Source organism: Saccostrea cucullata, unplaced genomic scaffold (assembly GCF_032062105.1).
Source record: "Saccostrea cucullata isolate Sc308-1 unplaced genomic scaffold, CSIRO_AGI_Scuc_v1 ctg494, whole genome shotgun sequence".
NCBI classification, from domain to species: domain Eukaryota; kingdom Metazoa; phylum Mollusca; class Bivalvia; order Ostreida; family Ostreidae; genus Saccostrea; species Saccostrea cuccullata.
Genome location: NW_026936234.1, coordinates 398,954 through 543,132, shown reverse-complemented (window position 1 = coordinate 543,132; position 144,179 = coordinate 398,954). Strand labels below are relative to the sequence as shown.

At 34.5% G+C, this 144,179-nt stretch overlaps 3 protein-coding genes across 4 annotated transcripts; 2 read left to right on the top strand and 1 right to left on the bottom strand.

The window, feature by feature from the left end:
• Positions 1-49,169: 49,169 nt before the first annotated feature.
• On the top strand, positions 49,170-92,467 carry LOC134245057 (long-chain fatty acid transport protein 6-like). Its single transcript, XM_062727314.1, has 11 exons — positions 49,170-49,210; positions 68,509-68,875; positions 68,963-69,073; positions 69,155-69,370; positions 69,716-69,874; positions 79,335-79,459; positions 79,564-79,755; positions 88,331-88,442; positions 88,545-88,743; positions 91,263-91,360; positions 92,046-92,467. The coding sequence occupies exons 2-11, from the start codon at positions 68,509-68,511 to the stop codon at positions 92,357-92,359; spliced, it is 1,893 nt and encodes a 630-aa protein (XP_062583298.1). The 5' UTR covers positions 49,170-49,210; the 3' UTR covers positions 92,360-92,467.
• On the bottom strand, positions 50,445-52,203 carry LOC134245037 (uncharacterized). The gene is made up of 4 exons (XM_062727285.1): positions 51,233-52,203; positions 51,045-51,134; positions 50,819-50,890; positions 50,445-50,690 (listed from the first exon to the last, which is right to left on the bottom strand). The coding sequence occupies exons 1-4, from the start codon at positions 51,576-51,578 to the stop codon at positions 50,545-50,547; spliced, it is 654 nt and encodes a 217-aa protein (XP_062583269.1). The 5' UTR covers positions 51,579-52,203; the 3' UTR covers positions 50,445-50,544.
• An 8,268-nt stretch (positions 92,468-100,735) lies between the features above and the next one.
• Positions 100,736-138,345, top strand: LOC134245056 (hemicentin-2-like). Of its 2 annotated transcripts, none has more exons than XM_062727313.1 (7): positions 100,736-100,864; positions 130,794-130,927; positions 133,043-133,256; positions 134,666-134,707; positions 135,034-135,324; positions 135,938-135,961; positions 137,047-138,345. In XM_062727313.1, exons 1-7 carry the CDS (start codon positions 100,801-100,803, stop codon positions 137,196-137,198), a joined length of 921 nt encoding a protein of 306 aa, XP_062583297.1. In that variant the 5' UTR covers positions 100,736-100,800; the 3' UTR covers positions 137,199-138,345. The 2 variants fall into 2 exon arrangements, with proteins under 2 accessions (XP_062583297.1, XP_062583296.1); XM_062727312.1 differs by lacking the exon at positions 100,736-100,864 and adding an exon at positions 118,418-118,802.
• The last annotated feature ends 5,834 nt before the right edge of the window (positions 138,346-144,179 follow it).

Below are 144,179 nucleotides of genomic sequence, written 5' to 3'. Positions count from 1 at the left end.
TGACCTTTTGACCTTGACCATGGAGTTTGACCCACTTTTACACAAAAATTCCAAACTTTTAACTTTGGCCATAACTTTTGAATGGTAGGTACTAGGACTTTCATATTTCTCATATATATTCTTTGTGGCAAGACCTTTCCTTGGATACCAACAGCCTTGACCTTTTGACCTTGACCATGGAGATTTACGTACTTATGAAAAATGTTTAACCTTGACCATAACTTTTGAACGGTGAGATCTAAGGCTTTTGTACTTCGCAAATGTAATCCTTGTGAGAAGACCTTTCATTGGATACCAAGAACTTTTACCCTTTGACCTTGACCTTGGAGTTTTAACTACTAACTTTAACCATGACCATAACTTTTGAACGATGAGGGCTAGGGCTTTCGTACTTCACATATGTAATCCTTGTGAGAAGACATTTCAGTGGATACCAAGAACTTTTACCCTTTGACCTTGACTTTGGAGTTTTAACTACTTTTAAAAAACTTTAACTTTGGTCACAACATTTGAACGGTAGATACTAGGACTTTCATATTTCACATATATATTCTTTGTGGCAAGACCTTTAATTGGATATCAACAACTTTGAACTTTTGACCTTGACCTTAAATATTTACGTACTTATGAAAAAAGTTTAACCTTGACCATAACTTTTGAACGGTAAGGGCTAGGGATTTCATACTTCACATATGTAATCCTTGTGAGAAGACCTTTCATTGGATATCAACAACTTTGACCCTTTGATCTTGACCTTGGAGTTGACCTACTTTTAAAAAACTTTAACTTTGGCCATAACTTTTTAACGGTCAGGATAAGGATTTTCATCCTTCAAAACAATCAACTTCAATGATAATTTCTAAATAAATGACATATGATAGTGTGTTCATATTAGACACAATATGTCATAAAAAATAGCATCTCACCCACAAAGACACCGAAAGCGGGGGACCACAATTCTTTGAATTTGCTTGTTTCCTGCTTAGTTTCGTTTGGTTAAAAGAAAAGACCGTATCATAACCACTATATGCTCAAATGGCGCACTTATATGGTTGAGTGGTAACAGTCAATATAATCACATGAGATAATTGTACTTTGAATATTTTTAAAAATAAAATACTTAACCCTTTATACAAAGGAAGAAAATTTGCTCCCATGAGTATACATGAAGGTTAAATTTATGATTAAACCCAGTTGGTCTCGGCGATTATTTCACACACCCCCAAGGAATACACTTGAGAAGTATGAAAGTCATAGCTCTAACCAATGAAAAGTTATGAGCAATGATAAAGTTTTTGCAGACAAACAGATATATAGACGGACGAAAGGAATGGGCTAAAATTATATATCCTCGAATCTTCAATTACGGGGGCATAAAACAAACTATTGTTCTAAGTGATGTACCTCTCGTATTTTAGTTTACAGCCTTGCTGAAATTAAACCAGAAATAGAAGAGAAGCATTTTGGAAAACTTGGCAAGATTTTTATATTTAGTAACCATGGCAACATAGTTTGTGGAAATAATAATTTTGAATAGAATTATGTGCATCTAAACACAAATTACATGTAAATTAAGTTTTATTGAAATCGGACTAAAACTGTTGGAGGAGTAGCATTTTTCCTATTTTTAGCGAGCGATTTTTAATCAAAATCCTCATTTTTTGACCTCAAAATTAGGTGGTTGTGCACAGTCTACAGCTTTAAGATTTGAACATCTTAAAAAGTGTGCTATTTGCAAAACATTGCACCCTGAAACGTTTGTGTTGCAATTTCTTTGATGATTGCTCCTATTTTTGGCTATTTTGACTAGACTATACTCAAAATAAACGATTGATTGTATGTTGTTTTACGTCCCATTCCAGAATTTTCCACTCATGTACAGACCATATACCGGTGAAGGGCTTCAAAATTTGACCTTTACACGGCACTCAAGGCCATTGGGCAGTGTGGGTTCTTTATCGTGCCAACGCGGGGCCTCGGACTTTAAGGTCTCATCCGAAGGACCCAAAATAAATGAATGATTGTAAAAGGCAAAGTTACATTTACGATGGTAATTTAAACTGTATGTACATGTAGTCTACGATATATATATATATATATATATATATATATATATATATATATATATATATATATATATATATATATATATATATATATATATGTGTGTGTGTGTGTGTGTGTGTGTGGTGTGAGTGTGTGTGTGTGTGTGTGTGTGTGGGTAAACTCGATCAACTCGTTTGTAGTCAGCAAACAACCCCGACAAAATATTCGATAAGCGGATTCAGATGGACAAAATTACTGAATATCTAGGCTGGAATCGATTAAAATGACAAAAGGCAGGGGAAATACTTTAAATAAACGAAGTCTCAGTGAGGAAATCTTGACGTAAGAACATTAATACTGTTTAACCCAAGTGTCAAAATGTTGAAAATGATAGACTAACGTTACAGATAAGGATTGATTTTACATAAAATGCTGATATTTGATCTCTTGGTAATGATGATTTCTTAAGATATTGACAATAATCCAAAGCTTTTCTTATTCTTACTTCAAAATCTTGTGTTTTCTCATAGAATATGCTTTATCATCAAATTGTTGTAAATCAAAGTTACTACAATTTCTTTAAAATCATGTATATTATAAAAATGAAGGTAATACACTTCATAAATTGTTTCTTCACTTTTTTTTTAATTTCTACACTTTAAAGTGTAAATTTTACACTTTAAAGGAATTTATTTAATCGTGTTTTTACACTTTATCTTTTAAAAGGAGATAAAACGAGAGATGAAGCCCATAGCGCGACAAACATAAAGCCTTTTATTTTTCCTGAATATTTCAAACATTGATTACAAAATCTCGACAACTTGCCTCTCATGAAAATTAAAATTATTTGATCACACACGAAAGTCGCAATAACACTATTTTTCGGATGGACAATTTTTTGAAAGGTAATCCTCAAAGTTTGCATAAAAACATACATATTTTGGTTTCCATTGCAATGCAATATTTAAAAATATAAGTTTATGACGCTTTTCGCATCCCTTATCAATGTAAAATGACACTTCATCAGCTTGTGTATTTACTGTTTTAATGCAATGGCTACCACATTAATTTTTTTTATATAAAAGAATAAATGTTAACGAAAAATTTTCCTCAAAACTTTTTTTGCTTAATTATTAAAATTAAACAAAATTAATATATCTGAAATTATAGGTATAAAAATGTAATTACAATTTGACATAACTGATTTTTTAACCGATTTTGCAATTGATAGGTAGGTTGACGTCGTTTTTACACTTTAATTTTGCAGTGTGTTTTTGACACATTAATCTGTTTTTATGATAATCTGTAGCTCTTAAAGAAAGGGGTAATAAAAATATTATTAAAGAAAAAGTAATAAACATACGCTCTTGAAATTTAAAACATAGAAATTTGAGAATATCTCCAATATTTTTGTTATGTTTTCATGTGAATCCATTCTGTACGTCATACTAAGTATTTAGTAATACTCTATAAAAATAGTAAAATTTGCTAATTTTTTTGCATTTTGAGATGCCCCCTCTGAAAATGTAACAATTATAAGACGGTAGAATTTTGTGTTTCTTACATATATTGTATAATATATTATTACTCATCAAATATTATAGTTTGAACAAAATGTCTATTGTAGTATTTGTATAATTTGCTTTAAAGTGCTAAAAATTGGCATTTTCCTATATAATCCTATAGTAAATGTACCCGTATTTTGAGACAGTCCCTCAGAAATACCTGGACGATGATAATTGCATGTTTTAATGATGGACCTACCAAACTTTGCATGTACACATTTTTGGATTGGAATTTCGTTGTAAAAATTATCTGAAGTTAATGTAAGTTATATATGGTATACACTTGAAGAGTTTCGCTATTGTAGTTTTCACACAATAAAACTATAGTCGGCCCCCTTAAAATAATTACGAGGGGTGTTAGAAAAGTTCGCGGACAAGTTCTATTGTGAGCACGCTATTTCAACGAAATCGGTCAAACTTTCCAGATAAAATCTTTACCTTTTTTCCAATAAATATACAAGAATTTGGTGCTCTCCGGTGATTAATGAAAAATATACAGTTTTTCTATTTTGATAAAACTTGCTTCACGGAGCATGCTACATTTTGGCACGTTTACATCACAAAGACTCCTTATTAAAATTAAAAATTACACAATTGAAGCGCAAAGAGATTCATGATATTTTACTTGTCGCTAAAGTATACAAGAATCATGATTAATGAAAAATATACAACGTTTCTATTTTGATAAAACACTGGGAGAAATTTTCACAAAGACTCCTTATTAAAATTAAAATTAAATTGGAGAGAGATATATGACTGTTTTATAGCCGTTTATAAATTGGATATATGACTGTTTTATAGCCGTTTATAAATGATCAACGCGTAAAAACACAGCCAAAAATCGGAACGTCATTGAGCGTCATGGAGCACTGAACTGCGTAAAAATTGTGTATGCACACTAGAAAATGTATAAAAAGAGAATTAAATGTTCAAGATACTGCCGGGAATTTCCTACACCTATAAAGGACAAGTTTTCAAATGGCTGTAGCTTCAAAAGAATGGAAGGATTAACATTTTGGATGATTAACTCCATCGATACTTCAATACCCCCGTATCGCATAGACGTTCTGTTGCGCCTATATGGTTTTGCATAGCTTCCATACCTGATCGATTAACTGCATAGACTTTTTTTAAAGAATTTTTTCCCAATCAGTACAAAAGACATTATAGAAGAAAAGTAACATGTCTTGATATAGATATTCAATTTTAAAGTAGAAAAAAAGATAAGAAATATCTGAAGAAATGGAATATTTATAGAACTGCGACAAAGCTTAACGGGTTGAAATCTGGTTGTCACGTCGCCTTACGTCAAGTGATTGCTCCGTGAATCCCATGACCTCATAGTAAAAATCGCTGTAAATTTTCAAGATTTTACAATATGGACCTGATTTTTTACATACCAATAAACAGAATGTAGGAATTTCTTCAGACATAGGTCATACTTCACAGTACACAACAGATTTTCCGTAATTCAATGTGTCCGCGAACTTTTCTAACGATTTTGTTTCTGCTCAGGGTGGGTCTGACGGGGCAACAGGGATGTTTATACCTTCTCGGCATCTGATCTCTTCTGTAATGTCTAGGGGTCAGTGTTTTATGTTCTGTTTACAGGTTCGTACAGATTTTAGGATTTGATTGCATCAAATACTGTTCGTCATTTCCTAGTTGACTTTGACCAGTAGATGTATAAATTACAATTAGGATTATTTCCGATGAAAGAAACACTCCGGTTGATACAATAGGTGAGATGGTCGTACGTAAAACTCACCTTTCCTTGACTTCAGCCGCGCCTCTCGCCAAGATTAATATTATTGTTTACAGGATGGACTGTTATTGAAATTAGAGATATGGATTTTGCAATCAACTGTATTTTTGCTGATGAATTGGAAAATCCTGTTGAACATTATTGATAATTACAACTTAATCACAATAAAACACATATATGTAACTTTATTGTAAGCTAAGACCAAATTTAAAAAATCTCTTGTTTGCAGTTGCTGACAGTGACCTATAATTTTAAGAGTTGGTAGGAAAATAGGTATGTTTTTATGCCGTCGTTATCGAAGATTCGGGGCTACATGTATATAGTTTTTTCCCTGTCCGCCCGTCTGTCTGTTAATCTGTTTCACCGCAAAAAAACTTTTACATTGACCATAACTTTTGAGTTGGTGGAGCTATGGCTTGATTTCGTATTTCACAGGTGTATTCCTTGTGTCAATACCTTTCTTTGGGTATCACCAAATTTGACCTCTTGACCTTGACCATGGAGTTTTACCCCCTTTATCAAAAATTTCCGACTTTTATTTTGACCATGACTTTTGAATAGTTGGTGTTGGGGCTTTCATACTTGGCATATGTATTCATTATGACTTAACATTTCGATGGGTGTAAAATTATTTCACCAATTCACCTTGACCTTAGATTTTGATCCACTTTTTAAAAACTTTAACCCTGTTCATAACTTTTGAACTGTTAGTACTAGGGCTTTCATATTTCACAAGAATATTCCTTTTGACCAGACCTTCCTTTGGATACCAAACTGTTTGACGTTGACCTCGGAGTTTGAATTGCATTTTAGAAACGTCATCCCTAGCTAAAAGCTGCCTTACGGGGGCATCAGTTTTTAAAAAACACAACTTGTTTTAAATATGTTTGTCCATAACTTTTTAGTGGGCGAAGTTATGAATTTCACATGTGTATTTTTTGAGACAGAATCTTTCTTTTTGACACCACCAAATTTGACAATCTGACCTTGATCTTAGAGTTCTCCCACTTTCATCTTAAATTTCCGAACTTTACTGTTGCAATTACTTCTGATTAGTTGGTGCTAGGGATTTCATACTTTCCATGTGTATTCACAATGACAAAGAACTTTTATGGGCATAAAATATTAAATAAATAAAAAAATAAATAATAACTCATGATGTAAAAATGATTAATGTGCATAAATTGCTATGGGAGGATGATTCCTTATTTTCGCAGGAAAATGAAAAAAATATTTAGTATTGTTCAAAAATTTATTCAGGAATCAGGTCGTTTTAATAAACACTTAATTGTATTATCACTATTGAAATTATTATATTTTTATAATATCAACACTGTATTTATTATCACCATTATTATTAATTGATATTATTTCCTTATTCATAAAACAATTGTTTTTGTTCTTCTATGTACATGTATATATTATTGTAAAACTTTGTAAATGTTGTATGGCTATCCAGATTTTATATATGGGGGATGACTATCTAAGTTTTTGGAACTTGTGTCCAATCCCTTTGACATATTTTCAATAAAATATGTTCAAAACAAAAATATTGGATCTTTTGGCCTTGACCTTAGAGTTTGGTCAATTTTTAACCTTGATCAAAACTTTAAACCATTAGACTAGGGTTAACATACTTTACAGGTGTATTCTTTGTGACAAGACCTTTCTTTGGATTCCAACAATTTTGACCTTTTCACCTTGACCTTAGAGTTTGGCCACTAAAAACAGTTAAACATTGACCATGACTGTTGAACCGTTAGTACTAGGGCTTTCATATATCACAGGTGTATTCCTTTTGAGATCTTCCATTTGGTACCAACAATTTGGACCATTTGACTAATTCTTGGAGTTTGACATGCATTTGAGAAATTTAAGGTAAATTACAGACAAACAAGTTGGTGAAACAAGAATATCAGCAGTCTCGTTGAAAGTAATCATTTCGTAAGTTCTACGGTCGATAAAATGAACTTGTAGGCAATTACAATTTTTCATCGAGTCAAATGCACACTGACGTTTTTCATACTAATTGTCACAAGCAAGCAATACACCTGTGAAATATGAAAACTATAGTACTAACCATTCAAAAGTTATGCCCAAGGTTTCAGTTTTTTAAAAGTGGGAAATTGCCCAAGGTCAAAAGGTCAAATTTGTTTACACCCAATAGTAGATCTTTTCACAAGGAATACACCTCTGAAATACAAAAGCCCTAGAACTAACCATTCAAAAGCTTTGATCAAGGTTAAAGTTTTTTAAAAGTGAAAAAGTTTAAAGTATTCAAAGGGAGGTCTTCTCAAAAGGAATACACCTGTGATATATGAAAACCCTAGTACTAATGGTTCAAAAGTAATGCCCAAGTTTATTTTTAAAATGAGCCAAACTCTAAGGTCAAGGTAAAATATTCAAATATTTTTACACTCAATGATAGGTCTTGTCACAGTGATTACACATGTGAAGTATAAAAGCCGTGGCACCAACAAGTCTTGGTAAAAGTGGATCAAACTCCAAGGCCAAGGTCACATTTGGTGGTACCAAAAGGAAGTTCTTGTCAAACGGAATATACCTGTGAAATATGAACATTTAATTTAGGCTTTAATCTATGCCAACATTGTATTATTTAAATTTCTTGTTATGCCCCCGTTAACAAAGCTTCTGGGGTATATAGTTTTTGCCCTGTCCGTCCGCCTGTCTGTTTGTCCGCAAAAACATTCACCTTGTTTTTCACTTTTTACAGGGTGGGATTATGGCTTTCATATTTCACAGATGTATTCCTTGTGACCAAACCATTCTTTGGGTAACACCAAAATTGACCCTTGACCTTGGAGTTTGACACATTTTGTAATCGAAATTCCAAAATTTTGCTTTGGCTATAATTTTTGATTGGTTGGTGCTAGGACTTTCCTACTTTACTTATGTATTTTTTTTTTGCAAGAAGACGTTCCATTGGATACCAACAATGTTGACTTTTTCACATTGGAGTTTGACCTACTTTAAAAAAAACTTTAATCTTGGCCATAACTTTTGAACAAGTGGTGCTAGGACTTTCATACTTCACATATGAATTCTTTGTGACAAGACCTACCATTGGATACCAAAAACTTTTGACCCTTTGACCTTGGAAATTTTACTTTGTTTTAAAACTTTAATCTTGGCAATAACTTTTGAAGGTTAGGGCTAGGACTTTAATACTTCCCATATGTAATCTTTGTGACAAGCATTTCTTTAGAAACCAACTACCTTGACCCTTTGACCTTGGAAATTTTACTTTGTTTTAAAACTTTAATCTTGGCAATAACTTTTGAAGGTTAGGGCTAGGACTTTAATACTTCCCATATGTAATCTTTGTGACAAGCATTTCTTTAGAAACCAACTACCTTGACCCTTTGATCTTGACCCCCAGAGTTTAACCTTCCTTTAAAAATGTTAACGTTGACCACCACTTTTGACCAAGCGGTGCTAGGGTTTTATACATCACATTTGTATTTCTTGTTGAAAGGCCTTACTTTGGTTATCAACATGTTTGATTTGCTGTTGAGAAAATTTAACCTTCGCTATGTTGCCATACGGGGGCATCAGTGTTTCACAAACACATCTAGTTTTACATAACGAACTTCAAAAACATTGTGCCAGCCGATAGTGAACTTTTGAATACATAATATACCCCATGCTTGAAAAGTGAGGGGTATATAGTGATCGGGATGTCCGTCCGTCGGTCCGTCTGTTATCTCTCATCCACAACTCCTCACATACTACTGAATGAAATTAAATTATACTTCACTGATTTTTCAGTACATAATGCAGTTAGGCACCTTCTGTTTTACTCTTTGATCTGACATGTATTTTGGGTTTCCTAGAGCAAAATATGGCCTCTGCCACTCTAATCATATGAGAGGTTAGGGTATTATTTAGTGAGCTCAGTGCTCACAGTATCTCGAGTTTATTGTTGTACTCAGTCTTTCTAACATTAATTCTTATACAACCCTGAGCTTAAGGAGGACCCGTTGAGACAGATGAGCAAAAAAGGTTTGTCTTTAGCTTATTCATATTTAATAAACATGTTAATATTAAAGCAGCGTGTGGCCATGTCTATTAATAAGATGATTAACATCCATGCTAGAAATTAGAAATAGCCTTTAGCTCCAATGAGAAGTTTATTTTTGCTCTGAAAGATCAACCAAATGTCAAGGGCTTTAAAAGAAGGCGTCATACCAATTCAGTATAATAATGGCATTATGATTCACTCGATCGCGTATAGATTTTTCTTCAACGTACAGAATTTATGGTGATCCTAGATAGTAGTCAAGATATATGTGTTTTTGTTGTTAAATGTCATATTTAAAGAAATTTATACGAGTGATAAACAAATAAAATGTGTATAAGATCAAGAGGCCCTTCGGCCACACAGCTCATTTAAGAAAATGGGTTCATTGAGCTTTCCCCTTTCAAGATTTCCCTATATATTCCTTAATATTTACATTTTTATTAGCTCACCCGAGCTGAGAGCTCAGTAAGCCTTTCTGATCACATTTTGTCCGGCGTCCGTCTGTCTGTAAATTTTTCACATGTTCGACTTCTCCAAAACCACTGGGCCAATTTCAACCAAGCTTGCAAAAAAGCATCCTTAGGTGAAAGGATTCAAGTTTGCTCAAATGAAAGGCCATTTCCTTATTCAAGGAAATATAAATCAGAAATAGTGGAACTTTGGTGGCATGCTTTTAAAAATTTTCTTCTCAAGAAGTGCTGTGCCAGGAAAGATAAGATATGTGTCCGATCAAAAAGTAAAATAGGAGGAACATTGGCACTATGTAACATAGATTCTGTGAAAGTCTCAATAAATTTCATTCAGTGGTATAAGAGGATATCCCAAAGCAAAACAGACGGAAGGACGTTCAGACACTCGGATGGACGAACATACAGCTAGACGGAAATTCCGATCACTGTATATACCCCACTTTTCAAGCGGGAAGGGGGGGGGGAGAAAATGTATCAGAGCCTATTTTGTCTTACAGCTTTACTGGGACTAAGACATGTTTAAATGTTATCCATTCGGTCCAGTTTTTTTAGTTCACATAAATGTCAATATTAGTGCACTATTATTGTAAAATTATGTCAAGATGAAATAAAAACAATTAATAAAAACACGATGCACATGTTCAGAGTCCAGTTTTATTTACGCCTCAAAGTTCATCATCCTGCTAAACTGAAAAAAACACAATATTCAACAAAAGTTATTTTCTTCTTAAGAAAGAAACATCATCCAGGTGTTTGTTTCCTTTATATTAAAATAAAAAAAAAACAGATTTATTTTTCTTTTCATTGTGTTGATTCAGAAAAAGTGAATTTCTTTGGTATCAGGATGAGTTGCAGATAATAGATGGGTACCCTTCAATATTATAGAAAGAATGGCTGCGTCCATGCATTGCTATGGGAAACCCGAAATATATTTCCAATTAAAAAGTAATATATGAGATGCACAATGGCATTATGTAACTATTAAGATTCTGTGAAAGTCTCATTAAATTTCATTTGACAGTGGTATAAGAGGAGTTACGGATAAGAGATGGGTATCCCAAAACGTAACGGACGGACGAACATCCGGATCGCTTTATACCTTCCCACTTTTCAAGTGGGAGGTATAAATATATTTTTGGATTAATTTCCAATTAGAAAGTGCATATTTCACGCTTCTGTGTACTTTTTTTGCTAAATTTATATTGAAAAACATTTTATATGATTAACTAATAATGATTAACTTTGAAGAAATACTGTGGGTAAAAATACATTTCTTTGTAAATTCAGATATATTTTTGTTAGCATTTTCAATCAGAAACTGCTGATTTAATGTATCTGAGGATCGGACTACTTTTCATCTGAATGTAAATTACGCCAAATGAAAGGTCAAGTGACCATTTTGCATGTTAATCTCGTACAGCTTTCTTTGTGTCTGACGTCAGTGGGCAGAGACTATTGAAATTGATATGGAAGGACTCGTGTTTATATTCCATCTATTAGACGGTGATTTTTAAAATTTATATAACAATTTCATTTCACATATATAAATGTTAATAAAAGGAATCACTTTCTATAGCCTGTTTGGTATTCCAGGGAAATGAACGACAATTGCAAACATGGGATGACTTATGCTTTGGCAAACCCAACAGGTTAGATTGTGATTTCCCCAAAGAGTTATAATTTAAACTAGAGGTACTGTAAGCACTGAGCTCACTACATGATACCCTCGCCTCTCATTGATTATGATAACAAAATCCATGTTTTGCTTCGTGGAGACCCGAAATAAGTAAATGTATCAGGTCAAAAAGTAACATATAATAAAAAATCTTTGAAAGTATTATCAAATTTTATTAAGTGGTGTAGGAGGAGTTGCGGATAAGAAATGGACATCCTTCAATATTAGGGAAAGAATGGCCGTGTCCATGACTTGCCATGGGAAACCCAAAATATGCGTCCGATCAAAAAGTAAAATAGGAAAGCATATGATACGCCAAATTCACAAAAATGACCTAAACATAGTTTCACAGTTGATAAACTAACTTTATCGACTGTAAACTATAGTTTACAAACAGTGAACTATAGCTTACACTTCATTAACTATATATATTTAACGGTTGTTAACTATAGTTTACGAATGCTTATCTAAGTTTATCTGTTGTAATAAAACGCTAACAATAGATTTTATTGATAAACATAAATTCACGTCTGTAAACTATAATTTACAAACGTGAACTAAAGTTAAGAGTTCTTAATCATAGTTTCACAAATCGTGAAACTATATTTAGCAGGATCGTTTAGTATTACGTAGAGAGCGAGACGGGTTCTGTATCGTAGATACAAATTTGGGGGTGGAGACGAGTGCGCAGCACGAGTCTCCACCCCCAAATTTGTATCTATGATAAAGAACCTGTCGAGTTCTCTAAATGATTTTTGACACGACCAGTCAAAAATAGCTCCGCCCGCTTTATAACTTTGCAGCATCCAAACTTCCGCCAAAGTTTTGTAGATGAGGCCCCGACGGGGAGTACGCATCCGCAGTATATATATTTCCAAGAAAAAACGTAAAATGCGGTCAGATTAGTTTTGACAATTTAACGGGGTAGACGTAATCGAGTGATAGTCAGTCTTAATGGATAAACTGGAGGATTTAACGGTCATTATTGTGATCTATTGTAGATGGAGATTTATCATAATTTATTTCAGGGGTCTTAAAATCCCGGTTTAACTAGATTAACAAAAAACAGGATATACAGAAAATTCTTCGATGGACTTTGATGTCACGGATTTTTATTTTCAAATTTAATTGCGACATTGAAAACGAAGTGAAAGAGACGTGTGGCTGTCGTCAGCGAGAAGGATTTTAAAAGATAAAAACGCGGAAAAAATGGACTTGAATGATTTTGCATGAGGAGAGTGGATGTTTTCAGTTATTGCGAATTTTCTATTTCGTTAGGATCGAAATTACGTAACAGGGGATGTTACCGTTATTGCGAGTTCTCCTTTTACTTTGGATCGAAATTACGTGTAGATTCTGTGTGGAAAAAGTTTTTAAAAAGTGACTGAGAAATTTTGTCATTTTACATTCTCAGGAAAATACCGTGTATTTCTCCAAAATTTATAATAGGAAAACATCAGCATTTACTATTTGTACGTGCATTTGCTAAATTGAATCAGATTTATTTTTTAGATCGTGCTGTATTTTAGATACAGAGTAGTTGGCAAATAAAATACTGTTGGCTAATACAGAACGGAAAGTAGTTCCGCCCACCACAGTCCCGTTCTGTATTGCTAATACAGAACAGTAAACTTCAAAGAAAAACAACGCTATCGTGTCACAACTATAATTAAGAGTTGTAAACCATAGTTTACAAATCGTGAAACTGTATTTATCAGATAATCAATGTTTTGCAATCGCAAATGATTGTTTTCAGTGTTCAGTATAGTTTACGGTTCTGAAACATAGATTATCGCGTTAACTATGGTTTACAGGTGTAAAATATATATTAACAGTGTTACCTATAGTTTACAGTCTGTAAACTATAGTTTACAAGCGATTAACCTAGTTCATCGACTGTGAAACTATGTTTAGCTCATTTTTGTGAATTTGGCGTGCCATAAAAGCACAACGGCAATATGTAAATTATATTCTGTGAAAGTTTCATTTAATTTCATTGAGTGGTATAAGAGGAGTTGCTGATAAAAGATTGGTACCCCAAAGCGTAACATAGGGACGTACAGACATCCTGATCACTTTATTCCCTCCCGCTTTTCAAGAGGGGGTATAATAAACTTGCATCTAAACAACCTGATGATGCTCCCATACAACATATGACTTATATCATGACTTGTTCCTGAGAAGAAAACTTTCAAAATTTAGAAAGTATTCCACTGTTAAACTTGGATCACCCATGGTAGCCCTACTCTACCCCCCGTTTATGATAAAAACAACAAAAGAATCTACCCTTTCCTAGAAAGCTCTGATAAAAAAAAATCAGTTTTCCTGGTCAATGTAATTCTTGAAAAGAAGATTTTTCGAATGAGCCCACCTTATTTTTTTAGGAGGCCTTTATTATGTCCCCTCGGAAAAGATGCAGCCTTTTTTGTACAAACCTGTTTCCAATATACCGAAGGAGCTCTATATTAACTTTGGTTGAAATTGCCCAGTGGTTCTACAGAAGATGAAAATTGAAAAGATTACGACATCGACAACAGAATATCAGTAATACTAGTATCTAATTCTGCTAGTGATATTTTATTTATAATTAACAGTTTAAAATACACACGCACCTGAATGTTAGCAGTAAAAAGAAAGTAAGAAAATTATTTTTTTGTCCAAAATCCTCTTTCCAATTCTTTGCAGATTCATTGAGCAAAAACCAATACATGTGTAACTGCTTTGTAAGCTTGGAGCTGATACTAAAGAAACTCACTTTTTTCTGAACTGACTCAATGAGAAGAAAAATAAAGCTGTTTTTAAAATTTTAATTTTAAGGAAACAGACACCTGCATGCTATTTCTTTCTTAAGAAGAAAATAACTAGTTGAATATCATAATTGTTTTTTTTTTCGTTTTAGCAGGATAACGAAATTTAAGGCGTAAATTAGATTAAGACCCTGAACACCTAGCTGCTTCTTAATTGTTTTTATTATTTGATTTCACTATACACCCGCTTGAAAAGCGGGGGGTATAAAGTGATCGGAATGACCGTTCGTCTGTTCCGCTTTGAGGTACCGATCTTATATCCACAACTAAAACATTTTACCACTGTCGAACACTTCCATTGTTAACTTATTGGACAGCCACAGGTAAGGTCTCGTTCTGCTTGGATGACTACCTGACACTGTTCATCAAGTTAGGCCAAAGAAAAACAGTTTTGGTTTTTCTTCTGTCTTTATTAATAGTAGGAATCATCGAGAGGTGTTTTATATCGATAAATATGAACATTAACTTTGTTTAAAACATTTTTGTGACGTCATCTTTTGTTAAACCTAGTTCAATGAATTTATTATTGTCCTGCTCCCCGTCCAATAAGTTACCTATAGGTGTCCAATAAGATTCAACTTATTGGACAGGTACAGGTAACGTGAAAATGAGAACAAAGGGCGAGACAAATAAGTAAACAGCACTTAAAAGGCAATGACAAATCAAACAATTTAATATGAACAATGTAAGAAATTAGTGGCGTTACATGTTAATATTTCACAAATCCTACTGAAAATGGCACAAATAATCAGTGAATTGAATGTCTCAGATTCATTATTGTAGACGCATAACTTACTTTAGTGTTATTTATCCGCATTGCGACATTTTTTATTTATACTACGCATGCGTAAAAGTCAGTTCTACTAAATTCTTTACAAATTATTCATTTTACAACGCAACGACCACGGATGACGACGTACATTTTAATTTCGAAAAAAGACCTTCAGAATCGGATGTTTTGACGATTCCATTTATCGATTACGCCAAGATGCCTCAGTTCAAGTTTTCTACTGCGAAATCCGGATATATATTCTTATGTTTCGGAATTTGCAAGAAACATTTCCCGTTAACAGGTAATTTTTGTAAAGCAATAGGATTTGAAGGATTTTACTCCAATAACTGTTTAAGCATTTTCTATGATATTGGAAGATTATTATACCCCCCGCTTTGAAAAGCGGGAGGGTATATAGTAATCGTTAATTCCGTCCGTCCGTCCGTCTGTCTGTACGTCCGTCCGTCCGTCCGTCTGTTACGCTTTGGGGTACCCATCTCTTATCCGCATCTCCTCTCATACCACTGAATGAAATTTGATGAAACTTTCAGAGAATCTTTATTACATATTGCCATTGTGCACCTTCTCTTTTACTTTTTGATCCGACACACAGTTTGGGTTTTCCGGCCACAGCTAAACATGGACTTTGCCATTATAATTTTATGGAGGGGGGGGGGTATCATTTAGTGAGCTCATCGCTCACAGTTACCTCTAGTTTCAGATGTATTTTTTAAAAATGCAACAGTTTCTCTTTTGTGTGCAGGTTTCGAACTCGGAAGGATTTTACTCCAGCCACTCCTTCAAACAACGACAGACACTCGCTCAAACGACGCCAGACTTTGTGGACAAATGGTCATAAATCACCGAACCAAATTACAGATTCCGTTGATATTACGTGAGCTAAATTTTGTGCTAAATGCGGAAAAATGGATATTTCAAGAAACAAAACGCCCAAGGTTGTGTGTAAGAAAACGCACGCTTCTCATTCATCTTTTGTGTCCATTGGATTCTATATATGTTCTGTGAATCAAACATTGTGAAATGAATCTATTATATAGCAATGAACGGTGAATTTAGGAAATTCATGATCGGAGCCACGGATGCGTCTACAATAATGAATCTGAGACATTCAATTCACTGATTATTTGTGCCATTTTCAGTAAGATTTTTTGTGAAATATTAACATGTAACGCCACTAATTTCTTACATTGTTCATATTAAATTGTTTGATTTGTCATTGCCTTTTAAGTGCTGTTTACTTATTTGTCTCGCCCTTTGTTCTCATTTTAACGTTACCTGTACCTGTCCAATAAGTTGAATCTTATTGGACACCTACAGGTAACTTATTGGACTAATAAATTTATTGAACTAGGTTTAACAAAAGATGACGTCACAAAAATGTTTTAAAGTAAGTTATAAGCCTCAAACTGACCATTATGTCAGATATTAGACTCTCCTCGGCGCTACGGCGCCTCGGGTCGTCTAATATCTGACATAATGGACAGTTTGAGGCTTATAACCATTACTGATACTCCTCTTTTACCACTGAATAAAATTTAATGAGACTTTCACAGAATCTTTGATACATAGAGCCAATGTGCACCTCCTATTTTACTTTTTGATCATGCACATATTACGGGTTTCCCAGATCAAATGATGGTCACGTCCATTCTTCCTATAGAAGGGTATCCATCATTTCATCCGCAACTCCTCCGATACCACTGATTAATATTTCATGATACTTTCAAAAATATTTAATTACATAATGCCATTGTGCACCTCCTATTATACTTTTCGATCTAAAACTTATTTCGGATTTCCCAGAGCAAAACATGGACTTTGCCATTATAACCATATGGGAGGCGGGGGTTATCGTTTTATTATATCTTAATTAGTGAAATGCTGTAATATATTTAACCCCCACCCCTTTTTTTCTTTAAAAAAAATACCTGCCTATTAACGCAAATTTTATTTATAAAACCGATTTTATCTTATGGCCTTTGATTTGGTCAACCAAGACCAACGTATCTTGAATTTACATCACAAAAACACGAGTAGGAGTGACACTGCGGATGTTGACAAGGAATGTTTTCTCCTCCATGGCATCTCTTCCCACCTATTATGTTATAAGGGCCCGCACTTGCTCTGCTTCTAATTTGTGACATTTCACCGCAAGTTGGAGCTTAATTACAGTTCTTTATCTTATTATTCATATTAATTTTGTGTTGTCTGCATCATAGTTAGCTGCAGATCTGTAGCTGTCTGGTTGAAAAAATTCAAATAGACAAACCATAGAGCTGTCTATCCGAATTTTTTTCAACCAGAGAGCTACAGATCTGCAGCTACATCATAGTACGTTTAATTGATTTCGGGTTCCAAAGAAGTGAGAAAACCAATTTTGTTTTAACAAATAAAGGAACGGCATCAAAATACATGTATTCACAACTGAATGCCCTACGTTTAAAGTTGTTTATCGAAACATTTCTTAAAATTATTAATGTTTTCTTTGTTTCCAAAAAAATTCAGAATCAAAGATTGAAGAAGGATTTGCATTAAAAAAATAAAGTTTCAGCTGTTTTGTAGTGTACAGTTGAGATATTTTAATATTATAAGAAACTGATGATGTTTTAAGCAGTAACAAATTTATGTCTTTCATATTTTTTAATTCGATATCATATTTTTACGATTTAACTTGTACTTTTACAACTTCCATTACTTAACTTTATAAGGTCAAGTAAACGATGCATTTTAATTTATTGAACAGAAACGAATTACTTCGACTAATGTAATACATGTATAGGTGATATTTCAACTCGCAATTTAGTGGGGAAATGAATTCAGAAATGCAGTATTTCATTTTAGAGTACATCTACATATATATCAAAGAAAACCAGCAAGCAGATAATTGTTTGCAAAGCCTTTGGAAAATCATAGAGTGTATTTTATTTATTAACAATTTAGATTTCACAAGTCATGTTCGATAACAAAGAAACAAGCACTTAAGAGAGAACACGCATTTAATGCTTGATAAAAAAAAATGATTTGTTTGAGTACTTGACTTTGATGATCTATTCCTTAACAACCTTGGCATTCACTGTCCTTGAGCATTTTACACCCGTCAAGTGTCCTTCTTGAAGTGGATTGACTTATAATTCTCCTGAAATAACCAGGAGTCCATCAGCTTGATTGGGTGACAATCTGTCAAATGTAATTCAGTGCGTAATATTTTAGTCTAGCAGGGCTTGGATACATTTGGTTTATCACAATCATTAGCAGTAGTGAAGTGTCCGTCGACATACGACGTTTTTGCAAACACGGCAATTATCAAGATCATATGATTTGCCAAATGCTGAGTTTTAAACTAGATGCCGTATAAGTGGAAATTTTAACGAGACGCAATTTTAGCGATTTTCCCTTAAAAAATTGGTATTTACTTTTAGCGAGTTTAAAAAGCTCACTTATAAAGCTATTACAAATAAAGCACAATTAATTTTTGGCGATATTTAATTTTAGCGATTTTGGCATCCTCGCTAATAATGCCAAAATTAACAATTCTGCTTCTACGTACGGTATTTCAAAATAAGTTTAATGATGTTGAAATATCACATTAAGCGATTGATTGTATTTTGTTTAACGTCCCTCTCGAGAATTTTTCACTCATATGGAGACGCCACCACTTGCCAGTGGAGAGCTGCAAATTTTGTCCTTTCTCGGCACCCAGGGCCATTGAGCAGGGAGGGATCAGCACCTACTGCGACATTGGACCTCGGTTCATACGGTCTCATCCCAGAGTGGGATGCCAACCCGCGACGGCGACTGTAGAGCAGACGCTCTAGCCACAGCGCCACTCGGACCATTGAGCGATTGAAGGGACAATTTGAAAAATCATCTTTTATGTGAATGATGATTTAATGGCGTAACAATCAGTATGTAAAAAGTCTGTCAGCATTTTACGCAAATACAAGGACATTGTATCGACCATAGAACTTACGAAATGTGACTTTATAGGAGACTGTTGATATTTTTGCTTCATCAAAGTGTTTGTCAATAACTTACCTCGTTTTAAAACTTGTTCATACGTAGAATCAATATACTATTGCGTTTCGAATCATTTGAAAGATATAAACTACGTACTCAAGTGACAAAGGTTTTTTGCTGCATCACTCAGGTGACAAAGGTATAATGGAAATTGAACAGTTAAAGTCATCACGTTTATCATAAAGCTTTGTTTTTAGATAATCATTCACGTCTTCTTCTAGTAAAATATCCAAATATGAAACAGATGTGTCAGACTCTGTGGTATCTTTAATTCCAAGCTCACCGGGATATATGGTGTCGACATAAGAATGGAAATAACCATTGTTAATTGACAATACGTCGTCAATATATCTAAATGTTGAGTTGAAGGCCACAGCGAGTGTTTTCTTCTTTTAACGTACAAGATTTTAGACAAATTCTGTTTCATATGAATACAAAAATAGGTTTGCTTTTAACGGGGTGCATTGGTATCCATCAGAATTCCAATAGATTGTTGGAAGACCTGGTCTCCAAAAACCACAAAGATATTGTCAATCATAAATTCGAGCATCTTTTTAATATCAACTTCAGAGTGCTTATGTGTACAATAAGAATTTTTTTTTATAGTAAGGATATGGAAATAACGAACAGTATTCAATCTCAACGTCCATTAAACAAATATATAAAACAAGAGCAGAGCAAACACGGACCTCCGAAACATCAGAGGTGGGATCAGGTGCCATGGCTACACCCGCCGTGTGCTCATTGTCATAATCAGGAAATAATATATTTCATTTTGCAAATGACAAGGTAACTTATGAGTTCTCTTTTTATTGAAAAAGCAGCTGTCAATGATGTCAGAAAGCTTGCATCCAAAGGGATCTATACAGTATTTATATTTAATAGTCCCCTTGTTTTATTATTAAATAATTTTCAAATTTTTATTTGTATTTGTATATTCTGTAATTTTTAACTTTAGGTGAGGATTGCAGAAATCAGTTAGGAATACTTGTATATTTGAGACCCCACTTACACTTCAAAATGTGCAAGATTAAAAATAAAATTAAGATAGATTTAACAGGGAATATACTTTTTAATTGTATTCTTGTATTTGTCATTAAAATGAATATAGCGAGCTGATAAATTAAGTTACATAGTGAGTTGCTCTCTGTACTTTCCATTGTGGAAAAAAAAATCTCTTGTGTAATCAGCAAACAAGCCCTAGAAATTATCCGATAAACGGATTCAGCGAGACCAAATTACTGTTTATTCCTTAGTTAAATGACAAAAGGGCAGGAAATAGACGTTGAATAAACGAAGTCTACTTGACAAAATCTTCCTCTCTGGCTTGAACTGAGTGTCAAATGCTTTGCTATCTTTACTGAAAAGGATTGATTTTACATAAAATGCTGACATTTGATCCCTTAGTAATGAACAATTCTTGAGATATTGAATATTATCCTAGATGTTTTAATTCTTACTTTTAAATCTTGCAACTGTCATAGATTATAGAACATACAGGATTATTTATGTTTGAAATTTATTTTCATGTGAAACAATATTTTCAAAAATATTTTGAAAGTACAAGACACGGGTGAAAAAATATATACTAGTATATAAAAACCTGTCTCGTGATTCTTAAGAATAATTTGAATCAGCGATTTTGTCTTACTTTTTACCTTAAATATGTTTTTTTTAACTTTTATACTGTTTTGCCCCCCCCCCCCAAAAAAAAAAACCAAAAAACAAAAACAAACCAAAAACAAAGTATGAAAAGACGTCTTTGGTCTTCATTCCACTTTTGAAAATAAAACTTATACTCGCAGCTCACTTTCTAGAGATGAAATTCTTCAAAATCATAGTTGTATTTCAGTATTTAAAATTTTAACATTCTACTCAATCAAAGTGTGTTCGATCAATCCTATATATACTCAACAAAAAAAGAAACGCATATTCAGATTAAACATGATAATCTAAGTTTTCAGTTTAATCCTTATTTTTAAAAAAATAATTTTAGAGGGTTTTGATAAAAATCAAACATGTCCTGTGTTGCGAGTAGAAAAGTGAAGTTTATGTCATTGTCGACGCCTCCAAATTCTAGGGGCATACAGTCTAAAACAGTCCATATGTCCTTTGCGACGTCTAAGCGCTGGTGGATTTCCAATGTACGGATGTCGTGCATAATTATCAGCTCCTTTCAGTCTCTTGCGAACAATTTATGCACTTTTATGCTGATTTTTTCATCCAGCAACTGTAGCAGCAGTTTTTACAGCAGTTCTGAATCGCATGAGGTGCTTAAAAAGGGGGGGGGGGTGGGGTGGGGGGGGTCTGACGGTCCTGCCTGCGTGTGGTTACCTGCGACGGCCAATTCGTGGTCTTCCGACGTTAGTTTAACGGCTGCAAAGCCCATTGATGTGTTCCAAATGCAGTTGCAACTTCCTCTTGCGTAGCTCCGATTAGTATCATCGTTAGCCTGATTGTGTTCATCTTCGTTTCGGCGTGGCATTGCAGCATCAACACCGCAATCAAATCTTAAATATGGGTTTAATAGGAGTGTAAATAGTTTCTCCAAATCATCGCCCGAAACCACTTTTTTATATATCGGGCTAGTAATTTTCTGCATGGAGGTAGCCCGTCGGGCTAGTCAAAATTATAACTACACACGCAATACATGAAAAGCACAACAATATGCTGTATTTTCACTCGTTTTTCCCATCAAATTCCCAACCAGTGAAATTTTTTTCTGACAACATGCTCCTAAAAAATCGATAAATCTCCATAATCTTATCTGTTTTGCAGCACTACCTGACTTAAATATTAAAAAAACGATCGTTTTTTCCCTATGAATTTCCTCCATTCTTTCGTTTATGGTAAATACATGCAGATATCTCATTAAATTATATACGATCAAATCAACTGAAAGATAAGTGTTTTATGACTTACATAAAATATATTTATAGTGTAATTAATGATTTAAGATGAAAACAAAATGAATTAAATTTCATTCTAAATGAGCTTGTGCAATGTTCAGAAAAAGGAAAGATAATTTTTTTAAATTCATTTTAATTTCTTTCATATAATCTACACATGATTTAATTCCATAGTGAGAATTAAATTTTAATTTTAAAAAGAATGACCTCAGTACCCTGACTTTTTCAATAATTAATTTCTTTTCAACAAACAGTTTTTTTATTTTAATTTTTGCACCTATATTTGGGCTAGTAACTTTTCACTTGGGGCTAGTGGCTTTATAGCTGCCACTTGCCCGTGGGCTAGTAATTCATTTTTCTAATTGCACACCCCTGTCCAAATCCAAAATATCAACGAAAATAGACATCCGTTTTAGAAGAAATCATGAAAAACACTACTTTCATTAACATGTTAAATCAAGGGAGATAATTCAACACTTGGGTTTTAAAACCCCATGTTGTCCTTCAAATAGGTCACAGGTATCCAATGATATAAAAAAAGTTGTTCCATGTACATTTTAGAAATTTCTTTGACGAGTAAAACAATATGCGTTTCTTTTTTTTGTTGAGTATATATTGGATTTCTAACTTGCATAAAATCATTACAATAGAGATACCCAGCACGGTTAATTAGCAAATGCTGTACTCCTGCTCCTCACAAAAATATAAATGTTGTAAAGGAAAAACTTGGGACGTACTGCACTACAGCATATTGTGATAGTGGTGTAAATCAGTCGATTCTCAAAAAATTAAAAGAAATTTAGAAAATTTTAACTCGCTAAATTTTTCAAAAGACATTAAAAAAAATCCTCCTCATTTATGGAGTAGAGATTTGTACTGCTGATGTTTATTTGTATAGAAAAAGTTCTTTTTATTTTTGTTGCATTATTAAGCGTTTGTATTATCTCAAAAACGGGACTACATTTTTACACGTTACTTTAAATTGTCAATTATATACAGTTATTTGACCAGTTCCGAATACGAAACGGATTCGGCGGTGCTATAAATATACGAGGCATTATTTCAAAATATAAGGTTTTTGTCAAGATAGTTCAATGACTTGTGGAATTAAATATTGTTTCATAAAAGTTCAACCTTTCCCCCAAAAAAATTATTTCGCAAGTTAATATAGATATCCATCTTACCAGTTACGAATAAGCCGACGAGTTCCGAATACTCTAGCGGTACCCATTCAATTCATCTGTGAGCACTGAGCTCACTTTAATGATACCCCACGCCTACTATATGATTATTACGACAAAGTCCATATTTTGCTCTGGGAGATCCGAAATAATTGTCAGCTTAAAAAGTAAAATAAGAGGTCACATGTACAATGACTCAATGGAATAAATAAGATATGAAAGTATCATGAAATCTTATTCAGTGGAATGGGGGAAATGCGGTTAAGACATGGATATACCTTTCAATATTAGAAAGAATGGCAGTATCCATGTAATACTAAGGGAGCCCAAATTATGTGCCAGATCAAAAAAAATAAAAAAGGTCTACTTTGGCATTATTCAACAAAGATTCTGTGAAAACCTCTTCTGAGAAGCCTAATTAAATTTCATTCAGTGGTAGAAGAGGAGTTGTGGATAAGAAATGGGTACCCCAAAGCGTATCACACGGACATACAGAGGGATATGGATGGACAAATATCCCATATTTAGTTATTTACCCCTTCCCCCTGCTTTTCAAGTGGGTGTATAATAAGTCACGTTTACAATGAAGAAAACAACGAAGAATGAATTTATAATAGTGTTTAAAATGGGTATTCGGAACTAGTAAAATGACAACACGAAAATATTCCGATATCTTCCAGTGTTCTAAATATCTAATTTAGGCAAGTTTTTAGTACTTTTTAGAGTACATATCAAACTTACATGTACTTTTGATACCTGGAATGTTGTTTAATGTGAAAAATTGGTGTCTCTACAGAGGTTTTTCTGCAGACTTACGCGTCGCGGTGATTCAGATTTGTTGCATGGTAAAAGTATGTCGACTCTTTCAAGTACGATAACGAAACCGAACTGACGGCAAAAAAATAACCAGAAGTCTCTGTCGAGACTGAAGCTCTACTGGTTTGTACGTATAGCAAAGGAAGAGAAAAGTACTTAAGCAGTTGGAAATTAAAACTTTTCAACAGCAATAAATACAATAATGATCCTTGATTAAGTCTCTTTATGTTCTTAGTGCAGTCTACTTGCATGCCACATTTATATTATAATTAGACTAAAATTGTATTTGGAGTAGCATTTTGAAAGAATTTCACAGAAATTTCTATTTTAGTAACCACGGCAACACCGTTCATCGAAATCAAAAACTGATACACAAAATTATGTATCTTATTGTAGTCTACTTGTGTGCCAAGTTATATTGAAATCAGACTAAAACTGTAGAAGGAGTAGCATTTTGAAAGAATTTCACAGAAATTTCTATTTTTAGTAACCACGGCAACACCGTTCATCGAAATCAAAAACTGATAGACAGAATTATGTATCTTACTGTAGTCTACTTGTGTGCCAAGTTATATTGAAATCAGACCAAAACTGTAGAAGGGGTTGCATTTTGAAAGAATTTCACAGAAATTTCTATTTTCAGTAACCACGGCAACACCGTTCATCGAAATCAAAAACCGATGCACAGATGTATGTATCTTATTGTAGTCTACTTGTGTGCCAAGTTATACTGACATTAGACTAAAACTGTAGAAGGAGTAGCATTTTGAAAGAATTTCACAGAAATTTCTATTTTAGTAACCACGGCAACACCGTTCATCGAAATCAAAAACCGATGCACAGAATTATGTATCTTATTGTAGTCTACTTGTGTGCCAAGTTATACTGACAGCAGACTAAAACTAGAAGGAGTAGCATCACAGAAATTTCTATTTTTAGTAACCACGGCAACACCGTTCATCGAAATCAAAAACTGATACACAGAATTATGTATCTTATTGTAGTCTACTTGTGTGCCAAGTTATATTGAAATCAGACTAAAACTGTAGAAGGGGTAGCATTTTGAAAGAATTTCACAGAAATTTCTATTTTTAGTAACCACGGCAACACCGTTCATCGAAATCAAAAACCGATGCACAGAATTATGTATCTTATTGTAGTCTACTTGTGTGCCAAGTTATACTGACATCAGACTAAAACTGTAGAAGGAGTAGCATTTTGAAAGAATTTCACAGAAATTTCTGTTTTAGTAACCACGGCAACACCGTTCATCGAAATCAAAAACCGATGCACAGAATTATGTATCTTATTGTAGTCTACTTGTGTGCCAAGTTATATTGAAATCAGACTAAAACTTTAGAAGGAGTTTTAGCATTTTGAAAGAATTTCACAGAAATTTCTATTTTTAGTAACCACGGCAACACCGTTCATCGAAATCAAAAACTGATATACAGAATTGTGTATCTTATTGTAGCCTACTTGTGTGCCAAGTTATATTGAAATCAGACTAAAACTGTAGAAGGAGTAGCATTTTGAAAGAATTTCACAGAAATTTCTATTTTTAGTAACCACAGCAACACCGTTCATCGAAATCAAAAACTGATACACAGAATTATGTATCTTATTGTAGTCTACTTGTGTGCCAAGTTATACTGAAATCAGACTAAAACTGTAGAAGGAGTAGCATTTTGAAAGAATTTCACAGAAATTTCTATTTTTAGTAACCACGGCAACACCGTTCATCGAAATCAAAAACCGATACACAGAATTATGTATCTTAGTGTAGTCTACTTGTGTGCCAAGTTATATTGAAATCAGACTAAAACTGTAGGAGGAGTAGCATTTGGTACTGGATTTATTTCTCCATGTTTTTAAAATTGTCAGCTCAAAATATTACTAACCGTGTGTTCCTAACATATTCTTTCAGTGTTTCCACAACAAAACATTCCTTATAATTGTTTTTAATAGCCCCCCTGGCCCTGAAATTGAGATCATCGGCCTATTTATACTGCCAATTTGGTTTGCAAGATAATTCGGTCCAACGCGCTTCGTACAAATGTAAACTTTGAAAGTAATTGATACAGGAGTAAGGACTTTATTGAAAAATAGCATTTTTGCAATTGAGATAAGAATTTGGAAGATTTAATTCAGAACCGAGCGCACTTTTTTGTGCGCAATAAATATACAGCTTTTTAAATGGGTGGCACTGTAGCTCTCCGGTCTATCAATATATATTTTTCGGAGAGCTATCGTTCTGGAGCTACGATATAACATAACTTGTGGCAGTTGACACTTTTTTTATAAACCGCTTCGCGGTTGAAAGTTGAATGAAGCTTCATTCCTTACATAAATACAGGATGTCCTATCTAAAGATCAAACAGCTTTTCTCAATTTTGTTTAGAATGCCCTGTTTTGATTAAAGCTGCCAGTAAAACAACTGCTGCCTAGCCAAATTGATATCATCCAATGCATTCCATTAGGAATGGTATTAAGGATGTAACCTTACTAATTGGATCAATTCTATCCTATGCAGTGTTAACTGTGTAGTATATCATGTTGTCTAAATTGTACCGAATTCTGTTCAATACAGCGTTAGCTGTATCAGATCGATTACCTGGTGTTAGCCATGGTATTATTTGCAGTGGATAGTATTATCATAATTACTGATAGCTGAGCTATTGGAGACTACACTTGTAGTTCATCAGTGTTAACTGAAAATTCTTATATAAAACTTTGAGCTGCGGTAGCAGTGTTTACAATTTCTAGGGTTAGTTGAGTTAACTCACTTGACTATGAGTTATTGGGGTTTGCAGTAGGGAGTAATATTTATTATGATAAGACATTGCCCATGGGTTTAAGTTCTGCATGTAGTCTTTTTGAAAAATTCTCAACTTCATGCATTGGGTTGTCAATAATAAGCAAAGTATTGAAGGTTGTTAGATGATTTTTTTACTAGTTGCCCCCCCCCCCTGCTTTTCTGTGTACAGGTCAGTTAGAGCTATTTTTGAAGTTCATGAAACAGATAGGGGTGCCCAGAAAGCAAGAAAAGAATGTGCCTCCTACGACTGTTTTAACATTTCTTGGACTGGAATTGGATACCAACATGATGGAGATCCGACTACCCATTGATAAGTTGCAAAAATTGCGGGCACAGATTTCACTATACAAACAAAGAAAAAAGATAACTCTCTATGAGCTTCAATCCTTAGTGGGACTCCTTAATTTTGCTTGTGCGGTAGTACAGCCAAGATGCACTTTTCTTCGCCGATTTATTGACCTAACTAAAGGATTACGTAAAACACGCCAAAGATGTCGACTAAACAAGGAAGCTAAAGCTGATTTAGAGGCGTGGTCACTTTTCCTTCAGAACTTCAATGGAAAATCCTTGTTTTTAGAGGATGCATGGCAAACTTCTGTTACGTTACAACTGTACACAGATGCCAGTGGCTTAGGGTTCAGTGGTGTATTTGGAAACAGATGGTTTTAAGGGGAATGGACTTCAGAGTGGCATAACTATCACAGAACTATTAAAGAACTCTTCCGCACTGTGGTAGCGGTTCAGTTGTGGGGACGAGATATGTCAAATCAAAGTACTGAAAGTACTGTTAGACGGAGGCTTCATGTATGAGAGAACACAAAAGAAATATATATATATCATACATAGCTGTAAAGAATATTTTGAGAAATAATGTGTAGTTTTTTTTCAATTCAACATTTTTTTCAAAGGATACTCCAATATTCATGAGGTTTTTGGGATATTATAATTTCATCTTTGTAATGTAAACTTCGCCATGATTAAAGTTCACTGTTATTTAGATGAGATACTTTCAATATTAAACCTTTCAACGTAAGAAACAGTAATTGACTAGGCCTGGTTGACATAAAACTAAGACGAGCTAACTTTTTATCCCAGTCTCACTTAAGGAATATATAGTGGAAAAGTGAGACTGAGATCAAAAGTGAGCTTGTCTAATATAAGTTGTATGCCCCCAGGCCCGGTTTGATGAATGTTGGTCTAGTATGTTCTAGTCATGAGCCCACTGGCTGAGTATAAAAAATTTCATTTGAGTCCAAAAAATACGCAATATTTGATAAAAGTGTTTTAATTGTGGCTGTGGGCCCCTTCCCTGACCTCAAACTGGTCCCCCTTTTAGAATTTCTGGATTCATCACTAGGCCTCAGCCAGTCAGGAGTTTCATATTTCAAGATATCTTATTTATAGGTCACATAGACCTAACTGTTAACATAATTATGACATGTAACAGCTACCAAAATCAAAATTTCTCGGACTTATTGTAATAATGTTATTCTATGAGCTAACATGGAAAAAGAAGCAGCCAGGTAATTGGACATGAACAACATAATATAGTACAGTTTGTCTTCAACCTTTGTGATACAAAATGGAGTGACCTAACTTGATGCAACACAGAATTTTCTTTAAGTAATATAACGTCATTAACATGCAATAAATGTTCGTGCCAGAACACAATTTTTTGAGTGGAATAAAATATACTTTCTTACTTAAAGTAAACAGAACAATAAAGTTATATACTTGCTATTTCACAAGTTTAAATTGTATTTGGATAACTGGATTATTGATTACAATAAAAAAGATATATCTTGACAAATTTGACAAACAATATTTCTGGAATTATTAAATGTAGTATTTTATCATATGACAGATTTATTTTCCAAAAAATGTCTTTCTTTACTCGTATATTTAAAATGGTTGTCCTTTTCAGTTTATCTGTTTAAAACAATCATTAACAATGAGACATGATTACAAATTACGTAGAGAAAAGTAATAAATATATAACTATGATTTCTGCTTTTCATTAACTCTGTTAAAACAATCACTTTACCAATGATGTAGGTTAAAAAAAGTTGACATGAATACCAATGATCAGAAATACATGTAATCTTGTATATAAAAAATAATTAAAGTTTGAGATGTGAAAGAGGTAAAACACAAGTACCAAATGCAAATAAGGATCAAGGATATGACAACTTATTTCAGAAGATATAATTTTTAATTATTAATTAGGATATAATGTGATAAATCATGTAAATCCTATGAACCAAGATTTGGGTTGTACCCAAGGGTCAAAAGTTACAAATGCATTTTGATCTCAATATCAGAGTCTCTTATATATTGTGAGGTAAAACTTTTATCAGCCAAACACTCAAACCGCTTGTAGAAAGTGTAATTCTATTTTCATGTGTTTCCTGAAATTATACATAATTACCAATAAAGAATTCAAAACTAGACTTTTGATATTCCTACAGAAAAAAATACTATGCATTTGTTTATTTATTCCTTGTCAGATTAAAAAACTCCATGAAACCTATTGATGCAAGCGTCAAAAATCGGCCGCAAACCAATCGGCCCTTTCAAGAAGAAATTAGAAAAGGAGTGAAAATGAGATTACAAACAGCAATCAAGCACAAAAAATTCCATTAAAACTGAAATGCTTGATCTATTATTAAAATATCTTATATTTATACCTGCAACATAAAACATTTGCATGCGGCCATTGCAGGATTTTCTTCAATACATAATACAGGTACATCTGCGTCTCCACACTTAGTTTGATACAGGCGAATTCTGGTGGAAGTTTTTACAATTAAATATAAAACTAAAGTTTAAACTTATCTGTAACTAGAGATAGTTTTTACTTTAATAAAAGAAGCAATTGATAAGTGGGGTTCCTGACGATCACTCTCCGCTATGTTACCCCCCCCCCCCAAACTCCCTCTAGATCCGCCACTTCATTTCTTCTCGTTCTTGTTTTGGTGTGAGAACCGGAGGGAGAAGGAAATATTGTAAAACATGCTTTATCATCGTCTGTTGGAACAAAATCTCCTAATATTCTGTCTGATAAAAAATTAATAGTAAATCACATTTTTTTTTACATATTCCGTAGGAAATGTATTTATATACACGTCATTTTAAAAATATTAGACAAATATTATCCTGTTTATTTAGAAAAAGTAGAACTGTTTGTTTATACTTGTATGTGACGCGATCTTTGTTTTATGACTAAATGCCTATCCTTGCGGTCAGTGTTACTCAGAGTCGCTCTAAAAATAGAATTCTCAAGGTAATGAAAACAATTCCATATATGGTGCTTGTAAATCTTGCATGTTTACATTCCATGGGCAAGACAATCCCTATACCCGGAGGCTGTCATACAGCCTCCGTCTAATAAAAAAGTGTGCTTTTTCTCAGATAACATGGCAGTCGTACACATGATTAATAAACAAACAGCTAAAGAAACAACCATTATGAAACTTCTGCGAAAACTCATTGTCTAATGTTTAATGTTTAATATATTATTTGTTGGTAAACATGTTCCAGGAGTAAGTAATGTGCTCAGTGACAAATTATCTCGTTTACAGATATCAGAGTTCCACAGACTAGCACCATACACCTTTCCAGAGGAGATGTTCAAGCTCTGCAAGTCCCTCTCAGTGTACCTGGCAGAAAATGCTTTGACAGTTTCAACGCGGAATTCTTATAACAGAGCCAAGCTTACTTGCAACGAATTCTGATTCAAGTACTTTCCAGGAAATCCAACGTTTCCAATGACGAGTGAACAGTTGGTTTTATTTATTTCTTATTGCTATCAGAAAGAACTTTCACCTCAAACAGTTATCACATACATGTCAGCTTTGGCACATTTCCACAAAATGGAGGGATTTCCTGATCCAACTCAAAATTTCATTGTGAAACGAACAATCCAAGGATTTTCAATACTAAAAGCGAAGCCGGATACTCGCCTTCCCATTACACCTGTCATACTGTAGAAACTAATAAATTCATTGCCTCAGTGTACCCAGTCATTTTATCAGAGAACTCATTTTTAAGGCAATGTTTTTATTAGCATTCCATGCTCCCCTTCGCACCACCTACTAATGTTATTGTGATTTAAATTCAAGACACACCGTGAAAATCCCAACATGCGGGGTGTATGCCATGTTGTGCGCGGGGTGTATGCTTCCGAAGCGAGAGAAAGGGGGTCAATGTACGTTCTTTGTCCATTTTCTCAATTTACGGATATTTTTCACCAGAAAGCATATGCCTACGGAAGAAAGCATTATCTAAGGAGTACATGGATACCTATGAATCCACTGGACACCTTCTAGTTTTATCAAACACCTCAACACATTTCCGAGGATCGGAGCAAGATTATATAAATGGGTGGCTAAGGGGGGATAACAATTAATACATCTTATCATAGTTTACTGTAAAAAATTACAGCTCATACGCTGGTAAAAAAAATATGTACAATGTAATATCACCTACACTAACAAACCTTTGCCTTATATGGCTATTGCTATTAATGCGCACAGAGGATCTTACCAAGAGCAACTGACCAGTTGTTGATTGAATACGTTTACGCCAAGTACATGTTTACATTTCACTTCGAACACGTGGTTCAGGTCGGGTACAAGTAAATTCGGCACCTGGTGAATTCGGCACTCAAAGAAAAAGTGAATTCGGCATCTAGTGAACTCGGCACCTAGTGAACTCGGCACCAGAATCTGGTTAATTCGGCATTAGATTCTGGTAAATTCGGCACCTTTAATTAATAAATTGAGATATGTATTATTACTTGAGATTTTTCCTTAATATTTTCCTGACGATACATTAATTGCATACATGTGTGTTCCTCTATATTTGTATATAATTTGTCAAGATTTTGATATTAGAAAATTGCTATTTTATCATTCACTATCAATTTAATAGAGAATAGTTATGAAGATCGATGATATTAAAAATATTTCCCTACTATTACATTTTTTCTAGATTCGTGCCGTGTATTCTTTTCCTTGCTTTTTTTTGGTGAATGTTTCGCTAATGTATTAGTTTTTGAAACTTTATATTTAGAGAAAGATTTTTAAAAAAAAAACTATAGTGTATATAAATTGAAAAACGTCAATTAATTCATTGGCAATGGAAAGAAAAAAAATAGGTGAGAAGTAAGTCGTATAATATAGGTGCCGAATTCACTAGATGCCGAATTTACCAGGTGCCGAGTTTACTAGGTGCCGAATATACCTGGTGCCGAATTCACTTTGCTTGGTGCCGAGTTCACCAGATGCCGAGTATACCAGGTGCCGAGTTGACTAGAATTCGTTCAGGTCAATCTATGAGCATGTCAGTGGAATGCAAAATAAAAATGTTCTTATGAACAAAATGCAAACGTTAGAAACTATGAAAGATATCACGAGGCTTACGGGCGTTTTTAATTTGTTGTTAACAAGAGAAAAGTATGTTTTATAAAATGTATACGTAGTTAGTGTCAAGTTCAGAACACCAGCACTTCCAGGGTAAGGAAAACAAGCAGCTTTTCGTATGCATTTAAATGGACAAAACATTTTTTACATAACTATACTCGTGATCTCGTGTGTTGGCCAGGGAATCTACCTGACAAATGTATTCACCGATAGTACAATACAGGAATTTATCAAGCGTAAAGAACTATATGCGGTATATTGCATATATTTGCCCTCACAAAAGTCAAATTTTGAAAACTTCTTGAAATGTGCTGAATTCAATAAATTGTATGAGAAATATAAATTAACAGAAAATATTATAGTGCCAAAGCATTGTATTCACAATTTTTGTTTTTATGACGTCACAAACTAGTCCGATTTTATATCCTTTTTCAGAAAGAGGACAAAATGGACAAAATTTCAACAATTGTAGCTTTGAAATTTATAGAGCGCAAGTTTGTTCAGGAACAATATTGACATATTTCATTGATATTATCATTCTACACATTATATCAAAATATTGATCCTGAACACACATGCGCCCGGTGACTTTTACTTAAAATATCGACGAAATATGTACATTTTTCTGTAAAATTCATAAAAAACTGAAATTTACGTCATGTTTGTGACGTCATTACGTACATATGGCGTCATTACTTATGAAAATGTTCAGTGCTTTGAAGTCAGCATATACTCCCCTGTTTAAGAACTTAATTAAATATATCTCCATCAAAGTTTGATTTGGGGGGCAAATATTGGATATTACTGAATAAAGTTCTTTCCTGAAGTATTCGTAGTAACCCATAATGCAATTCTCATTCAGATAATTTGTCAGTTGAAGTCACATTGGTGCCTCATTTGCTAATCTGACGCCAAAAAATATAGTCCCGGTTTCCATGCAAAATATTTGTCCAAAAAGAAATTTTAATTCATGACAGCAGAAAATTGTATCATAGAGAATACTTATAATTTAAATTTGAATGAATTCAAGAGAGATCTATTGAAGTACATTTCTACAGAATGATATTATAGGGTGGTGAAAACTAAAACGCAACATAACTTTTCTGTTTACCATGTCTCCACGTGCTAGTCACTTCCTAGCCACATTTCCGTGCATAATTTACCCTATCTCCTGAAGTCTCGCTAACTCTCGCCTGAGCCACTGTCAGAGCTACTCTGAACTCATCGGGTTTTATAATTTGCAGAACACCGAAAAAGAAAAGGTTCCAAACACATTAGTAGGGGTGTTCCGAGTGGGAGAAATTACTTCGACGACAAATGACACTTTAAATTTATCAGCAGTGCCATTTGAGAAACAACAGAATGGTGTACCACAATGCATGACTTTGACTATGGTTGATTTTAAACATCATAGAGGAAAACCACCTGTGATATTTCATTTAAATGCTAACAAAGACAATCCTCAATTATGCGCAGTTTTGGCAATGTGCGAATACATAGAATTACGAGGAGGTAGTGATGGACCACTTTTCATGTTTCAGGACAAATCACGAGTTTCAAGACATTACTTTAATCAGCAATTAAAGATTTCACTTAATTTTTAGCTCTACTGGTCAGAGACCAGAAGAGCTTATGCGATAGTAATGCGTCCGGCGTCCGTCCGTCTGTCTGTCTGTAAACAATTTTTCAAAATGCTACTCCTCCTTCAGTTTTGGTCTGATTTCAATATAACTTGGCACACAAGTAGACTACACTTAGATACATAATTGTGTGTATCGATTTTTGATTTTGATGAACGGTGTTGCCGTGGTTACTAAAAATAGAAATTTCTGTGAAATACTTTCAAAATGCTACTCCTCCTACAGTTTTGGTCTGATTTCAATATAACTTGGCACATAAGTAGACTACACTAAGATACATAATTCTATGTATCGATTTTAGGTTTCGATGAACGGTGTTGCCTTTCTTTCTAAAAATAGAAATTTCTGTGAAATACTTTCAAAATGCTACTCCTCCTAGTTTTGGTCTGATTTCAATATAACTTGGCACACAAGTAGACTACACTAAGATTCATAATTCTATATATCAATTTATTTTCTTTCAATGAACAGTGTTGCCTTTGTTTCTTGAAATAGAAATTTCTCTGAATTACTTTCAAAATGCTACACCTCCTGCAGTTTTGGTCTGATTTCAATATAACTTGGCACACGAGTAGACTACACCAAGGTACACAATTCTATTTATCGATATTTGATTTCGAGGAATGATGTTGCCATGGTTACTAAAATTGAAAATACTCTAAAAGTTTATTAATAGCTACTCTTACAGCTGTAGTCTTATTGCAGTATCTTGCCACAAAAAGAGCTCAATCAAGCATCATTATTCTATTTATTGCTGTTGTAAAGTTTCAAGTCCCAACTGCTACTTTTGTCTTCATTTGTTATCAGTACAAACCAGTAGAGCTTCGGTCTCGACAGAGACTTCTGGTTTAGATTATGACACAAAACTTTACAAAGGACATTCATTTCGAATTGGTGCAGCTACATTAGCCAAAGCAAAGGGAATCTCAGATGAACAGATCCAGTTGCTAGGACGATGGAAATCCAATGCGTACAAGAAATATATTCGCATTCCACTGTTGAATATCTAATTTGAATTTGGAATGAAACAAGGAACAGTTATGTGTTTAAAATTATACAGTCCTCAACAACATTTGATGCCATACCTTAGAAACATGGGGACAGGGGCCTCTGTTTCAACCGAATGAAGTTAAATTGTAGCAGTTTTTAGGCACATTATGAATGTCTATTTTCTTGTCTTGTTTGTAATTCAACATACTTTTGTTTCCTTAGTGATTACATTGGAACAGGGGATAGGGGGCTCAGTTTCAATTGAATGAAAAAATTACAGCAGTTTTAAGTAGCTTAATAACCCTATTCTTAGTAAACAATGTCTTTTTCAGTAAGCATCTATAAGAAACATGGGGACACGGGCCTCTGTTTCTACAATTTTATCACTTTGTTCAAATATGCAAGATAAAGTTCTGCATGTATGCTGATGTCATGACTTCCTCACAGTGATTCTGGGTGGGGGTATTACTTGTTAAGTAATACTTTGGCAGAAGTTGATCCCTCACCTTTGATTTTCAGGGACACAATTTTAACTATAAGTAATTAGCATATGTTTTGTATTAATTTTTCATATTGTACATAGGTTGTGTATATGAAAAAGTTGATCGTCATTTTGCTAATAAATGACCAATTTCGATTCAAATATGTGTTCGAGTTTGATTGATTGAAAATCAAGCGGAGCAGAATCATTCTGAGGAAAAGAGTTGACAAAAATATACATTTATAGAAATAAATGCATTTTTGGCAATCTTCAATTGTTATTGCCCTTGGAACACCACTAGGTGGCAGCAGTTGTTTTACTGGACACTTCATCGCTAGGTGGCAGCTTTAATCAAAACCGTGCATCCTAAACAAAGTTGAGAAAAGATGTTTGATCATTAAATCCCACCTCCCTCCCTAATCAACAATGGTTAGTTGGAGTATCATGTTCATGTATATGTTTTATTTTGTACTTTGAGTAGTCTAGTCATTTTTTTGTGTGTTGTTTTTATTACTTTTACTGTAGTATGTGTTGATAAGTTCAGCATGTTTATATTTTATTTTATACTTTGAGTAGTCTAGTCATTTTTTTATATCAATTTTCACTAGTGTGATTTTATTATTGTTATTGTAGTATGTTTGATAAGTTGAGCATGTTCATGTTTTATTTTATACTTTGAGTAGTCTAGTCAATTTTATTATTTTTTTTTTTTGAAATTGTAGCGGACAGTATATAGGGAACTTATACTTCCTCGCCAGTGAGCTAGCTTTTCTGGTGATGCGGTAGAGTCTCCCTCTATTTCAGGCAAGTTAAGCAACGGCGAGCCTGTTTAACCCTTGAATGGGTGACCGCTTCACGTTACAAAATTGGTGGCAGCGTAGTGACTCTGGGTGTCTGGTGTCCTGCTTCAGGAAGTCTTAGAGCTAGGACTTAGTGTCCATATACAGACTTCGTGTCTGTGGACGGCAGTGGTTGCCGTATCTGAAGTCAGGTTCCGACCTACTTCAGGAAGCTCTAAGACTAGGACTTTGTGTCCAAGTACGGACTTCGTGTCCGGGAACGGCATTGGTTGCCGTAGCTGAAGAGGCCCAGATACTCAGAGAGAACTCATGCTAAGCTTCGGGTCGAAGCTTACCTGAGCGGGGGGAAGTGTAGCGGACAGTATATAGGGAACTTATACTGCCTCGCCAGTGAGCTAGCTTTTCTGGTGATACGGTAGAGTCTCCCTCTATTTCAGGCAAGTTAAGCAACGGCGAGCCTGTTTAACCCTTGAATGGGTGACCGCTTCACGTTACAAAATCAGTCTTAACTAATGTGATTTTATTATTCATAGTGTAGTATTTTTTGATAGATTGAGCATTTCTTCTCTTCATAACATTTTCGTAAGTGTAGTGTTTGATGTTATGATGCTTTTGAAGTTGATCCCTCACCTTTGATTTTCAGGGACACGATTTTAACTATAAGTAATTAGCATAAGTTTTGTATTAATTTTTCATATTGTACATATGTTGTTTATATGAAAAAGTTGATCGTCATTTTGCTAATAAATGACCAATTTCGATTCAAATATGTGTTCGAGTTTAATCAAACGGAGCAGAATCATTCTGAGGAAAACGGTTGACAAAAATACAGGATTTTTGCAAATGCGATATGCCTGACGTCACAATAGCCGTCTCATCCCTGCAGAGCTGAATCAGATATGGTTTTGCGGGGCTGATACGGATCAATATGGTCTGTCCCCATCTCGCCTTAACTGTAAAATTTAGCATTCCCATTTCACCTTAGTAAGCTCTGAGGTGAATTAAGATGATGAAGATTTAATATATTTAGCATAAAGTATTTTTTTTTAAATACTTGGTATTACATGTATTTTTTTATTCACAGTATGCGTTAACTGGTAAATTCAATCTAAATTTTTTATCAATCCAATTTATATATCAAACGAGTGATAATATTTACAAATACTAAAATTCCCATCTTGCCTTAATACTTTTTAACTTTTTCTTACCTGAATTTCACAGTTAAGGCGAAATGGGAACACACCATCAATATCACACCACGATAAAATTAAACCTCAAAAATAGTACTTGATCATACACATATTTTGGGGGTTACAAATTCTCTTAATTTTAACTTTTTGAATGCAAGGATAATCTAACTGACATATAATAGATTATGTTACGGATCGGGCACAACTGAAATAGTACATGTAGAAAACAAACAACTGTATGAGACAATAGACCATGTACATTGTACATGTAAGAAGTCCGTGCATGATTATTTACTTATTTTCTTCTCAACTTATTTTCTACTGTATTTTATTACTAAGTATGTAATAAACATAATAAAACATACCCTTTTCCACATCACATCCTGTATCAGCCCTTGACCAATATCAGCCCTCGGGCCTTCGGCTCTCTGGCTGATATTGGTGTCTGATATGGAAAAGGGTATGTATTATTCTCTAAGTATCTACTTACATGTACTTTATTTGAAGCTACCGCACGGCAGTATTCTGTTTAGCCGAAAAATGCAATATTCCGATAATGGGAGTTTCTGTAAATATTTTTAACAAGTAACACTTCATTATGCAACTATAAAATGAATGTAAATAAATTATGCCAAATTTTATACAAATGGATCTGTTCAATTACTCTGAAATGAAGCAGACAGACAGCATGTGCATGTTCATGAAATAGACTCCAGGATCGAGTTGCTCAGAACACTGGTTAAGGTTAACCACTGGTTAAATCTCTTATCCAATGGTTAACTTTTAACCATTGGTTAAAATCTGTTGCTCAAAATTTATCCACCGGTTAACTTTGCTATCCAGTGGTTAAATATTGGCTAAAGTTAGCCATTCCACAGAGGTGGGTTAAGTCTCTTAACCAGTGGATAAATATGACTAAAAATTATGATTTGTTGTAAATTTTGGGAGATAACATAGGAAACAAAGGCTTATAGATATTGTAACCAAGAATTTAATGTTGATGAATATTTAAAAAGACATATGCAGTAATATAAAGTCAAGTTGACATGGTTTTGTAGCAATATTACGCAGGAATAACATCACAGTCAGGAATATGATCATCGTCAGGAGGAATGTTTTAAATGGGTTTTTTCAAGGATTAATCTGTTGGCATTACAAAGGATCTTATCAAGCGGCCTTCCCTTGCTGAAAAATAAATGATTATTATAGGTATATTTTAATAACAATTATAAATGAATAAATTTGTTGGTCATTTGCATGATATAGGTCTATTAATGGATATAAATAAATTGTTACTTTAGTTAACATACATCAATATTTAAAATCACATTGAGAATTGACATCCCCCTCCCTCCCCCCTCAACCAACACACATACATACACACACACACACCCTCCTCTAGTTCCTCTACCCCCAACCCTTTTTTTTTAAAATATCTTGTATTACTTATTTGTTTTTGTATTTCAAAATAATATTAGTTATCATTTCCTTGACGATATTTTTTATCTGCCTATTTTATTAAACTACTTTTCTTGTTGACTGCTGCATTAAACAAAATGCCTACCATTTCCTTTGATTTTATTATCATTTTGGCATGGTCTCGTGAAATACAGTGAATTAAAATATTTATTCAAAATAAATCTAGCATTAAATATTTAATATCTATCCATAGGCATCGGGATTTCCTTTTTTTTTTTTTTTTTTTTTTGCAAAGATAGACTTTATAAAGGCATTGAACAAATTGGGGTTACCTTTTTTGGTTAGTTTAGCCCCCCCCCCCCCTCCACCCCAACCCACATTCAATTAGCCACTCCACTTTCAAAATGCTTCCGATGCAAATGCTATTGATATCCACATAGAGTTTTTTTGGGTCTAATTTCTACATATATTGATGCTAATATTAAAAGGTTATGTATTTATAGAATACACTTGGGATAGTGCATTTTTAGTTACACCGCAAAATTTAATTGTACGGAGCGAAATGCATTAGTGACGAACTCGCTATATCTACTTGTATATTCGACCATGACCTTTCGGTAATAAAAAAAAATGCTACCCACTTTCAGACAGTGTTAGTACATTGTAATGCAGGATTGCATAAATGTGCTGAAAGTGATTTCTTGTTTGGAAATATTTGACAAACCACTGAACTAAGATCTTTCTGTCAATGTATGTATAAAAGCAATAATTCAACAAGTGCGAATTTCCTCGAATAATAGCAGAGACGTTTACATCGTGTAAACAGTAAAGGTGTCCTGACTTCAATAAGTTTTTATTTAAGTATGAAACAATACAAATTGATGTATTTGCCTCGTAAGTATAGCCAAGTCTTTAGTAGCTGGTTTTGTCTTTAAAATATTTTCTGTATCTAATGTTTAACAGTTTAACGAGCATCTAGGTTTCTGCAATCATTCTAAACACACTTCCAATCCATCTTACCTGTGGTGCTAATCCTATGGCAATTCCAGTCTATGTGTTTACATTATTACTGCATCCTCCACTTGAATTTTAAGCAAAGCATAATCCCAGCTGACTTGTGCATTCCTCACTTTTTGTGACTAAAATGTTTGTTTAGTTTTGATAACTGTTACATCTCGACATTTTCCACTTCTCCACATACGGTTGTAACGTTAAAACGTCTCACTATTTACTTATTTGATATTTACCATGGTAGCCATTTTTTTTTGGGTTGACAACTGGACAAGTGTAATGCAGGGGTGTGCAATTAGCATCGCCCGACGCCAGGGGCTACCACTTTTTTGGGTCGGGCTAGTGATTTTCTGCATGGAGGTAGCCCGTCGGGCTAGTCAAAATTATAACTACACACGCAATACATGAAAAGCACAACCTGTATTTTCACTCGTTTTTCCCATCAAATTCCCAACCAGTGAAATTTTTTTCTGACAACATGCTCCTACGCTCGATAAATCTCCATAATCTTATCTGTTTTGCAGCACTACCTGACTTATTTACTTCCAAAAACGATCGTTTTTTCCCAGTCCGAATTTCCTCCATTCTTTCGTTTATGGTAAATACATGCAGATATCTCATTAAATTATATACGATCACTCAATCAACTGAAAGATAAGTGTTTTATGACTTACATAAAATATATTTATAGTGTATTTAATGATTTAAGATGAAAACAAAATGAATTAAATTTCATTCTAAATGAGCTTGTGCAATGTTCAGAAAAAGGAAAGATAATTTTTTTAAATTCATTTTAATCTTCTTTCATTATAATCTATACATGATTTAATTCCATAGTGAGAATTAAATTTTAATTTTAAAAAGAATGACCTCAGTACCCTGACTTTTTCAATAATTAATTTCTTTTCAACAAACAGTTTTTTTATTTTAATTTTTGCACCTATATTTGGGCTAGTAACTTTTCACTTGGGGCTAGTAACTTTATAGCTGCCACTTGCCCGTGGGCTAGTAATTCATTTTTCTAATTGCACACCCCTGTAATGCATTGTGGGATACTAACCAGTGGTTAAATCACTTAACCTGTGGTTAGTTAACCAGAGGCTAATTTTATTTTGAGCAACAAATATTTGACCAGTGGTTAGTTACCCATTGGATATAGAATTTAACCAACGGCTAACTTATCCAGTGGTCAAATTTAACCAGTGTTTTGAGCAACTCAGTCCTGGAATAAAACAGATTCTACGGAGGTGACGCAGATGTTTTCATTCTCTACACCAAAATAACAGCCGACCTTGGTCTTAACATTGTCTACATGTCTAGTATTTACGGTATTTCAAAAATAAATTCGGTGAATGACACATGAACACGATGCAGCTGGTTTGTGAGATGTTTGATATATTATTGGCGACTAAGATATATGTTTCTTCCATAGTACTTTTTTTGCTTCTTCTGTCCATCATTAACTTTTAGCAACTTTAAGAAACATATTGAATGAAATATATGTAGAGAAATTGTATCATTGATCAGTGTTGTAAACACCAGCATTTTAGCAGTTTTGTTTTCAGTGTCTTCAAAGAGAATACTCAAATAATGGTTGTTGAATTTAATTAGGTCACCTGAGTCGCTTCGATAAAATCGGTGAACCAATTTCAACCCTTTTCTTCACATAGCATATATCGGGATCGGGATACAAGGTTATGGCGGAAAATTTTTCGCGCTGAGGAAAGCTTAAACAAATTCCACAATATTAACAAACCCTGGGCAGTAAGCATTGGTAAGATGACATTACAATGAATTAAAAACATCAGGCTCAGTGACCTGACAGTTGATTTGGACATGGGGGCCATAATGAAGGAATATCCTGCTACCTGTTTACCAACTAAATTGCAACCAAGAACAGGCAAAGCCAAAAATTCTTTATTTGAAGAAATTGACAACAGTCTTTACGACAAAGGTGCGAAAATTATTACGTATCACACAACTGCAGACAGAATCCTGCCATGGATTAAGACCTTGGCAATCTTTTATTTTGACAACATAAGTCACATTAGTGGAGCGCGCGTGGAGTGGAAGGATGCGCCCACTAGTGCGTGGGATAGCAGCACGCAAAACCCTACAATAACTATTGAATTGCATGACCAGGCTGAATCAGACTCATTGATATACAACCTTACGCTGTTTATTTCAACAGGAACTATTAGGGTGCAAGGTCATAATTACAGCATCTTTGTAGAAAAGCACTTTTCTTTATTGTTACAAATATTAGATATGATCATAGCAGAGGATCAAGATGAAAGTTCGCAAACATCTGTCAAAACATCTGTTAAAACCACAATGCCACCAATGCCTGACACAAGTGACTTAACAAGACTAGAAACCAGTCTAGTAAGTGTCATTGAAAAACTTTCCACTGCGCAGACAAACATTCTATCCAATCAAAAAAGCTTACATGAAAAACTTTCCACTGCGCAGACAAACATTCTATCCAATCAAAAAAGCTTACATGAAGCGATTCTAAGGATGGACGAAGTCCTCAATAAAATGGTCATCACCCAAGACAGAATATCTGCAAATATACAAGAAACACAAAACAAGGTAGAATTACTCATTGGGAGAATTCAAGAATCCACTACAGTTACACATGTTACAGCACCCAAAAGTACTTTGGATGTTGGTTCGGCTGGTGCTGTTGACCTTCCAACAGTCTTGCTCATCGGAACGTCTAACATAAAAAACATTAAAGAAGACAAACTCACTGCTTTCGCGAAAATAATGAAAAAAATAGAATACACACTGGATGAAACATACCAATACATTGTATCAAACTCTGAGGTGACGGCACCTGATTTAGTTCTTCTACATTCGTTTACAAACGACATAAAAAAATATGAGCCTAATCAATGCGTGGACAAAATGGATCGAATTATTGGTCTCATGCATCAGGAATGGCCATCCAGTAAAATAATTATATCCCTTGCGACACCCAGGGCAGATGAATTTCGTTACCATACAAATGGACAGATTCTGAATGCACTTCTTAAACAACACTTGCATGAAAACCCTTCTGTGTCAACATTAGATCATTCGTACATGCTACACGAGGGTGATCCACCACTGAACTTGCTGTGTGACGATGGTGTTCACTTAAACGAAAAAGGAGTCTCTCTATTAGCTTCTAATATGAAGAGAGTGATTCACAGCTCCTTAGGAATCGAAACTGTTAACAGCCGCAGACCAAGGTCCAAGTCCAGAGGAAAGTTTGGGTTTGGTAAGAACAGAGGGTCCAGCCGTAAATACTAATGTATAGTACTCAGATCATAAGTACCATAACTTTTATTGATCTCTTATTACAATGTCTTGCAATTGCAAACAAGTAGTTCTCATCATGATTTTATTAGCAATTATTTTTTGCACTATATCCCAGTTCTTTTGTTAAAATTTTTTGTTGTGGAATTTTTTATGATGCTGATCCTGAATCTTCATTTTGTCTCGTTAATCACATACATAAAACAAGAGTGATTCTTGAGATACGACACTTTATTATTAGATTTTTTGTTCATGTATTACTTAAAAATACTACATAACAAATATGGAGTGTACAAGCAAACAAAATTCTTTGAAGTTTGCATTTCTGAATGTTGGTGGCTTAGTAAGTCAGGATTTTAACAAAACCTGTGATCCTAGATTTATGAATACCCTGAAAAAATATCACATTGTTTTTCTTGTTGAAACCCATACTGGGTCTGGTCAACTACCACATAACACTGGTGATTTTTACTTGCATACTGTATGTAGACCAGTGAGTAAACATAACAATAGACATTTTGGTGGATTAGGTATTTTATGTAAAAATCATATTAAACCACACATAAAAATCCTCAATAACACATCTAATGACTTTCAGTGGCTTCAACTAGACAAAAATTATTTTGGTCTCCAAGAAAATTTATTCATATGTGTTGTATATGATCCACCTAGTACGTCATCTTATACTCTTGGACTGAATTACAATATAATTGAATGTTTAGAAAAAGAATTGATACAATATAGTAAACTAGGTAAGATATTAATCTGTGGCGACTTCAATGCTAGAACATCAAATAACCTTGATTTTATTTCTTATGATGATAGTGCATATGCCCCTATATGACCAATATAATATTGATAAAGAAATCAGACGTAGAAAAAGTCAAGATGACAAAGTAGATAATCGTGGCAAAGAACTTATTGAACTTTGTATCAGTCAAAATATGAGAATAGTGAATGGTAGAACATTTGGAGATATTTTTGGAAAACCTACTTGTTATACCCCTAATGGTTCTAGTGTGGTTGACTATGTTATCATCTCTGAAAGCATTTTGGATCAGATTTTGTACTTCAGAGTAAATGATTTTGATCCTACACTATCTGACTGTCACTGCTTATTACATTGGGAAATGTCTGCCAATTTTACAAATCTAGTAGATAATAATCAAGATATGTGTAAGATGCAATTTATAAATCCACGTTTTATATGGTCAGAAGACTCAGCATTTAAATTTCAAGAAGCGTTAACCTCTGTAGACATACAGAAAGAACTGTCTGATTTGGCAAATTTGGAGGTTCAGTACTCATTATCCTCTGTAAATACTGCTGTAGACAAACTCCAGACTATTATTATTAATGCTGCCACTAGATCCTTAAAAAGAAATAAAACTAAAGCAGAAAAAAATAAAACTAAAGCAGCACAAAGAAATAAAAATAAGAAGTGGTTTGATGGAGATCTAAAACACACAAAAAATAGATTAATTAATATCGCTAGAGTTATGTCTCAATTCCCAAAAGATCCAATTATTAGAGGCAGATTTTTTAAACTGAGAAAACAGTTTGGTAAATTATGTAAACACAAACGAATACAATATCAGCAGTCCTTCATTGCAAGGCTTGATGCTTTAAATGAGGATAACCCCGAACTTTACTGGAATCCTGTGAACCATCTTCTTGACAAAAATAATGCAGTAGATACAACTATTCATCCTGAGAGATGGCTGGATCATTTTACAAAATTAAATGAAGTGAAAGAGTCATGTTTTGACAGGCTCAATGAATTGAAAACGAAAATTTCTCAAATGGAAAATAAACAATGTTTTAATGAATTGGACTATACAATAAGTTCTTCGGAAATATCAGAGGCAATTTCTTGCATTAAATATGATAAATCTCCTGGACTAGACAACATTTCCAATCATATGATTAAATACTGTCACAATGCTCTACTACCATCTTTAAGAAATATTTTCAATGCTTGCTTATCACATGGACTTTATCCCAAATCATGGGCCGAGGGATACATTACTGTTCTGCATAAGTCAGGGGATATCAATAATCCAAACAATTATCGTGGCATTACCATCACTAGTGCAATTGGTAAATTATTTAACAGTATTTTGAATAAAAGACTTGATAAATATCTAGACAAAAAAAAAAATTATTAATGATTTTCAAATTGGTTTCTGTAAAAAGGCAAGAACATCTGATCACATGTTTATTTTAAGAACTTTATTTGAAACATATTGCTCTCAGAAAGAAGGACGACTCTATGCATGTTTCATTGACTTTAGAAAAGCATTTGACACAGTAATACATGAAGGCATCAAAATTAAACTGCTAGAAATTGGTGTTGGATCTAAATTTTACAATGTAATTAAGAGTATGTACAATTGTAGTAGATCATGCATTAAGTTAAACAATCAAGTCACTGAGACTTTCCCTATTAAGTTAGGAGTTAAACAGGGAGACAATTTAAGTCCAAATTTATTCAAAATTTTTATCAATAATCTTCCAGAATACTTCAATAATATAACTGATGATAATATTCAGTTACACGATAAATTACTTCATTGTCTAATGTATGCAGATGATATAGTTTTATTGTCCAAGTCATCAAAAGGACTTCAACAAAAACTTAATTGTCTTGATAAGTTCTGTACTGACTGGTGCCTTGATGTAAATGTTTCAAAAACCAAAGTATTAATCTTTAATAAAGCAGGTAGACACTTGAAAGAAAACTTCACACTAAACAAAGAACCTCTTGAATGTGTTACTTCTTATAAATACTTGGGCATACATTTCACTGCATCTGGAAGTTTTACACTTGCTCAGGATGAACTTTACAAAAAAGCTTCAAAAGCATTTTTTAAATTACAAAAAAATTTCCTATCATTGAACCCTAAAATAAACACAGCTTTACATGTATATGATCATACAATAAAACCCATATTACTTTACGGTAGTGAAATTTGGGGGGCCTTTAACACTACTTCACGATTTAGAAATGGACCCATTGCACTGGATGAATTATTTTCTAAGTCACTTTGTGAGAAATTACATTACAAGTTTTGTAGATTTTTATTAGGTGTAAAGAACAAAAGTACAAAATTTGCAGTCCTTTCAGAACTAGGTAGACACCCTATGAGTTTCAGTATTGTTCAGAATATATTGAATTTCTGGCATAGGTTAGAGAATTTGGATGACACATATCCTCTATTAAAAGCTGCGTACATACTACCTCGGTATCCAATTTCAATAAAAACAATTTATCATGGTTTGGTTCTATTGATATGTTTAAACAACTTCTTCCTCAGTTAACACCTCATCTGAAATCATCTACATCAACATTTAAATATCATTGTAAATGCATTCTAAATTCATATTTTCTTGAAAAATGGTATCAAAAGAAGGAAGAATTAAGTAATTGTGGGAAATAGGACACCTATTGCACAATTAAACAGAACTTTGGGCTAGAACCTTATTTATTAATTTTAAGAAAGTTTGAAAAAAGAAAGATTCTAACAAAATTTAGAATATCTTCTCACAATCTGATGATTGAAAAAGGTAGACATTACGGTATTCCAAGAGAAGAGAGAATATGCCCCAATTGTAAAATAGAAGAGATAGAAGATGAAGTACATTTTCTTTTAAGTTGTCCATGCCATAGTCAATCAAGAATAAATTTACTATCCATGATATCTATGAGGTGTCATCTTTTTAATAGCTTGTCAAAAAATAACCCAATTTTTATGGTTAATGAACTGTGAAGATGTTGATGTGCTGTTCAAATTGTGTGAATTCATAAGTCATGTATAGTTCGACAAATTCAAAATCATTTGAAGTACCTTGGTTGGATAATTATGCTACACTATGTAAAGGTGTTGTTGATATTTGTGTTGTATTATATACTCTACATTGGACAGAAGTGGATAACTTTAATACATGTATAATAACAATATACTATCCTTCAGCACTGACTCTTGCTGTCCATTGTAGTTTAGTTTAATTAACACATGTGTCAATGTATAATTTATTTATATAATATATGTTTATCTCCATAAATTTTATGTCTGTTTATTCTACATGAGTGGAATTCTGTATATCCTTTAGCACCGACTCTTGCTGCCTCCTGTTGATGTTTCAAACATAGTTTTATGCATTTTGATATGCATATTTACATATATATGTATATCATGAATAATACTTATGCACACTTTTTTTTGTACAACAAACCATCATGTATGTCTGTATATGAAACTTAAATTGCCACCAACATATATATCAGTATATATATATACTTAATAGAAGAATTGCTCTTCACCACATGTTGTATTCTGTCTATTACTTTAATATTATGTTTATATGTAATTATATATGTTATATGTTTATGCCTAATGGGCGCTGATTGGTAATAAATTCTATTCTAAATTCTATAGTGAATAATATGCATTCGCGTTTTGAAAATGTTCTCCTCTGCTCCTGGGTATTTTAAACAAACTAACTACATAGGAATGATGATTAAGGGTGTCTCTTGAAAGATTGTGAATTACATGGCCCTAGGGTCAGGGGTTCTGGTGTCAGGGCGGGACTCTATTAATTATAATTATGGTGAAAATGTCTAATTTTTTGGAAAATCTTCTCTGCGTCTTATCATTCTGGTGTATTAAACAGGCTCGCTACATTTAGTTATAATTAACAAGGGTTCTTCTTTCAGAAATGTAAATTTAAATGCCCCTGGATCAGGCGTACCGTAGAGGGCCTGAGGGGGGGGGGGGCTCTAATGATTATAGATTAATAAAATGAATTTACGCTTTGAAATCTGCTCATTGTTTTTGTTTGTATTTTGCTTATCGTCCCTCTTGAGAATTTTCACTCATATGGAGACGTCATCACTTACCGGTAGAGAGCTACAAATTTTGTCCTATACTCGGCACTCGTGGTCATTGAGCAGTGAGGGATCCTTTTCGTGTCAGCACCTATTGCAACCCGCGACGTATGGATCGACTCCTTAGTTAGTGTTAAGAGCTTCCTTAACAAGCTTTAACAAAAAGAATGTACAATGTGTCATTTGAATATTAGGATATTTTTTTTATCATTAGAAATCGTAAGCATACTAGGATGCTACACCTTTTATGCCTAGGTCACATTTAAGCCGATGGTCGGGCGACAATTTTTTTCTGGTCTTGTCGGCTAAAAACATCGGTCGACATGAGCATCGGACGACACGGAGCAGTCACATTAATTCCTAGGAACACCAATGACTTGGATAAATTACACAACAAATCTTTTTTTCTTTAGAAATCAGCAATATTTTTCATAGATCTATATTCAGATAGGTGATGTGAGTAATGTTTGCAAGGCGAGGTGGAAGAATTTTGTAAGATTGTAGCTTAATGTTGAAAATGTGTGCAAAATTTTGTTAAGAATTACATAAATAACGAGAAATGATGCATGTTAGCAGCAAAGAATAATTAGGATTTCTAAATATCATTCCATTCAAAAAAATATGTATCAATTCATGCATCAACATCCGTTTTGTGTTGTGAATCCTTTATAGATTAAATATTCACAAGTCGGCCAATAGTCGCCCGATCATCGATTTCTGAGCTACAGTTTGATTTTAACCGTCGGCCGAAATTTTTGACACCTTTATTGTCAAACGACGGACGACCGACTTAATAAACTGAGCGCCGAGGGTCGGACGATGATCGAATGTGGTCGACAGATAAATTTAATAGAAGAAATCGGCCACCGACGCAGAAAAATTATTACTTGGACGGATGGACACAAACTTGGTCGGCCGACAAAAAAGAGGTCAAAATCGGGCAAGACAACGGCCTATGAATCGCCGACTGTCACCCGAAGAATCCCATTTTTGCTTCAAAAACCGTCGGCCGTTGGTCGTTTTTGGAAATGTGACTGGGGTTTTAAAGTACATTCCGATTTCTTTTTGTGCCAGCACCTACGCAAGCTACTTAACACCGTGCCTCGGTTTATATATACAGTCTCATTCGAAGGACCGTCTCCACGCTGAGCTCGCGACGTAGTGATCAATTCCTTTTGCCGCGACTCTATTGTAGCATCAATAACTGCGCTAGGGGGCGATAAGTGTATACGTTTATTATTTAAAGACACTGTCTGAAATAAAGGTGAAATTCTTGGAAATCCCCGCAAGCCAACGAGGTCTTTCTATATTATCCTAGGTACACAATAGGTCAATATCGCAATGTACGAGTATACACGGTAGGCTTTACTTGGGTTATAATGAAGCTACAGGGTGTTTCACAATATATGTCACATATCTAAAGACAGATAGATAAATGACAACAAAAGCAACATATACAATTTATATATCATTTTAATCAGCATCTATTCAAAATTATTTTTTGGAGTCAGAAGTATCCAACATTCTCCACTTCAGTTACTATGGCAACAAATCCTAAAATGTCATTCTACAAATGTTTTCCCAACATTGTCCTAAATAAGAGACAAATGCTAAGAAATTTCTGACCACTGCTTTGAAAGTTTCATGGGATACTTGAAGCTTTTCTTGGCTTTTTAGAACCCCCAAAGTGCATATCTATTGTTATTTAAAGTTGTATTTTAAATGTGTCGTTTCGGAACTAACACTACCTGTTAGATGGTGTCCACTTCTTTCGCTCTTCCTTTCAGTCAATCTTGCAAAATTTAATCGGCTCTGAACGTCAATCGACTTAAAATGCTGAAATCTTGCATGCAGACAAACTTAACTCAAATTTAAGACTTCTAAATACACTTGATACACTTACCGGCATTGTTTCAATCTTTTTCCCTAGATTAGATCTAACTTTCATGAGTTTTTTCAATGATTAACTTCATTTTGATATTGTTCTCATTTCTTGATTTCTTTTCTTCGGGGGGGGGGGGGGGGGGGGGGGGGGGGGGGGGGGCTGGGGTAGAGGAGGCAGGGTTTAACTGTCTTTCATCCTTATATTATACTTTAGTTCAAAATCTCCAATTATTCTTAATATACGAAAACTAAACAGCAATTTCTGGTCTGGATATTTTTCATCATCAATCCTGTACAATATTTAGGATATCGTTCTTATAATTATATAATAGTGTCATTATTTGGATGTACTATGCCGAAATAGTATTCCGGGTTTGACACATTGTGCCCCAGCCGGAGGCGAGTCCACTATGTGTCAAACCCTGAATACTATTTCGGCATAGTACATCCAAATAATGACACTATTATTATTATTATGCTGACTGTTTTTGTATAATATGATATGAAATGCAAATTCAAGATTTTATTTTCATGAATTTAACTTCACACAGTGACTAAGTAATGTAGTTTACACAGGGCCTTATGTAACAGAATTAATTGTTTAAGTGTTAATGATAGTGGTTCTGAATTGTGACATTGCATCCGGAAAACTGGAAAATAGGTTTGACAGCCTGCTGATTAGAATTATTTTCCATATCCATGGCACACTTCAGGAGTGCTGCATCATCATTATCACTCATCTCAGTACATGTATCTGGTTAAACAGAAAATATGCAGTACATGTAAATTAATCATCACTTTTAATCACTGCTTACATAGATATTTACAAGTATCTTTAAATTAGAGCTAAACAAAAGATCTTGTGAAATAAGATTTACAAACCTGTCAATGTATATGTGTTTTGGATTGCAACTGAAGTGCCTCTTTTACCATCACCTGACTTAATAGCTTTCCCTAAAAGAAAAGAAACAACACTTGATTATTAAGTCCATGTAGTATACTGCACTATATTACTTCTACAAAAAGATATCAGTGTTTACATGCAAAATGTAACTTGGTTGCAATAATCATTACTATACCGCTCTCTCTAAATAAAAATTTAACAAACCTGCATCTTTGGGTGTACTTTTTTCACTAGGTTCTATTTTATGTCCAACACAAACACTGATAGCATCTGACATAGCCTTTTTCTGCTGATCTGAAAGATAAATATGTACATGGTTGTAAAAACTATACATAATATTGTTTGTTAAACTTATATATAGAGTAGATCACTGCGATAATAAAAGTGGTTACCTGAAGTATCATAGCAATAGCTAGCAAGTGATGCTTCATTTCTGTGACCGCTTATTGTTGCAATATGCCTGGATTCAAATCCACAATTGTTCAAAAGTGTAATTGTCGTTGATCGAATGCAATGATTTGTGTATTCCTTTGTTAAACCCGCACTCTTAGACAAATTTTTCATGAATATTTTCAACTTGTTCAAACCTACTGGTTCATTTCTGTACCATACTATGTCCTCATCACTGAAGCTGTTTTTTGGATGAAGAAAGAGTCGATCACTTCCCAAGTGTCTTTTTGACAAGTATTTTTCAAAAGATTTGACTGGACAGAGAGGAGAGTTTTTTATTTCGTACATACGTGCCCCTGAACTCTCTGTCTCGCTTGTTGTTCCCTGATGATTCTTCGAAATTTCAGAATTAAGTTTTTTTTACAAAACGTTCTCCATTTTCTGACATGATTTCGAAATCATGTACCTTCAAATTTTGAAGGTTTTCTTGTCCTCTTCTGCAGAAATATAACACAATTTCAAAAATTACTTTATTTAAAAGTCCTTGCGGTGTAGCAGTATTAAAAGCTAGCTTATGCTCATAAAGTTTTCTTATATCTTCTGCCAAAATAGCAGGGTGGTGGTCGACTCCCCCCTTGCCCTCTGCCCTAGTTTTTCTTAAAAGGGACGAAAAACAGCTGTTTGCAGGGCCAAAACCCGGGTCACTGATAATATCAATTGTTGATCCGTTTTCTTTCAGGTACCTGCAAATCCCCTGACGTATATTTAACAAAGAGTTCTTTTTGTAAAGTTCCCACGTTTTTGTTCTTACATTGCTGTAGAAATCCTGTAAGCATTCACAAAGATCAGTTTTGTTGTATTTCATTACATCGGTTTCTCTCCCCCTTTCATGCAAAAAGTCTGTAAATATTCTGATGGAAAAATTTGTAGCATGTTTCGTTTTTGCCGACACTAAATAACTTTCTTTAAAGTCGCTTGGCTTTATCTTTCCAAATCTAGACATTCCGCACCTTTACTTGAGCTTGCACTTTCCAAAGCAGACGAGAAATCATGTGAAGTGCGCTTTGCACTTTCACCCACATTTCCTATCATTACCGGCCGCCAGGAGGCGGTCGGTTATATGATATGAAAGTTTTAAGTCGCTGTGCGTTTCTGCGGAGTTAACAATTTAAATAAAAATATTCAACATTCATATCGCCGGCGAATCAGTTTTAAACAAAGATTGTCTAAATGTTTAGGAAAAAGCAGAATAATCGTAAAATTAAATTTTATAAATAATGGGGTAAATATTTCATCCAATCCTGATTGACAAACTCTGATATAACTGAAGTGCGGAGAAAATTAGTACGAGTGTTAGACATAGTCTAAAACAAAGACCGCGTTGTAAATCAACAATTTTACTTTCTCTTTTTTAAACAGGATCTGCTGTATTTATTTGAAATTAAGTCTTAATTTAAACATTTCCTATGGATGTTTTTCAAAAATATGATGAAATATTGATTTCTTAAAAGCAAAGAATATTACGACATGTTAGTCCAGGAGACTAGGATAGAGCGCGTTTTACAATGTGCCAAACATTTTCCCGCCACATCTCAACACCAAAACAAAGAGATTGAAAGAGAAGAAATGTAGTGGTGGATCTAGAAGGAGTTGGGGGGGGGGGGTTAACATCTTCTAAGAGAGAGCGAGGAGCCCCACATATTATATATTTGTTGCGTTTTTATTAAGGTAAAACTATAGCTAAGTTTAAACTTTAGTTTTGTACTTTTTATGTAAAAACTACTTAAACAGCAAACTTACCAGACTTCGTAAAGTTGTACCAAACTGAGTGCAGAAACGCAGAGGTCTATGCACAGTTTATATTGCCTACATGTAATATTGTACATGCATTATGCATGAAGAAAATCGGCATTGCCGCATGCATTTGTTTTCGTGTCACGAGGATATTTTAACAGATAAATATAAGAAATTTAAAAAAAAAAAAACCCAGCAAATTTCAGTTTCTGAAATAATTTCAACAGTTATATAAATTGGTTTGCGGCCGATTTTTGACGCTTGCGTCAATATGTTTCTTGTTTTAAGCGTTTTATAGACCTCGCTTTCGTGACTTGACATTGTAGTGTAAAATAAAGAATTTGAGCATATGTACGGGAATGTCCGGATTGCTCTTAAAATTCCTTACGAATTTTAAATGTTTTGGAATTGAAGAAATTTATTTTATTTGTGTGTGTGGCTACGGTACAAATACTATGTTTTATATACGTAAAATATCTTCTTAAATAACAACGGATGATGTAGCGTAATCGGTAGCGCGTCGGATTCCTGATCCTACATACTGTCGGGTTGAGAGTTCGAGCCCGATCGTGGATACAATCAAATTTTCTAAAAAAAAAGTCAAAGGTGTGCTCTATTTCGGCATAGTATGCTTACGCTATATAAATCCTTAGAACACTATGCGAGAATAGCAGGGTATGGGTTATATAGAGACAAACTGACAGGAAGCATAATAATAAAAGTTTAGAACAAATCTTTGCTGCAAGTTGTTCTCCATTTTGAGAACAGCTGAAATTACGCCATCACTGATTATATCATCAGTTACTTCATGGTATATTATAATTTCTCCAATACTTTGCAATATCATAATTTTAGATCAATATGCTTACTTATAGTGTTTTGGTATTTTCGGTATCATGCACGTATTCAGATTATGCCCATTTAGATGTGTGACATATATTGTGAAACACCCTGTACTTCCTTCTGTATCTACGAGTCTCCTACGAATCTACCTAAACATTTTTTTTTCATTCCTCGTGCGACACGACTATCTTTGTCTTTTAAATATTTCCTACGCAAAATGAGAAACAATAGCATGCTATGTGTGGATTTTGTGGTAAAATGAAACCACTGAGAAGAAAACATAAGGATTGGAATGGGAGAATATCAATATTGAAACGTTGCGTAAGATACTATTTCTTGTATAGGTAAGTGCATTCCTGTCGGATTTCAAAAACAATTTATCAACCTGAGTATGGTCGCCCTCGCAATTATTAAAGCGTCTGCTCTAGAGTCGCAAAGTAAGGAGTTTATTCTTACGTCGAGTGTTCGAATCCCACTGTTGGACGTGGATTCCGGTCCTTCGGATGAGACCGTGAAAATTGATGTCCTGTGTCGCGGTAGGTGCTGGCACGACTAAGATCACTCACTTTTCAGTGGCGCCAAGTATAGGATAAAATTTGCAGCTCTCTCTGCCCGCAAATGGTGGCGTCTCCATATGAGTGAAAAGTTCTCGAAAGGGAGTTTAACAATATGCAAACGTATATACATAGATTATAGTGTGTAAAACTTTGTCCATGTATATATACTATATATATTTTGTTGTTATTTCACTTTTAAAAATTGTTATTGATATTCTAAAGCATTTCCTATTTGACAAAATATGAACCAGATTCCTATTCGATACCGGTTTGTTATTAATAGTCGAAAACTCGTGATTCCTCTTTTATAATTTTGTCTTTCATATTCGATAAAACAATGATATATATGCAATATGTTCATTTCTACTGACAAACTTACAGCATACAATTTTATTTTGTCATTTTCATTCTATAACTCAATCAGTTCTCCCCCCCCCCCCGCCCCATATTATAACCAGAATGCAAGTATTGAATGAGTATAAGAAAACATAACAAGATAATCGAATGGGTATCGTATATTTTCGTTTATTTTTTTTAAGTTGATTATTGCATAAAAATTATATAATTATATGTAATATAATTATATGTATAATTAAAAATATGAATATCAAACTAATCAAATATGAATGACACAATTCCATGTTTTCGAATATAAATGATATATCTTAGAAGATGAGTGATATTTTTTTTGAATAATATCCATGTAGCTTCCAAAAGTATAGAATAGAAAAGACATATTGAATAGGAGTCTGTTATCACATTTTCTCGATTAGGAATTACCATCGAGTAGTTATTCCATTTTCTCGAATAAAAAAGGCACCGCGTGGCGCAGTGATTAGAGCGTCTGCTCCAGAGTCGCGAAGATAGGAGTTCTCGAGAGGGACGTTAAACAATATTATATACAATTAATCAACATGTTTTAAACATGTAGGAAACAATAGTAAAGAGGAATACTGTGAAATCGCTATTTTTATACCCCATGCAACTAGTTGCGGGAGGTATAATGTTTTTGACCCGTCCGTCAGTCAGTCCTCTTTTTTTGTCAGCGCAACTCCTCATAAACCGCTGGACAGAATTTCGTCAAACTTTGCAGGTATTTAGGACACAATGTGAAGATGTGCATATTACCAGGAAATTCCGATTCCATTATTTTTCCCGGGAATTTCCGCACTTTTTAACTTAGGCATTTGGCCATACCTTGAATATAGAGATGAACAGTTTGTCAGCGCAACTCCTCATAAACCGCTGCACAGAATTTTGTCAAACTTTGCAGGTATTTAGGACACAATGTGTAGATGTGCATATTACCAGGAAATTCCGATTCCTTTATTTTTCCCGGATTTTCCTCACTTTTTAACTTACGCATTTGACCATGCCTTGAATATAGAGATGAACAGTTTGTCAGCGCAACTCCTCATAAACCGCTGCACAGAATTTCGTCAAACTTTGCAGGTATTTAGGACACAATGTGTAGATGTGCGTATTACCAGGAAATTCCGATTCCATTATTTTTTCCGGGAATTTCCGCACTTTTTAACTTAGGCATTTGGCCATACCTTGAATATAGAGATGAACAGTTTGTCAGCGCAACTCCTCATAAACCGCTGCACAGAATTTCGTCAAACTTTGCAGGTATTTAGGACACAATATGTAGATGTGCATATTACCAGGAAATTCCGATTCCTTTATTTTTCCGGGAATTTCCACACTTTCCAACTTAGACTTTTTGGCCATATTTAGAATATAGAGATGAACAGTTTGTTAGCACAACTCCTCTTAATCTGTTGTACATAGTTTCTTTTATCCCAAAGAGTTTTGCCTATTATTCAAGAAAATTTCTCCCCCCCCCCCCCCCCCCCCCCCCCCCCCCCCCCCACCACTTCAAATTAATGTTTGGATTTGTATAATGCCAAGAAATTTTGATTCCATTATTTATCTAGAAACTTCATTCCACATTTAAATGTCCTCATATGTAAGACATTTTGATGTGAAGATTTTTTTGCAATTATTGCCCTTTTTGATCTATACTATGTATTTAAAGTGCACTGTGCCTTTCATTATGTGTTTCACCGTCAAGTTTTGGGGGAGCGTGGGGTATGTGAGCTAGCTCACTTTTTCTTTCATTCTTGAGGGGTTTATTTTCATTGCCTTCTATGTATGGAAAGACCCTCGAATTTATGACCACCATCGGAAATGTTTTTACAACTGAGATGGATGCCAATTAATGATTATTTTATGTATAGAACTGTCATCCTTGTTTTTAAAGTTCTTCACGGATTAACTCCAGATTATTTAGATGTTTTTAAGTTTGTACATGAAATAAACAACAGAGCTACAAGATTGAGTCAAAGTAATTCATTGTACATTCCGAGGGCTAAAACAGAATATTATAGAAGATCTTTCACAATTTATGGTTCCCAGCTATGGAATAATTTGCCAGAATTTTTAAAGAATTGTCCATCTTTGCAAAGTTTTAAAACATCATACATAAGAAATTATTACCAGTCGTCAAACTAAAATATAATTACTTAGATGGTAAATATGAATGTTTTTAGTGGTAACGTAACACTAACCATGTGTATATATTGATTTTAGTAGCTACTTGCTTTATATTTACTGAGTATTATGTTTCTGTACATAATCATCGGTCTGTATATATGTTTTCAGGACCACAATGTAAACTAGTTGTAAACTAATTGTGCAATCCTGTATAAATAAAGGATATTATTATTAAGGTCTTCCGTTTCAGACGGAAGACCTTATAGTGATTCTACTGTTTCTTCTTTTTTAAGGTCTTCCGTTTCAGACGGAAGACCTTATAGTGATTCTACTGTTTCTTCTTTTTCTTTTTCTTATTATTTTTTTTTTCCCTTTTTCTTTTTTCGACGATTTCTCAGAGATGGCTGGACGGATTCTCATGAAATTTTCAGAGATAATAGACAGTGAAAATATCTTACAACTGACGTTTTCAGGCTTTCAAAATTCACTTCCGGTCGTCAGATATGTCCGATTTCCGCTTTTTTCAAAAATATTTTGTCCGAGTCATATCTCAGAAACTGTAAGAGATTAAGATACCAAACTTATATGAGTAATAGATCTTGATAAGTAGGCAAGCCCAATCGGGTTAAGATTGTCCGCCGTCACTTCCGGTCGTCACAGGAAGTGATCAAAGAAATCGAAAATTTGAACTTTTTCTTTTTTGAAACTTTTTTGCATCACATTATAGCACCTTATCTGTAGTTTCGAAATATGTCAGTCCCACCGGAAACAAAAAACGACAACTTCCGGTTATAAGAGAAAAACTGCATATTTTCAGTATTTTTCTTTCCCATAAATATTTTTTATAGTTAAAGTATTTGTAATGATTTTCGGATATGTTATTCAGACTGCAAATGACTACAGTAACTTGAAATATCTTTGTAAAATTCACTTCCGGCCGCTTGATTTCCTGTCCTAAAAATGAGATGTTATCGTAGCTAGATATCGTAAATGGTAAGAGATTAAGACACCAAACTTAATCAAGTGATATATCGTGATGAGTAGGCAAAACCCGTTGGAATAAGATTGTCCGCCGTCACTTCCGGTCGTCACAGGAAGTGATCAAAGAAATCGAAAATTTCAAATTTTCTTTTTTGAAACTTTTTTTGCATCACATTATAACATCTTATTTGTAGTTTCAAAATGTATCAGTCCCAACGGAAACAAAAATGTCAACTTCCGGTTTAAAGAGAAAAAACTACATAATTTGAGTATTTTTCTTTCCCATAAATATTTTTTATAATTAAAGTATTTGTAATGATTTTTGGATATGTTATTCAGATTGCAAATGTCAACATTGGTCTCTAATATCTCAGTAAAATTCGCTTTCGGTCGCGTGACTTCCTGTCCTCAAAATCAGAAGTTATCATTGCTAGATCTCGTTAACGATAAGAGATTAAGACACCAAACTAATAGGGATGGAAGACCTTGTTGAGTAGACAAATCTTTTGAGTTTAAGATCGTCCGTCGTCACTTCCGTTTGTCACAGGAAGTGATCAAATAAATCAAAATTTTAAACTTTTCTCTATGGAATCTTTCTTAGTATTACTTTATAGCATCTTACTACTAGTAGTAGTTTCGAAATATGTCAGTCCCATTGGAAACAAAAACGACGACTTCCGGTTATGAGAGAAAAACCGCATAAATTGAGTTTCTTACTATCCCATAAATGGCTTTTATAAAAAGAGTATTTGAAATGATTTTGGGACATGTTATTCAGACTGCAAATGTCTAGAGAAACTTCAAAATGAGACCTTTGACCCTTACTCAAAAAGTAATAAAGAAATATTCATTACCTTTATCTAGATTCAGCTTCAGCTTTAAGTGTTTATCTCAAGTTTACCTTCTCTTTCTCTCTCTCTCTCTCTCTCTCTCTCTCTCTGATGACCTTGACCTTTGACCTTGATAAATGACCTTGTTCTTTGGCCCCATTGACCCAAAGGTCACAATCAAGCTTAAGGTCGTGGAGGTATTTGCAACTCTTACTCTAACAAATACTTATAAAATATCCCCACCCTTCTCTAAAAAAAACAAAACAATCAAAGGCAACGTAGAGAAAATGTCTTCAAGCCAAATGGCACGCAATAATGACATAAGATTTGGAATAAAAGCAAGAAGAGACCTGAAAGAAAATGTCCTGAGAGTTTTAAGGTGAGTCTCTAAACTATACTGAAATTGTAGTTAATATCGGCAAAATCTGCATATCTGTCTGAAATTTAGTTATTGCTGAGCATAAACATTAATTAAAGCTCGCATCGGCTATTTCTACAATTGTTGTAAATATCATTCGATTCTTCTGCTCTATTACGACATTTTAATATCAAGTATTCTTGCTTTCTTGGGTGTATGGAATTTATTTCAATTTTATTTAGATTAAAATATGAATCCACCGAATCTTGGAAATGGCGATTTTTCCTATCAATTAAATTTCCACGCAATTTAGATAGGTTAAATCAATTGCAGTTACCCCGCTTGATACGATATGGTGTTGAAAAAATGCCCATGACTCACTCACTGTTTTACCGGGATTTTGAATTTCCTCTGCAACTGACCACGTGTAATTACTTTCGCTTTTACAACTCTATATATGCTAAGTGTCATTGCTTCACTGCAAATGTGTCCCATAATTATTCTAATCATTTTCCTACACACAATATCACATCAAACAGGGAATATCTCAGTTTTTTAAAAAATTTGACCGGGACTTTACTACGAAACTATTTCTTTCATTTCGAAACTATTTCCTTCAACCTTAAAATAATAAGCTTACAAAATACCTTAAATGTTGTGGAATATGGTGGCTCAGTGGTTAGCGTGTCCGACTTTCATAATAATGGTTATGGGATCGAGCCCAGATGGAGGAACTATTTTTTTTTTTTTTGGCATTTTGGTTTTTTTTTTTTTTAATAGAAAAATATCCTTCTTATAGAAAAATAGAGAAGAACGGAAGACCTTATTTGTTGCTGTAGCAACAAGAGTTTCTAGTCTTTTTTTTATTATTATTATTTTTTTCCCTTTTTGTTTCGACGATTTCTCAGAGATGGCTGGACGGATTCTCATGAAATTTTCAGAGATGATAGAGAGTGGAAATATCTTGCAATTGCAGTTTTCAGTTTTTCATACTCACTTCCGGTCGTCAGATATGATCGATTTCCGTCTTTTTCAAAAAAGTTTTGTCCGAATCATATCTGAGAAACGGTAAGAGATTAAGACACCAAACTTATACGAGTAATAGATCTTGATAAGTAGGCAAAACCAATTGGGTTAACATTGTCCGCCGTCACTTCCGGTCGTCACAGGAAGTGATCAAAGAAATCGAAAATTTCAACTTTTTCTTTTTTGAAACTTTTTTGCATCACATTATAGCATCTTATTCGTAGTTTCGAAATATATCAGTCCCACCGGAAATAAAAACGACAACTTCCGGTTATAAGAGAAAAACTGCATATTTTCAGTATTTTTCTTTCCCATAAATATTTTTTATAGATAAAGTATTTGTAATGATTTTTGGATATGTTATTAAGACTGCAAATGACTACAGTAACTTCAAATATCTTTGTAAAACTCACTTCCGGTCGCGTGATTTCCTGTCCTCAAAATGAGAAGTTATTATAGCTATATCTCGTAAATGGTTAGAGATGAAGACACCAAACTTATAGGAGTGGTAGATCTTGATGAGAAAGCAAAATCATGTGGGTTAACATTGTCCGTCGTCACTTCCGGTCCTCACAGGAAGTGGTCAAAAAAATCAAAAATTTCAACTTTTCTTTTATGAAAAGTTTATTGCATCACATTAAAGCATCTTATTTGTTGTTTCAATATATAGCAGTCCCACCGGAAACAAAAACGACAACTTCCGGTTATAAGAGAAAAACTACATAATTTGAGTATTTTTCTTTCCAATATATATTTGTTACAGATAAAGTGTTTGTAACGGTTTTTGGATATGTTATTCAGACTGGAAATGTCTACAGTATTTTCAAACATCTTTGAAAAATTCACTTCCGGTTGCGTGTGATTTCCTGTCCTCAAAATGAGAAGTTATCATAGCTAGATCTCGTCAACGGTAAAAGATTAAGACAGCAAACTTTTAGAAGTGGTATATCTTGATGAGTAGGCAAATCTATGGTGGATAAGATCGTCTGCCGTCACTTCCGGTCGTCACAGGAAGTGATCAAAGAAATCCAAAAATTCAACTTTTCTTTATGGAAACTTTTTTGCATCACATAGCATCTTATTTGAAGTTTTGAAATATGTCAGTAATGCCGGAAACAAAAAACGACAACTTCCGGTTATAAGAGAAAAACTACTTAATTTGAGTATTTTTCTTTCCTTTAAATATTTTTTATAGATGAAGTATTTGTAATGATTTTTGGAAATGTTATTCAGACTGCAACTGTGTATAGTAACGTCAAATATCTTTGTAAAATTCACTTCCGGTTGCGTGATTTCCTGTCCTGAAAATGAGAAGTTATCAAAACTAGATCTCGTAAACGGTAAGAGAACAAAACATCAAACTTACAGAAGTGATATATTGTGATGAGTAGGCAAAACCATTTGGGTTAACATTGTCTGCCGTCACTTCCAGTTGTCACAGGAAGTGAACAAATAAATCAAAAATTTCAACTTTTCTTATGGAATCTTTCTTAGTAATACATTATAGCATCTTATTTGTAGTTTCGTCAGTCCCACTGGAAACAAAAACGACAACTTCCGGCTATGAAAAAAAACTGCATAAGTTTAGTATCATACTATCCAATAAACATTTTATTTTACATGATTTTAGGACATGTTATTCAGACTGAAATGTCTAGAGTAATCTCAAATATTTTTCCAAAAATTTACTTCCGGTCACAAGATTTCTTGTCCTCAAAATGAGAAGAAATATTACGAGATCTCTTAAACTGTAACAGATCAAGACACTTAACTTATATGAATAATAATCGATGAAGATTGGGCAATTAATATAGGATTAAATGTGTCCGCCATCACTTCCGGTCGTCACAGAAAGTGATGAAATAATTGAAAATGATTTTTGTACATGTAATTAAGACTATAATTGTCTTAAGTAAAGTAAAGAATCTTGGTAAGGTATACCTACGGCCGTTCGTTATCCTGAAATCATTTAAAATATTATATGCCTATTCTAACATAGAGATAAAAGCTCATTCATGCAGATAAATAGAGGAAAACGGAAGACCTTCTTTGTTGCTGTAGCAACAAGAGTTTCTAGTTATTATTATTATTATGAAATGTAGAATTTCATAAGCATTACTACTTGCTAAACAACGAATTCAAATCCCCACAAATCAATATTTTTTCCTTAAACCTGGAAAGTACGACCCCACAAAAATATGTAAATCGCGGGCGATACAATTGGTGAGAGCGAATGCTTCACGAGTCGCAAAGTAAGGAGTTGACAGCCAGCCAGACGCCGGGTATTGTCGCTCTGCAGGCATGCTTATGAAGCTATCTTAGGACTAAGACATATCTACGGACGAACTTATATATCTTAATCCTAAGTGGGGCCAACGAAGCTGTCCTATCTTAGGAGAGTTCTTAATGATAGTCCTAACTTTAGGACTACTACGAGCTTGTCCTAAGACATGTCTTAAGAGAGTAAGATGTCCTAAGTTGTAAACAAGTATGGCGTATGTTCTGTGGGTGGACAGACAGAGACGGCTTCGAAGACGGGATAGGATATTTAGGGACAGGGACAACCCTTTTGACTAAGAGTCAGATGAACGTATAGTCCTTAAAGGTACTTGGACACAGATTTGAAGTTTATTTTTTCTCTATAATATTACGACTTATATATTTTAGTGGCATTTCACACAAAAATTAATTAAAAATCTTATTTCATTTATAAGTTATTAAAATTTTTATTTTTTTGGCGGGTTTGATTGACACGTCCTTGCACTTTCACAAATTTCAACTTTATTCTTAATCCTTAGGAAAAATGGCAATCTTGTTGTGTATTAATGAAAAATATTAATACTATAATCCAGAAAATTCAGAGTAGACATGTTCGAAAGCAAAACAAGCACACAATATATTGTCAGTCCGTGCAGTTGTGGTGAGCAGACTGTGGCGATTAAACGCACAAACACCAAACAATAACAGGCTCTTGCTTTGTTTACAAAAACTGTGTACATAACACGATCGAGTGTGCTCGATTTGCTAAACTCTGTATACAACGGAATGACGATACTTGTGAAGGAGTTTTGCTTTCTAACATTTCTACTCTGAATAAAATTATATTTCTGGATTTAAGTTTTAATATTTCTCAATAATACACAACAAGATTGCCACTTTTCCTAAGGATTAAGAATAAAGTTAAAATTTGTGATAGCGCAAGGATGTGTCAATCAAACCCGCCAAAAAATATAAAGTTTTACTATCTTTTTAATGAAGTAATATTTTTAATTAATTTTTATGTGAAATGCTATTAAAATATATAATTCGTGATATTATGCAGAAAAAATTAACTTCAAATCTGTGTCCAAGTACCTTTAAGTACAGACTTTCAAGGCCTTTGATGGTCAGTCTTTGTCAAATGTTCCAACACAATATTGAACGACCCACAATGAGGTCATTCGCATTCCCTGTACTCGTACATAATATACCTCAGTGCTACCATGATCTGAAGTGATACAGGGATTTTTTTTTCATATGATACACTTACATAAAGGATGTTTACATTCAGTTTCACTCCCTTTAGAGGTGCTGCATTCTGCTGTATCAATACCACCATCAACGCCCTCCAAATCCCTGATACTTTCTCTTGAAGTGGTGTAAGGTCCGTACAGGTAGAAGGTGCTTTCACTCCTCCTGTCCCAGTAGACTCTCTGCGGTTTTGTGTGATTTTCTTTTCCGTGTCACTTGTATAGACGAGAATTTTTTCCTTACTTCTTCTACTGTTCTGACGTGATCGCTTGAGTTTCAAGCATTCACTTTTTCACATACAAGCTCCTACACGCGTTTTTTGTTATTATTCAAAACCAACTTAGAGAGTTTTGAAAAAAATCACTGTTTTATTCTTTTCCACCTCATCAAGAAGAACTTGCAGTTCATTTTCCGAAAAGTTTGGGTTTCTTTTACGGCTCATGTCTGACACGTGCAAATTATTTCCGAATGCTGTTCTTCTCATGTAGTGGAATACATTGTATCCACAGGGGCCGGTAACATACTGTTTTTGATTTTACATAATCACTTTATATATACAAAAAAGGAAAGGGAAACAACGTCAGCCCGAATTTACACAGGGTCGATCTCGGAAATATTTCGTATTTCATAGAAAAAAGAATGTAGCCAATTAAATTATAACTAGAAATCATACTACAATAAATATTCTTTAATAAAACAGAAACCTCGTTACTTTTTATAGCGTTTAAGTTGGGTAATACTAACTCGATATCCCGTTGTGCGAGTCGATGTACTTTAAGTCGTCCACTAAAACGAGGCAAAATTCGCACATTTTCTCCAGTTTTGAAGTCTTTCCGGAGATGGAAAACACAAAGTAAAGATCCAGCGTTCACGAAAATCATCTTTTTCTTTTGTTAATTGCAATTTAAAGGTACAACATCTCCGATTTGAATAAATACGGTAGCTTTTTTCGTTCACAGAGAGGCTCGAGCCCAGAACAGACGACATTTTGGAAAAACCCATGATTGGTAAAAGGCGGAGCGTGATTGGTCAGATCTGTTCTAGAAAAGCACCATTGACCAATCACATCTCGCGTTAAATATTGGATGCAATGTTTAGCGAATTTAGTGGACGACTTAAACTACATCACTTGCATGACAGGATATCGGATCTGCAAAACACGACTTTACACGATTCTTAAATGACCACGATGGTATTTTTATTAAAGAGTGATTATTACTGAATGATCCCAGACGTTATTTCACTAACTGCAAGGTATTTTATTGAAAACACGAGTCATTTCCGAGATCGACCCTGTGTAAATTCGAGCTGACGTTGTTTCCCTTTCTCTTTTTGTATACATATAGTGATTACGTAAAATCAAATACAGTATGTTACAGGCCCCTGTGATTGTATCTAAGAACAATAGGGACCCCCAAAAGATCTATCAAAACGGACCGGTTCCAACATAGCTCGGACATGAGTGAATAAGCAGTGGCTTCTCTTGTATAATCCCATGTTAAATTTCAAAATGAAGCTGTTTCTTTCTCTCACCCCCCCCCTTTCCTTTCAAAAGTTTAATTTTTGTACAGTGGTGAGAATATGTATGAACATATGACATAATAAATTAACACAAACATTGTACCCTGTGAATGTATGTATATGCCTGTACAAATCTAAATTCTTTTAAGAACTAAGGAGGAACTTCCTCTACGACCCCCCCCCTTCCATTACGTACATATGTATATTATTATGGAAACTAAATAAAAACTTCCTGTACATATTGTTTTACAACAAAAGAAAATGGCTAAGATGGAATTTACGACATCTTAACCTAGTATATTCCAAAGATGCTTTCGTTTTACACCCTAAGACGCATCTTAAGATATTCCTAAGATATGTCCTAGTAAGAAATATCGTAAGAAACGTCTTAAGACACATCTTAGGAAATTTTCATAAGCATGCCTGCTGCTCTGTAGGCAATACAAAGAAATAATAATGTGATCAGCGAGTCGTCAACAAAATTACTTAAACTTAAATATCACTCTTATCCTTCACACAAGTATATCCTAAAGTTAATTCCGGTAGTAAAAGGATGTCGGGGTTCCTCATTGACATCAATTCCATTTTCATGTTTCTAAGTAAAAAAAAAAAACAACTTTTTAGTGTGAAAAGTGAAGGTAACAAAAAATTGAAAGCGTTTTGAAATTATTTTACTTCTGCTACAGTTGATAAGAAGACTGTACTAAGAGAGATAAATCCAATACACTTTAGCAGTTTCTGATTGCTACGAAACGAAGTTCTTTGACTTTAAAAAGGATACAAAATTTTTTGTATCGGGTTTTGGTTTTAAGAAATGTTGCCATGGTAACAAAGAGATTTCGAAAATATATCTTTACTACTGTACAAACAGTGAAGTATTTTTTCATGGCAGCATCCTCTGTGAAACGGGACCTCAGTTTATATGGTCTCTTCCGAAGGACTTTTTCCATGTCGAGCCAGCGACGTAAGGATCATATACCTACTATGCCTTTCTCTAGCAACAGATCTAATTACTGCGCCAAGCAGGCGACTTAAAGAAAGAAGTAGTAAAGAAACATTTTTTTGTCCCCTCCCTTTTTTTAAAAAAATTTTTCGAATACCGTCTATATTCTAATGAAAACTTGTTTGAACAACTTATTTCTTGTGATGGTGCTTATTATATATTAGCTAAAAATTCGATATAGTATTTTGAGTATTTGATTAACAACATGTTAAAAATAAAAAAAAAAAGTAAAGTGAACGAACAGTGATCGATCTCATTAAAACTTCCGACAAAACGAGACAGTGACCAGGGGATAACCACGGGTATTCTAAAGGTAGGATCAGTTGCCAAAGAGGACTAAGCATCCCCTGTTGTCACCCGTCGTGAGCCCTATTTTCTTATTAGGTAATTGTTAGAATAATTATCATGTGTTCATGTACAGTATGGGTAAATGAAGCGTGTTTTGGGACATCTGAGCCATTTTTTTTTAATTCTGAGAAATATCACAAACTTACCAAGTCTGTCTCCTGGACTAGCATAAACAATTTAAACATTTGACTATATCTGAAGACTAAACTGATATGCAGACGTTATGTTTGCCCTGTATGCCGTTCGTTTTGTTTACTGGATTTATTTTATCAGATTGATCATTAAATTGAAAACCTTTTTCAATTAAATTGATATTTCCATCATAGTGTTATATTTTCTATTCTCGTTTGACATAGATCTACGGTATCCGTTTGCGCGAGATCAGGTTAAATTTCATGTTCACACTTATAAACAATTATACTGCTTATAAGCTCACGTTGTCGCATTAGTGAATATAAATTTCACTTGGATTGTGTGGTCCTAGAAAAAAGACACTTGGATGTCCTCATACGTACATCTACTTTCATGTCGTGGCCAATAGTTGAAATGTAGAAGCTCTAATGCCGGAAAATAAGGTTCAACTTACACTTTTGGGAAGGCCAGTATGTGATAGGTATTTCAACCTCGCTATAACTGACAAACAAAAACAACTTTGTTTCCAAAAATCAACATATATCTTTATATTGAGTAAATAATATTTTAAACATGTGGTAATAATGCATTTTAAGTTACTAATGTTATATGTGTTAATAAATTTATAAATGCAATGTCACTGTCAATTTGGTATTTACATGGAAAGATAACAGGTGAATATTCACGACCTAAATTTTGACAGGCACCCGCTATCGGTTCGTATTCTGACCAGCTAGCCTTTTTATTTAATTTTTTTTTAAAAAGGTCATCAAGGTAAGTTGTGCATTGCATAAAATGTGCAAAATTTCACTAACAATTAATTAATGCGTTTGGAATATTTTGATGTCCCTTGTTAAGCCTCTTTGGCGTTCTTTGAATGTCAACTTCCGGGTGAACGTGTAACGAAATCGTATTTCTAATTTTGATCAACATGAAAGCGTGTCAGTCCGTTTAGTCTGAATTGTATATAGAGCTTGTCCACCAGCAACAAGTTTTTAACTTTTTATGTCCCCAGATCGAAAGAAATCAACACGTTTATCACACAGCCAGTTTGCCACCATTGTCTTTTTTTTAAACTCATTACATACATAGTAAAAGTATTGTATTGATTCCTATTCAACTCAGACTTAGCTTTCTTGATTTGGTCGTTTAAGGTTTTTTTTTCATAAATTGCTACGGTTCTTCCTGATCTCGCGCAAATGGATACCGTAGATCCAAATCAAACGAGAATAGAAAATATAACACTATGATGGAAATATGCAATTTCAAAATTTCATGCAAATTCTTTTTTAAATTTTGAGAATTGAAATGGCTATGATGACAAAAACGATTTAATTGCTCCCCGCGACAACAGCCGCTTCCCGAGAAACTAAATCTGAAAGCCAGAAGAGTTCCGAAATGGGACATGATGGAAAAAAGAAAATTGCTGGGGAAGAATTACCACGACTTACTATTTCACTAGGGACAATTAGCACAGAATTATTTACCTGTGAAAAACAGCTGTGTAGAACAAATATAGCAGATTTAATCGCCATATTTGTACGCATGTATAGAAAAAAAATATACAGACATATTTAAATAATACACATATTTCTCAATAGTACTGATTTACGAAACCTTTTTCAGTTTCTGATGATTAAGAACCGTACACAATTTGCAAGACACTTTAGGACATATATGGACAATTCTTTTTAATTTTGTAACAAAAAAAGCTTACAATTTCAGATCGTTCTAAACAGAACAAAATGTGCAGCAAATATCAGAGAGTTTAAATTGAATAGAATTTAGTAATTTATAATTCAAGCTAAAAAAAAAAATGTTGAAATATTTCATTTTGAGTATTTTATATTTCAAATTTCATTTTACTTGCATATAGATGTCCGGACGACAAAAAGCCCTCCTGCTGGTCTCTGGGATGGGTGGCGCAGGCTATGCAGCCTGGAAGACATTATTTCCGTGGATTGGTGACGATATCAAGACAATTAGAGTATTTTTGGAAGTTCTGAAAAGGATTGGCGAAAACTTTAGCAAAGGAAGGACAGTTCTGGATATGTTTGAAGAGAATGTGGTCAAACTACCGAAAAAGACATTCATCATTTTTGAGGATAGACAATATTCGTACGAATTTGTCGACACCATGGCCAATAAAGTGGCAAATCTTGCTGCATCATGGAACCTTCCCCGGGATTCTTCAGTCGCCATGATGATAGAAAATGAACCTGCATTTGTATGGACATTTCTAGGTGACACATAATTTTTCCTGAGCAAACGACTTTCCATAAAAAAAACTAACACTTTTATAATGACATAAACCATGTAATCTACTGTAGGTCTACAGAAGGCAGGACTTGTAGGAGCTTTTATTAATTACCACTTAAAGGCTCATCCACTCATACATTCCATCAAGGTCAGCGACGCACCCGTGCTCATCATTGGCTCAGGTATTATATCAATAAAAATGGTCATTTTGATGTTAATTCAATAAGTACATGCAATCTAATTTAACTTTCATTCTATGACAGGAGATGGCCATCTAGAGTCGATTCAAGAGATACTGAACGATTTACCCGACATTAAAATATATGTTCAGGGAAAGCGACAAACTGACCTCCCGTCAAAGTTCGTTGCCATGGACGACGTACTTCTTCGTACCCTTCCTGTGGCTCTTTCTAAGGTACACCGAGAGGGGACCACCTTACGCAGTCCCGTCTGCTACATTTATACCTCTGGTACAACAGGTGTGTACGAGTGTTATTTTGAATATTCTCTATACAGTAAACATGTTCATAACGAAGTGCCGGCGATGGACGATTTTGTTTCTTAAACCTAATTCCTTATATCCTTGAAATCACTTTAAACGTCAATTCATTTAATGCATGTTCGTTATAAACGTATTTTTACTATACCTAACTGGCCCTCGGGTGACAACCCTACTCAGACCTGATAATTGGTGATAATTGGTGATGTCTCCCATCTAAACAGTCCAAAATTGTATATGTTCAAATTCAGGTAATAATTTTATTGATCATTATAACTGCAGAACACTTGCAAACTGACATATTTAAAATTGTGTGAATTTGCAGGACTACCTAAGCCAGCAATAATCAACAATTCGAAAGCCATGTCTTCCTCGGTGTATTGGCAAGCGTTCGGTTACAATGAAAACGATATAGGTTATGCTGTTACACCTCTATACCACAGTGCTAGCACCACGTTGTGCCTATTTAATACAATTGAAAGAGGTATATATGACTGTATCTTTACGTATAGAGTTTTATAGCATCAGTTCGTTTTCTTACTTTCAAGAGTATCTGGGTCTGTTTTACAAAAGAAACTAACGAATTAAACCAAAAAAATTAATTCTGCTAGAACTTTCTAATTTGCATTAAATTGAAAATGGTTTTAATCTTTTTAAAAGGAATGTAGAAAAATATTTTCATCATAGCAACTTTTCATACAATTATTAATTTTGCGAAATTTTACAAACAATGTTAATCACCGTGCATAACCCCACATATGGGGGCGCGGAATGGTGCCACCCGGGGGTGAGGAATTCGAAGCGGAATTTGCAATGTTCGTTGACCTGTTTAGCTTTCCTACAGTGATTGAGATGAAAATAATCCTAAATTCACTTACGACGGAACACAGTGATATCCCAGCTTACTGTTACTCGTTTCCAAGCTCGGGACTTGTCCTAGAAATACATGAACACTTCTGCAATATCTGGTAAGAGCATGCGGCAACGCAAATTTGACTGTTTCTTTGTAAAAATTGTTCCCTTTTATATCACTCAGCTTCATTTGACTTATGTGAGGGACTTCTAGATATGATTTTGCCCCAGACACTCTAATGTTTCGGAAAATTCCACCTCAAATAAAGGACACAGACTTCAATTTAAGTGTGTGGCACTCGGGGGTAAAGAATTTAGTGGAGGCTGGGGGAAGGAATAATTTTTAGTCATTGTATATCAATCGTAATTCTTAAAATCTGCTCTGTTTTAATTGTTTAGATCCTGGTATATAAATTTAAATTGGAACTGTCTTTTTTAAATGATTCGACAAATAGTGCTTTTTACAGGCACGTAGCATCGTTTTTGAAAGTGGAATGGGGGACCAAAGAAAAAAAATTTTACTTACCTGTAAAAGTTGACAAGTAAAAAAAAAAAGGGGGGGGGATTTTGAACAAACTCGAAAATCCTATCTCGGGGGGGGGGGGGGGGGTGGCCAATTTTTTTTTTTGGCATACAATAAAGGTTTAATTTCAAAAATGAAAAATTTACTCTAGATTCTATTTTTACAAATTGAATATGATTTTTATATATCTGAAGCTATGGGTATTCTGTACGCCTTGTTAGCTCATCTCCTTTCAATAGTCAGTATATATAATTAACTTCACTGCATGAAGACTTCCGGTGTGGCTGCGCAAATGGCGTGAAGTGAGAAGGAGCAGAGGGTCGTTTTTTCTGTTTTCCTAAGTGAACATTAATATTTGATACGAGGCATTGCAGATAGTTTTCTTAATTACGTGAAGACATTCGTTTTAGGTGAATTTCAGGTATTTTCCTCTTTGTTAAATGCAACAGACTGTAAGTCACTACTTTGCACAAGGAAATTCGGGAAGCTCGTGCAAGATGCCGAAGAGAAAAGATACAGAGAAGGAGAGTGCGCAAAATGATGAGGTGTCAAATAAAGAGTTAAAGGAACTTTTCTCTAATCTAATACAGAAGTTGGAGAGTTCAATGAACGAGAGGCTTACTGCGCTTGACAAAAAAGTTGAGGAAACGCTGATCGTTATTAAGGATCGTTATTAAGGAGGAGATAACTGATATGAAAACAGCGCTTCAAAACCAAGATGACCGATTAACTGATTTAGAAAAGCTAAACACAGAGGTTATACAACCCCAAAGTAAAAAGGTAAGCCTTCTTGAGGCTTCTTTAAAAGAACTGCAAGATCATATTACATACCAAGAGTTAAGATCTCGGAAATACAACCTCTCATTCCTAAAGCAGAGAATGAAGTTTCAAACGAGGTTATTGTGAAATTTTTGAGTGAAAAATTGGGCATGTCAACAGCAGAGTCTATAATGATTAAAAACTCTCATAGGGTTCCAAAAAACCCCAACAGCAGTTACAAACCTGGGGCACCAGAAGCAGTCATTGTTAAATTCGTTCTTATGGAGGACCGTAATATGATACTAAATCATGCCAGAAACACTACCCTACCGAAAGGATATGCAATACGAACAGATCTACCCGTGCATTTGAAGAGAAAGAGGGCAGAACTGGCTCAAAAGGCATATGAACTCAGGAAATCAGGAATGAAGACGAGAATCCGTGAAACGAAAGACGATGTGATTCTGGAGTATCGACAAAAAGGAGAAAAAGAATGGCTCGCTTTTAGTGATTCCTTCTAATTGATCTAGATAAGAACAAGATTATTTGCAGGAGATGACAGGTTGTAGGAGTATGATATGGTGAAGGTTTTGTATATCTGTAAAGTGCTGAGTTATGCTACAGTTGGTATCGTGTTGTTTACTTGTCAAATAATGAGTATGTTTTAGATGCTATTAGAAAGATATATTAAGGTATGCTGCAGTTGTTTAAAAGTAAAATACCAGTGTTTTGAGCTTTGGATGATATCTGTAAAATTCAGAGTTATGCCTTAGTTGTTAATAACTTGTAAAATATTGAGAATTTTTGGTATCGTTATCTGGAACTACTGTGTTATGTCATAGTTGATAACTTGTAACATATCTACATGTAGTATGTCTCAGGATATATATTTGTTTGGCAGCTTATGGTTTGCTGTATAAATTACATGGGGACATATTGGTTTTTTCTTTTTAATGTAATAAATACCTAAATTTCAACAAAGATTACAAAGATTACTGGTAGAAGTTCATAGAGGAGCTTGTATTTATTATTATTTTTTCTATGAGAGAACTACGGTTCACTATCTTATTTAGGTGGCTAAGTTAAATTAAAAAGACCCAATGCGATGTAATACATGAATTTTCTTGATTTGTTTTGTTACCATACAGGAAGTATTTTTCATTTTTGATATATGTGTGAAAGAATGGAGAGTATGCAACATGCATATTTTTTTGCCTTTATTCAACTGTGTAGTGTAATCTATGACTAAGTTAAAAATTACTTCTGTAAACTGCAGAGGTTTACATGATTCTATGAAAAGAAAGGATGTCCTAAACTATTTAAGAAATTTTAAATCATCTATTTATTGTTTACAAGACACCCACTGTACAGAATTAGAGAAAAAATCAGTTTATGCCCAATGGGGTAATGACATACTCATCAGCTCAGGAAAATCAGATGCAAGAGGGACTTTAACCCTTTTTAATAACACAAATGAAATAAAAATTTCTAAAGTTTATAGTGATAATGAGGGGAATTTCATTATATCAAATATAATGGTGGATAACAAGTACTCAATCACTTTGGTTAATTTATATGGTCACAATGGAAGGATATGGAAATAACGAACAGTATTCAATCTCAACGTCCATTAAACAAATATACAAAATAAGTGCAGAGCAAACACGGACCTCCGAAACATCAGAGGTGGGATCAGGTGCCATGGAGGAGTGAGCATCCCCTGCCGACCGGTCACACCCGCCGTGTGCTCGTTGTCATAATCAGGATATAACGGAAAAAATCCGTGGTGAATTCAGTGTATAAATAATGGACTAACAATTGGTATGAAAAACGTCATTCAGCATTTCATTCAATGATAAATTGTATTTGCTGACAAGGTCATTGTATCGACCATAGAATTTACGAAATGATGACTTTAAACGAGACTGTTGATATTCTTGTTTCATCAACTTGCTTGTCAATAATTTACCTCGTTTAAGAAACTGTTCATACGCAGAGCATGCTCTTGCATATCGAATCAACTGAGATATAAATACTCCGTATGCAGGTGATGAAGGTATATTGCTGCATAAGTAAGGGAAGTTGATAATCCTAAATTTTAAGCAGAAATAAGTGATAAAATGGATGATTTTTTTGATACTGACTTTATAATTATGTGTGGAGACTGGAATGTAGTACAAGATTACCAGTTAGACTGTTACAATTATGTTAGAGAAAACAATCCCAAAAATAAACTTGAAATTGAAAAATTAAAATCAAAATTCAATTTAGTAGATCCTTGGAGAATCAAAAACCCAGATGCTAAAAAATATACATGGAGTAGGAAGAACCCAGTAAAACAGGCTAGACTTGACTTTTTTTAGTATCAGAGGAACTCTTATCAATTATAAATGATGTTCACATGATGCCAGGCTATAGGACTGATCACTCTATCATAGAATTAGATATTACTGTTAATGAATTTAAACGTGGAAAGGGATTCTGGCGTTTTAACAATTCCTTATTGAGAAACAAAGAATTTGTGACAAATGTTAAAAAAATTATAAGGGAAACGGATAATGAATATCGTATTGATGAATCAATGTTAGGAATACCAGATAATCTTTTTCTTGATGTTCTATTAATGAAAATAAGGGATATGGCAATACAATTATCTGCAAATTTGACCCGAGAAAGGAGGGATCACAAAGCAAAGATTGGAAATCAACTTAGAATTTTACATGATATGTATAATAATTACCCTTTGTCAATTTATCTAGATATGATAAGTGACCTTGAGACAGAATTAGAGGAAATTAGAAAATATGAATTGAAGGGGCTATTGTTAAGAAGTCATTGTAAATGGATAGAAGATGGGGAGAAACCTACAAAATATTTTTGTGCCTTAGAAAAAAGAAATTATGTCAATAAAAATATTAGCAATTTAATCAATAATGATGGTAAATATGTAAATAAGCAAGCAGATATCTTAGAAGAAGTAAAGAACTTTTACAAAAAATTATATGAAAACAAAGATCAGGAGCTTGATGATGTAAATCTTGAAGACTTATTCCAAAACTTTGAGGTTCCTAAAATAAATAATGATATGAAAAACATTTTAAATGCTGAAATTACAAAACAAGAAATACTTCAAGCTCTTAAAAATTTTAAGAACGACAAAACACCCGGAACTGACGGTTTTACAGCAGAATTTTTCAAGTTTTTTTGGACAGATATTAATTCATATATTCTCAAATCCTTTAATTACAGCTATGAAGTAGGTCAATTATCTTATACTCAGATGCTTGGAATTATTTCTATTCTACCAAAAGGCAATAAGCCAAGGGAACAATTAAAAAATTGGCGACCAATTACATTATTGAACATTACATATAAACTCTTATCTAGTGTCTTAGCAAATCGAATGAAACCAATTCTGTCAAAAGTAATACATGAAAATCAAAAAGGGTTTCTTGCTGGTAGATATATTGGTGAAAACTCAAGGTTATTATATGACATCATACATTATTGTAAAGAGAATGATCATTCAGGTCTTGTTTTATTGATTGACTTTGAGAAAGCATTTGACTCTATTTCTTGGAGATTTATTTATAAAGTACTCAGATTTTTTAATTTTGGTGAGAATTTTTTAAAATGGATAAAGATTTTGTTTAGAGAACTTAAGTTATGTGTTATTCAAAATGGTATTTTTTCTGAATTTTTCCAAATGGGACGAGGTTGTAGGCAAGGTGACCCAATTTCACCTTACTTGTTCCTACTATGTGCAGAAATAATGGGAATTATGATTAGAAATAATAAATTAATAAAGGGCATTGTTATTGAAGATAAAGAATATAAACTACTACAATATGCTGATGATACAGTTTTATTAATGGATGGTTCAGAAGACTCAATTAGATCAGCTTTGTCTTTAGTCAATCAGTATTCCAAATTCTCTGGACTGAAGCCAAATTATGATAAAACTCAATGTTTTAGGATTGGATCTACTGTTCATACTGATGATAACTTGTGTGATAAATATCAAAACTTGATGTGGTCACAGGAACCATTTACAGTGTTAGGTATAGCATACTGTGTAGATCTAGACACAAACACTATGTTTGATTTGAATTTTTTGCCAAAGATTGACTCTGTCAAAAAGCTTATATCATCATGGTCTAGAAGACATTTATCAACGGCAGGTCGTATAACAGAAGTAAAAACCTTGCTTTTACCTAAATTTAGTCACTTATTAATTAGTTTACCGAGCCCTTCTAAAGAAAAACTCAAAGAAATTGAAGCTATATTTTTTCATTATATCTGGAATACCAAAACGGCTAGGGTGGCTAAAAATATTATATGCCAAAGTTATGAAAACGGTGGTATGAGAATGACATGTCTTGATTCATTTTGTAAAAGTTTAAAAATTACATGGATTCGCAGATTGTTTGATAGTTCATGTAAATCAGCCTGGAAAGAATTGCTAAAAGATTTAATTCCTGACATTAAATATTTAGTTATCTATGGTAGGGATTTTTCAAAAAAACTTGAGAAAGATACGGAAAATGTTTTCTGGAATGATGTTTTTTCAGCATTGTTGGATTTGAGATTATGTATTGATGATCAAACATCTATTTTAAGTCCCATATGGTATAATCCATCAATATGTATAAACAACAGAAGTGTTTGTTAAAAGTCATGGCTGAGACAAGGTATACAATTTGTTTTTGATTTTTATGATACAAATGGGACTTTGTTAGGATACCAAGACTTTTGTAAACAATATGATTTAAAAACACCTTTTACAAAGTTTTTAGGCATAACAAATTGTATTAGAAAATTACAGTTGAATTATGATCATAATATAATTCAAAGAAATCAACCTTCCTTCCCAAAATTCTTACAAACAATAACAAAAAGCAAACAAGGTGCAAGAGATTTCTATGATGTTTTTATTAGTCAGAAATACAAAAAACCAAGAAGTGAAATGAAATGGGAAAACATTTTAGAACTTAATGTTGATGAATTTTGGTGGAAAAAACAAAACATTCTGTTTTTTAACATAACAAATGATATACAGTTAAGATGGTTCCACTATAGAATTGTACATAGAATTTTAGCTACAAATACATATTTACACAAAATTGGTGTTACTGACTCAGATTTATGTAGTTTTTGTAAGAAACATCCAGAGACACTTTGTCATCTTTTTTGGGAGTGCGAGTGTGTTGCAGAAATTTGGGAAAATGTACTAGATTGGATGAAAGAACAGTTTGGAGTTGATATATCTCTAAACAAAGTTGATGTTTTGTTGGGAAAACATTATAAATATAACAATATATTCAATTTAGTAGTATGTATAATAAAAAAGCATATTTATAGAAATAGATGCAAAAAATGTGTACCATCTTTTGAGAGGGTCAAACAAGAGGTTATGTATTATTTTAATTGTGAAAAATATATCTATAAGAAAAATGGGGAAATGGACAGTTTTAAAAAACGATGGAATTTGATAATGTTTTAATATGAGTAAAATATTTGAAAAAACAATGCAGTTACAGATGTACATCAACTTTTCACTGATTATATTAAGATTTCAGTTGATAAATATTATTATAAATATAATCATATGCATGTTATGTAGCGAAAGGTGTGTGAATGATATGTGAAAAAAATGTCCTGTCACATTATGATTGTGTAATATATATGTGTATTATGTTATTTAGTGAACCCAGGGCCCCAACCCTGGCACTATTATATACTTGGACATGTGATGGGGCAATAAAAAAAAAAAAAAAAAAAAAAAAAAAAAAAACTTCACTGCATGAAACAAGGGTATATATAATTCTAAATCAATTCTGTATACTCAGTACATGGAACATATGGAGATAATGAACAGTATTCAAGATCAAAAGTTCATAAAACAATACAAAACAGGAGCAGAGCAAACACGGACCTGCTAAACATCAGAGATGGGATGAGGTACCATGGAGGAGTAGGCATCCCCTGCCGACCGGTCACACCCGCCGTATGCCCCTTGTCATGATCTGGATAATCCCTCGTCAATTCAGTGTATAAATAATGGACTAGCAAGTAGTATATATGTAATATGTACTCTAAACTATTGCTCAAATGTCTATTTACTGTAAAAGAAATATTTTATACCTTAAACATATTTAAGGAATGAATCTTATCTTAACCTATAATATACGATAAAACATAACTTGGACCAACTTATGTATATACATGTATCGTATAACATGGGTTACAATAAGCTTCATTCCTTATAATTCCAGTGTAAACAAAGAGACATTTTTTCCCTCCAAAAATGTCTTCAAACTAAGCAAATTTTAAATTCTAATGCAATTGTTTTGTAAAACACGTTTTGATTGGCTAATGCACTGGTGTTTGAAGCAGTAAAACGAGCATTAACGAGCGTGAAAGCTTTTTCATTGTGGCGTCATAATAGAGCGACGCAAAAACACAATACTCCATGACGTATTTTATGTAACAAAATTCAACAAAATAAGACGTAAGCAACAAACAAAATGCATGGATTGCATTAGAATGGGAATAGCTAATCTTCTAATTTGGTATTTGCGACCGTTAATGCTGATTTAACGGTCGCAAACATCCGTTTTACCGGCTCCGCTTACGCGTCACCGGTAAAACTCAGTTTGCGACCGTTAAATCAGCATTAACGGTCGCAAATACCAAATTAGAAGATAGTTATTCCCTAAATTAACGTCAAGCGGAGTAAACGTTTTTGTCTTAGCTCATTGTGACGTAGCCAATTTATGTCATTGGCGTCGGAAGCAAATTGAAAGTGGGGGAGGGGGGGTCTAGTGTAAAAAAAATTATACCTTGAAAAGAACCTGACAAGCAAAAAAAAGGGGGGATGTCCATTTCCCAAACGCGAAGATCCTATTTCGTGGGGGGGGGGGGGGGGGGGGGGGGGGGGGGGGGGGGGGGGGGGGGGGGGGGGTCGAACTTCAGTACCAAATTTTCTTTCCAAACATCACTAATTTCCCCATTTTAACCTATACTGCGACGTGTCTGTTGAAAATGGGGGGAGGGCTAAACCTCCGAAGCAATGTTAAATGTCTGTACTTAGTATATATTTGGAAAGAAAGCCCCCCCCCCCAGCTCCCCGGTTCCGACGCCTATGTATGTGATACAATATAAATTAAATCTTTTATCCAATCAAATGACGTATTACAACTAAAATTATGAGAGTTAATAAATTTATTGTAGCAATTCAATGCTTGTATAATCAATATTATAATAATTTTTATAGAAACGATTCATTTCCATTAGTTAGAGATTTATTCCTTCCCCCAGCCTCCACTAAATTCTTTACCCCCGAGTGCCACACACTTAAATTGAAGTCTGTCTCCTTTATTTGAGATGGAATTCTCCGAAACATTAGAGTGTCTGGAGCAAAATCATATCTAGAAGTCCCTCACATAAGTCAAATGAAGCTGAGTGATATATAAAGCACTAATTTTCACAAAGAAACGGTCAAATTTGCGTTGCTGCATGCTCTTGCCAGATATTGCAGAAGTGTTCATGTATTTCTAGGACGAGTCCCGAGCTGGGAAACCAGTAACAGTAAGCTGGGATATCACTGTGTTCCGTCGTAAGTGAATTTAGGATTATTTTCATCTAAATCACTGTAGGAAAGCTAATCAGGTCAACGAACATTGCAAATTCCGCTTCGAATTCCTCACCCCCGGGTGGCACCATTCCGCGCCCCCATATGTGGGGTTATGCACGGTGGTTAATCGTACGTTCTTTTGTGAATCGGGCCCCTAATTCTTGCTTTCAATAGGAGCAACTATAGTCCTTCGCCGAAAGTTCTCTGCCCGTCATTACTGGGAAGATGTACGCAAATATAAAGTTACAGTCATACAATATATAGGAGAATTATGCCGATATTTACTACGTGTACCAAAGGTAAAGTATAAAGTTATTGAGAAAACAAGCAACTTATATACTGTATTGCCTGTTCAAAATGAAACATCAAGTGGAAATTTCAGGGTTAAATGTATTTGACACAGAACGATCTTGATGGTGTACACAATGTACGTGTGGCGTTCGGAAATGGACTTCGGATAGACATTTGGGAAGAATTTAAAACCAGGTTCAAGATTCCGCGGATAGTAGAATTTTTCGGGGCAACTGAAGGAACCGGGAGCTTTTTGAATGCTACTGGTAAAGTCGGTGCCATCGGCAGGATGTCTCCTTTTATGGTATTGTTATTTTTTAATTTTATGTGAAATTACAGGCCAAAAGAATAATGTTTATCAATAACTTTCCATACGCTGTAACACATGGGCATTTCCGTCTTATTAGTTGCAGATGTTTTCTTTTTAATCGAATATATGGTTTTTTGCTTAAATGTAAATGATTTTTCAGAAGAAATCTTATTTAAATGCATATACAAATTTATACGGAAGCCCATTCAAAACCTATCAAAAATATTTTTCATTTTGATATAACGAATTGTCAAATTTGGTAAAACGAATTTAATTCGCTGTAGCATTTTTGGAACTCGTTATAACGAATTAAATGTTAAGACTCACTCACTCAATCTTCTCTGCGCCATCAGGTGCTTGAGGCGACTACAAGGATATTTCCACCTGGCTCGATCTGCAGCTGCTCGTGGTGCTGTCTCCATGGATAGACTTCTGGTCTTCAGGTCTTTCAGGACAGTTCTTCTCCATGTCTCCTTTGACCGGCCCCTGTTTCTTCTTCCCTGGGGTGTCCATATAAGGGCAACCCTCGGCACTGAGTTGGGAGGCATGCACAGGACATGACCAAGTCATCGCCGGCGTCTTACTTGGATGGTCTGTGATATTGTAGGCATCCCAGAACTTTTCATTAGATCTTCATTTGTGATGGCATTAGGCCAGAAGATCTTGAGGATGCGTCTGAGGGACTTGGTTTGGAAGACTTCTAGTTTTCTTTCAATCGCCAAGGATGTTTTCCAGCACTCTGATCCATACAAGAGGACACTGAGGACATTGCTGTTGAAGATCATGATCTTAGTGTTGATGTTGAGTGATGAGGATCTCCATATGGGTTTCAACATTGCAAAAGCCTGATTTGCTTTGCTAATTCTGGTGTCGACTTCCTTGTTGCAGTCGCCCGTTGTGGTGACCCTGCTACCCCTGTATGTGAACTCCTCAATATCCTCTAGTGGCTTGCCGTTGATCAGTGCTGGATTACTGTTAGTGGCATTTACTCGTAAAACCTGTGTCTTTTTGGTATTCACCTTCAATCCTATTTTGTTAGATGTTTCACTGAGGAGCTCTGTCTTCTGCTGAATATCTTGATGTCTGTTTGAAAGGAGGCCGAGGTCATCAGCTTAATCAAGGTCCTCTAGGATTGAGGTCAGTGTCCATTGCAATTCCTGTCTTTTGCCTTGTGTGGTGTTCTTCATAACCCAGTCAATTGCAAGTGAGAATAGCACAGGTGACGGAATTACTTCACTCCGATGTTCACTGCGAAGGACTTCGTGAGTTGGCTGTTCTGTATCACTCGGTACTCAAAGTTGTTATAGAGGGACTGGATGATGTGAACCAGTTTCTGTGGGATGCCGTAGTGGCGCAGGATCTCCAGAGAGATTCACGGTGTAGACTGTCAAAGGCCTTCTCAAAATCAACAAATACAGCATTGGTTGTACTGTTCCAATATCTGCCGTAGGACAAAAATGTGGTCAATACAAGATTTCCCTTTTCTGAAACCGGCCTGCTCCTGTCGAAGTATGTCATCTACAGCAGCTGTGATGCGTTGTAGTATAATTTGGCTAAAGACCTTGCTGGTCAGATAGAGAAGTGTACTCCCACGCCAGTTAATGCAGTCTCTAAGGTCACCTTTCTTGGGCACCTTGATTATCACTCCTTTCTTCCAGTCATCTGGGATATCTTCTTTGTCCCATATATCTTGGATGATACTCTGCAGTATGTAAGGTGTTTCTCTTTCTTCTGATTTCAACATTTCCGAGCATACCCCATCTTCTCCAGGGACTTTTTTAGTTTATGGATTGCTTGTTTTACCTCATTCCGTGCAAGTTTCTATCTCAAGGTCTGTCTTTGCCTCATCTATGACAGGGAGTATCGGTGGATCTGGTCGGTTCAGAATCTTCTCAAAATGTTCTCTCCAGCTCTCTAGTTTTGTCAATTCCTCTGTTATTGCTGAACCATCCTCTGCTTTTACAGGAAGGTCTTGGTTGGGGCCGTGATCACCTCTTAGTTTCTTTCTGATTTGGCAGACGGTTTCCATGTCTTTTTTCTCAGCGGCTTTCTGTGCTTCCTTAGCGAGTTGTTCTGTATAGTGGCGCCTATCTCTCCTTGCTGACATATTCACTTCCTTATCTTTCTTTCTATACAAGACAGCTGCCCTTTCTTTCAATATGAGTGAGTTTGCATCTAAGAGGTTCTTTAGTTGTTTTCTCTCTTCAATGGTAGTCCATGTGTCTATGGATAACCATTCCGATTTGGCACATCTCTTGTAGCCTATGACTTCTGCAGCGGCATCCTTTATGACTTGGTGGAATTGATCGATAGTGATAGCTGTCTCGTCCTGCAGTTTGCTGTAATGATTCCTGTGAGTAATGTTAAACTCTTCTCTAATGCCTGAGTCCTTGAGCTTGCTGACATCAAATCGCTCGTTTTTTCTGGAACCGATTTTGGCCTTTCTCAGTTTAAGCAGATCTTGGCTATAACAAGATTATGTTCACTATCGATGTCGGCATGGCGCACAGCTCGCACGTCCTGCAGAGAGTGCCTCCATTATACTGTTGATCATAATGTGATCAATCTGACTTTTGGTGCCTCCATCTAGTGATGTCCAGATCAGCTTGTGGATGGTTTTGTGGGCGAAGAGACTACCACCTATGACAAAGTCATTTTGGTGCATAAGCACTCGCTATGGGGACCTTCGTGTATCGGGAGTTACATGTAATTCTGACATATAGTAGACGTTCATTGATAGGCTTCCATTGAAGGGCCGTACTGGCAACCTTGTGGCTGATTAAAAGAGAGCTACTCCTTCGTGATGGTTATTATCGCTTCGTCCAGACCATATAATGACTTCCTCTGAGGTCAGTCTGTTTCCCTGTTCCTGTCCATCTGACTTCACTCATGGCCATCAGAGATAGGTTGTACTATTTCATCTGATTTACTGCTTGGGCAAGTCTTCCGGTTTAGTATGATATCCGAACATTCCAACATCCAACTCGGATATGTGTTGTTTCGGTGTCAGGAGATCTGCTATCGGGTCTTGAACCGTCATAATTCCAGCTGTATGGCCTGCTTCACTCCGTTCACCAGTTGAAATATGGTTCCTTGTAGTCGTTTCTGTAGCATATGTGGTTTTTATGAGGTGGGGTTTCTGGCCTACGCTCAACCCTCCTCCTATCTCATCCGGGCAATGGCGGAGTTATCTGTTAAAACTGATGACTTTTATTCGTTATAACAAATTCCAAAAATTGTAATAACGAATTAAATTCGTTCAAACGGATTCTAAAAATTGTTAATATAACAAATTCGTTTTAACAATTTTTGAATTCGTTATAACAAATTAAATTTGTAATAACAAATTTGTTGAATTCCTTATAACAAATTCACAAATACTTTTCTAAAGGCCCCAATTGTCGAATTTGATTGAACGACTTTAATTTCACAATTTGTTTAAATGAATTTAATTCTAATTAAAAATTTTAGAATTCGTTTAAACGAATTTAATCTGTTATAACAAAATTTTGACTTTGATAAAACTTATTCAACAGATTTGTTAAAACAAATTAAAGTATCTATAATGAATTCAAAAAATTGTTATAACGAATTAAATTCGTTCTAACAAATTCGACAATTCGTGATATCGAATTCAAAAATATTTTTATTGGTCCTAAATACGCTTCCGTAAATTTAGCATACCATGTGGTTTTAAAGTGATACCTTAGAGAAGAGAAAATTCGAATTTTGCACATTGATCCAAATGAATACCTGTGGATCTACAGTCCTTTGAGAGTAGCATTTTGCCGCGAACAACGTTCTCGTGATGACATGGGCTTGTCACGAAATATTTATCTTCTTTTAATATAGTTACCCCTACTATAAAAATACACAAGGGAGGAATATAAAAATAGGAGATTCGCTACCACATATTTTGACCGCACTTTCTGTCTAGTTTCTGGGCGACTTGCGTTGGAAACCAAATAGGAGTGAGTGGGGTATAGATTCGATTTTTATATTCTTCAGTCAAATTCTCATCAACGCGTATCGTTGGTCATATAACTAATCTTTTTTTTTTCGACATTTGGATCTGACGACAGTTCTTTCCATATAAATTTCCGGTGTAAATGGAATACAGCATTCTGATTGGACGCTTTCTGTAGATAACTCGCACACAAAGTAGCTCTCGAATTAAAAAGTAAGGGAAAATGGAGATCGAGAAAGAGAGTCACAATGTCCTTATTGGACCAGCAGCCACAGGAAAAAGTCATATTCGAACCATTCCCAGCTTAGTTTGGACTTTCAGTAAGGCGTGGCATTCTCGACGTTACATTTGTGTATTGAATAACCAGTTACATTGTCTCGTCCTCCAAAGAGGTGAAGCTTAACTCGTCTCATCGTTTTGAACATCAATTTAAAGTTCCTGATGTTGTTAATTTCTTAACCAATGAGAATCTATTCACCATTTGACAGGCGGTAAACATATAGCGCCGAGAAAGCCACGCCTTACTGAAAGTCCAAACTAAGCTGGAAATGGTTCTATGAAAAAAAAGCCATGGAAATGAAAAACGATGGGAAAATGTAGGGCATGACAGTTCACATTTTTTGGGGGACTAAGGGATGGTCGGTACTCCAATGAGGAATTTGAGTAAACGAATAATGACAGATGTAAATTATCATGTCAAAACTCATATACAGCCTACAGATTGTGTAATGATTGATGAACTATCCATGTTTCATGAAAGATGTTAATTTGAACAAGTAGAATATGTCTGCAGACATGTAAGAAGGGAGAGCAAGCCTTTAGGAGGCATACAGATGGTACACTGTATTTTCTGAAGAAACCAGTTGAACCTTAGATTTGGAGATACAAGAGATTTGATTATATCAAATACAACATTCATTTAAAACGATTTATTTCACCCGGCACTATGGATCCGCGCCCAAATTTTCATATATGGATTTTATTAGGTCACCTGAGTAAACTCAGGTGACCTATTGCTATCCGTTTTCGTCCGTCGTCGTGCGTTGTGCGTTAACATTTGAACATTTTCAGCTTTTTCTCTGCAACCACTGAACCAGTTTCAACCAAATTTGGCCTAAAGCATCTATGGCTGAAGGGGAACAAAAATTCTGAATTTCATGATCCCTGCCCCCCTGGGGCCTGAGGGGTAGGGCCAAAACCACTAAAATTAATGCAATCTTAAAAAATCTTCTTCTTAACTCCTGGACATCAAGCAGTCAAACTGTTTGCATGATTGTAATCAACAATGAGTCCTCTACCAAAATTGTGAAATTCATGGCCCTGGGGTTAGGGGTTCTAGTGCTAGGGCGCGGCTAAATAAATAGGTAGTGAAAATGCATTATTTCTTTGAAAATCTTCTTCTCTGCTCCTGGGTATTAAATAAACCAACTAAGCACATAGTTATGATGAGCAAGAGTGCCACTACCAAAATTGTGAATTTTATGGCCCCAGGGTCAGGGGTTCTAGTGTTAGGGCGGGGCTCTATTGATTATATAGTGAAAATACATGAATTCTTTGAAAATCTTCTTCTCTGCTCCTGGGTATTAAATAAACTAAGTACATAGTTATGACGAGCAAGAGTGCCTCTACCAAAATTGTGAATTTTATGGCCCCAGGGTCAGGGGTTCTGGTGTTAGGGTGGGGCTCTATTGATTATATAGTGAAAATACATCAATTCTTTGAAAATCTTCTTTTCTGCTCCTGGGTATTAAATAAACCAACTAAGTACATAGTTATGATGAGCAAGAGTGCCTCTACCAAAATTGTGAATTTTATGGCCCCAGGGTCAGGGGTTCTGGTGTTAGGGTGGGGCTCTATTGATTATATAGTGAAAATACATGAATTCTTTGAAAATCTTCTTCTCTGCTCCTGGGTATTAAATAAACCAACTAAGTACATAGTTATGATGAGCAAGAGTGCCTCTACCAAAATTGTGAATTTTATGGCCCCAGGGTCAGGGTTTCTAGTGTTAGGGCGGGGCTCTATAGATTATATAGTGAAAATACATGAATTCTCTGAAAATCTTCTTCTCTGCTCCTGGGTATTAAATAAACCAACTAAGTACATAGTTATGATGAACAAGAGTGCCTCTATCAAAATTGTGAATTTGTTTGGCCCCTGGGTCAGGGGTTCTGGTGTTAGGGCGGGGCTCTATTGATTATATAGTGAAAATACATGAATTCTTTGAAAATCTTTTCTGCTTCTGGGTATTAAATAAACTAAGTGCATAGTTATGATGAGCAAGAGTGCCTCTACCAAAATTGTGGATTTTATGGCCCCAGGGTCGGGGTTCTGGTGTTAGGGCGGGGCTCTATTGATTATATAGTGAAAATACATTAAATCTTTGAAAATTTTCTTCTCTGCTTCAGGGTATTAAGCAGATGAACTACCTATATAGTTAGGTCAAGGGACAAGGGCCCATATCTTCCAGAATTGTGAATTTCAAGGCCCCAGGGTCAGGGTACCATAGAAGGGGGGGCTGTACTTATATACTGAAAATGAATGAATGGTTTGAAATCTGCTCCTTGGTATTAATCAAATATCAAGGCCAAAGGGTCAGGGGTTCATGTGTGGTAGGGGCACTATTGATTATTGCTGAATATTACTGATTAGTTGAAATGCATTTTTTGTTCCCTTACCCTGCATATGGGTATTAAGTAAACAAACTAAGCAACTGCTATGTGTATTGATATGATGATCAATGGTGCCTCTTTCAAAATTGTGAATGCCATAGCATCTGGCTTAAAACATGAATCAAATTCAATCACTGGAAAGTTGTTGCATAATACTCAGGTGACCTATAAGGCCCATGGGCCTCTTGTTCACTGTAAGGATTGACATGCTTAGTGAATGATATGTAACATGTCTATATAAATATTACCAAATATTAGAAAAATACGTACCATGAAACCACAGCTGTATTGTTTAATGTCATCACGACAGTTTAATTTTCCCTCCGTTTTGGTGCACTAAATTCGAGAGCAACTTTGTCTACGAGTTATCTACAGAAAGCCACCAATCAGCATTCAATTTACGCCGGAGAACTGTCGCCAGATCCAAATGTCGAAGAACGAGGTTAGTTATATGACTAACGGTAAGCGTTGATGAGAATTTGACTGAAGAATATAAAAATCGAATCTATACCCCCACTCACTCCTACTTGGTTGGCAACGCAAGCCGCCCAGAAACTAGACAAAGTGCGGTCAGAATTTGTGGTAGCGAATTTCCTACTTTTAGATTCCTCCCTTGTGTATTTTAAGGTGGCTCATTACATCCATAGTTTATTTTAGATTTCATTACAGCATCACTTATAATGTAGATGTCAAATATCCAAATGGAGGTATTGTTATCATAAATATTTTTTAGAGAATTTTTTAACTTTTTTCTAATTTTAGTGAAATGTTTTATTTCAAGTTTATAATTACAAGAATTTCAGAACTTTCGGTGTCAAATGATGGACATCTCCTTTAGACAAGTAGACGCAATAAAAATACCTCATAATACCTAATATTAATTTTATTAGAAAAAATAGTTTTCTCCCAAAAACCAATTAATGTCATTATCTTTTTAATCTGTGCATAATATATTAGGAAAATGAGCTCAAAAGAGACAAGGAATGTACTTCAATGAATTGCATGAGACAAATTGAATGAAGAATGTTTTAACGAAATAAAAATTCCAATTTAAAAAATATTTGGTTTAAAAGGTCCACTTTCAAGAGTTATCTTTCCTAATTACCCAAGACTCAAAACCCTAAGGAACGTTTGAACATTACATCTAAAATTCGGAACAAAGCTCTAAATTTCCAGTGTATATATTCAAATCAATAAAGCAAGTATATAAAACAACACCAGCAGAGTGAATAGTGCAAGTAAATCACTTTTTTTTTATTTCAACAAGTTTGTAGATTTTAACTGGAATTTCCTCCATACAAACATGTCATTGATTGAAAAAATTCACTGCTTCGCTATGACATTTCACATTACTTGTTTGGCGAAGATATGGCTGCTGTTTTCTTTTGTTTCTGCTTAAAAGCAATCCTTCTTAGTTTATGCATAATGAATCCGTTACTTTGTGAGTTTGTCCTTTGTCCACTCACTGTTTACAACAACTATTTTTAAAGCATTTTAAAGGTCAGGGTCATATTGTAAAGGTACCTGGACAAATCGCCCCCAGAGGAAAACGAACGAAACAATGGATGCTTATTTTTTTGTGTAGTACGTCATCAAAAAGTGGTGTAATGAGCCTCCTTAATAGTAGGGGTAACCATATTAAAAGAAGATTAAGTTTTCGTGACAAGCCCCTGTGTTCGTGAAAGCAAAATATAAAATCACTTTGATTTAATGCATATTGCAGAAAAAAGATTTTTAATTCAACTTACATACGTCATGTCAGTCAGCGTTTGTCACGTGCGTTTTGGAGAGACAGATGTAATTCAAAAATGAATAGGTATAGATCTGCGCTCACCCTAACGGCTGAGGGTCGCACCGTGAACACGTAGATTGGACACATGTAACTTGAAATTATATATTTTAAAGATTTATATTTAAAGTTTTATTGCAGAAAGCAACTGTATTTCGGGATAAAAGCTTTCAAATAAATTTCATTCAATTCGACACCAGATCAGAAAAACCGATAAGAGACAAGAATGGGAGATGTATCCATATAAAACCAGGTCTGTTTCCTCAAGAATACATTTATTGTCAAATTAATGAAATTTGGTAACATACAGACCAAACAAGTACAAGTTATGCCTTGATTTTTACACATATTTCAGGTGAGGTGGGTCTCGTCATTTGTGGGGTAAACGAAGAATTCTACTCTGGATTTTACAAAGGTTCTAAGGAAATGAACGAGAAAAAATTCATCCGAGACGTATTTGAGGAGGGGGATCGCTGGTTTTCATTTGGTGACCTGATCTACCTGGATGAAAACTACAATGTGTATTTCAGAGATAGAACTGGGGACACATTTAGGTAAGTATAAGAAGAAAAAAAGAGTTAAATAGATAGTTTTCAGTATACCCATATTAACAAGAGTTATTTCCCGTTGGCCGCCATCTTGTGGGTCAACCAGGTAATTTTCCCTCTTTGTCCTTCCAAATATAAGAGGGTGTAGCAGAAATATTTGGGGGGAAATCGTTCTGGAATAAACATTATGAAATAAAGGAGGCTCTAACAAATGTATAATTGTCAGAAAAACAATGCTTCCCAACCCACAATAGCCAGTATAAAAAGTTAAAGTTGGTTGAATTATGAAGGAATATGAGCATGTTGACCCATAATATGGCGGCCGAAGGGAAATGACTCTTGTTAATTTGGGTCTACTGAAAACTGTCTATACTGCACGGATTGAGGGTGTCTTGTAATCGATAACTGACTCAATCTTTCTGATTCTCTGTATTATACTTTCAGAGAATCAGAAAGATTGAGTCAGTTGTCGATTACGACACACCCCGGAAGATCCCCCATGGCACCTGATCTCATGTCCGATCTTTTAAAGGGTCAGTGTTTGCTCTGCTCTTCTTCTGTATAAAAGGGAAAAATATGATTTCATTCGTTTGAGGAGCGAATTAGACAGAAATCAATTTCTACTTGGTGTGATAATGAATGACTTTTTTGGGTAATTACAAGGTTTTCATTCGAATACCTGGTGAATATCACGTGGTTCTTTAGTCTCGTTAGCAAGGCTATATAAAAGGTGAATAGTGGTTTAAATGCCAGTCTAGGACGATATATAGTTTTATCATGATTTATTCAATCCAACATAAATATGTTTATTATCCTTCAGAATTAGACAGTCAATCTGATTGGTTCAGAGCAGGTCACGTGCAGGGAGACAACTCGTGATGTCTCCCTCACGCGCAGGGTGACAACTGTTATCTCCCTTCAGATGACAATGAAATAGCGTAAGCAAGCATGCAGGGATACAACTGTGTTGTCGCCCTTTGAATGAAACTACAGTGATTTAAGAGAGATAACTCTTATTTATAAGTACAATTAATAAATATGCGGGATCGGTAAACAATAAATTCTAACGATGACGTCAAAGTTGTCTGTTGACATATTTTGAAAGTATGGTATCAGAGCAGAGTAGAAGAAAACAAGAGGTTTGATTACAATTTTCTACTCTACGTAATTGATAATTGTATATTCTTCAGAATAATAAAACGATTATGGACATTTTAGAAGGGAGACATCTTCAATTATCAGGTCTGAGTAGGGCAAGCGCCCTCGGGTGACAACCTTACTCAGACCTGATAATTGGTGATGTCTCCCTTCTAAACAGTCCATAATTGTATAATATACAAATTGATTTTCATATTTTGCATATGTTATTTACACTGACAGGTACACATAAAGCTGCTGCGTGTCGTTGCTATGTCCAAATGATAACTGTACTTTCATTTGAAAGTAATGAATGGATTTAGAGTAGAATGGATTTTAATTAGCTTGATTATTGTTCGTAATCTGCAAATTGATGGACAAAGTGATATCTTTATATCATGAAGTTTCGTCTTGGAGGGAAAAATGATTGGAATGTTCTGTCATTCGGAGATCAGGCAATCAGCTTAGTGAACTTAAAATAAACAATCATAATTATGTTCTTATATCTAAAAGCTTGATATGCCAGTTTCTAATTATCTGTGTTAAGATGGAGACTTTTAAATTTATAAGTGGTTATAACAATTCTTAAATTTGATTTGAAAAAAAATTGAATTTCTATTCTTATGTCGATACCATATATCCTGGTGAAGTTGAGGTAAAAGATACCACAGAGTCTGACACATCTGTTACAGATGTGGATATTTTACTTGAAAAAGACGTTAATGGTAATCTAACAACCAGGCTCTATGATAAACGTGATGACTTTGACTATTCTATCGTCAACTTCCCTTACTGATGCAGCAATATACCTTCATCACCTGCATACGGAGTTTATATATATCTCAGTTTATTCGATACGAAAGGGCATGCTCTACGTATGAACAATTTCTAAAACGAGGTAAATTATTGACAAACAAGTTGATGAAACAAGAATTTCAGCAGGCTTGTTTAAATTCATCATTTCGTAAGTTTTTTGGTCGATACAATGATCTTGTCATCAAATACGATTTATCATTGAGTAAAATGCTGACTGACGTTTTTCATACTAATTGTTAGTCCATTATTTATACACAATTGACGACGGGTTCTTCCGTTATTTCCCGATCATATCATGACAGGGAGCACACGGCGGGTGTGACTGGTCGGCAGGGGATGCTTACTCCTTCATGGCACCTGATCCCACCTCTGATGGTTTGGAGGTCCGTGTTTGTTCTGCTCCTATTTTGTATTGTTCCTTATATCCATATGTCTCATGCTAAAGAAAGTTCCCTTGTTGTCATCCAAAATTTCAAGAAGGATTGTTCGAAGTAAATTATGAACATCTTTTATCGATTCAATGGTGAGTTTGGTGACAGGTTTGTCTTGACTACCCTGAAATCTTGTTTCAGGTGGAAGAGTGAGAATGTCTCCACTGCTGAAGTAGCTGACGTCATGAGTCGTATTCCGTTCATCCGTGACGTCAATGTTTACGGTGTAACAATTCCAGGTTGGTTTTTCACATTCTATGATCCTTGATCCACTTTTGCAATATTTTATCAAACTTGAACCTTGGAAATAATTTTTGAACAGTTTATGCTAGGGTTGGAAATTCTTCACTTTCACGTGTGTATTTCTTGTTAAAAAAATCCTTAGATACAATTGTTTTTTTTTTTTTTTTTTTTTTTTTTACTTTTGACCGTGGACTTTGCCTCACTTTAAAAACCTTTAACCTTGGCCATAATCAAGGGTTTTCATATTATTATTCATATATATTCCTCTTTACAAGGCATTACATTGGGTACTATTATACATATATATTCCTCTTTACAAGGCATTGCATTGGGTACCAACAATTTTACCCTTTGCTCATGAAGTTTGAGTTTGACCCAATTTTGAAACTTTAATGCGCCTTAACACAAATTCTTTTGGATTGTGAAAACAATCGTGATATCGGTCTATTATGTGTGATTTTGAACTGCATTACATTTGTATATGGTATGTGTGGTTTGTCTTCAGGTATGTTGATTTAAAAAAAATATCCAGTGTTTAGTTCATTCTTTAATTTTCAAAAAAAAAAATCTTTTTTTGGCAAATCGCATTTAAAAAATTGATTTGAAATTAGTTTCGTTCTTTTCTTTGCAAATGTTTTATACAATATACATAACAAATGCTTTTGCTTTTCTGATGTCCAGGTGAAGATGGGCGAGCAGGAATGGCGGCCATTCTTCTGAAAAATAAAACCGATAAAATCACAGACGACAAATTGCGAACGATTTACTCAGTCTGTGAGAAGGAACTTCCGAATTACGCTCGCCCTGTATTCCTTCGCTTCATGTCGAATTTTATCGTCACACAAACAATGAAGAACCGGAAGGTGGAGCTGGTGGAGGAAGGTTATGACCTTGGAAAGGTCAAGGACCCACTGTACTTCATTGACTCAAAAAACAAGACCTACTCTCCTTTGTCTCTGGAAAATTTCCAAATTGTAATGTCTTCAAAATTATGAAAAAAGGGGTAAAAGTGTCTTGCTGATAAAGGTGTTTTATTCAAAATGTGATTTGTTTACCAAAAAAATGTTAGTGTCATTGGTCGAACTTGCATTTTATTATTTTAGATCAGACCATGTTTAATGTGAACTGCTTTGAGTAAACTTAGAGTGCATTTCTTTTTTTCTTTCTTTCTTCCTTCCTGTATACCGTAAGAAAACTCCAAACACCAATAATTTTTGGTTTTTGAGAAAATTGTGATATGAAGGTGTAGATATTGAGTCTATTGACCACTTTCAGCATAGGAAACCTGTCGTATATCTCCACCAAAAATGTTAACAGAGAACATTTACTAATAACACCGTGTATATCCCATCATGCGGGATGTATACTACGTTGTGAACGGGGTGTAGGCTTCTGAAGCGGTGAAAGGGGGTTTGAGATATTTATCTTCCTTATCTTTTTTATCCAGTTTCACAATCTATTAACATATTTCAGTGGAAAGCATATGTTTATTACGGAAGAAGGCATTGATTTAGGTATGTATGTTGTACGACGACGTACAGTCAATTAACAATGGTAATTTCCATTCTTATGTCGATATGATATGTCCTGGTGAGCTTGAGATAAAGGATACCACAGAGTCTGACACATCTGTTTCATATATAGATATTTTACTTGAAACAGACGTTAATGGTAATCTAATAACCAAGATCTATGATAAACGTGATGACTTTAACTTTTCGATCGTCAACTTCCCTTACTTATGCAGCAATATACCTCCATCACCTGCATACGGAGTTTACATATCTCAGTTCAGTCGATACGCAAGAGCATGCTCTACGTATGGACAATTTCTAAAAAGAAGTAAATTATTAACAAACAAGTTAAAAAAAGAATTTCAGCAGGCTCGTTTAAAGTAATCATTTCGTCAGTTCTTTGTGACCTTGTCAGCAAATACAATTTATCATTGAGTTAAATGCTGACTGACGTTTTTCATACTTATTGTTAGTCCATTATTCATACACTGAATTGACGACGGATTTTCCCATTATTTCCCGATCATGACAATGTACACACGGCGGGTGTGACCGGTTGGCAGGGTATGCTCACTCCTCCACGGTGCCTGATCCCACCTCTGATGTTTTCGAGGTCTGTGTTTGCTCTACTCCTGTTTTGAATTGTTTTATGGACTTCTGATCTTGAATACTGTTCGTTATCTCCATGTGTTTAATTAATGGATGTTTATGAATCCACTCTACCCTTCATAGTTTCTTCTAACACAATTCCGACGATCGAACCGAAATTCACACAACTTTGTGTTTATGGTCAAATATCAGAAGAAATCTTCGGTTTATCTTCGTTTTTAGCTCTACTGGTCAGAGACCAGAAGAGCTTATGCGATAGTAATGCGTCCGGCGTCCGTCCGTCTGTCTGTAAACAATTTTTCAAAACGCTACTCCTCCTGCAATTTTAGTCTGATTTCAATATAACTTGGCACACAAGTAGACTACACTAAGATACATAAAATAGCGCATCAGTTTTTGAGTTCGATGAACGGTGTTGCCATGGTTACTAAAAATAGAATTTTCTGAGAAATTCCTTTAAAACGCTACTCCTTCTACAGTTTTGGTCTGATTTCAATATAACTTGGCACACAAGTAGACTACACTAAGATACATAAAATAGTGCATCGGTTTTTGATTTTGATGAACGGTGATGCCATGGTTACTAAAAATAGAATTTTCTGAGAAATTCCTTTAAAACGCTACTCCTTCTACAGTTTTGGTCTGATTTCAATATTACTTGGCACACAAGTAGACTACATAAGATTCATAAAATAATGCATCGGTTTTTGATTTCGATGAACGATGTTGCCATGGTTACTAAAATTAGAATTTTCTGAGAAATTCCTTTAAAACGCTACTCCTTCTACAGTTTTAGTCTCATTTCTATATCACATGGCACACAAGTAGACTACACTAAGATTCATAAAATAGTGCGTTGGTTTTTGATTTTGATGAACAATGTTGCCATGGTTACTAAAAATAGAATTCTCTGTGAAATTTCTTTAAAACGCTACTTCTTCTACAGTTTTAGTCTCATTTCAATATCACTTGGCACACAAGTAGACTACACTAAGATGCATAAAATAGTGCATCGGTTTTTGATTTCAATGAGCGGTGTTGCAATGGTTACTAAAAATAGAATTTTCTGAGAAATTCCTTTAAAACGCTACTCCTTCTACAGTTCTGGTCTGATTTCAATATTACTTGGCACACAAGTAGACTACACTAAGATACATAAAATAATGCATCGGTTTTTGATTTCGATAAACGATGTTGCCATGGTTACTAAAAATGGAATTTTCTGAGAAATTCCTTTAAAACGCTACTCCTTCTACAGTTTTAGTCTCATTTCAATATCACTTGGCACACACAAGTAGACTACACTAAGATACATAAAATAGTGCATCGGTTTTTGATTTCGATGAACGATGTTGCCGTGGTTACTAAAAATAGAATTTTCTGTGAAATTCCTATAAAACGCTACTCCTTCTACAGTTTTAGTCTCATTTCAATATCACTTGGCACACAAGTAGACTACACTAAGATACATATATAAAAATAGTGCATCGTTTTTTGATTTCGATGAGCGGTGTTGCAATGGTTACTAAAAATAGAATTTTCTGAGAAATTCCTTTAAAACGCTACTCCTTCTACAGTTTTGGTCTGATTTCATTATCACTTGGCACACAAGTAAACTACACTAATTTACATATAATAGTGATCGGTTTTTGATTTCAATGAACGGTGTTGCCATGGTTACTAAAAGTAGAATTTTCTGTGGAATTCCTTTAAAATGCTACTCCTTCTACAGTTTTGGTCTGATTTCAGTATAACTTGGCACACAAGTAGACTACACTAAGACACATAATTCTGTGCATCGGTTTTTGATCAGTACAAACTAGTAGAGCTACAGTCTCGACAGAGACTTCTGGTTATATTCGTGTTAATGACATTTTATACGTAAACATGTATAGATGTACGTGTGCATACATTGTCTAGAAATAAAATCAATTGGATTTTAAAGATGTCGACGAGAAACTAATGTTGTGCACGGGGTGTATGGATTCTGTTGTACGTTTTTACATATCAACAAGGTACATACATATTTATAAACCAAGACCCAAGTACCTGTGTACGCGGGTTGTATACCCCATCTATTTACAGATAATATTCACTCATCTGTCTTCTACCCTGAAAGGGGGGTTTGATACTCCCAACTAGATAAAGTGGGATATAAATTCCATCATAACTTCGGAAAAAGTATTTTAAAGTTATTTATGAATACAAGTACATGGGTGTTTAAAAGACACTGTTCATTGTTCGATATGTGTTATGCATTTTGTTTCCATACTTTGTGTATTTCTCAATTTAATTTCACTTTCACTATTGCAGAAACCTAAAAAGGTCAAGGAAAAATAGTGAAACTTTGTGTATTTCTCAGTTTAATTTCACTTTCACTATTGCAGAAACCTAAAAAAGTCAAGGAAAAGAGAAAACTATGGCTAGATAAACCAAACACAAGAAAATAAGCATTTTTTGCTGATGAACAGTAAGACACCCGCTTCAAATAAAAAGCATCAGCGCAATCCTTCAAACATTCAAACCCCAAAAAGTAGAAGGCTAAAAACAAGAACTCCCAATAGGAATCCTTTTAAAAAAGTCATCAGAAGTTTCTAAGTTTGACTTCGAATTATATAAATGTGGGAAAATGGACATTTTGACGATTTTTCAAAGTTTATGAAATATGTTATCGATGGGATATTTCTTTCAATTTATATTTCGTGCTCTTTACTGTAAGGTTCATTTCTACAACAAACTCTTCAGAGATGAGATATTCTGACTTATCAAAACTATTTAGGAAAACAGGTTACCGATTATTCCATGCAAAATTTCTGTGCCTTGTGTGAGGACCAAATAATATAGGTCAGAATTTGGATGGTGTAGAGAGGAATGCTAAAGCCAGAAAATGCACAGATAAACTTTGCTGTTCCAAGCATGCAAGGATTGACCAAATTAAATACAAGCAATGCTTTTTTGAAGATCCCCCCCCTAAAGATGCTCTATCCTGTTGTTGAGGCTCTTAAGATTTCAGATGATTTCAAAAACAAGAGGCCCATGGGCCTTATAGGTCACCTGAGTATTGTGTAACAACTTTCAAACAATTAAGTTTGGTTCGTGTTTTAAACCAGAGGCCATGAAATTCACAATTTTGAAAGAGGCACCATTGCTTATCATAATTATAAACTTAGCATGGTTACTCTATTTACTTAATACCCAGACGTAGATCAGAGTAACAAGAGAAAATGCACTTCCACTTTATACCCAGTTGTGCACCTCACCCCAAAGGAACCACTGACGCAGGGGCTACATATTTCAAATTTTTGAAAATTTCATCATAAAATGGTTGATTAATACCAAAGAGCTGATTTCAAAGCACTAATTTATTTTCAGACTATATACCCCCCACCACTTTGCTAGATGCACCTTTCCTCATCATAAATATATATACTTGGATCATTGGTATAGAACCCAGAAGCAATGGTAAATATTTTCAAAGAATTAATGTATTTTTACTATATAATCAATATAGCCCCGCCCTAACACCAGAACCCCTGACCCTGGAGCCATAAAATTCACAATTTTAGAAGAAGCACTCTTGCTCATCATAACTATATACTTAGTTAGTTTATTTAATACCCAGGAGCAGAGAAGAAGATTTTCAAAGAAATTAATGCATTTTCACTATATAATCAATAAAGCCCCGCCCTAACACCAGAACCCCTGACCCTGGGGCCATAAAATTCACACTTTTGGAAGAGGCACTCTTGCTCATCATAACTATGTGCTTAGTTAGTTTATTTAATACCCAAAAGCAGAGAAGAAGATTTTCAAAGAATTCATGTATTTTCACTATATAATCAATAGAGCCCCGCCCTAACACCAGAACCCCTGACCCTGGGGCCATAAAATTCACAATTTTGGAAGAAGCACTCGTGCTCATCATAACTATCTGCTTTGTTAGTTTGTTTGATACCCAGAAGCAGAGGAGAATTTCAAAGAATCAATGCATTTTCTCTATATAAGCAATAGAGCCCCGCACTAACACCAGAACCCCTGACCCTGGGGCCATAAAATTCACAAATCTGGAAGAGACACTCTTGCTCATCATAACTATGTACTTCGTTAGTTTATATAATACCCAGGAGCAGAGAAGAAGATTTTTAAAGAATAAATGCATTTTCACTATATAATCAATAGAGCCCCGCCCTAACACCAGAACCCCTGACCCTGGGGCCATAAAATTCACAATTTTAGAAGAAGCACTCTTGCTCATCATAACTATGTACTTAGTTAGTTTATTTAATACCCAGGAGCAGAGAAGAAGATTTTCAAAGAAATCATGCATTTTCACTATATAATCTATATAGCCCCGCCCTAGCACTAGAACCCCTAATCCTGGGGCCATGAATTTCACAATTTTGTAGAGGACTCAATGCTCATTACATTCATGGCAACAGTTTGCCTGCTTGATGTCCAGGGGTAAAGAAGATTTTTAAAGATTGCAATAATTTTAGTGGTTTTGGCCCCACCCCTCAGGCCCCAGGGGGGCGGGAACCATGAAATTCATAATTTTTGTTCCCCTTCAGTTCAGTGGTTCAGTGGTTCCAGAGAAGAAGCTGAAAATGTTCAAATGTTAACACACGACGCACGACGACGGACGAAAACGGATAGCAATAGGTCACCTGAGTTACTCAGGTGACCTAATAACGAATATATGCTTTTCGCAAATGCAAAAAATCACTGAGTCGACACGAAAAGGGTAGATGTTGACATGTTCGGTCATGAGAGAGCTGTAAAACTGTCCGAACGAAAAGAGAGTCTATATTCCTATTGATTGATCGTGTATTGTTTAACGTCCCTCTCGAGAATTTTTCACTCATATGGAGACGCCACCACTTGCCGGTTGAGAGCTGCAAATTTTGTCCTGTACTCGGCACTAAGGGCCATTGAGCAGGGAGGGATCTTTTTCGTGCCAGCACCTACTGCGACGCTGGACCTCGGTTTACACGGTTTCATCCGAAGGACAGATCTGTAATCCTAAATCAATGCTTTCCCCCGTAAATATTAAATTCATGTACTTTTCAACGAAATAGATTGAGATATTGGACAAAAACGTACCTCAAACCCCTTCTCGCCGCTTCATAAGCCTGCACTATCCATCCCGTTCACAACATAGTATACACCCCGCATGCTGGGATATACACAGTGAAGAAGAAATTACGTACAATGGGAAAATACATTGTTACTGTTGAACGACTTTATCATTAATTAGTATAAGATCAAAATTATTAAAATGAAAATAAAAATTACATTACAACCAATAATTTTTTAGGGTTCTGTTTGAAACAAACGCCAATTGAAAATTTTTAAGGAAAGCAACTTGTTTCAGTTAATCATTGCCATTAATGTAATTAAAAGTTTTTGACGTCTTTTCGTCGCCCGCGTGGCGCAGAGGTTAGAGCGTCTGCTCTAGAGTCGCGAAGTAAGGAGTCAATCTTTACGTCGCGGGTTCGAATCCCACTGTAGGACGTGGAGACCGGTCCTTCGAATGAGACCGTATAAACCGAGTTCCCGTATCGCAGTAGGTGCTGCACGAAAAAGATCCCTCCCTGCACAGTGACCCTGAGTGCCGAGTATAGGACAAAATTTGCAGCTCTCAACCGGCAAGTGGTGGCGTCTCCATATGAGGGAAAAACGAGAGAGAGGGACGTAATCAATTCAAAATTGAACTTATCTTTTGAACAGTAGGTACCAGGACATTTATACTTCACATATGTATTTTTGTGGAAGGACCTTTCATTGGATACCAACAGCCTTGACCTTGGAGATTTCCATACTTGTGAAACTTTTGAACGGTATGGGATACGGCTTTTATACTTCACCTATGTAATTCTTGTGAGAAGACCCTTCATTGGATACCAAGAACTTTGACCTTGGAGTTTGACTTACTTTTAAAAAGCAAAACATCGACCATAATTTTTAAAGCTAGAGCTATTGCTTTCAAACTTAACATATTTAATCCTTTTGACAAGGCCTTTCATTTGATAGCAAGACCTTTGACCCTTTCACCTTGGCCTTTGAGTTTGACCTACGTTTTAAAATTTAACCTTGACCATAACTTCTGAAAGGTTAAAGCAGGGTTTCCATACTTCACATTATTCTTTGTGGCAAGACCTTTCATTAGATACCAATTACCTTGACCTTTACCTTGGATATTTCCGTACTTGTGAAAAAAAAACTTTAGCGTTGGCCATAACTTTTGAACGGTAAGGGATAGGGCTTTCATTTTTCACATATGTAATCCCTGTGAAAAGACCCTCCATTGGATATCAAGAACTTTGACCCTTTGACCTTGGGGTTTGACTTACTCTTTAAAATCTTTAATCTTGACAGTAACTTTTGAACTGTTGGTGCTAGGACTTTCATACTTACCATATTTCATATACATGTATCATCTTTTTGACAAAGCCTTTCTTTAGAAACAAATAACCTTGACCCCGGAGTTTGACCTTTAAAAACCGTTAACCTGGGCCATAAATTTTGATCAGGTGGTGCTAAGGTTTTATATTTCACATGCACTTGTGTTTGTTGTGAGAAAGGCCTTACTTTGGGTACCATCATGTTTTATTTTTATAAATTTTAGAAAATCTAACCTTCCAGTATGTTGCCATACAGGGGAATCAGTGTTTCACAAACACATCTTGTTTTCAAATAAAATAATTTATGTCACTGAAGCTTTTCTTTTCTAAATATCATTTTTATGTTTTTAATTGTTTGTGTAACATTCTTCCAGTGTCTGAAATTCTTGTTTATCTGTTGATACAATATGAGTGTATGATTCATGAACAAAATTCTACTCTGTAAATGAGCCCGGCTCTCTGTACTCCTGAGTACTTTGATTTTTAACTCAAACAGAACGCAGAAAGCATTGTGTTAGAGTGTTATGTAATGCACTTCCCAATGGAATACAGTGCATGCATGTCCCTCTTCTCTTCAAACATAATGGAAAAAAAAATATTGAAACTTTTTGCATTTCCTGAAACTGATTACCAAGTCGTATAAAAGACCAGGGAAAATTGTCATGATTTTCATACATTTTCGTCTTCAACAGTAACGACAACTCCTTTCCCGCTCTTTGATTTTGATTACAGTTCTTTATATTTAATATTCTATATGACAGTCTCTGCGTGTGAATACTGAGATAAAGCCCTAATGAATGATTTCCATGGACCTGTTCTGGAAAAGATATTCACAAGAAATATTTCGGTTGTATTGAAAATTTTGAGAATTAGCTCCTGAATATAATGTGAAAAGAATTTCGGAAGTGGAAAATGATTCTTTTACATTCACTATGGATTATAAAGACGCTCATTTTGCTTCTCCTCTTTAAAGCGGGTAAGTTTTATTTAGAGATACATTGTGCACTGTCCTGAATGCTCGCTCTGTATATTTAAATATTTACTATCTGTCTATGACATAAAATGATTTATAGCATTTCAAGATGGTTCCATCCTGCTTGAAAAGGGTGTCAGAGGTGTGTGTTTTCCTTGTCATGATTAATACTATTAGAGTATTAGTAATATTCTTGACAATAATTTTGGAGTATTTCTGAAACACAAAGGTTGTGTATAATTTGGTTTTCCTATCTGAAAACAAGAAAAAATAAGAGAAAAAAGTTTTTGCAATGTATAATCACTAAGTCGAGTACATTCCCAACATTGATATTTTTATAAGCGGCTAATCCGTGTGTACTTTTCAGTGTTGATATACGATACATCTTACATAGATGGATTACGCCGTATAAATTCGTGGAGATTTAATTAAAGTACTTAACTGTTCAATGTAATTTTAGTGTTAATCTGACGTTTTTTTGTGCTGATTTGCAAAAGAATGGGTTAATACGATTTCGTAAGATATTTCTTAATCTCAATTACAACACCTATTATGATCAAGAGGTCGAATATCGACACTAGTGGTTGTTACAATTTTCAGACATGTTCATTATCTTTGCATAATATAAAGAATTAACGATCAAATTTATTACACAACAAATATAAATTTGAAAAATAACAAACTTTAACAAGCTATGTTTTCCATAGCTTTAATTAATATTTGAATATTGAATAGAATTCTTTAAACCAAAGTAACTATATGTATGTTCGACATCGAACTTAACAGCATCAACAGAAGGTTTTCTATGGCAACCTTACAGAGTATATTTAATCAAGATTTTAACCATAAAAGATAATTTTGGAACCAAACAAAACAAAATTAACTTTATATGATACCCGTCCAGCTTTTAAAGGTGCATGGGCACAGATTTGTTAATATTTTCTTTATAATATTTCGACTTATATATTTTAATACCATTTCACACAAAAACATATTTAAAAATCTTATTTCATGTAAAAGTTATTAAAACTTCAAATTTTTAGACGGGTTTGATTGAAACATCCTTGCTCATTCACAGATTTTAATTTTATTCTTAATACTGAGGAAAAGTGGCAATCTTGTTGTGCATAATTGAAAAATGTTTAAAACTATAATCCAGAAAATTCAGAGTAGAAATGTTCGAAAGCAAAACATGCACACAGTATATTGTCAGTCCGTGCAGACTTTAACAACTGAACGCTCCCTGGTGAATCGTTAACATCAACAATAACAGAGCTCGTGCCCTGTTTACGAAAACTATACGTTTCACGGGTGTGATCAGTTCGTTAAACTCTGTACACAACACTTAGCGCGGAATGACGAAACTTGTGAAGGGGTTTTGCTTTCTAACATTTCTACTCTGAATATAATTATTTTCCTGAATTAAAGTTTTAATATTTTTCATAAATACACGACAAGATTGCCTCTTTCCCTAAGTATTAAGAATATAAGTAAAATTTGTGAGAGTGCAAGGATGTGTCAATCAAACCCATCCAAAAATTTGAAGTTTCAATAATCTAAAGATGATATAAAATTTTTAATATATTTTTGTGTGAAATGCTGTTAAAATATGTAAGTCCTGATATTATACAGAAAATATTAATTTCAATCTGTGTCCATGCACCTTTAAAACTTGACTTTTGCTGTGACACTCCTTTAGTAATCGGCCACAAACTGATAAACAGCTTTCGATGACAAAGCTTTTGTCCTGAATTAGTCATTCTGCATTTGTACGATTCCTTTATTAATAAAAGTTCATTAATGGAGCTGACAAGTGTTACTCATTTTATTGGCCGGAAAATCAATTCTTTTCGTTGTAGATGTCGGGGACCCGGGTGGTTGAAATCACGCTGAGTACACTCGATTTGAATATACTACCTCTATCTTGAAACAGAACACTCACCATTTAACCAGAGAGCAATTCAGATTTATGGCTTATATTACAGTCTTGCTATTGAGGAATCCCGGGACTTATTTGTCCTTACCTAATTAATGTTGAACGTGATGACTTTGACCAAAACTTCCCTTATTTAGGTATATATGCGCACTTTATCACCTGCATATGGAGTTCACGATTCGTATGTTAGAGCGTATTCTACCAATGAATGAGGCAGACTACTGAAAAATATGTTGAGGACACAATGATATCAACAGTCTTATATATTTAAAGTCAACATCTTGCATATTTTATGGTCGATACAGCTACCCTGTTTGCAAATAAAATCTATCGATAGATCAAATAATCCATTCAAATTATTAGTCCATTACTATCACCCTGAAATGCTTTCTGCGCGCTTGCTCTTCCAAGAAACCCGATCCTACGTCTGTTGGTCTGCTCAGTACTTGTACATGCATTGTCTGATGAGAATGATTTCTGATTATTTTCCTATATTTCATCACAAATATTATAATTGTTCTCATGTAAGGACAATACATAAACAGGTGCATATTTTGGCATTGATAACTGTAAAATGGTACCTGCTTTCAGTTTAGTCCCCCTCGTAATCGGACATTGACGAATTGACTGAGTAGGACAACCTCTGTATCATGTACCTCCTGATACTCAGGTGGGCTTTAGAAACATCTTTTATTAAGGACGTTCGATCCTGAGATTTTGAGCGTATTTTGGTCAGGTCCTTTATATATAAAATTCTGCATCATTTTTAAGTTCTAACATTAAATTTGAATTCTACAGTGCAAATTTAACTATATTCAATGAAAAAACCGCGATTACATTCCATTCAAGTAGAATTAAGCTACGGACTATATTTTGTGGCGGAAGGTTTTTTAGACGAAATCGATCAGTTTTTCCATTTTGAACTATAACAGTACTGTTAATTTTGGATTCCTATTTTTCCATCCTGGTTGCACACAAAACTGTTTTTTGCAGTGAAATGTGTTATGCTGGTTCTGAAATATCTATTTAATTATTTCTTATGAATTCTATCTACAAAATGTGACAAATATAGTAAATATATTCTGAAAATCCGGGAAAAAATTGAGCCAATTTTAACGTAATATTGACACTTTTTTAGTAATATCTAAAAATTTACACCATATACCCCCACTTTTGATGTTCTTTTCTAAATATTTAAGATAAATTTGACCTATTTGCTTAAAATCAGAAAAAGTTTAAGACTTTAAAATAAATTTCTTGCTTATTAAATTTTCAATGCCAGAAAAATCACTTTTTATCAGTGCAGAAAGGGCAAATAATTGATTATGCGAAGCAATTTGAAACTTTTAATTAGTCACAATTTTTAAGTGTCTTTTTATAAACAAACTTAGAGTTCATTTTGTTTCATGCTTTAATTGGATAAAAAAAAATTGGAAGGAAAACGTCAAAAATTTAATTTTTAATTAAGACACAAATTTTAGTGCAAAAAGGTCATATTAAATGTATTGTAGCGCCAAAAGAAGCGTATTGACCCCCATTTTTTGATTTGAATTCTAATTAAGCTATGTATGTAAAAACTAAAAATACACTTGGCAAAAAATGTTTAAGACTTTAAATATCAGGATCGAACGTCGTTAAGGTATTTACGAATCTGATAGCTTAAATGAAGTAAACTACTTAAAGAGATACTCTTAATTTTGTTGACGACAATGGATAAGTTACGGTATGCAAAACACAGCATAGTCTTTATAATAACTCGTACTGGTGAGAATAATGTTCAAATTTGTGCAACTTTTTACTCATAATCTTGCGTCTTATAAAATTAGTTGTGAAAAAATGAATTTTTTTAAAAAGTATCAAATTTCACGAATTCGACAGAAACTGATATAGGATAACAAGGAAAATATCCTAATACAGTCCTTGCGGCTCTTATCATATCTGTATTTAACTGACCTATATTAGAGCATACTAGTATATATTAATTTTTTAAGTGAGTTGTTGGTGTTAAGTCATTTTATCTTGCTGAATTTGTTTTATTTGATCTGCTTACCAGGTCTAATCTTAACCTATACATGTATAGGACAGAAATGTTAAGGAGATGAATGATAAATTAGTGAAAGCTGGACTGCTCCTATGTCTTGATCCACCAGGCGACATATGCTTGTTTTAGACGTCCTGATTAAGAAAACGTTAAAACACTCAGAATATAGTCAGGTCATCTTAAACTTACTCAATTTGGTTAGGATCCAATAAGATCAGTTGTGAAATATCAGAAATACATCTGCACATGTAGACAATAATAATTTTCTTCATTAATTATACATCTGGTGGTATATTTTTGTTCTGAATATCGTCTATTATATAATCGGAGGAAAACCTTACTAATTTTATTCTGTCTTTTGAATGTATTTGTGTCTGTATCCTATTAATATTGAAGTAAAAGTATGTTAAGTCTGGCGTAATATCTTCAATAGTATTATTTATTCACAATTTTTAATTTACTGGGTGAAGATGAAAGCTAAATTCACAACGTGACACCAATATCCTGTCATAAATTTTGCATTTATCCCCTTCCAATCATTCAAATTTTACCAAAAAAAAAAAAAAACAGATTTAGCATGTTTATTAATGATTTACTTATTCAATAAAACGCTTTCTTTGTTTGTTATTACTGGAATTAATGGAAGCAGCTGTTGCAGGAAAAATACATAACCCGCGTAATTTAAGCGGGTTATGTAAATTTTTTCTGCAATAGCTGCGACCGTTAAAAAAGAAAGACATTTTATTGTTTATATTTATATCTGTTTAAATAATCATTTAAAGTAGGATTAAAAAGATTAATCATTGTATTATTAATGATGTGAACGTCTTTATACATTTCATTGATGGAACAGCCACTGATCAAGAAATCTGAACAGACGACATGCCTAGTGTAGTTCATGCACTGATTAACGCAGTGGGTTTTCTTAAGAAATAAAGGAGAAAATATTCAGTGGATGTAAATATTTAACAGAAATCTGCTCCATACCAGTAACCTTTACATGTATGTATGAAGTCCTCGAGAGAGATTGTAGTTTAAAAAATTCAGGTGACCAATTTACTCAATTTCTAAGTTGTTTTCTGGTGTTTTGTGTTACTGAAAATTTGTTGAAAGAATTAGGGGAAAATTATTTTAACTAACTAAAAACACGCTGAGTTTCTATTAACCAATAAACAAAAATATCATTAATTGCCATGACGTTTTGCGCAGGAACCCCATGAAGTAAAGAAATAATTATCGATTGAATATTTTCCCGGTAACTGTCAACAATTTCAGTGGGTAACGTGGTGGGAGCGAGATATAATTTAAGGGACATAAAAATCCACTTCTTGTCTTATCAGTGCTTTTATACGAATTATTTCATTGTTAGGACTCCATCAGGCAATACATGTATATTGCTAGTACGTTTGACTAGCTTTTACAGCCCTCTTTAAGACGCGTTATAATTGCATTATATTTGATCATTACATGTACCTACTTTTTTTTTATTTCATGTATACGATCATTATTTGATTTTTTTATTATACCCCACGCAACAAGTTGGTGCGGTATAATGTTTTTAACCCGTCCGTCAGTCAGTCAGTCTTGTTTTTTTGTCAGCGCAATTCCTCATAAACCGCTGCACAGAATTTCGTCAAACTTTGCAGATATTTAGGACACAATCTGTAGATGTGCATATTACCAGGAAATTCCAATTCCTTTATTTTTCCGGGAATTTCCGCACTTTTTAACTTAGATTTTTGGCCATACCTTGAATATAGAGATGAAAAGTTTGTCAGCGCAACTCCTCTTAAACAGCTGCACAGAATTTGTTCATACTTTGCGGATATTTAGGACACAGTGTGTAGATGTGCATAATACGAGAAAATTCCGATTCCTTTATTTTTTCCGGGAATTTCCGCACTTAAAACTTAGATTTTTGGTCATACCTTGAATATAGAGATGAACAGTTTGTCAGCTCAACTCCTCTTAAACTGCTGTACAGAATTTCGTCTAACTTTGCAGATATTTAGGACACAATATGTAGATGTGCATATTACCAGGAAATTCCGTTTCCTTAATTTTTTCCGGGAATTTCCACACTTTTCAACTTAGATTTTTAGCTATACCTTGAATAAAGAGATGAACAGTTTGTCAGCGGAACTCCTTTTAAATCAAATTTTGCAGATATTTAGGAATATGTAGATGTGAGTATTACCAGGAAATTCCGAATCCTTTTTCTGGGAATTTCGGCACTGTTCCACTTAGGTTATTGGGGATATCTTGAATATATCGATGAACAGTTTGTCAGCGCAATATCTCATAAACCGCTGCACAGAATTTCATCAAACTTTGCAGATATTTAGGACACAATGTGTAGATGTGCATATTACTGGGAAATTCCTACTCTTTTCTTTTTCTGGGATTTTCAGCACTTTTAGTTTTGGGGGAGCATGGGGTATATGAGCCTGCTCACTTTTTCTTTCATTTTTAAAGATTCCAAGATTTTAATATACTGTAAATGTATTTCATTTAGTGCGTACGATATTTAACGGAAATTGGATTTTGAACAAGTTAGCGTGGATTTGATTTAGCGCATATCTTAATGATCTTTCTCATAGGTATATGTGCGAGGCGTTTAGCGTTGTACTTGAATTAGCGGAGATTGCTTTCCGCCAAAAGCGCTAAAAAGAATACACAGCCAAATGTAATACGGTACGTTTACAGTATTACAAAGCATGGATAATAACTCACGATTTATAAGGGGTGGGGACAGAGGTGGTTAAATTGCAGTTATTAATTATACATGTACATGCACTAATAACAAACTTGATTTACATAAAAACAATTTTGATAATGCTTGATTGTGCATTCTTCTACAAAATTATTCATGGCAGAAATTCGTATTTGGTCGCACTTCTGATTCCAATGATCTTCTCGGATTTCCTTTTAAGACTACTGAAGAACTACTTATTAAAATGGTTCTGAACAAGAGTCTGAGATAAGTGTGGGTGCCTTGAAATATGCTGTTTATTCTTTTTTTAATGGGTGTGTTTCAGTACAATCTTTAATTTCTGACCATTACTGAAATTCTTTTTGGAAATACATGATGGGGTTTAACATAAGAAGTTCGTGTCCCGATGCTCACCTGAGTATGTTATACTCAGGTTGATCATGATATATGTATATATTGTGTATGTTATAGAATTATATTTTGGCTTCTTCACTGCCCAGGTACAAGGTATCTGGAATAAATAAGAGGCAAACACATATATGCAGGTATTATTGTCTTATGACAGAATCTATTAGATTTTTTTAATCTGTAATGTCAAATTGAAATTCCTCGGTAAAAAGACGCTAAAAGTCATCTTAATTTAAACACCATGCCAGATTTTGCAGTATTATATCTGATCTTCCTTGGAGAAAGCAATCTAGTCATTAATGCCATAACTTCCTAAAAAGTGAATGTTTTTTCTCGGAACTAAATTACACAGGAAATCAAATTATCAATGAGTTTTTATACGTCTGTTCCGATGTGGGTTTTCTATTGTTTTATGGTTCCTTCAGGGATTTTCACTCCTAAACAAGGCTGAACTTGCTTTGACCTATGATTACATCCCTAAATTATAGTGAATGGTGTAGGGTTCTATACAGATTCTTATGATTAGTTAATAAATTTTACAAAGCTTGTGGTTTGGAGCAAATGATGACTTACTTTCCGTCAATATCGTCTTCTAGAAAACAGACTTACGTGTTAGTCTAGCTTTCTCTGTACATGCTTTGATAGGGAATGTGTTTTGCTTATCAGCCGATGAAATTAGTTTTTGTTTATTTATTTTTTTTTGCAGTCATCAATTTGTTTTGTTTATTTCTCGATGAACAAAATAATATTTTGATTAACTTCACTTAACATTTAACTTTTTATGTCATCGTTAGAAATTTAACACACCCACACAAAACACATCAAAAGCTTTTAAGATGGTAAAATTTGCAGTTGTTGATAAAATTATTTCTTGTGAAGGGATCTAGAGGCTATAGTTTAATTTTAAAATCTTGATATAACTTTTCATCAATTAGTTCAATAATCTAAATTACTTTCACAAATACTTGTACTAGTACATGCATACACAACAAACGACAGCATACAAGAAGAAATTCTCAATCACCTTTTTTGGCTGCAAAACATTTTGTCAGTGGTTGATATATGCAAGTTTATGGTTAAGGGATTAACGGATCGACAGCTCTTGATCATGGCAAAAGCAACTGCATGAAGGATGCACATTGAAAGCAGAAACTAGAAATTTGATCCAACGACCTACGAAAAAAATATTAAATTCTAACAATGAAAAATTACGGCGCAGGTGATGATCGAATTAGGGGAAGATGAATTTAAGCTATTTAAGAACTTCAGAATAGTTCATTTCACTGTCGTAATATCTCTACCCACAAGATTATTAAGCTGCAGCTGTATAAAATTTTAAAGACTTTTCAAAAGACGCACACAATTGATAGTTTATCATTCATAATAATTTCTGGCATTTAATCATTTAGGGGAATTATTTTTGTGTATGAACTGTCCTGATAACTGTTTACATCTTTATAGAAGATAACCGAAGAATACAAACATTGTAACGGTTGTCAAGTTGTAAATTTTGAATTTACCGTGTGGCAGAAAATACAAAATTTGCAACATGACAAGTAAATATAAAATTTACAACATGTCACGGTTCTCAACAGGGTCAAGGTCAAACTCCCTCCCTCTCTCTCTCTCTCTCTCTCTCTCTCTCTCTGAAGTTTAGCTTTTAACATGGATAAGTACTAGTGTACAAAAAAATTCGACTCAGTAGCATACTTAGATAACTGCTAACAGAAACTTAACCTATTTTACTGATTACCTTACACGCCTTCATTTGATAATCATCCTCAATGATTATAGCTTGCTTTGTTCGAGAAGAAAGTCCGTCAGACCCATTTGACATAATGATATTGATCTGGAGGAAGAAGTTCATCGGAGGGGGCATAGAAGTATCTTCTTTTCGTACACAGAAACGGAAAAAAGACAAAACACTTGCCTGCCTGAAAGTCAATATATCGGTGAGACTTGTGTTTTTCAAGACAAAAAGCCGTTTACCTGACACCAATAGTTTCACCCACTTTAGTTAAGAGATACTAAGCTCATTGGAGAAACAGATATAGAGGGGCTCGGAGAAAGAAGCAATTTTACTCTTTTTCTTCTTATAGTGTACATTGATTCTTTCAGTTGAAAAAAAATCATTTAAACTTGGCATCATGGTTTTTATTACAATAAGACGAACTGGAATCTATTGTCCCCTGCTTTTATCTCTTCTTTTAGGCTGCTTTTGTTGGGGCTACTGCCTAGGCTTGGCATCAGATTCACGTATGAGGTCTCCTATCCATAAATTTAAAAGAGTTAGGAACCATGGTACTGCTAGTATATCGCACGCAACTATTAGGTCTTCTGAAAAAAAGAAAAATATGTGAGCCTTCTAACGCAAGACAGGCGATTCATCGACATTAATAAGGAAATGGGTGATACTTGTTCTGTAGGACAGTGTAATTGAATTACTTGGAAACTAGCTGATACTGGCGGTCTCAGAGGGTTTTTCTAAATCGCCATTTTCCCATGCTTGGTGTTTGTTTTACTATAGTTTTCTTTGGTTATGTAAAAGACCATCAAATTGGGGGAAAAAGTATAATTTAAATGTATGTACTTATTACTAGAAACAAACAGATAAAGAAAAGCCTTAGCGCTTGCTCTTTAACGCATTTCTCTGGGGTCGGTGGTCCTCCTCTCTTCTCTCGTTTCTTTCTCCCATTTTTTCCTTATTGTTTAATGTCCAATCAAAGTCCGTGTAGCTTTCTATTAAGCTCAATACTCTGATATTATTGCTTGATATGAAAAAAAAAAACCAAACCAATTCCTTTAATGCTCCCTGATGTTTATTTTTAATGTCCGTATATGAACTGGATTGTCGGAAGGATCTGCTTCATTAGGAACGGTGGTTATGGAAACATATCTGAGAGGCATGATAGAGACAAATCCTGCCGTAAAACCAGACAGAACTCGGAGAAAAGTGCCTTATTAAGCTTTCATAATGAAACTTTTATGTCATCTTTTAATGACTTCTTTAGTCTGTATCGCTAATCGAAGTAATTAAAAAAACCCTGAATTTTATACAAATAAGGAACAAGGTGTGTGCTGTTTTCTTCAGATTAAAAGACACAGTGCTGGTTCTCAAATTCCGCGAAAACAGTATATCATTGATATAGCTAACATTCACATCTCATCTGTACGCACAGCCACACATACGTTTTATCCCTTGCTCTTTTACAATGTCATGATTTAACACAAGTTTACGAAACTTCTAGTATAAAATGGCAACTACAGTGTTTTTCAAATGTACCAATCAATTTCGCAATACACGGTATTATATGCATTTTTTAATATGTGGTATATACTAGGGTAGTAGCATCAGAGTGAAGAATTTTGCCTGTTATGTGATAGTTGATGAATCTTAGAGTCGGACCTTTGCGTCACAAACAAGACAACAAGCTTGTTACGGGTGAATACATGTACTTGCTCAGTACACTAAGGATGGGAAGAAATTGGTGAATAAAAATGGAAAGTTTAATTTAATTATAATACTCAAGTTCTGTGTCAATTATTTTTATGAGTTGGACATGTCAACGAAAACTCTCAAATAAAAATGACACAATTAGCAAGAAGCTAAAACAAAAGCAGACGAAACAATTAAAGCCTACTATCTGATAGAAAAGTCATAAAAACACAATAAAAAACGAATCTACCGTTTTATTGAGTATCGGAACTCATCCCCTACAAAGAATTTAATGATTTCTTATTTGTGATAAGGTGTCTTGTTCAGTTGGAATCAGCCATCAATGAACAAGGAACGCGCCCTTGTTGTTATGTAACGTTTACTGTCCAAATACTTTCAATTTCACTAGATATAAAGGCCTATTTTATATCAAGGAGGCTGAATATTAAATTAGTTTAAGATAGCATGCCATACATACCACTGTTTTTTCTTTTTAAAACGGTGAAAGGAAAATTAATTACACATCTAACAATAATTAAAGCATTGTTATTCGATAAAGATTGTCACGTAAGACGATAATTTGCGTGAATAGCATGAGATTTCAGGATCTAAATAATCCAGTGAATAAAACATGTTAATAACTCAATGGCTTTTGAGGGGATGTTCAAAGTACTCATTTATATACAAACGAATAAGGAATGTACAGTGACAGACTTGCATGTTTCTAAACATTCAAGTTCTCATAAGGTCTTAGTCGCACTTCCGCCCGGTAATGCAGTTGAACAAACAAAATGGTTGCCTATAATCTGTTTCTATTTCATCTCTGTGATCTTCCAAAGAAATAGGACTTGTTATCTCTTGAGTACAATATGGTTCATTTTATAAAACCGGTATACGTCAATGTATATTACTCAAAAAGCATGTTGTATATTTTACATTCGGAATCTATTTACGCATCCTTCGTCTCTATTTGCATTTGTTAATATAACATTCGTCTAAATGTATCAAAATCTTTGAAGCAAAGGGTGACATTAAAAATTTTCGCCCCTCGAAAACTATTAACTTCGGCTGCACCTCGGTTGACAATCATGAAAGTTTTTGAAGAGCTAAAAATTTTCCAATGCTTCCCTCAACCCTCAACTACGATACATTCTCAGTATATTAAGTGCATCTGTACTAAATTATATCATCATTTTGTAGAGAGTCATGTCAGTTATCTGTGAATTTCAAACGATCTGTTCATGTTTCAAGCATGCTATGTTCTTAATCATTTTTATGGTAGGACCTGTGGCCTCGTTGAGTATATTGAACTAGAATAGCCACGAGAACGGCTCTTTGAATCTTTGCCACAAATGCTTTTATTGCATAATGCTGTCCCAAGTGCCGTATGTTCACCTTGCATGACCTCAGTAGGATAAAGATTGATACAATAGGATTCCAACATCATCAGTTGAATCTATTGGAACTGTAAATCTATTCCTATAGATAGACAGAGAATACCCCAAGAGCTCTGGGAAACGCTAGGTTGACTTTAATGGTCATGTCATTTGAACGAAACACATAGCTCTGTCGGCTTGGATATTTCTCTATCAGCTCAATGGAAATGTCTTTTTTAATCAAAGATTAGCTATAATTCTGTAGACAAAATCATCCATCTGTGTTTACTGTATAAACATCTCTACCTCTTCAACGCCAGAATTCTGTTTAGATTGTCCGAGCTTGCAACAACAGATAAGGAGCAAGCAATCGATGTGATGACCAATAAAGCACGAGTCCACGTCGGTCTCTGTCGGCCTCCGACTCCTCTATAAACCTGCCAAAATTCAAATTCTATTTGTTCTTTATATTTTGTTCTTATTCTCTTGAGTATTAATTTCACTCTGGCCCCAATTTTTTCTGTTGGTTTATTATGTACTTGAAGGGTTAAACTCTTCATTTTACATCATACTGAGTCAGGATTTGCTATGTGTTTAAAGAAGAATAAACACCAAAGAAACTTTCTGTAAGCATATAAAATATGATACTAAATTCAAAAGACCTCACACGTTACAGCTAGCTAAAGGTGCCAAGTCACTAAGACCCGTCAAAGAGATCTCTAGTCAGAACATGTCTGACTGAAATTCATATCATCTTCACCCATGGCCATGTCACCAGTAGATGCAGGTCTCGTCTGCTGAATCTGCAAGATGCTCTTCATGGACCAACTCTGCGCGGTTTGCTGTCATATTGTTACACAACCCAGTAAATATACATTTTACAATTGATACTTGTGTCATTTTTACTTTTAGATGAATCAATGACAATACGTTAAGTTTGTTGGATGGACCAATCCAGATGCATGCCCTGTATTCATTATTATTGTAATGAGGGTCTCTTTTTCGTTTGTGATTAGATTTAACCAAACACTGCGAGTCATTTACATTACAATATTCAGGCTTATAAAAATCCCAATAATACTATTTACATTGATTCTCCAATAAACAGGTTACACATCATTAACTCTCGCTTTAGTTTGCTTCATTCAAAGGAAATCAATTAGCAACAGAAAAGAATTCGAAAACTTTCGTTTCCAGGAAAGGTTTATTGTCGGAAGACACACTTAATTCCCCATGCAGTAATATTTCTAAGGTGTTTTCAAAGATCTACATTCATGTATATGGATATTAAAAAAACAAAGTTAAGGACAGATTATACTAACAAAAAAGTAATATCTAGATTGGTATATATTTATGGGCATATTTTGGTTGTAAATGATGCGGATAATAAATTTTTAAAATATTAAGAAATTGTAAACTTTCTATGATGTTCAAATTTTTATCTTTCTTCAACCATCCTTATTAATCTATACAACTTTACGCCATTGAATCTAAATCCCATCATTATAAAAAAAATTTGAAAGAAAAATGAAAATCTATTCGATTAAAGTTGTTCATGTTACTCCTTAACCCTTAAAAGTAAACTTTCTGATTGTTTCGACAAGTAAGGAATGCTTAGAGCTCAAGTATCTGTTGACAAATTAAGTGTCCCTCAATCTGAAAGCTACAATTTGAAAAAAAGAATAGTACATTTACCGGTAGATAGATATCTGAAGTTGATAAAAAAAATATCCTGTCAGAGGGGAAAAAACTTTGAAATAAATCTTTGTATAAAAGTTTTGTAAAATCTAAGTTTTGAAGCATTTTAACACTGATGTATGAAGAACTTTGTTTTCATAAAATCCATTTTGAGAAATATTATACACTCTCTCATCATCTACAGTGCTTGTTTTTCCTAATTCAAAATTGAGTATTAATTGATTGATTGATTTGAATTTAATGTCTCAGCGAGTATTTTCTATATTCATTATGACAAATAAGGGAAAACAAGAAATAACCCCAGACTGAAGCCACCGAGCTGACACTAACTCGCCGACAATATTGCATAACTGCACGCTTCCTTTCATTGTAAAATATTTGCTAATTGTCATATTGATGAATGAGATGGCTTGGAAGACGATTATTGGGTTTATTAAAGAGATCATCGAAGTACACACAATCAGCATGGAGCAGAGCGGCTTTTGCCGTGGAAATGCAATTTGATTTGGGTCATCAGCAGAACGCGAGCTCATCTACCGGCTATCAGGCTCGCCATTTCTGTCTTATCATAACCAATATGTGTTTTATTACTCAAAATTCTGATACGGGCGTATGGGAGCCTCTTACCTGTTCAGCGTCAGTATTTCGAGGCTTTACGATGCCGTGACCATTAATGACTGCTTACTATAGTTACTTCGTTACTTCAGTTAATTATGTAAATTTATCAGAGTTAGACAGTCGATCTGAACGAATGATGTTATGGAGGTTTCATTTCAGATATGCATTATAAAAAACAAAACAAAATCGTGCTCAAAATTTTGCATTTTTACTGTAATAATCAATGTTTTCTCATCATGACAGCATAAAGTGACTCAGAATTGGTCAAATTTCATTATTTGAAATCAATTAGAGCTGAATTAATCATCGTCATTGACAATGGGATAGTTTAAGTACTAAGGAAATATGGATGACCCTTGTAATTGACAGTATTCAAATGGCATAGGGGAATGTATTAGGTTTATCTACTGTGCTCCTAATGATTTTTCTGAAGAACAAGAATCTGATATTCCAAACTTAAGCGGATCATTAACCGAGCAGTTTAATGAAGGTATATACTTTCCTTCTCGTCTTCTAAGTAAGTCTTGTAAGTCTGAGACAGAACGGAAAGGATACCACTATTGTCTGTAGATCTCATGTTATTAAGGAATGCTAGTCAGAGGAGAAGGGGTCAATGTACCATGGACACAAACAAACCAATGCTGAGATAAATAGTTTATAATCTATGAGAATGGAATCGACCTCTAAGTTCTACTATATTGTACAAATAAAACATGTCTGAATCAAAATAGATATTCCTTTCAAATAAAATATATTTACACTGAATCACAAGCTTGAATTCTATATATTTACACTGAATCAGACTCAAAGGACAATAAACTGAAAACATTTAAGCCAAAATCTAGATTCTGAATATCTTTTGAATATCTTGAATTTTGCTTTAAAGGTTGCAAGTTTGCATAAGATTGATATAGAAACACATGATGAACACTTTGTTTTACATTCAATATTACGTTTTTCAAAAGTTAGGTTAATTTGAAATTCTTCTACTCAATTTATGGTCTTGAGAATATAGATAAACATTTTTAATTATACAAACAAGAAAAACAGATATATCAAATAAAAAAATATTTGTCATAACAGAGACTGAGATCTATTTGGTGTGTTAATCAAGACCGACGGGTGTTTCTTCAAATATTTAAATATTAAGAAATATTAAGTGTAAATATTATGTTTCGCCAAACTAACAGAGTGGTTGTAGATCTTTGTTGTTGATACTCGTCGCTTACAGCTCTAAGAAAAGTCTCATTATTCGCATTGTAAGATATATCACACAGTTTATATGAACATTACCATCAAACGCTAGCGTCTCAAGTCCTGAAAACCTTCTTCTTGTGATAGTTTCCCTAACTATTTTCGCCTCGCCGATCAGGCTGTGTCGTAGCAGAGTATTACTTATGTATCACTTATGTCAGATCTGTCCAGACACATTTCTCTCATTCAGGTGCAGCTTCTTATGATTGCGGATGTGTGGCTCATTTATTGAGTTATAAACGGTCAGTTAGAGAACCTTATGTATAATTAATGCTATTATTACTCTCCCTGTCCTAAATGATTAAAGAGTATTCTTTCAGGCTGGTAAAAACTTCCGGATATTTTGAGTATATAATTTGTTCGATGTTGTCATTTGTCTCAAACGCGAAAACACCACATGCAAATTAGTTTCATGTTTTTTTCCTTATTTTTCTCTTTTGAATTCGTTTTTGTTTAATGTGTATTATGAAGATCGCCTGTGTCTTATCTGTGCCACCCCGTGTGAGAGGCGTCAGTTATGTTATATTCAAAATCAAAGTATCTTTATTAGATTATAATTTACTGTGTTTTCGTGTGAAGAATTCGGAATAATTTGTGAATGCCCCGTCATTCTCTCATCACCTCGTGTTTTATGATACAACTTGGCATGGTTTCATTCAATTTCATGTCTGTACGTCCTTATTTCTAAGATTTCATTTCCAGGAACTTATTTATAAATGTTTATGTAATTGTAACAAGCTTTAAATTCATCTTGTATGCCGCGTTGAAAAAAGCGCCTTGGAGTGGGTCTAAATCTTTGCTAATACGTTCCTCTAAATCGAGTGTTGGCAGTGTCTGGAGATGATACTATCACTTATTGCGGGGATAATAATTCTTGATTTAAACCCATCACCGTGTTTGATCATGTTTTTATTTTATTGCTATATCTTGATTGTGATAAAGCTTTCCTAACAGGTCGGTAACATTACAGGTACCCTCCACTGAATGATTATGGTTCAGTTCATAACGAAAGACGCACCAAGTAAAAGATCAACTGTTGGCATTTCTGACTGTTATAATGATCCGAATCCACTGTTTCAGAAATAATTTTAGCTATTTTTCAAACTATATCTATTTCTAACATGTCAATTTTCATTTCTCTTTAACGGCATTTTGCAGCAGTTCAACAATTGTGAAATAAGTGCTCTTTATTGCATACGCAGTAAAACTGTGTTACAGAGTGCTATGCACATTTTTCATTTGTGAAAAATGTCGTTACCAATTCAAACACTGGCCATAAAAGATTCGTCCATGGGGACAGGGACTATTTAAGAAATGTAAGAGAATGAATGGACGTTGTTATGTTCTTAAAGTGGAGTACGATGCTGAGGCTGGCAAAGGTGAAAGGTTGACTTTTGGTCCATAATTAATAAATGATCCCATTTCTTGTGTGACAACGCTCTAAATCTTGGATAATCTCCGTTTACAAGTCGATCGTCCTTGAGTGGGTTAAGAAAAATGGATTTACAGTAATTAGTTGACATATGTCAGTCCGGCTCTGTAGTTAACTTCTTAAAAAGGTCCGACTCTGACTCTTTTGTAGTTATACTGTCCCTCTGGTGAAGTTAATAACTCTACAATTAACCATTCAGACTAATAAATAATTAAATTCCGAACCCGATTAGAGAGTTGTATACGAAAATCGATCACATCTTTTCTGATTTCTTTAAACCAAAAAAATCTATACAGAAAGGACGTGTTTTTGCAGATATGAGCGAAGGATAGGTTGACAAAACTTAAAGAGAAATAAAAATATTATTTTAATGGAAAAAATAGTTTAATCTGCTGACATTTGTTGAAACTGGACCCATGTCAATATTTAATTCGGTTGTATTGCGATCACCAAAGAGGAATCTCCTTTTTCTTGTTCTTTATTTCTTGTTTTCCCTGTTTAATTTCTATTTTTGCGACCAAAGTCTACAAAATAGAACACGCAAGAAAGAAAATCACCGGTACCGTTTAAATTATATATAGAAACAGTTGCACATTTATTGTCCCAGGTTTACGTTTGATCACCGGGCCGGGCCTGTCGCAGACTCGTGCAGTCTCAGTAGACGAGAGGCGGGAGGTGGTCGTCTGCGAGTTAACAGCCGAGTAACCACCAATCGGATGGCGCGCGCAGTCTGAGTTGCGTGTGTTGTGACAGGAGAATTCCTGGAGCAGTAATCAGAGCACGTGGCTTTGATGAAGAGGGTTAAACTGCATCTTAAGGTGCATGGGAAACTTATTCAAATATTGTCATTTATCTGGTGGAAAATATATATTAACAGCTACAGTTTGTAGTACATGGAGTTATATTATTATGAACTGACGGATTAATTCATTTTGGATTAATTTCACATGTACTAAGAAATGAAGATTTTGAACTGGGACACTTGTTTCAGTGTTGTGATTTTTATACTGTGGACAATTTTCACTAGAGGTACGTATGTAATACAGTACATGTATAGACTTAAGTATCATATGTATTGTAAAAATTTATTTTGGAAAAATGCGATAAAAATCAAGGATTGAATTTAATCTATTCTTCTTTGGAATAAATGTCAAAAGATACGAAATTCTTTAATTGCCTGAGTTTCTGTCTTCAAACATTTATGGTGAAATACGAGTGAAAACATTTACCATCAATGACAGTGGACTTAAGTTGCATCGTGTTTTAATTGTTTAACTTGAGACTGACGGAAATACGGGTGTAGAAGTCGGTACACTAAGAGTCATGTTACTTTAGATTCTCGCCGAAAATTCTCACCCTAGACTTTAATTGAATTAACAGTAAATGTTAAGATATCTCAAAACTTTTCATCTATTCAAAGTTCTGAAAATTAAATATATTTAGTTCTTTGTGTATTGTTGTTTGAAAAATCCTTTATTTTGTGTTTGCGGTTGTAATCGGCTTAGCAGGGGTTGAGAATAGCGCCGTAGATTTACGTGTCATCTAAACGAATTCCAAGTTCATATCACTAAGTATGCAACAGCGTGTACGATTTCTTTGGAGCACGTTATACAAGCCATCCTACACTTTTGATTCAGAATTTTCAAGTACCCCATATAAACCTACAGGTTGAATCAACAAGAGCCTAACCATTCATTTTTTCACACTTAACTATTTGAAGAACTTTGGTCTGGTCGACTCATGGGATAAACACGCCCCTATTTTTGATAGTTTTATTGTGTATTACTCACTTTAATCCCACCACATCAAAATCAATGTCATTTTCTTCGGATGAATCGTACGACCATAATTGTTTTAGAGGTGGATAAACTAAAATCATCGGTCTTTTCTGATATTAAAATTACCTGGAATGCATGAGTCTGTATAAAAAAGAAGTTATGGAGGTGGAGATAAAACGTCTTTTTCTTTTTATTTAAAGATTGGAAAAATATACAAAGCTTTAGAGAGTTCGTAACGTTTTTAATGACTTTATGAATTTTATATGTTTATTTTTGTCGAAAAAATTTAAAGTACACCAGCAGTGCACTGGCCCACTGCATGAAACTCATCTATAAGTTTCTGTGGGGAAGATTTTTTTTTATTATATAGCATTTTAATTTAATATTACGCCAAAAATATCTACAATATATGTACATGTAAAATAATATTACGGCTTGCCCTCACACCTGATATATCTATCATCCAACTGTCTATAATACATGCCTTTATCATTTCCTGGTTTATATAAATGTATTTACTCATTTATAAAAGTTTTTACCAGAAATATGTTAAATGATGAATTGACTTACATTTGAAGAAATATTTTTCGGGTTTGTGCCTTTCATTGATAATAGGATCTTATGAGATTGTATATTCATATGCTTAATTTAGACGAATTATTCAAGGTAAGCTTTGAAATTCTTGGGAGGACTTTACTTCAATTTTACAATTCTGTTAACTCAAGTTTAAGTGAACATGTACACATTGCTTTTAAATTCTGTTTTTTTTTTTTATTTTTTTAAATTTAACTTAAAAAATTATTTAAGACATTATACTATATATTTTTGATAGCCTCCCACGATACCCCTACATCATGACATTTTGCATTTCAATTTAATTTTTAAATACTTTTGCTTTTAAATTGAATTCAATCAATAGATCATTTTATTCTTAAACTTCCTGTTATGAAATGAATCCTTCATTTGAACCAGTATTTTGACATGGCTGCAAATTCTAAGTCTACGGGGATTTAACTTGACGAAAATGACTTCCTCTTCGGAAGGAGACCCGTCATCATTCACATTTTCCCGCTGCTTGTCTTTAATAAAGTTACAATTGTAGTATACTTTCGGAATCTAGTCATACTCGAATAATTTTTGGAATAATGGTCACAGTGACTAAGTAGTAGAAGGCGGTTGCTTCATGATCAGGGCCACGTTAAACACAAGACATAAAGTATAAAGTGTCCGTTACTTCGCCAAGCTTGGTGAACGTCAAAACTGTAGGTCCTTTAGATGAAACCTTTAAAAAACCGAGGTCTTTGACGTTGCACGACAAAGAACCCTGACTGCTCAGTAGCCCTTAGCCCCTTTATATGGTGGCGCCTCTTTACGAGAAATTACTTTGGAAGGAGACGTAAAACAACATATACATCTTTCAATCAATCAGAAATAATGACAACTCCCTTTCAAGGTAAAATGTATATAATCTGAATAAAACATAGAAGTTTGTAAATACAATTTCTATAGACAATTCAAAATTTATTCGCTATCGTCAAAGTCCAGCCCATTTAGGGCACGCATAAAAAATAATTCAGAAAGATGTTTTTTTTACTTACATACTAATACCATATACATGTACCCAGGGGTATATACTCACTTATAATGAATGATATTAAAGGAATCATCTTTGTAAGATTAAAAATAATATATTTTTTTATATATCGTATATGTATCAAAAAACGCAATAGACACATAAATAAGCAGGTAATTACTTCATGATTGAGTTTGCTGTAAAATTGAGACGAGTTGGGGTATTTTTCCCTGATTAGTGAGGTCCGTTTTGTCAGGAGATCGATACACTAAATGACACCGGGAGCCACCGCTCGGCGGCGTCACAGATAACCAGCTGCCGAGGTAAAAAGACCGTCCTATTTCATCTGATTCATCTAATTACCCAATTGCTTTTTTCTCCATTTTTCTGAACCCTTATCGATATTGCTGTCTAATTTGACTTGATTTGTAATATCAGATCATAAATTCACTCCATTGATGTGTGTATATTTAGAGAGGTTTTGGCGGCAGAGAAACTTTTGCCTCGTTTTCGCCCGCGGAAGACACCGATTTATTAGGCAGTCGTCCCGCAGGATTGGACAAAAAATATAACAATATTATGCCATGACTTTCAAATATGAATACGGACTTGTATTTCTGAACGTTAAGTGTAATTATTAGTAAATGACTGACTGATAAAATATTGACTCCCTCACACCCATCTTTCTTTAGAAAAGCGATGCTGGTAACGGACCAGGTACTTTGGCATCAGTAGGTTTAATTTGTTAGCAATAATATTTTGCTCTTTCTGGGCAACTCTTTCAGCTCTGCATAATGGAAATCCATAATCTACATTTTCCGTCCGCCTTTTTCATTATTTTCATAACGCATGAGAGATTTGAATTTTATGGAATTGTTTTTTTTTATTACTTTTTATGTTATTGGAATATATGTAGATAATTAGATTATCGGAGATAAAAGATCAATACCATCAAAAGACTAAATTATATATAAGAACCATATTAGACTGCGGAGTGTTGGTTAGAATTAGATGCCTTGATGTCTCCGATAGCAAACGGGCAAACGGCAACGATGTGGAAAAGTTTAAATTACATAACTACAGGAACAAAGCACAAAAATGTCAAAAGTCTCAGAAAGTCAAATCAAAAATGATTTTAATTTGAGCGGCTCCATGAAAATCTAAACAATAATGTAGATTTATAGCAACGTTTTGGTGATGGGAAGCAATCGGCGTATTATGTTCGGTTTTACGTTTTCACAGGGCAACCAGGCTTCCTTTTTGTATCATAGCGTAAGAGTTTGTAATGTAAACAAACAGGACGGTTCTAACAGCTTCCTATAATATTTTATTCCGGTGGTCTTCCAGTGTATATCAAATTTGATACTTTTCTTGGGCGTAATATTCTCTGTGAAATACAAATAATTACATAAGATTTTAGAGAGGATAAAGGTCAGATTCTGGATATGTTTGACGATTCCTGACTTTTAAGTACTAGCACAAATTCACGTTCCTCTTAGGTCAGTAAAATACGGGGTCAGTCACGTAACATCGCATGTCACAAGCAACGTGAGCATTTTAGAGAACATAAACCCTGTTCCTTATAAAAAATGCTTAGCGAGCAACATCACCGACCTCAACATCAAGGCCATCGCAAAGCGGAGCATTCCCTTGCAAATATTTCTATATCAAGACGGCATTCGGCATCGATCCCGAGGCAAATTACGCCACTTCCGTTTCTCACGGAATTAACTCGTTCACCCACAAAAACGATTAATTAAATATATCGGGGTATATCCCCGCCAACTCCGTTGGGAGGGGATAAAATGAAATATTAGATATTGCTAGTACATTTTTATATGCAGAAAATGGAGACTTACCTATCTATCATATACATGTACACGTAGGGATTGTCTGACTCGTTGACAAGTAAGATCTTTAATGAGTCCCGTTTGGGTGGCCGAGTGAACCGCGACTGGTACTTTGTCTGTTTGTCCTACATTAAATCTGCCATGTTTTTACTTGTTAATAACGATATGTGCCAACTTTTTGAACGTTAAATATTAGATACACGTACTTTCGGAGAGCCGCGAATTTGTATTTTATAGTATTGCTTAAAACATTCCTTAAGTGATCGAAATCACATTTTGAAGGCAAACATAAGTTAAATTTTTATTTATCTCGATAATTAAACAATGATTAATACTTATATTTAAGAGCATTTTTTTTTACGAGAAATAGTTCTTTAATTGAGCTTTCGAAGAAAAATTACAATATTCATTAGAATATATAAAATCTCTTTAATTGAGCCGAATTTGTCATTCTCTTGAGAAATAATTATTGATAAAGTTAGTAATTAAACCAATAATTAACGAATGGTGAGTGCCTGAAATTGTCATTTTATGACAGTTCTGTCATAATCGAAGTATCACCGATGTCCCTCTAAAATGCTGTGACGCAATCCTCCAACCTCAATCAGTGCTGATAGCTATTGCAACAGGAAACAGTTGCTCGCTGAATGTAAGAAATATATGGAAGGTTAATTTTTTTTCTTTTGAGAAATAAGCTGGCCTAATCAAAATAAAATTTGTTACTGCAATAAAGTTTGATAAGTTCTTTACGATGTTTTGTAATATTAATAATTCTCATGAAAAACATTATCTATAATAAAATGCTTGAAAATCAAATGCACAAGTAAAGTGTGTAGCGTATGTGTTGGTGGGAACTCCACATATTAACTAGAAAAGTTTATAGAATATTTATAAATATGTGTTCAAAATTGAATCAAATTGAAGGTAGTTTTTCTGTGAAATATCTCTGTAATCTCGCTACCGGTTCTCGTTATTTCTCGGCTGCTTTTTAAGCAATTTGTACCCAGAACGTGAATATCGGCTCGGCTTCCCAGACAGCGCTGAAAAATATCAGAGAAAATCAAAGCTCATGAAAAATCATTTCCTGGATATTGTATTGTAACAAAGCCAGGTATGATAAGAAAATCATTTTCCAAACATATTACAGACAATTCATTAATGTCTAATGAGGTTTCCAAGAATATATATAGTTTTGCATCTAAAAATATTTTTGAAGAATGTCATTATAAAATGTAAGAAATGATTTAAGAGTCGTTTATTTAATGAAATTAGTATATACTTAGGAAAAGAATATCATTGAGATAGTAAGAATTAAGCTTTACGGGTTATTTTTCATATGACCAATAATGTTGTTTTATAAGACTGATACAAAAGTAACTACTTGGAGAACCCTCATTGTTATCGTTAGTGCCGTTTGGTAATCTCTGCCCTCACCGTATAAGTTAAGTTTCTGGATCCTCTTCAATTCATTTCAAACTTTGCATACATTAAGAAGCTGCAATACTTGGTGCAAAATCGAATTAACTGTAGAAAACAAGGATGGATTCACAGGCAAACTTCTTAAAGAATACATGTATGTGTTTTTACAAGAGCACTTTTAAATTTTCAAATCGAAATTTTGTAAGTATCCAAAGTTCTTAAAACTAGAGGTACTGTGAGCAATGAGCTCACTAAATGATACCCCCCGCCTCCCATATGGTTATAATTGATGACAAAGTCCATGGTTTGCCATGGCCGGGAAACCCAAAATATGTGTCAGATCAAAAAGTAAAATAGGAGGTGCACAATGGCAATATGTAATAAAGATTCTGTGAAAGTTTCATTAAATTTCACTCAGTGGTATAAGAGGAGTTGCGGATAAGAGATGGGTACCCCAAAGCGTAACAGACGGACGGAATTAACGATTACTATATACCCTCCCGCTTTTCAAGCGGGGGGTATAATAACTAGAGGTACTGTTAGCAATGAGCTCACTAATTGATACCCCCCGCCTCCCATATGAATATAATGACAGTGTCCATGGTTTGCTCTGGAAAATCCAAAATATATGTCAGATCAAGAAGTAAAATAGGAGGTGCACAATGGCAATATGTAATAAAGATTCTGTGAAAGTTTCATTGAATTTCCTTCAGCGGTATGAGAGGAGTTGCGGATAAGAGATGGGTACTCCAAAGCGTAACAGACGGACGGACGGACGTACAGGCGGACGGACATACCGATTACTATATACCCTCCCGCTTTTCAAGCGGGGGTATAATGAACTAGGTTATATCTCACGTAAATTTGCATGTTGTGCTAAAGAATTATATTTTTTGTCGATAATAGCTTTTACAAACATTAATAATTAACTTAAATTTGATTTATACTGGTAAGCAGACAGGTAGCTTAAGCAACAAACGTAGATGTTAATAAAATTGTCACAACAGATGGTTGTTTATGTTTAAGTCTTTGGGCACACAGGAACTACATAATAATAGAAAAAGGGGGGAAAAGTCAACTTGATATTTACTAGTGCTTTTATTATAAAGACCTTTGATCTAATCATTAACATGTTCCACTCCTCAAGTTAACAGAGAATAATTTTGGCTTTTCATTATTTTTTTTTTACTTTATCTTGTCATTGGTCATTTGCAAAATTATTTTTGTTAAAAAACATTCTGATTGTACACACAAGTACTCTGAAATTGACATCAAAAAGATGCATGAGTTTCTGATTGACAGTATCTATGCTTTTTTGGAGACCAGGTCTTTCAATAATTTATTAGAATTCCCATGGGTACCAATTGCGCCCCGTTATTAGTATTCATATGAAGCAGAATTTGTGCAAAATCTTAAGTATGAAAAGAAGAAAACACTTGTGGCCTTCAACTCGACATTTAGATATATCGACGACATATTTTCGATTAACAATGGTAATTTCCATTTTTATGTCGATACGATATATATCTCAGTTGATTCGAAACGCAATAGCATGCTCTACGAGTGAACAATTTCTAAAACGAGGTAAAGTATTGACAAACAAGTTGATTCGAAACAAGAATATCAATAGTCTCGTTTAAAATCATCGTTTCATAAGTTCTATGGTCGATACAATGACCATGTCAGCAATACAATTTATCATTGAGTCTAATGCTGACTGACGTTTTTCATACTAATTGTCCATTATTTATTCACTGAATTGACGACGGATTTTTCCGTTATTTTCTCGGACATGACGAGGAGCACACGGTGAGTGTGACTGGTCGGCAGGGGATGCCCACTCCTCCATGACACCTAATCCCACGTCTGATGTTTTGGAAGTCCGTGTTTGCTCTGATCCTATTTTGTATTGTTTTATGGACTTTTGACCTTGAATACTGTTCGTTATCTCCATATATTTCACTCTTAATTATGATTAAAAATATAGTTTCACACTCGGAACATCAAGTTCCAATATAGCTGCAAATCGGTAGTTTGCTGGTCCTTAGCTGTAGTATCTATATATTTTTTGTCAGACACCTACAGTTTTGCAGCTGTATTTCCGGTTGGAAGGACCAGTGTATGGTTATAAGCACTCTCACCAACATTTTCGTTGATTTTGTATCCAATGCAGATTTTAAAAAATGAGGAAGTGGTCACCGTATGAAACAAACACTTCTAAAGAAATCACTACTTTTCACTTGACAAATAGGGAAAATATTACTTATACTGTTACAAATTATTAAAGTTGCTTTATTAGAATCTTTAGCAGTGTAATGGCATATAAGAATCATATTATCTATCCAATGTACATATGCCAATATTAACAAATGCATATTTATTTGAATTACATTAGCCACAGGTGGTGAAGCCGCCTCTATTATTTTAACGAGGCTTTATGTGTTTTGGCTAAACAACTGTTCGAGAGAACTTAAATTGACCGATGTGGAAACACCTTGCACTGGTCTGCAAAACAAACGGGAAATCATTTTTTCCAGGAAATTTTGCACATCACTTATTTATGCTAGATTGTGCTCTTTTCTAGTCCCCCGGTTAATGACATGTCAGTAAAGGGTACCAGTATTTTGGCTGGCAAGAACTTCTAAAGATATAGATACTCTTAGATAGGAGAAAAAAGTAACAGAGCTTGTTAAAATTAATAATGCGTAATGCTTGTTACGGGCTAGATTCTTCCTGATGGTTCCGATGTATGCCACACACAATCACGTGCACTATCTCACTATACCGGAAACTGAGGCGGTGTCAAGGCTCAACTCGACCAGATCGAAGATCAAGTGTGCTTTTTATATGAAATCCACTATGGATTGTCTAGATTTTGAAGTATATATGTTTTTATTACCCATTGCAGCAAAATTCTTAAATATTTCATTACAAGGTGTTTGTTTTGTATTAAAAGGTCGATATTTTATATACCTGTATATCTGACCACAAATAAGAAAAACACAATTTTGGTGTCGTTTACTGATTTTTATTTGAAAATTAGAATAAGTACACCTATTTTCATTTTTTCCCCTTCAAATAAATAACATCAAAGATACTAGTATAAATTTTTAAACATTCATTTTATTAATTCTGATTGTTGACCCCTTTTTAAATGACCTGCTGACCAAGATATGTTAAACTGTGCCAAATTGTTTCTTATTATATGCCTTCATGAAGTCAAACATCTAAGTATGCCGTCTTATCATGGAAATCAATCGTTGCCTGACTAGTCCCAAAATCGGTTGCAATTCCGTAGAGAAAAATGCGTTTCCCCCATTTAGCATTGGAAAGCACGGGTTATGTGCCTTTTGAGTGTTTCTAGTGACATCTCGTCTAGTAAGTGGCAACATGTTTTCACATTGGTTGTAAAATATTTGTTACTTGACTTTTTAGGCGATTTAATATACTGCATTTATCATTTGCAAATGAAACATTCCATATACACTTTTTAAGGACGCGGAGAGACATTGATGTTTTATTAAACCGACCTACAAAGGTTAAACAGTTTATCACTAAACTCGTTATGATACATTTATCTAAATTAATTTGCTGTTTTACAGATATCTATTTTCGTCAGTGTCTAACAATGCGCTTGGCGTCGTTTAGGAGGAGTAATTGTTACATGCACGTTGTGACGTTCAGCCCCGTTTCATTTGTTGTCTGATACTATGCCTTATTGGTATTGTCATTAATCACAGTAAAAATGAACACGAGTTTTCGGGAAAAATATAATGACCTTAGACAAAGTAATGCCAAAGAAGTTGCCAGTTGCACCAGAGATCATAAAGACAATTTGTTTAAAATGTTGTTCTTTATTGATTTACACACACGAAAACAATCGAAAAGCCTTAACTTGCTAGTTCTTGACAATCGGTTAAACAGTAAATGTTTTCTTTTGAAATTGTTATGTGTATATATATTTAAGTATAGAAACCATCTGTGAAGCATTTTTTGCAGAACTCATTCATCTAAAACTAACGGGAACTATTGATGCTATCACCACAAAGAAACAAAAGCCAAATATATCCCCCCGGTATTACATGGCACAACTTTCAAACACTGCAGCCCTCGCCTTCAATCTGCGAGGATCATTAATTACATAATCATCCTTTATAAAATGTCTTCTTTTTCATAGTGTTTTCAAAAAAGGAGTATCATTAAATTTTCTGTTTGAAATAACACAGTTTTATAATTGGATAAATACTTCCAGAATGCAAAACAGATGATTGATTACATAAATAATTTGCAATGATTCCCCACTTATCGAAGACTAAATGTTTTTCGATCGTTTTCACCTTATTGTAAGGAACATTAAAGACGGTTTTCCGAGGAAATGGGGAAAATGATATTGAATCGCCTGTGTAGCCGATAGACGCCGACTTCAGACTCGAAGCAGCGTGAGGGAAATATTTGATTTATGTTTGCATTTTGTTTTTCACCTGAGGCCTTTATTATTTATTTAAAATCAAATTGCTTCGATACATCTCAATCCAATATATAATCTTAAAATACTTCTGTTGAGAGAGAGAGCAGCAGCAGCAGTACCATCATACACCTATGGAAACATTGAATACAACGAATTGCAATATGTTTTATAAAATCTCGTCGGAGACTTTTTACAAAAACTGCGGTCCTACCACGTTTTAAATCACTTGAGTTGAAAGCCCAAGTGAGTTTTCCTGTCTATAATCCGTTTGTTCACATTTTCGACTTCTCCCTAACCATTTAGCCAATTTCTACTAAACTCGCCTTGGTTGAATGGAATTCAAGTTTGTTCAAATGAAGGGACACCCCTCTTTCAATTAAGGGGAGACTAGAATTGCTGAAAATTCTGTGGAATCTTTTAAAAATCTTTTTTTAAAATCTTCTCAAGAACCACTGCACCAAAAAATTGAAACTTATCTTAAACCTTCTTTAACGAGTGTAGATTTAGTTTGTTCAAATCATGACCCCCCAGGGGTAGGGTGGGGGCACAATGGGGTCTAACTAGAATATAGAAATATAAAGGCAAAACTCTTTCCAAATAATCCGGGGTTAGGTTAGGGCAACAATGGGGAATTCAATTTTTACATACAGACGTATAGGAACATTTTCTTAAGAACGACAAAGCCATAAGTCACATTCATATGGAAGTGTTTTGAGGTAATGTATTGTAGATTCAATTTTGTCCAAATTCTGACCCCGAGGTGTAAGACTGGGCTATATTTATTAAAATTATGACACTTGTGAAGGATTTGATAACAATCAGTATAAAAGTTTCACATAAACTTAAAAATAATTATCAAGAAGACCAGTAAATTTACTTTCCATAAAATATTAGTTTTTACTACTTTGAGCACATTTACTAAATAACATTATAATAAATCAAGAATTTACACTTTCACTAGGTTGGTAGGTATCTATACGACCCCCGCTCCACGTGACACCTACATGTACTTCTCACTACCTTAGCCTGTAAACAGAATGATGACTAATCATGATGAATGCTTTACTAGGGTTTACTAGTTACTAGTTAAAATAACTAGGTATTTCTTTCAGTGTAGAAAAATATGATAGAAAAAAATCTACCGATGAAGAAAAGCGGGGCCATATTGACTCAAGTGAGGTTATGGTCCATGGACCTATTATATTTATTTTGTCTGAACACCAATTAACTACTGGATTGAATATTCAATGTTCTGACCCTGGACACCAATAGGAAACATTAATATTTTAAAAAAGACTTTTAGTGCCCTGGTCAAACTACATTTAATTGTCAGATTTTTATCAATAAATGATTTAATCTATAGCCAATCAACGGTGGTCATGTAATGGACATGGTGAATATTCATGGCTTTATCACTTGTGGCATCCTCGCGATCACATGAAAACCATCTGCTGCTTTCAAATACTAGTACGCCACAAATTATTCATTATATTTTTTGTCCTAGCGCACTTTTAACGATGGAACTGCGTCCCATAACACTTAAGGGTGTGTCGGGCCAAATGGAATAAAAACTACCAATCCATTATTGAACTTTGCTAAGGGAATCGGAATCAAAGAAATGATTCATATGTTTAAATTACTTTCAAAAAATTTTAAAGAACACTTGAGTGTAGATCAAGCTTAAGCAATACCGACATAACTTCAAGCGTTTTGCATTCCGAAAAAAAAATGTATCTCTGGAATGAAATAAATAGTAATTTTCATATACGTAGATTCTGTTGTTTTACAAATGTGTATAAAATTGATACCGGTAATATGAACGTAAAATTAGGGATATTGCTCCTAGACGTTTGTTTTCAAACAGTTATGAATGTTGATTACATAACTGCTAGCCTTTTATTTCTTCATTACCAGGTACTTTGTTCTTTACAGCTTTCGGTTCCCGTCTCGGAGTGTCGGGCAGGTACCCGGTGCCCAGGTTTGCCCACTCTGAGACCAATGTGACAGTAAATGCCGGAGAGACAGCTAGTCTGGTGTGTAAGGTGGAAAATCTCGGGACTAGAAAAGTAAGAAACCATCAATTCCTTATCATCATGTCAGATACCGGTATATATGTATAATAATATAGATTTAAAGCAATATGAGCTGCAACTTTGATGTTGGAATTTTTAATTGCAAAATTGTAAATAACTAATTCAATGACAGAAAAAATTACGTTACAAAACTTCTGTTGTTCATACATTGTATTTGCGATGGAAGAACTATTAATAAGCTTTGACCGAATCCAAATTACATTATTGTCGTCCTGTACAATAATGATTTCTTATATAAAACTGTATATTGAATTGTATATTGAAGTCTTTCCTCTGCTTTATTTTAGTCTAATTGATCATAAAGGTTTAAGTTTACATACAAATTTTCCATAATAACACATTTTTACAGCAAAATAAAATATTCAAAGATGCAGCTCATATTGCTTTAAATAAGGCGTGTTTATTTCATTATTTAAAATAATTCATGCATCAAACTATTCGTATAATTCATTGTCTTTGTAGTCATCATAAGTTATTTGCTTAGTAATTTATGTACAAGATTACAGACTGTTAGCGAGCCAAAATCTGCCGAAAGTGCAAGTATGCAAGGGTCAAAATGTGCATAACTGATGTTTCAGTATTTATCACACAGAAATGCGTGCATATCATTCATCTGGAAACTACCACTGAGATCAAACCATCCTCAAAGGTCTGTAGTTTCCAAGAATATGGACAGTTTACGGAGAGAAATACTGACAAGAGTCATTAATATGTCATAACATTGCGTTGGCCGGTATTGTCTTTGGCTATCTGTCCGACACGTATGTAGCCGAAAGTACACGAAGAAAAAAGTTTTCAATTGGCGAAGAACCCCCAAGATGCCTCGTATTTTGTGCATTACTGTTATTGATGAAATTGAGTAGATCTGTGCAGCTAGTTAACAAATTGCTACCAAAGTCCATTAATTACATTGAATTGTCTTGGGGACAAATACAATGTCGTGATCGGGCAAAAGAAAGGAAAGATTATTTCATAGATCAAACCAGACGGCATGATTTCAATCGCAGAAAAGCAGGTAGTTGTCACCTCATGCACGAGTAACCTTGTTGTCACCCCCGGATGTCAATGTACAGTGCAGGAGAGGCGATGTCTATTGTTTATCAATTGTTCGTGATGAGTATTTAATGACTTTCCATCTATACCATTATTTCATCAACAGTTGGCATCCGATATACAATATAATGGTTTTAGTATTCCACTTCACGGTTTACCGATATGCAAAGATATATGGATTGGCACGACTCTCAAAGACGGGCTTTATATTCTGGGAAACATGCATATAACATTTTTTTATAAATAAAATTTAGAATTTCTAAAATTATCTATAACGGTATTTGATGCTTTCCATAAAATTTGCTCAAGTGCCGGGAAATTAATTGCATGATTTATCATTCAAGAAATAGTTCAGTTGGTATTTTCAAAACAACCCCATTCTTGTGATGAAAATAGCGAACCAATATTTTTTTTTGAGAAAAGACTCACGTTTCTAATAAATATAATAATAAGCAAAAAAAAAAAAAAAAAATAAAAAAAAAAAAAACTTTGAAAAAACTAAGATCAAATATTTTTTCTGTTCGCTATGACATTCACGTATTTTCGATTTTGAGACCTTTAGACAGTTCATTAACATTAATTTTAATGGCGCAATTATTTACAATTTTGTTTGTTAATCGTAAGAAATAGAAGTCAAACACATTGCAAAGAAGATTTCTTTTAAAACATTCACATATTTTTTCGATCCTGAGACCTTTAGACAATTCAACATTTATTAACATTTAATGGCGCAATTATATATAATTTTGTTTATCAATCGTAAGATACAGAAGTCAAAGACATTGCAAAGATAACTTTCAAAACCTTCACGTATTTTTTTCGATCCTGAGACTTTAGACAATTCAAAATTTATCACATTTAATGGCGCAATTATTTAAGATTTAGTTTGTTAATCGTAAGAAAAGACCTTGCAAAGAAGATGTCTTTTAAAGCCGGGATAACTGCCAAATAACTCACCAGTGCCAGAATGTCTGAAAAAAATGTCATTTTTTAAGTTATGCTTAAGTAATGCTCGTTTACTTTTTTCTATCAAAGGTCATTTGGAGGAAGCTACCTGATGTATCACCTTTAACGATTGGTCAATACATTTTTGTAAACGATGTAGCCATGTCTGTGGAACATGCGCGAGAATCGGAGGACTGGAAACTGATCATTTCCGGTGCACATTCCAGGCACAGTGGAGAGTACGAATGTCAAGTGCCCACTACCGACAAACAGATGCGGAAACATTTCTACCTCACTGTAATAGGTACGACCAGTGTATTCCTACTTGTACCTGTTAAGTAACTTTGACATGAGGACATGTACATATTAATTATAAACAGTCATTAGTCAAATCGCTGCCAAATTCTGCTCTCCGTATCCAAAAAAAGGAATCAAATCAAAACCTCAAGCGATTCAGACATGAAATCTGGATATAATGAATAGTATTCAAGGTCCCAAGTCCAAACAGTACAAGGAACAGAGCAAACACAGACCTCTAAAACAGAGGTGTGATCAGGTGCTATGGAGGAATAAGCATCCCCTAAAATAACATCCCCTGTCGTATTGTTACCAAAAAACAAAGAAAAGTAAATAGTATTAATATTGAGTAAAGTTTTCAGTAAAATTGACGGTGTAGGGACATGGACTCGCAATCTACAGACCTGTGATATAAATTTCAATCTACATCAACATCATATCAGACAAAATAGAGTCAATTAAAATAATTGAATTTGAATAAATGAATGCAATTACTTTTTTTTTTTAAACTTGTTTGTTGGCACTTAAATCCTTTAAGACCTAATACAAATATTGTCGCAGATGTATATTAGATGTTTAACTAATGACAGTTAAGTATTTCGACTGTTTTTATCTAAAAAAAAATAAAAAAAAACCCTTTTCCTTAAAAAAAGAAAAACATTTTTCTTCTCCTGTATCCAAATCCTACTTTTTACAATATCTGTATTATGATAAAAGAAGTACATTTGTAATTTGAGCTGCAAGGTTTTGTTTTCACCAAATTACTGTCATCTTTGATGTATTGTTGTTAGATTTTGTACAGTCGTATCGTTGCGATCTCTGACACCCTTCCGTATCCACTTCCGTTGCTGATCACGTGACACTCAAAAACTATATCGCAACAAAACAATAGTACATCATTGTAGAATAACAGAGCTTCTTAGAATTGTTCTTGCGTGATAATGCGATAAATAAGTGTAAAAAGTCAGAGAAAAGACAACAGATTGAGTAACGTTTGCATAGTTGCTAAAATTTAGATGCTATTCTTCGAAACACGATAAATAGTAAATTCTTTGTTTATGTGTTAGGCGGGTGGAAATCGGTGATGTGTTATGAAATAGGCATAATTGTAAAAATTATACGTTTCCAAACATAAATAATATGGAATTAACAATTAATAGGCCTAACTTATTTTAAAACATAACCGTCCATTGGTAAAAGTATTAGGTATTATTAGATATATTTGTTGAAGGATGTGAACAACGTGTAGGGTAGAGACATCAACATACTAGTAATGCCAAATAGAGTACACGGTATGCCAAGCTATAATACATAAGTATTAAGGTCGTCTTCACGTTAAAAAAAGTTCTGGTTTATTGTTAAATATTTGATTAATTCCTCAGTTGCAAATGTGTAATAGAATTTTGAATTTTGTAGAAAAACAGCATGTTCCTCGGTATAAATCAAATTCTAAAGAAGGTAGGTAAGAGAGAGAAAGAGAGAGTGAGAGAAGAATGAATGCGTCAAGAGACTGAAATCCTCAAACATGTCAAACTGTTGCGCATTCTTTAGTTATTTTTATTGCGTAAATATTCCTTGCCAAAACAGACTTTTTATTAAAAGATTCAAGAGCTATATATTTATTGTACTCTGAGTCTCCTGGAGATATTCCTTGATAAGTGATTGTAGGTTCCCTAATAATCCTTTGATTCGAATTTTAATGGTGACTTTAATTCGATTTTGAGAGTTGCTCAAGTTTTATCAGCCTACATCCTATAAGCTTTCCATTGTCCTTTATCTTTCAGTGATCCACATTTCTGACAGACAACATGTAAATACCGACGAACCGTTTGAAATTTACTGTAATGTCACGGGAGTAGACTTTGTTCCTGAAAACATTGACTGGTTCAAAAATGGTGAAAAACTTCAGAGTAACATTGAAAGGGGTGTTACCATCAAGTTTTCTGTGACAATGGAAACAAAAACTATAAAGAGTAGTTTTCGTGTGGAGCATGCGCGGATGAGTGATGCCGGGACATACACGTGTCGGACGTCCAACAGTCTGGTTAAGTCGACATCTGTTGTCGTGCTGTATGGTCAGTATCTGATTCTCATGTACTTATTTATATTCTGATATAATAAAGATCATCAATCCTTTTTAGAAAGAAATTGCAAACTCATAATTGAAGTGAAGCGTGATAATGCGCCACTTCTCTTTGTTCCCGATCCATCAGAATCGTTTTTGGTTTGTATCTGTGTTGCTGGGAAAGCAGAAACTGCAATGCAGTGCCATTAAACAGTGTCATCTTACTCCAAACATTAATTTGCAAATCGAGTTTGATTTGTATCCCAAGACATTCTAGTCCGGAACAGATTGATTTCGGGCTTAGACTGTTCGACAGAATGTGATAAATGAGACACTTGGCAGATTGGATTCCCATATCACGTGACTATATCCTAATCTGGAACAGATTTCATATTTTTTCCTGGACACTCGACGTTCTTTTTTCCCTCTGTATTATTCAAATATCGTGTCAAAACTCAGAATCGGCATATGTTTGCTAGAGATAATAAATTTGAAACATGGTTTCGATTCATTACAAATAACTGTCTCCCGTTTATATGTCATTTAACATTTGATATGAATTATAATTGATTTCTAAACAGAAAGGAATTTTAAGTTCAATTCTTTATCTCTTTTTTTTTCAGCCACTAGCAAGAACAGCAAAAGAGGTAAGTTCATCGATGATGTGCACGGTCCGCCCACAGAATGTTGTTTATTACGCAAAATTTAATCAAGACCGAATTACGACCTAACGACCGTGTTCTTCTTATTGAAAAGTTGCAAAATTTCTAAGTTGATCCGTCTAATTGGAAAATAACTTTGTAAGACGAATTCTAGTTCGAGTCGTTACATAAGTACCTTAAATTAGGGGTTTTACATCCACCTGAGCTCAGCAATTATAAATGGACTAGAATCAATTTAGCATGACTATGTGTATATCATCTGTTTTGAAAATATTTTCTGAAGTGTACAAACAACGAAGAATGTTTTATTATTCTATAATACAAGACGTCATATTATTACTTTTGGCGGTCCTTTTGGAAAAAAATCTTTCTTGATCCTATTTTAGCTTTTTAGTGTTTGTGCCATCTCTTTCATTCATTGAGATGTATGATATTTATTAATCGTGTCAATTAATGTTTCTTTGAGCTCAGATGTGCTATCCAACAAGTCATCATATGCATCATTTAAGAATTTTATGGCTATATATAGTCATATGATTTTTAATATCGTGCACTCTTTAAAGCCCATGACCATTAAAATTTGTATTATTGATGCATCTTGGGCGAAGGTGTTTAAAATAGTAAAAATATCCTATCACAAACCACAGCTTATAAGTATGACAAGTAGTATCATGAGGCTAAGGTCTGTCGTATCTGAAATTAGGTCACTGTGACCTCATTTTGGAAACGTTTAGTTCTATTCATAGTCAAGAGTTAAGATTTTGCACTTTGTGAAGTATATGGTCACCAAACTGTCATTTGGTGCATCTTGAGGGAAGATATGTTGCAACCCAGAGGTAGGTCATTATGGCTTCTTGGAACTAATCAATAAAAAAAGAAAATAGGACACCGTACACGAATTAGGAAGGCCAAAATGTTCGGACATGTGTACAACACTAGGCATCCAACGGAGCACTTGATTTGCCATGTTTTTAAATTAATTTATAAAATACACTTTAATGATAATATTGAATGGAAATATTTCTACACAAATTTTTATTGTTTTTACCTAGGAAAACGTTATTTTTCAGTAATTATTTCGGAACGGAACTTAAAATCTGAGAATCGCAGAGAAAATCCATCATCTAATAACCAGCAGCCAATGTCTTCGACCAATCATCTACAGTCATCGTTCATATGTCATGTGTATTTGTCACTTGTTATTGTGCTGTTTTTCTCGTAAAGACTCGTTGTTTATTGATTTTTTTGTAAATTTCTAAAATGGCCAGTGTTCTCTGCCCAGATTGGTGTTCTGGGCGTGGTCTACTTAAGACATTTCAGTCTCCACACAATTCGTGTCAATCAAACTCAAGTGCATACATGTACGCTTGTTCCAACTGTTTTCGTGCTGTCTATAATTTGTTACTCGTTTCTACCAACTAAATATAATCAAAAGTCTGTCCTCGGTAAACAGATACATTTATTACTGAGTACTTTTCTTTTATGTCGTAAGTGGAAGAATAAGTGTGTTCGAAAAGATGAGTGATGGCGCCGAAATAAAGCACTCGGAGGGAGGTACTGACAAAACGCTGGAGACCCGAGACCCGTACTTAATATTCACAGCTGACGGAACTGTCAATAGCCGTGCTATGGAAGTCTTTGGTGTCAAATCGATTATCAAGATTCATTTTATGACTTTTCACAATTTTGTGTTTTAATTATCTGGTTTTGTTATCATCATATTTTATGCACGAGTCATTCAGTTTATTAGATTTCATCTCGGTTGTATTATTGGTCTTTACGTGTTTGTAGAGGCATCTAATGATATTTTAGGACTGCTTGATTCTTAATTATCTGCAGATCGTATTCCATCCTGCCCATTCCACCTTATCAAACTTTTTTCATGTTGTTTCCATTTTTATTTTGCACCATATTTTGAATGAACATGAGTTCGATATTTAGACTTAAACGATATCTTATTGAATGATTGCTTTTTTCGACAGAATATGAAATTCAATATTCTTTGTATTTATAGTTCCCCAGATATGTGTTTTCTTTGAAAATTATTATAGTGTTATACCTATGTTTGTTATTTGAAATATACAGTTACATGTATACTATTAATATACTGTTAAAGGTTAAGTTGTACCTTAGTCACATTAAATTACATGGTCACGTGATTATAACTAATCAAATAGTATATATGTTCTTTATTATAAACTTTATGTTTGTCACATGAATAAATAATTTCAACAGATACACGTAGACTTTATTGCTGCATATTTTAATAGAATACATGTGTATTCTTTATCTTGTGAAAAAAAAGTGTATTACTAGTTCTCCGGTGTAAATAAAATCACTGATTACAAAAAATAAAGACATCTGTCCAACAGCTTTTTTCCTTTAAAATCTTAGGAGAGTACATCTGTTAGAAGAGGGAAAAAAACGCTTTACTACTGTTTGGAGCCTGCTACTGCATGCACGACACCCTCGCAGTGCCAGGGGTCCTTAGTCAACAAGTTGCCGTTGGACTCGGGATCCCTGACATTGCGAGGAAGCATGCACGGGGAGTCTAGGTTTCCGACGACATTGCGGCTTATGAAGACGATATATTCGCTTATCCAGTTTGTTGTAGATTGTGACATGTATAAATGTACATCTATTAATTGCTCTCAATGATTTTTAGCTCACCTCGACGAAGTTGGGGGAGCTATGTAATACCGTCCTAGGTTTTGGTGCAGTTTTCTTTTTTAGTACTTCTATGCCCTACATTGATGGAGAAAGCTTTTAGTGCCTTTCATTGTACCAGATAAGGTTTGGTTTCAAATGCTGCTATTACAGCAAAGGAATGACCAGGTTAACATTTTTGAGCAGGTTAATGTTTTGGTGCAGGTTAAAGTTTTTGAGCAGGTCTCATTGACAAGTAGCTATAATCCTTAGGATGACCAAACTTGCATGGATGATGTATACATCTAAGGACGCATACTACCAGGCTTGCTCGTGTGCTGGATCTGACCTACATTTTCTGGATGAGTAAACAGGGTAGTGTTTTTGGTGCAAGACTGAGGTTTCATTCAACCATGAGCTTATGATTACCAAACTTGCATGGAGATGCATACTACCAGGCTAGGTTTTGATGCTGGATCTGTAGTTCATTTTCCGGGTGAGTGAACAGGTTAAGGTTTTTGGTGCAAGTCTCATTTCCAAGTAGCTATGATCCCTATGATGACCAAACGTGCGTGGACATCTAAGGATGCACACTACCAGGCTTGCTTCGAATGCTGTTTCTGATTTTCCGATTGAGTGAACAGGTAAATGTTTTGGGTGCAGGTCTCATTTCCCAATATTAGGAGCCCTATAATGACCAAACGTGCATGGATGACACATCAGGATGTATACTTATGGATTTGCTTCGGATATTGGATTTGACATACATTTTCCAGATCATGGACCAGGTTAAAGTTATGGGTGCAGGTCTGTTACCAAGAAACTATAAGGCCTTGGGCTTTATTAACCAAACTTCCATGGATGATGCATCAAGAGATGAACACTTTCTAACTTGCTTCGGATGCTAGATTTGAATAACTAGTACAATTTTAGGTCACCTGAGTCGCCCGTTATGCAAATTATCCCATGTCTCCCACTATTGTTGATGCCCTGGCATACTCTCAAAACTAGACAGTGATTCCTTAAATAATGAAAATGCATTAATTCTTTGAAAATCGTCTTCTCAGCTCCTAGGTATTAAATAAACTAAGTACATAATTATGATGAGCAAGACTGCCTCTACCAAAATTGTGAATTTTATGGCCCCAGGGTCAGGGTTTCTGGTGTTAGGGGGGGACTCTATTGATTATATAATGAAAATGCATTATTTCTTTTAAAATCTTCTTCTCTGCTTCTGAGTATTAATTAAATTAACTACTGTATACAGGGTTATTTTCGCCCCGTTTAATTTTCGCCCTTTCACACCTGCAAACAATTTTGTCCCGTTTTAAATTCGCCCAATCATAGTTTCATTAAAGAAGTTATACTGTATTATTTCGTTTCGCCCCGTTTTAAATTCGCCCAAATGAGGGAAGGGCGAAAGGGGCGAAAATAAAACGGAGGCGAAAATTTCCCTGTATACAGTAAGTACATAGTTATGATGAGCAAGAGTGCCTCTTCCAAAATTGTGAGTTTTATGGCCCCAGTGTTAGGGGTTCTAGTGTTAGGGCAGAGCTCTATTGATTATATAGTGAAAAACTGAAAATGCATAATTCTTTGAAAATCTTCTTCTCTGCTCCTGGGTATTGAGAAACTAGCTAAGTACATAGTTATGATAAGCAAGAGTGACTCTTCCAAAATTGTGAATTTCATGGCCCCAGGGTCAGGGGTACGATAGAGGTGGGTCTACTTATATACTGAAATTGAATTAATTGTTTGAAATCTGCGCCTGGGTATTAATCAAACATTTTTGAGAAGCAAGGGTGTCTTTTCAAAAATTGTGCAATGTGTTGACCTAGGGTCAGGGGTTCATGTGTGGTAGGGGCACATATTGCTGAATATTACTGGTTAGTTGAAATGCATTGTTTGTTCCCCTACCCTGCGTATGGGTATTAAGTAACCAAACTAACCAATTGCTAAGTGTATAGATATGATTAGCAATGGTGCATCTTTCAAATTTGTGAATGCCATAGCATCTAGCTAAAAATATGAATATATTCAATCATTTGAAAGTTGTTGCATGATGCTCAGATGACCTATAAGGTTCATGGGCCTCTTGTCTTGATGTGCGATTAGTTTGAAGTTTTTGGATAATCTATTCCCAAGTTACTGCAAGCCATATCAGATAAAAAATTTTAAAAAATTTCATTTTGATGTAAACTTCTAGATTGTTAGTTTAATGTGGGACTTTGCCTTGCTTAAAGACACTATCCATTGAGGTGATCTCTGGAGTTAGACTTTTTTTAGAAGGATTGTTCTCATGAAATATATATATATAAATCTATATATTTATAAATAAATATATATATTTCTCTCTCTGTTAACTATGTTCTCTGGATGTACAAGGATAGAAGGGGAAATTCCAAATTGATACAAATTGTTTTGAAAAACATAAGCGATTGTATAGCTTTGGGTAAGGGTGGTGAAAGGGGATGCAAGGACACACCCCCCCCACCCACCCAAAATTAACTGAACAACAATTTTTACTTTTTCTCGAAATATAACTATATTCAAATTGATACGACTGGTAAGGTTTATTTATATTTTAATTCTGCTTCTCTCTTCTAAATGGCTAAGACTTCATTAAATGCAAACAAGTAATGAGCTTTATCATTTTATCGGTGAATCATATAATAAAACAATTGTTGCTGTTTTTTGAGGTCAATACAATGATTTAGCCATCTTCGAAGTACAATATTCACCTCGCCCTTCGGGCTCGGTGAATATTGTACTCCTCAGATGGATAAATCATTGTATTGACCTCAAAAAACAGCAATAATTGTATAATATTTCTGTTAACGTTCTCTGGATGTCTAGAAGGGGAAGGGGTGGGACCTCGTCAGAAGTACCTCTGAACTTTTTGATGGCGGATAGAGCCAATTGCTTGAAAGAAGCCGGGGAAAGGAAAGAGGAAACAAATTCTACTGATCATGTATCTTCCAGCAAATTGAATTCTTTGGTTGGTTAAAAAATCTTCCACTTCCTTGACTTCGTAGACATTACGTTTCCTTTGATTTTAGTCACTCTAATGTTGTGTTTTTGATAGATGTAATTCGAAACGACTTGCTGATTTGATAATAGAATTGATTAAGCTAACACTCATCATAAACCCAGTGAAACTGCTTTACTATAAGATTGACTCTCGGTTGATGGGGAAGATATGACACAGTTATCAAATTTAGGTCTCGACTGGCTGATCGGATAACACGACTTTTAGAACCGTCTTTATTAACCAAAGAAGAAAACAACAAAGTTATCTGCTTTTTGTCATAGGATGGACCCTTGGATGTTGAGGATACATACTGGGTTATTTCGGAAAAAGCAAACTTAGATTATTCCAAGGTGAAAAACAACTTCCCGACGCGGGACGCCAATCAGGATTGTGAAACTTGAATTTGTCATTTCTATAATCGTCTCTATCATCAGAGACTTGCGATTCTTTGTCACCAACCAAGAGAGAGGAAAATAAATCGAAAACAGATTACAATTTGAAGAACAAATAATTTACATGCATCATTGATTTTTTTTTATTTTAATAAAGGTAGGACAGTATGTTATGAAATGTTATTGAATTAATAACTAGAACTTCAGATGTATTATGCTACGACACATTCTAATAGTGGTGTAAAGCAGATGTGGGTTCTAAAAACTCAAGGTTTTTAAAAATTTAAATGTGTAAATCGCCAAATTTTTCTTTCGTTAATAACATAAAACATAAGTCTTTTCTACAATTTTTACAAACATTCCTCTTCCTAAATTATATCATAGGCTGGTGGATGCCATAGACTGCTTCTTCAATAAAAATGAAATGAAAAGAAAATATGGTATTTTACATCAACAAAAAATAACTTGGTTAAGAAAACCTGATTCTTTACACAAGAGTACACTGAAGCTGATATTTAACGAATTCTGGAATCTCTCCATTGAAAACTTCTATGTATGTAGACTTCGGAGACTAAGTCTTCAAGCAAACTGTTGGACTGCCGATGGGTATTAATTGTCTCCTTTATTAGCCGACTTTTTTTTTTTTTGATATTCCTCAATCTAATTGAAACTAGTGCTAATTGTAACGGGGACCGTTACAGATGTTCCCCAAACGCTCCCCAACTCCCTTTTATAATCATATTCCCTATAGGCGTAATTAAATAAGACAAACTCTATGCATTTGAGACTTTAACAACGTTTACCAAGAAGTGTACCATGTTCATTCAAATTTTATTATTGCACACTTGCGCATGTGAATGCATGTGCGTAATGACCATATCATATTGTCTACACAATCTATATATTTTAATATGCTAAATATAATCCAAAAGTACGAGTATATAAAAAAAAACGGTCATTCAAGTTTATTTTTTATTTTACCCATTTCACATGCACGCAAGTGCACACATGAGCATGGTGACCATACATTCTTGTAGAAGTCCATTACATCTATCTATGTTCTAAATCCCACCCCGTTTGGTTGAAAACCAAGGGAGTTATACCTGTTTAAAGTTTCAGCCAATCAGATTGCAGCGCATGTACACGCACATGTATGCATGTGCATATTGACCATACCTTCTTGTAGAAGTCCAGTATATATATCTATGTTCCAAATCCCATCCTGTTTGGTTGAAAACCAAGGGAGTTATGGCTGTTTAAAGTTTCAGCCAATCAGATTGCAGCGCACGTACAAGCACGTGTATGCCTGTGAATGGTGACCATACCTTCTTGTAGAAGTCGATTATATATATCTATGTTCCAAATCTTATCCTGTTTGGTTGAAAACCAAGGGAGTTATAGCAATTTAAAGTTTCAGCCAATCAGATTGCAGCGCACGTGCATGCACGTGTTTTCATGATAATTGCTATATACTATGTTGTAGGATATCCTTATGCATGGCTATGTTCAAAGTTTCAAAGGATTTCGTCAAAAAACAAGAAAGATATAGAGACTTTAGTTTCAGCCAATCAGAGCAAAGCGCACGTGCATGCGCGTGAGATCTTGCTATTTTGACCATGTCATCTTGTCTATAGTACTAATATATCTTTACACTATGAGTTTCAAAGCATTTCATCAAAAAATAGAAAAGTTAAGGCAATATACATTATATTGGTCATTTCACGTGATGCACGTGCGCGCTCTTGCAAGCACGTGCGCACAAAATGACCTTGATTCCGCAAATCTACATAACATGTCTACTGACCCTAAAAAGGTTTTACCTACATCGGATCAACAGTTTACAAGATCACTCCCGGACAAAAAAGTACCCAGGAAGAAGAAGAAGAAAAATAATAATAATAATAAGAAACAGAGTAAAAACAATATGTTCCCCAACTTCGTTTGGGGAACATAATTAGATGTTACATCCGCTCGGATACTCGCTACACTAACGTTAGTGTAGCGAGTATGCGAGCGGATCTAACATCTAATTTCAATTAGATTGTTATTTAAACAATAAAATGCTTTCTTTGTTGGTTATTACTGGAGTTAACGGAAGCAGCTGTTGCAGAAAAAATACATAACCCTCGGGTTA

Excerpts from the sequence above, each read along its gene's own strand:
- LOC134245037 (XM_062727285.1), bottom strand. The coding sequence starts at position 51,578 with ATGTACGAAATAAAAAACTCTCCTCTCTGTCCAGTCAAATCTTTTGAA. Across the intron at positions 50,891-51,044 it reads AAGTACACCCAAAGATGCAG|GGAAAGCTATTAAGTCAGGT; the intron begins GTTTGTTAAATT and ends CTTTTCTTTTAG. Across the intron at positions 50,691-50,818 it reads AAACACATATACATTGACAG|ATACATGTACTGAGATGAGT; the intron begins GTTTGTAAATCT and ends CTGTTTAACCAG.
- LOC134245057 (XM_062727314.1), top strand. The coding sequence starts at position 68,509 with ATGTCCGGACGACAAAAAGCCCTCCTGCTGGTCTCTGGGATGGGTGGC. Across the intron at positions 68,876-68,962 it reads ATTTGTATGGACATTTCTAG|GTCTACAGAAGGCAGGACTT; the intron begins GTGACACATAAT and ends AATCTACTGTAG. Across the intron at positions 79,756-88,330 it reads GCAGGATGTCTCCTTTTATG|AAAGCAACTGTATTTCGGGA; the intron begins GTATTGTTATTT and ends GTTTTATTGCAG.
- LOC134245056 (XM_062727312.1), top strand. The coding sequence starts at position 118,733 with ATGAAGATTTTGAACTGGGACACTTGTTTCAGTGTTGTGATTTTTATA. Across the intron at positions 118,803-130,793 it reads GTGGACAATTTTCACTAGAG|CTTTCGGTTCCCGTCTCGGA; the intron begins GTACGTATGTAA and ends TGTTCTTTACAG. Across the intron at positions 135,962-137,046 it reads TAGCAAGAACAGCAAAAGAG|TAATTATTTCGGAACGGAAC; the intron begins GTAAGTTCATCG and ends GTTATTTTTCAG.